The sequence below is a fragment of the Zootoca vivipara genome, chromosome 5 (assembly GCF_965207765.1).
Source record: "Zootoca vivipara chromosome 5, rZooViv2.hap1.1, whole genome shotgun sequence".
NCBI classification, from domain to species: domain Eukaryota; kingdom Metazoa; phylum Chordata; class Lepidosauria; order Squamata; family Lacertidae; genus Zootoca; species Zootoca vivipara.
This window is the reverse complement of record NC_142588.1, coordinates 76,024,122-76,125,263: the sequence shown is the minus strand read 5'-3', so window position 1 is coordinate 76,125,263 and position 101,142 is coordinate 76,024,122. Positions and strand designations below refer to the sequence as shown.

General features: G+C 44.8%; 2 protein-coding genes across 3 annotated transcripts; both read right to left on the bottom strand.

Moving 5' to 3' along the window:
- Positions 1 to 9,494: 9,494 nt before the first annotated feature.
- On the bottom strand, positions 9,495 to 41,701 carry LOC118093931 (vomeronasal type-2 receptor 1-like). The gene is made up of 6 exons (XM_035133785.3): positions 41,442 to 41,701; positions 30,553 to 30,844; positions 26,545 to 27,417; positions 20,653 to 20,880; positions 11,811 to 11,934; positions 9,495 to 11,068 (listed from the first exon to the last, which is right to left on the bottom strand). Exons 1-6 carry the CDS (start codon positions 41,699 to 41,701, stop codon positions 10,077 to 10,079), a joined length of 2,769 nt encoding a protein of 922 aa, XP_034989676.3. The 3' UTR covers positions 9,495 to 10,076.
- An 8,236-nt stretch (positions 41,702 to 49,937) lies between these two features.
- GMPS (guanosine monophosphate synthase) lies at positions 49,938 to 99,787 on the bottom strand. Of its 2 annotated transcripts, none has more exons than XM_088669834.1 (16): positions 99,442 to 99,787; positions 86,129 to 86,310; positions 79,295 to 79,409; positions 73,986 to 74,083; positions 73,123 to 73,226; positions 71,636 to 71,829; positions 71,065 to 71,230; positions 69,218 to 69,369; positions 67,061 to 67,234; positions 66,409 to 66,514; positions 64,474 to 64,589; positions 62,664 to 62,789; positions 60,412 to 60,527; positions 56,922 to 57,052; positions 55,670 to 55,842; positions 49,938 to 54,362 (listed from the first exon to the last, which is right to left on the bottom strand). In XM_088669834.1, exons 1-16 carry the CDS (start codon positions 99,466 to 99,468, stop codon positions 54,261 to 54,263), a joined length of 2,082 nt encoding a protein of 693 aa, XP_088525960.1. In that variant the 5' UTR covers positions 99,469 to 99,787; the 3' UTR covers positions 49,938 to 54,260. The 2 variants fall into 2 exon arrangements, with proteins under 2 accessions (XP_088525960.1, XP_088525961.1); XM_088669835.1 differs by lacking the exon at positions 99,442 to 99,787 and adding an exon at positions 88,651 to 88,725.
- Positions 99,788 to 101,142: the final 1,355 nt, after the last annotated feature.

The window sequence follows — 101,142 nt, the reverse complement described above, 5'->3', positions numbered from 1 at the left end:
CAGATCATTGCTGTTCTGCTTTAAGGCAGAATAGCAACTCAGCTTTCAAGAGACCAGTTTATCAAGCTTTCTTCCTGATTTGTTTGTGCAAAAAAAAAAAATCAGGGAGCTCCCATGACACCAGCTCTTTATGGAGCATTTGTTTTGATATGTTTATAGGAAGATTGTACAACGTCACGCCAAGCAATTATTACCTCCGTCCCTACTTCTGTGTAAGGATTGCAGTGCAACACATGCACGCCCCCCAAAAACACCACCCTAGGGCAAGTATAAGGTAGTGCTAGCAATGAACTTCAACTGAAAGGGGGAAAGGCGCTTCATTCAGGGGCAGCCCTCCAGGTTTCTCCAATTTGTCCTCTCCCCAGGCCACACCTCGAGTGCTTTTGCTTGGCTGGAATGTGTTCTTAGGCTGTACTAATGCCCCTTGCTCAGCAACTTTTTTTGTCAGGATTTTCACTGTTTGAAATATGGCAACCCTAGGTGTATAGAAACCTCCAGATTTTGCATGACCCAGATGTAAAGGTAAAAAGGTAAAGGACCCCTGGACGGTTATGTCCAGTCAAAGGCGACTATGGGGTTGCAGTGCTCATCTTGCTTCAGGCTGAGGGAGCCAGCGTTTGTCCACAGACAGCTTTCCAGGTCATGTGGCTAGCATGACTAAACTGCTTCTGGTGCAACTGATGGAAACCAGAGCACACAGAAATGCTGTTTACCTTCCCGCCACAGTGGTACCTATTTATCTATCACTGGTGTGCTTTCGAACTGCTAGGTAGGCAGGAGCTGGGACACAGCAACGGGAGCTCACCCGGTAGCAGGGATTCGAACCGCCGACCTTCTGATCAGCAAGCCCAAGAGGCTCAGTGGTTTAGACCACAGCGCCACCCGCATCCCAGACTTACCTTCCAAGTCCCGGACTGCAGAATCCGGGAACGGCAGCCCTGTGACACCGGAAGTTGCGCCGACGTAACTTCTGGTGTCGCTTTGCCCTTCTATGGGCACCCAAAATGGCCGCCGCCGGCTTCGAAAGTTGCTTGTATGCATGTTAGGAAGTGCGTCGACGCAACTTCCATGTCGCTCCGCCCATCTATGGGCACCAAAAATGGCCGCCGCCAACACCGGAAGTCGCGTCTATGCACTTCTGGACATGCATAGATGTGACTTTTGAAGCCGGCGATGGCCATTTTTGGTGCCCATAGAAGGGCAAATCGAAAAAAATGGCCGCCGGCAGGAGAAAACAACGGAGAAAAACGGGAGACGAAGTGATACGGGGGACCACTGGGGAAAGGTAAGTAAAAACGGGGGGTTTCCCGGGGAAAACGGGGTACTGTACTTGGCAGCTATGATCCCAGATGTAACCCAGAAAGGTAGGACTGACGTCCAACTAGTATGTGACCCTCAGCTGCGAAAGCTTTACCTCTCCTGGCTGAAATAAACAACTGGAATCCAGTTACACTGAGGCATATTCTGCTACCCAATGATAATCCTTAGGCTCCTTTGCACTGAGCAAGGGCTAACCTGTTCCTGGATGGCTACAAAATGTCTGCCACTAAAGACAAGAGCAATTTTGCCTTGGTGATAGTAAGAACTGCATTGCCGTTTTCATGCCACATCACCTTCCTGCTACTGCAGTTCCTCAAGTGCCCCATTTATCACTTTGGTTATGCTGACAGGGCCATAAATAAACGCCCCTCGTTTAATTTACAGAGCCTAGTGGAGAGCAAGGCATTTCTAAACGGAGGCCTCCATATTTCAAGCTGACCTCAAACCTGACTCATTTCCTGGATAGGATAGGTGGTGACGCAGATTTTCCGCAGGATGGTTTACTTCTCAAATTGTTAATCTGAAGGTGGGCCTCTTTCCTTGGTGATATTTCAAATAATCCTAAAAGAGTGTCAGGGTAGGGAAAGTGCATGTCAGGGAATCAGGAGGGCAAACTGCAAAATTAATATGGCCCGCATGTTTTGTCAGGATTGGGCCACAGTCAGCAGTCTGGAGCAAGTCAGGAGCCAGCCAGGAACTGGGAGCCAACCATTTCTGACACATTGTCATGGGCCAGGAGTCAGCTTCACCTGTTTAACAGCAGCCTGAAGATGGAGAAGGTGAAGTGACTCCACCTGCAACTGATCAGCCTAAGCCTTCACAGAGGAGAAGGTACTGATGAGAACCAGCTGGCTCTGGCCTTCTTAAACAGAGCTCTCAGCAGCAGTCTGATGCTGGAAACGGTACTTCCTGGTCCTACCTTGCTGCTTCCTGTTGGACCCTTGGCTCTGCGATCATCTGGATTCCCTGATCTCTGGACTGTTGGACTTCATATGTGGATTCTGCTCTCAAGCAAGAGTTCCTGAGAGACTCTTAGCCTCTGCTTGTTCAGCAACAGAACTGAAACAGGGCTACGACACACAGGACTCTTCCAGACTAGCCCTTGTCCTGCTGCTTCTCCCTGAGGAAACCCAATCTTTGCTGCTGAATCAGAGCAAACATCCACTGGAGTTTCTCCAGATTGACATTTGCTTCGCTAAAGAGCAGGTTTTCCCAGGGAAGATGGCAGGGCAAGGGCAAAACCACTTGGACCTGTGCTTTCTAGGTACAGGACAGGCAGAAGTGTGGACAAGCCCACAATGTTTATCTTCTAAGCCAGGGGTCCCCAAACTAAAGCCCGGGGGCCGGATGCGGCCCACACAAGCCAATTGTGTGGCCCCCGATGACCCCTGCCACCGCCCGCTCTTACCACCGTGCCGCAGTGCGGTTGCCCATCTCCGGGTCAGTGCGGCGCCGACCCGGAAGTGCACCGGAAATGACATCTGCATATGTGCAGAAGCCATTTTCTTCGGCATCCCACACCAGAAAAAGCAAGTGCGCGCATGTATGGGAACACGTTCCCCCGCCCTCCGGCCCACCGTGCAATCAGCACTGGAGGAAGTGGCCCGAAGCCAGGTAAGTTTGGGGAGCCCTGTTCTAAGCTACTGGACAACCTTGCTGACAGCTATTGGATAGAGCGTAGAAGAATTGCTGTTTGGGGGAAGGGCCGTAGCTCAGTGGTAGAGCATCTCCTTCATGTGCAGAAGGTCCTAGTAAATCTGGGTCCATGTCCCTGGGCAGCTGCTGCCAGTCAGTGTAGACACTACTGGGCTAGATGGACCAATGGTCTGTCTGGTTCTGTTTTGCCAATGTTTTTAGTGCTTGTGAAAAATTAAGGGCTTTTGCAAAGGAATGGTTATAAACTTCCATCGTTCCCACTCCACTTTTCAAAGGTAAAGGGAGGGATAAGGTAAAAGAGGTAAAAGAGAAGTGCTAAAATTGTGTGACATGGCCTGCAGCAGGCTTCTTGAGGAACAGAAAAATTAGCCCTTTGTGGCTGCATGATTGCCAACCCATCATCATAGCAGAAAAATGCCGCCGTTTCCAGGAAAGGGATCTTGTGTCCAAACCATTGTGTCAAATAATGCTCCTCATTTTGGCGCTCTGGTCTTTGAAGCTGCTTTGTGTGGTTCTTCATGCCTCCCATTCGATTTATGGCAAGTATGGCTTTGTTCCCCCTCCAAAGCTTCCAGTCAGAGGTAGGAGGAGGGGGGTGGTAAAATCAATGTTGCATGAATCACACGCTGCATTGTGGAGATTTACTTTGGAATTGCTCCTTTTGTTTGATAACATATTGCCCACATGCAGTGCTAATGCCAGGCTGTTTTGCACCCGAGGCATCTGCCTTCCCCCCAAAATTGCTGATTTCAGTTTTCAAAAGCAAATGTCTCGTAGTAAAAAATGAAAAGCAATTCTAATGGGGAAAATTGGGGAGGGGGGTGTAATGTACTATTTACTTTGAAAGTGATAAAATTCTTCAAAATATGAAAAAATAAAATATTTTCAGGAATCATCATCATCAACAACAACAACAATTTATGAGTTACAGAGAGATAACTGGAAGTCAAATCTCAATTTTCCTTTTTCCCCCCCTCTTTTCGTTTATCTTATACTTTTTTCCTCTTTTTCTTCTCGTTTTTTTTCCTGAGCCCATCTGATATGAGGTATATGTTTTTGTTTGTTTGTATTCTTTCTTTGTGATTGTGTGTTTTTTCTTCTATGGATTCATCTGGGATAGATAGATATATGTTGTGATTATTGTTTTTGTAATGTTGTTGTTCACTGTGATCTTTTAAATGGAAACTAATAAAATTTATTTTATAATAATAGTGATAATAATAATAATAATAATAATAATAATAATAATAATAATAAAACAATTATGTATACCCCGCCCATCTGGATGGCTCCCAAAAGAATATTAAAAACACGATAAATCATCAAACATTAAAAACTTCCCTATAAGCTATAACAAAATCTAATCTGTATAAAACTCTGCCCCTCAATGGTCAGCTCTGAGTCCTAGGAATCTGCCTAGTTGGCCTAATGATAGCACTGGCTCTGCCTGCATTGATTGGCGGTTGGCGGAAGTTCAATACATAGAGCAGCGGTCACCAACCTAAGGCCCATGGGCTGGAAGTGGCCCACGGAGGTTGTTTGACTGGCCCACGAGACGCCCCTGAACCGAGTTGTCTGCTCGTGCTCTGCACTAAACTTGGTTCTGCAGTGCTGGAAATCGCGTCTGTGCAGACACAGGTGTCAAAAATTGCGGGCACACATGCGGCAGATGCCAAAAATCACAGGTGCAATCCAGCCCACAGAGGGATCTCCGCGGGACCGATCCAGCCCAGGCAAGATAAACCTTGCTGACCCCTGACATAGAGAGTTGTCTCTATATGGCTGTGCTTCTCAAAAGACTAAAAACCTAAAGTCCCACGTAAAAATGGCAGGGAGTCATCCTAAATGTTGGCACCCCCCCAGTTTCAGCCAAAGTGTTTTTCTAGGATGTTGCCTGCACTTTAGACTAACAGCCCCTTCGCTCTCCGAGAATGTCTACCGTGACATTATCCACACAAAGCCTTGGCTGAACGTTGAACCCTGTAATAAACAGCAGCCCTGCTCAATAAATCTTTTGATGGCCCATGGAATTAGAGAACTAGAGTAAGCTCATTAAAGCCACTCAGTTGATTATGACAGCAATTTACAGTATGTTGTGCTGGGGCTCCCGGTGGACCTCCTGCGCTTTGCTGAAAGGACAATGCAATCATTTGCAACACAGCAGTTGAAAGAGGGGAGGAGAAAGCGGTGGATTTCTTCATGAAGGTGGTGGGGAGAGCATTGAGTATATGAATGCTTTGCACAGATCAGTAAATCCAGCAAACTGTTTCCTGGAAAATGTCCAGATCTTAGTTGCATGTCATAGTGAAGGTGGTCAGTCATGCTCTGCATTGCTCATGTGAAAACAAATTATTAGGTTTCAATTAAAAGATTGCACTGGGGTTTAAGTTCCCTGGTGGGTGACTTGCAGCTCTTCCTGCTTGTAACACTGCTCTGATTTAGTGCTGGGCGCCTGGCAAATGAAGCCTAGCTCCTTGTTTTGATCAGTGGGGACCGTTCATGCCCCTTCCAGTAGATCCTAGAAAGGTGAAAAACTGCCTTATTTTGAAATAATAATGATTTAATTATTTGTACCACGCCCATCTGGCTGGGTTTCCCCAGCCACTCTGTGCGGCTCCCAACAGAACATTAAAAACACAAGAAAACATCAAACAGACCGATCTAGCAGACTCTCTTTATGTTCTTCGATGCAGTTGACGCAGTGCGGTAGTATAACCCTTCCTGAATTGTCTTTGTGGAAATAATAATAATAATATAATAAACATCAAACAAGAAAACATCAAACATTGAAAGCTTCCCTAAACAGGGTTGCCTTCAGATGTCCTCTAAAAGTCTGGTAGTTGTTTTTCTCTTTGACATCTGATGGGAGGGCGTTCCACAGGGTGGGAGCCACTACTGAGAAGGTCCTCTGCCTGGTTCCCTGTAATTTGGCTTTTCGCAGCGAGGGAACCACCAGAAGTCCCTCGGCACTGGACCTCAGTGTCTGGGCAGAACGATGGGAGTGGAGACGCTCCTTCAGGTATACTGGGCCGAGGCCATTTAGGGCTTTAAATTGCCCTTAAAATATGTCTCTTTGAGTACAATGAGATACATGAATGCCATTTGGAGGAAGTCCTTGGGTGTGTGGGGAAAGTCTGGAATAGTTCCAGACATGCATTTGCATGTCACTCGGAATTCATTCTGTCAGAATGCTCCTAGGAGCAGCATTCCACCAGCCCAGAGTCACTGCTGTCCTTTGCCAAAGTTCTGCCGAGATCAAGAACAAGTGTCACATTGCTGGGTGCATCTGAGGTCAAGAAACAGAACACCACCTCCTGAGGCTATAGAGCACCATCAGCAGATTTCCCCTGAGTGCCCATAAGGCAGAGGGCCAAAACAGATGCTCATCCATACGCACTGGAACATGTTAAACCTCACCAGGTGGTTTTCTTTAATGAAGCTTTGCAAATGGGAAGTCTTCATTTTGTGCCTGCTCTACAAGCCAACTTACCCATCCCTCTTGTTATTATGTGATCATTTATTAGGGGAATTAAAGGGGGGAATTTGCAAAACATCTCAATGTTTGTTTCTAAAAAGCGATTCTAAAGCAAGTAATGCACACAAACCAACAAGACACATTTTACCTCTGTAGGTGCTCTTCGTTTGCTGTGTAGGACCAGAGCAGACCCTTCGTTGCTTGAATGAAAATATTATGCTATCCCCCCGCCACACACATTTCAAAGGAGAGAACCTGGCTTGATTGTCTGCTGAATCTTACTCCAATGCTGGCAGCAGATTAGCTGTGGTTCAGATTAGCTGTGGGGGTGCAGAATTGGCCAAATGGCATTAGAGATGAAAGAGAAATGCGTTTAAAGGTGAGCTTACCTGATTTCCACTTTCTGAATCAATGCACAAATCAAAACTCAGCCGTCCTTCCAAGTTTGCACACCTCTGAAATTTGCAATGCCAAGTAATTTTGCCCCAGCCAAGTAATGCATATAAAGATGCATATACCCAGGTAAAGTGTACCTTTAAAAAATGCAGATGTTCAGAAAATAATGTACAAAAATGCATTATATTAGGGGAAATTGCTTGCACTGATTTGTAAATTAGGAGAAAATGGCACTAAAATGCAGATAAAATTTTCATGAGGAACTTTCCCTGCCACTGCCCCAAAAAGCACAAACTGATGCAGAAATGTGGAGAACTGAGCTTAAAAGACTGAAAAAACAAGATGTTGAGAGAAAGTGAACCTGAGAGGTTTGTCCATGGCTAATGTGGACTGCAGTTTCCTAGGTTTCTAGGTCAGGCGTTCCCAAACTTCGGCCCCCAGATGTTTTGGACTACAATTCCCATCTTCCCCTACCACTGGTCCTGTTAGCTAGGGATCATGGGAGTTGTAGACCAAAACATCTGGAGGGCTGCAGTTTGGGGATGCCTGGTCTAGGTATATCCAATCAAAGAGTGGTCAGCTCACAGGGTCTGTATGCTTAGGGACCTTATTCCCATTGGCTCATCTCGCTCACTTACTATGTCACAGATAGTGACTGGTTGACTTCCAGATGTTGGTGGGCTACAACCCTCATCATCCTTGATCATTACCAATGCCCCCTGGGGCAGATAGATGCCCACAACACCTGGAGGGCTTCAAGTTCCCTAGCCCTAGTCTTCTCTGACTGGCAGAGGTTCTCCAGGGTTTCAGGCAGGGAACCTTTCACAGCCCTGCCTGAAGATGCCAGAGATTGAACCTAGGACTTTCTGCATGCAGAGCAGGTATTCTGCTGCTGAGCTGCAGCCCTGTAGCCTACAGATCCTGCAAGGCATGCACACGCAAACAGCTCATATGCCCATATGTATGGTCCAATCATGCCATGGGGCGGGGACACCATGCACAATTCCTGTCCTCTGACCATGCGTCAAATGCATGTGCATGAAGAACATCTTCACAAGCCCAACAAAACGTGGCTTTAAAGGCTGGTGATGGAAGGCACAGTAATGAGGTCCATCTCAAGGGCTGCATCATTTAACTGGTTCATGCAGAAACAATGCAGAAATTCCTGTTCTGGAGGTAGCTGCCACGGCTTTTTGGCAAGCTCTGGAAAACAGGCAAAATTCCCAGGCAAAATGCACATGGACATGAACATAGTCCCAGCTGCCAGACAATTTGCTCCTGCTGATGAAACCATTGCAGAAAACAACCTTTACAAACAAATCAATATTTGTTTCCCCCCCTCCCTCTGAATAACTTGGCTCAACGAAGAGCAGAGGTGTATACAATGCAAGGCACATAAGGTACAAAGCATACCAGGCTGTTAGATGTCTCAGTAAACACTGCCTCTGTTCCCTGTAATAACACCAACAGTAACAGAAATAAATGGAGCTGGGAAAACAGGCAGGGAATACTACCCCCATACCGCTGGAGAGCCAATGCTAGGGATTATGAAATGCTCCAGTCCAGCCAAGGCAGTGCTGTTATTACAACTCACTACCCTATTTTGGCTGTTTCTGCAGAAATCTCCCAGCAACATTCCTCAGCAAATCTACCCCTCCTTTAGCAGCGGAGAGCACTGTCAGTCCTGCTTACCTGGACAGGGCTGAGGCTGCGGGGGGTGGGTGGGTGTGTAACAAGGTTGGAGCCACACTGTTGCATTGATGGGAGCAGCAGGTTGGCGGCAGCACACCCAGTGGTGCAGCCATGGGCTCCTGACCCCACTGCCATCCCTGCTTAGTTGCACCCAGGTAAGCAGCATCGCCACTGGCCTTAGGAGGGTGGCTCTGTGGCTCTGCTCCACCACAAGCTCTGCCAAAACCCTCTCTCTTTTTAGATCAGTACATTTATCCCCATATTTTCTAAAATGCATCTTGAATGATAAGTCATTTTGCACAATCAGTGGGGGGGGGATTCTTCTACAAGTGCATTTTATTTAGTCAGCAGTGTGCCAGCTGCAACAAGCACACATTTCTTGGCCTGCTCATACTGGAAACCCATGCATTTTGTGAGCATGGCAACCAATTTACCTGACTAATTAGGAACATATACTGAGTCAGACCATTGGTCTATCTAGCTCAGTACAGTCCACAAGGACTGGCAGTGGCTCTCCAGGGCTTCAGACCAAAGTCTCTCTCCCAGTCCTACCTGAGATGCCAGCGATTGAATTTAGGACCTTCTGCACCCAAGAAAGATGCTCTTCTGCTGAGCTATGGTCCTTTCCTATAGTTTGCTTTGTGCATCTTCAAGAAGAGCAGCAGCTCCCTGATAGTACACAGAAAGCTAATGCAAGCGTGGCCAACTTGATACCTTCCAGAACTTTTGGACTACAGCTCCCATCAGTCTAAGCCAGCATGGCCTCTGGGCAGGAATGACGGGAGCTGTAGTCCATAACATCTGGAGGACACCATGTTGGCTACCTCTAGACTAATGCAATTTTAGGCTGTATTAAAAGTGCCATAGTTCCTAGGACGTGAGAAGCAATCATGCCGCTTTGTTCCACACTAATTAGATCGCCTCCCCGTAACCATAAAATAGCATGGTGCAAGTTGTAAATAATTTGATTTATTGGAAAATATCACAGGCACTCTCATGCAGTTAGTTGATACTATGCTGAGAGGGTTGGTTTTTACATGGAAAAGTCACTGGTTGCACGGTTTTGAATGGCTGGCCTATTATGGGTGGAATCGTAGGGGTTGAATCCTAGGAACCATGAGTCAACTTCCACTCATGGAACAAGGATCCCGTCTTCTCCTTCCTGCTGCCTCCTCCACAAACACGCACACCAGAAAGCCTCTCCGGAGAGAAGGGACCCTCCTGAACAACATAGCCGGAGGCTGCAGCCGCTGGTGGTGTGGCGACTATTGGCCCCTTCCCTTGTGTGAGCAGAAATTTCTTTCTGCTTGCAGAGGGTTGGATCCAAGCTAATATATGTCGTTGTGAAAATACAAAGCTCCGCCTGTTATTTTCTCAGCAAGCAATTAGCTATGCTTTATTTGTGCTATTATTCCCCAACAAGCAGAAGGGGGGATGGGGACTTTGGTAAGGCATCTTCTTTCTCTCAGCATAGAGATGGGAAAACGTGTGCAAAATAAACTAGTGGAGCTGGTGACAGGCGAAAGCTTTAAAAGTTCTAATCTTCAAGAACCGTAGAGACAGTAGTGTTGTTAACTTCACTGGTGCACGAGGCAGAAGTTGGTGGCGCGCTCTTGTCGTTGGTGGCTGCTCTTCCCCCTACTATCTCTTCTGTGTTTCTTAAAGGTTTCAGCAAGATAATGTAGCATTTCGGCACAAATATGCACCCCAGCAAACCAAAGCTGGAAGCCAGGATGGCGAAGATCTCCACAGCCACTTTGAACTTCCCTCGTGTGCTTAAATAAGCAGGCACAAATGATATCCATACGATGAAGAAGACCAACATCCCAAAGGTGACGAACTTGGCTTCGTTAAAGTTATTGGGCAGCTTGCGAGCCACAAAGGCGGTGAGGAAGCTCAGGATGGCGAGGAAGACATCAAAGCCAAACATGACACACAAGTACAGAATGGAGCCTTCGTTGCATTCATAAATGATTCTTGTGATGGAGAACTGAGTGTTCTTGTACATGCGAGGAGGATTCAGTATCAGGTAGGCACAGACGATGCCCACTTGGGTAAGGACAGACATGAGGACAATGATTTTTTGGAAAATCGGCTTCACCAACATCCGCGCTTTCTCAGCAACCTTTGAGTTCATGGCCAGCTGTGTCAGGCAGAGCGTCACTGTCTTTCCCAGGACACAAGACAGGCAGACGGAAAAACCCAAGGCTAAGGTCACCTGCCGGGACATGCAGGACCAGTCTTCTGGCTTACCAATGAAGAGGATAGAAGTCATCAAGGTTCCAACAAGAGAAAACTGAATGAGGAAGCTCAGCTCCCGGTCGTTGGCTTTCACAAGAGCTGTGCTCCTAAACTTGATATATACGCCAGTCACTGACAGGACGACGAGAGCCCCAAACACAGACAGCGCAATCAATGTCATCCCTAAAGCATCTTCGTAAGCCAAGTACTCCACCTCCTTAAGCACACATTTATTTCTCTCGTCGTTGGACCAGTAATCTTCCGCACAGCCTGTGCATTCCCTTGCATCTGGAAAAGAAAGAAATCAGAAACTAATTGTTTAAAAATGCCATAGGGGAGCCTCAAGCCCTCTTCAGACCTCTCTCTCTCTCTCTGGCTCTTGGAATCCTCCACCCCCCTCTCTGCCCCTGCTTCACACCCTAAGCCTGAGTGGAATGTGCCCTCTACTAATGCCTGGATAGCTCAGTTGGTTAGAGTGTGGTGCTGATAATGCCAAGGTTGCAGGTTTGATCCCTGTATGGGAAAACTGCATATTCCTGCATTGCAGGGGGTTGGACCAGATGATCCTCAGGGTCCCTTCCAACTGTATGATTCTGGTGCCTTTTTTCCTTGTCTGGATGGAGAACACAGAAAGGTGAGTGTATGTAAAAGGTAAAATGTCCTCTCAATTGCCTATTCAATCTTCAGCTCATACTCTCTTTCTCCCTATTGCAATGAAGCCTCTGAAGAAAAAGGAAGGAAGGAAAGATAAACTACAACTGTAGTGGAATATAGGATTCCAGTTTGAGCCAATGCAAGACTTGGACTTGAGTTAATTTTCAGCTCTCTAGAGTCTAGGCCAAGGACAGGGAGCCTGTAAGCCCCCCCCTCAAAGCTGTTACTCCAGCTTCCACCAGCCCCAGCCAGCATGACCAATGCTGAGGGGTGGTGGTGGTCTATTGACATCTAGAAGGTCTCAGGTTCCCCATCCCTGGTCTAGACAAATGTCCTCTTTTCCCCCATTGGCTAAAATGCTGATAGGCATCCATACCTGTTATATTACTGATCTGTCCTTCGGCACACCTTATACAATCATAACAGCATGAGGGCTTTCCTTGCAGGATCCCCTTCCGATAACCAGGTTGGCAGTTCAGATTGCATGTGGAGCGTGGACGCTGAAAGGCACAGAAAATACCTTTTATTTCTCCCATGTATCAGTTTTTGCCATGCAACAAGGAGGTGGCTATGTGGCTGTTATATTTCCCCCTCCTCAGTGACTTGGAATGATGCTAGGCCTTTCGTGGAGATACAAAATGGCAGGCTGCCCACAATAGTTGCTACTAATGCTGAAATCTTTGACAGCAGGGGGAGAGAGAAAGCAGGGGCGTACCCAGGATCAAAACTGGGGGGGGGGCAAGAGAGGGGAAGAGAGAGGGAAGGAGGGAGGGAGGGGGGAGAGAGGAGGGAGGTAGCGAGGGAGGGAGGGAGCGAGGGAGAAAAAGGAAGAAAGGAAGGGGAGAAGGAAGGATGGAAGGAAGGATGGGGCTCCCGTCCGCCGTCCGGCCCCGCTCAAGCTGCTCCTCCCCCCTCCCACGTTCCTGTCGTTGGCTGCTGCTGTGGAGGGGGCAAAACCAGCCCGATTTCAGGCTGCTTCTTGCCCTCCCCACATTCCTGTCGCTGGCTGCAGCCACGGAGGGGGTGAAAACAGCCCAATTTCCATAACCCGCAGCGACTTTTCCCCTTCAGTTTTTGGACGGAAAAAGTGCGGGTTATGGTCCATAAAATACAGTAATTTTTTGTTGTTGTTGTTGCTTCTAGGGGGAGCAGCTGCTCCCCTGCCCCTCACTGGGTACGCCCATGAGAGGAAGTCAGAAGTCATGCTGGTGCCATTGCTAACTGGCAGCCTCACTCTCAACAAACTGTTGGGGGATTTCTCCTGCCCTTGGAGAATCACTCAGGATACAAAAAAAGGTGGAGAACTTGGGAGGCCATTTTTACTCAGCAGCAATCACATCCACGTGTCCTGAGTTCATTAGGTGCCTAGCAATGTACCTGGCTGAGAGCCTTGTTAGGTAGCTCTCAAGGAGATTCTCAGCCAGGGATATTGCTAGGCACCTTTCAGACCTGGGACACAGGTTCATGAGACAAATGCGCATGCTAATTAATACATATCGGTACCATTGGACAAATTAAGATGGTGGGAAGTTTGGGGTCTCATTGGCATTGCACCTTGCAGCGAGCCCAGTTGTCTTGTGAGCAAAAATGAAAATAATAATAATAATAATAATAATAATAATAATAATAATAATAATGGAAGGGTGCAGTAGATTCATGGCTCGGGCCCATGGGCCACCCCCTACCACTTCCCCTGCTCTCTGCAAGACTTTAGAGCAGCAGCTAAGTATGATAAGTGGTAATATATGCAACAGTCAAAGTTCTGCAAGACAGTTCGGATTGGGAAATATAGAAATCTGCTTTATGTTGAATAGGGTTGCCATACGTCCTCTTTTTCCAGGACATGTCCTCATTTTCAGGATAAAAAATTCTGCCCAGGCGGATTTTTTAAATTTGGCAAAATGTCAGGTATTTTTGTTTGTTTGTTTGTTTACAGTAACCCAAGAAAAATATTCTAGTGCATTGGTCTCAGATCTAAGGCACCCAGCTAAGCTAGTCTGCAGCAGAGAATCAGAACAGAGCAGCATCTTAAATAATTACACACTGTATAAATCCTGTCTCTTGTGGCTGAACTAAAAGGACGCTGGCTCAACTACAAGATCTTGGAGAGGGAGTCTGGGAGGGCAAGAGTTAACATCCCCCTGCCCTTAAGTAGAGTCCATATGTACATGTTAAACAGTTTAATAAATTGTTCTGTTCACAAAATTGTTTGTGAGCATACTTACGTTCACAAAGATGTGAACACGAGCCCAAATTCTTTCATGTGGCAATTGAGGGACCAATATGTATTATTATTATTATCTATCTATATAAAAATGTAAAAATCGTGGAATCTGGGGTTCCACTTTTCTCCGTAACCGCTTGACCGATCGTCCTGAAATTTGGACACAACGATCCAGGCCACTCCTAGATTGTTGTTGGGAGCAAAAATCCCTCAAATCACACACCTGCGCAGGTACAGAAATGCTTTTCCACCAACTCAAACAGCGCCCTCAAGTGGCGTAGTACCCTCCTCCACCCCCTCCCTTCCTGAGAAATCTAAGCCACACCCACAAACCGAATGACATCATCATCAACCAAGCAACTGAAACACACCAAGCCAGCCATTTTATCTAGGACTTTGTTTTTGGCCCCTGACAGGCTGCCACTGGATATCCATCTGTCAGAGGTATCCAGGACCTCCTCAGATATACCCAACACCAGCGTCTGGACCTCCTAACAACCTAAAAGTATACCTTTCCCTCTCACAGTCCCTCAATCTTCCAACTTCTGATCCATTCCCACTCAAACTCACATCCTCCCAAGACACTCAGATACTCTTTCAGCAACCTTGCTCCCTTCCTAACCACCGTCCAAAAAACCTCTCCAGCACGTCCTGCGACCCTTTCCCTCTCAGCATCCTCCGATCCTTTCCCACTCACAAATACACCTCCCCGCAAGCCCTCACAAACTGCTTCCTACAGCTTGCTGCCCTCCGAAACAGCCTCCTACAGTGCTCTCCATCATCCTCCGATCCGATCACTCTCACAGGCCCTCAGATCATTTTCCCTCCGTCTTCCTCCCCTCCTAAACAACGTCATCCGAACCTCTGTAACACCGTCCTCCGAACCTTTCCCTCTCAAAATCATAAACCCCACAAGCCGTTAGAGACGCTTTCCGCCATTTTGCAACCCTCCGATCGTTCACTATCACCGTCCTCCAATCCTTTCCCTACACACCCCCACAGCCCCTCAAATACTATTCCGTCCATCTTCCACCCCTCCTAATCTACATCCTCCGAAAATCTGCAACACCCTCTTCCGAACCTTTCCCTCTCAAAATCACACTCTCCTCAGGCCGTTACAGACGCTTTCCGCCATTTTCAAAACCTGCCAAATTTCTTCAGCAGCGTCCTCTGATCCGTTCCCACTCACAAACCTCCAAGCCCTAAAATACTTTCAAACCTCTAAATAACCTCCTAAGCAACAACCTCCAATCCATTCCCTCTCACCCTTCTCCGATCCTTTCCCTCTCACAAAAACAACCCCCCCACAAACCCTCTCAGACGCTTTCTGCCATCTTCCTGCACTCTTAACCAACGTCCTACAATACTCTCCATCAGCGTCCTCCTCTCCGTCCCTTTTCACCCTTCTCCAATCCTTTCCCTCTCACAATCACCCGCCCAAACCCCATCAGAAACACTCCCTTCCATCTTCCTACCCTCCTAACCACATTCCTTCAATCCGTTCACTCTCACCGTCCTCCGAGACTTTCCGACTCAGAAACACACGCCCGCACAGGCCCTCATATACTATTCCCTCCTTTCCAGCAGCGTCCTACGACCCCTTCCCTCTCTCAAATCCCCCAAAACCCACATATACACTTTCCAAAAAATTTCCTCCCCTCCTAACCACCTTCCTACAAAAATCTCCACCACCTCCCTCTGCTCCATTCCCTCTCAAAATACCCCCCCATGCGCACATATACACTTTCCGCCATCTTGGTTGCCTTATAACCAACAACAACCGACCCTTACCACCAACATCCTTAAAACCATTCCCTCTCACCATCCTCCGATCCATTCCCAATCACAATCACACCCTCTTACCATCACTAAACACCCCCCCCACATTGCCAAGTGCAGGTCAGGGCCTGCCGGGGGGGGGGGGTGCCACAGGCCGCAGCAAGGCCTTTGATTTATGTAGGCCCCTACACTGCAAGGGGTTTTTACTTTACCATATTGCCCCACTACCCCCCCCCAAAAAAAACCCCAAAAAACCAACATTGCCAAGTGGAGGTCGGGGCCTGCCGGGGGGGGGGTTGCCACAGGCCGCAGCAAGGCCTTTGATTTATGTAGGCCCCTACACTGCAAGGGGTTTTTACTTTACCATTTTGCCCCACTACCCCCCCCAAAAAAACCCAAAAACCAACATTGCCAAGTGCAGGTCAGGGCCTGCCGGGGGGGGGGGTTGCCACAGGTCGCAGCAAGGCCTTCGATTTATGTAGGCTCCTACACTGCAAGGGGTTTTTACTTTACCATTTTGCCCCACTACCCCCCCCAAAAAAACCCAAAAAAACCAACATTGCCAAGTGCAGGTCGGGGCCTGCCAGGGGGGGGGGGTTGCCACAGGCCGCAGCAAGGCCTTTGATTTATGTAGGCCCCTACACTGCAAGGGGTTTTTACTTTACCATATTGCCCCACTACCCCCCCCAAAAAAAACCAAAAAACCAACATTGCCAAGTGGGGGTCGGGGCCTGCCGGGGGGGGGTTGCCACAGGCCGCAGCAAGGCCTTTGATTTATGTAGGCCCCTACACTGCAAGGGGTTTTTACTTTACCATTTTGCCCCACTACCCCCCAACCCCCCCCAAAAAAACTAACATTGCCAAGTGCAGGTCGGGGCCTGCCGGGGGGGGGTTGCCACAGGCCGCAGCAAGGCCTTTGATTTATGTAGGCCCCTACACTGCAAGGGGTTTTTACTTTACCATTTAGCACCACTACCCCATAAAAATCCACAAGACAAAAATAAATATGTCTTATTTTATGGGTATGTCTTATTTTAGGAGAAACAACTGATTGTAAGCCTCTGTGTCTTTTTTTTATTTTTTTAAAAAACCCGCCTTCTGTTGACATTTTAGAACGCGCTGGGCCTGGGCCAGGTAGATAATGTGACCCTGTTTTTAACCCTTTTGTTACTTTTTTCATTGTAATGATTGTGAATATGCTGACCAAGGCCCCCTTTAGATTCGGAGGCCTGCGCCAAGTGCCCCATATGACCCCCCTCCTTCTGTCTGGGCCTATCTGTTGCTACAGGGCTGTGGGGCTTCGCTATTTGTCCCCCCTCCCCGGGTTGGGATTCTTTAAGTAGTTCTCTGGGTCCCAGGGCACATCATCACCCCCGATCCTTAATCTAAATATATAGAAATGTTCACGATGCATGCGCAGAGACCAATGCATGGAGATTCAGGGGGGAAGGGGACAACAGAGGGCTCAGTCAAAAGTAAATACTGGGAAATGGAACCCACAAACTGACAGCTCCTTCTCCAAGGATGGGGGCCAATGTAGGAAGATACCAGGGGTAGGGGCCAACACTCCCCAGGAACAACAGAGGGTTCAGACAAAAGTGCATGCTGGGAAATAGAACCCAGAACCTAACAGTTCCTTTTCAAGGGTGGGGGCCAAGGTATGGAAATACAGGGGGGAGGGGCCAACACTCCCCAGGGACAACAGAGGGAAGGGTATCCTACGGAAACACAGGGATGAGCCGGGGTGGAGGGAGGAGGGGCAGGATACGTCATGGATCGGGACAGGGTGGGGGGGATCACAGGAAAGAACCACAGCAACGTGTGGTCGGGTCAGCTAGTTATTATTATAATTATTATTATTATGTTGTGGTTGTTGAACGTTTAGAACAGGAATCCCCAAACTGCGTCCCTCCGGATGTTTCGGCCTACAACTCCCATGATCCCTAGCTAACAGGACCAGTGGTCGGGGAAGATGGGAATTCTGGTCCAAAACATCTGGAGGGCCGAAATTTGGGGATGCCTGGTTTAGAACATTGCTACTACCAATATATCACAGCTTCTATAGCCTACATATAGTTAGGGGTATTTAAGATGAGAGCTGTCAAAGCGATCCATAGTTAAAACTAGAAGTTGGCAAAAGTGTCCCCTTTTTTGCTCTTCAAAATATGGCAACCCTAATACTGAGTCAAACCACTGGCTCAGCTAAACTCAGTTTTTTCCACACTGGCAAAAAAAAAAGAATGGCAGGTGAAAATATTTGAATATGTGGAACTCGCAAAATTGAGAGGGAGAATTAGGAACCAAACAACACAACAGTTCAGTAAAGAAGGGGATAATTACAGAGTATACTTAATAGAACATTGTTCCCATATGAAACCTTTAACATGCTTTGACGAACTCTTGCAATAAAATATGGTATAAAGAATACAGGCAATATGTCTTAAGTCAATTGTTATAACAAATGCAGGTGTTGAGAAAACGAAGGACCCACGCTGAGAGAGGCGGAAGTCTTAAAGGATGGGAGAACTTTATTTTATGTATATGTAACATTTATTTCATAGTAACATTTTACTTTTTATATAACATATTTTTATTAACAGATGGGTAGTATATTTTCTTTTTAATTTTGTGATGTAACATACAAATTCATACATATGAAAGTAAAGGGACCCCTGACCATTAGGTCCAGTTGTGACCAACTCTGGGGTTGCGCGCTCATCTCCCATTATTGGCCGAGGGAGCCGGCGTATAGCTTCCAGGTCATGTGGCCAGCATGACAAAGCCGCTTCTGGCAAACCAGAGCAGCACATGGAAACACCGTTTACCTTCCCGCTGTAGCGGTTCCTATTTATCTACTTGCATTTTGACGTGCTTTCGAACTGCTAGGTTGGCAGGAGCTGGGACCAAGCAATGGGAGCTCACCCCGTCACAGGGATTCAAACCGCTGACCTTCTGATCAGCAAGCCCTAGGCTCAGTGGTTTAACCACAGCGCCACCTGTGCATATATATATATGCAAAGAAGGGAGGGGGAGTTTTGTTCACACTGGCAGCATTGTCCACACTGAAATCAGGGCTTGAACCTGACACCTTCTTCATGCAAAGCAGGTGCTCTACCACTGAGCTATGGTACGTCCAATAAAATGTGTGTGGTTGCTTGTGTAGATACTTGAAAAGCCCAATCAAAGGAGGTGTGGAAAGAGGGCATTATGTCTCCATAGGAGACATTATGGGTCTTTTGTAGCCAAAATCTTCCAGGGCAAGAGGACAAGTCATTGCAGGCTCCTTGTTGCTGTAGATGCCACAAGAACAAGCCCTAATATTACCCTTCCTCACTTGTGCTTTGAAACAGTAGCCGGAAAGCATAATCTTTAGCACTGTGGTGTTAATCTAGAAGGAAAGGGCATGTGAGGAGTACTGAGAGTAGAACGAAGTGTGTTTTATCAAGGGATACAGATAGATGTGACACTGGTGATGGATGGTCTGTTGGTGAATTTACTGCGGTTGTTTTTGATTGAAATAGCAGCTGGGGGTGGGGAGAATCACACAGGGATAGTGATGGCATGCTGGTGTTTGCCCTTCTTCTCCAGGCTGTTTTCCAAATGAACATCCTGGCCCCAGCTGCTATTTGCCCCCTGGAGGAGGAAACTCAGAGGCAGCCACAGGTTTTCTGAAAACCTCACACAATTTGCTCACGGACTTCCAGCTGCCAGGCCCTGTTGCACATGCAACTTTGGCTGTCATGCAAAGTTCACGGGCAATGCTAGGCTCTGGATTTCCAGCAACAGCAGTGAAAATGAGCCACCAAATGAGCCCCATGGCTAGCATGGGATGTGAACCTGGATCCAAACCCAATATTGTACATACTAGGTAGGATTGAGCCCCTTTTATTCTCGTTCCTCAAAGAGAAACCCTTAGACTTGTTTTAAAATTAGGGTTACTACTGCTTTCTGAAACGGCCAGATTGATTATAACAAACAAACTTTACAAACAAACAAAAAAAGACAGTTGGAAACCCCACCAGTTGCCACATGGACTCTCAAGGGAAATCATATAAATTCTTCTGAAATTCACTTTACGTCCATCGGGGTTGTGAATCTTAGAAGGAAATAGGAGAAAACCACTGAAGATATGGAAAGTCTATAAACTACAGTATGGAACCATACTGATAAGAATAGTATGGTCAAGGAAATAAACAACTATCTGACTTTTAGAAGACATCCGAAGGCAGCCATGTTTAGGGAAGCTTTTAATGTTTGGTGTTTCATTGTGTATTTACTACTCTGTTGGAAGGTGCCCAGAGTGGCTGGGGGGGGGATACTCAGATGGATGGGGTACACATAATTTATTATTATTATTATTATTATTATTATTATTATTATTATTATTCCTGTGGAATTTGTGTGAGTTGCAGTAGCATGGATGGTTAAACTAGAACAGTGGTCCACAAACTTTTATGGCCCACGACCTGCTTGGTTCCATATTACAAAATAATTTCAGAAATAGACTGGAAAGAGAAGTTGCTGAACTGCAACATATTACCAAGTTTAAAACCATGGAGAGACCTGGTCTGAATAAAGACATTGGATTCTTATCTCATTATACATGATAAAGCTATCTTTAGCCATCTCACCCCTTACTTTTTCCTGTAAGACCAATTGTAGTCGTTAACAGTCGTCAGCAGGTTTACCACACCTATCAGCCAATCACCCATTCCCACCACCCTTCTGAGTAATACCCCTCCCCACCCTCTCAGTATATATATAAGGGTCTGGTGACTTCTGTTTCAGTGTATCTGAAGAAGTGTGCATGCACACAAAAGCTCATACCAATGACAAACCTAGTTGGTCTCTAAGGTGCTGCTGGAAGGAATTTTTTTATTTTGGTTCCATGTGGTCATTCCCAGTGCCCCCTACTCTATAAAAAAACATTATTCAGAATAGTGATTTGTATGACCCAATAAAGAAGATAATAACACATTAAAATTCAAAACAGTAACAGTTAATTTCACATATTTGAAATCCAATTAAAACTATTTAGCTTAATTAATTCAACCAAAGTGATGAACTTCATCCACTGATACCAGCTTTCCCCCTGCCACCCACTTGCTTCTTAGCAACCCCCTCTTGGGTAATTCCACCCCCACCCTGGAGGTGGCACCACCCATTTTGGAAATCACTGAACCAGAGGAAGGCATAGAAAATGCAATTCACTTACTGCTCCTGCTGGATTATTCCAAAATATTGAGTCGTTCTGGATATGAAATTCCATATCGGTTTCCCCCGACATGTTAAATGTTCCAACAGGCACAAAGGCAACTTGGCCATTCTCACCCTTCTGCCAGTTTAGAATGTCATATGAAGTATACACGTCTCCCTTTTGATCTATGTCTACGTCCTCTCCAAGAACCGTAAATTGCATTTCATTCTTCATGTAGTACATTAGCTACGAATCAGGAGACAAAAGTAAGGATGCGTCAAACTTACATCCAGGCTGGACGACTGTCTAGGCTGGACACTTCAGCTTCTGTAAAATCCAGGCGCCAGAATTCTTGGGTATGTGTGTCTGTGGGATGGGTGGGCGAGTAGGGTTCGAATCAGTTGCCCTGTGGTTACCAATTCATTCCCAGGCTCAGTTTCAAATAATAGTACTAACTTCTACTGTTTAGGATATACAGTAAGTGGGGAGCCTGTGACCATCCCTCTCCCCACCCCCCACCCCCCAAAAAGAAGAAGTTTCTGGACAATAGTTCCCATCATTCCTAGCCACAACCCTGCTGGCTTGAACTGCTTGGAATTTCAGTAAATAAATATAAAAATCAGGAAGGTATTGGTTTTCCATCCCTGACTTTGGGTCAGGCTATTGAAGTGCCACCCCCCCCCCTCCATATGTGCACTGTGGTGCCACATACTCTCAAGAGATCCTCTCCATTCTTGGATATTTGCAGAACATTGACTAAATGCTTTCTGTCTGTATTTGTCTTCGAGACTATGCGAGCCAACAGTTTTTCAGGATGATTTGTCCTGCCAGAGCAGGGATGCACCAGGACATCCTCCTGGTTCTGTTGCTACTGTTGAAGAGAAAGCTGGCATTTTTAAGATAAGATAAGATATCTTTATTGCCATTGTCCCCTTGCGGGAACAACGAAATTACTCGGTTGCTACATCCACTCAGATAAAGCATTCCGCATAATCCAAAATTACAAAACCTAATTAAAAACAGTAAATGTAATACAAAATAACAAGTAAAATAAAGATGACTTCAAAGTCCAGGCTTTCCATTTAAAAGCCAAAATCGCTCTAGAGAAGAAACTGTTCCTGAGACGGCTTGTTCTTGCCTGCATTGTTCTACATCTCCGTCCCGATGGCAGGAGCTCAAAGAAATGGTGACCAGGGTGTGTTGGATCTCTTGAGATGTCTAGAGCAGGCATCCCCAAACTGCGGCCCTCCAGATGTTTTGGCCTACAATTCCCATGATCCCTAGCTAACAGGACCAATGGTCAGGGGTGATGGGAATTGTAGTCCAAAACATCTGGAGGGCCGAAGTTCGGGGATGCCTGGTCTAGAGCTTTTCTATGGCACCTGGTGGTGTAGATTTGTTCTAAGGTGGAGAGTGAGCAGCCAATAATGCTCTCTGCTGTTTTAATAATTCTACACAGCCCTGCTCTGTCCTGAGAAGTACAGCTTCTGTACCACACACATAAACCGTACGTGAGCACGCTCTGTATGGCACAGTGATAGAAGGCAAGCAGCAGCTTTTGTGGAAGATGGTTTTTTTCTTAAAATTCTCAAAAAATACAGTCTCTGCTGCACCTTCTTCACAAGCCCCCTTATATTAACACTTCAGGACAGACCCTCCTGTAGCTCAATGCCGAGAAATCTAAACGTTGTTACCCTCTCCACACAAATTCCGTCAATCAAAAGTATCGGATTCTTATCTCATTATGCATGATCAAGCTTTCTTTAGCACCTCAGCCCAGGACTAATTGCAGCCATCAGCAGCCATTAACACCCATCTACAGGTTTACCACTCCCATCAGCCCATCTCCCATTCCCACCCACCCCCACCACCCTCTGTATATATATAGGGTCTGACACTTCTGTTTCTAGTGTATCTGAAGAAGTGTGCATGCACACGAAAGCTCATACCAAAATATAAACTTAGTTGGTCTTTAAGGTGCTACTGAAGGAATTTTTTTATTTTGCTTCGACTCAGACCAACACGGCTACCTACCTGTAATCAAAAGTCTATTGACTATGTCCCTCTATAAATAGTTCGTTAACTATTTGCAACCTCAAGGATTAGCTACTGTGGTGGCACTCCATGGGAGTTGCTCTTGAAAACACGCTGGGACCTGAAGCTAGGGCAGGGTGGCACAGCTTGCCTGTTGGTGGCCATTTCAGCACTGAGGTTCCTGTTTTAAACCCCTCCATGGCCAAAGACTGACAGAAAGCACCTTTTCCCATATGGTAAGGTCATCTTTGAGAATCCTGCTCCAGGTTCCTTCCCTATGGGGCTTTCTCAGCGATTGCCCCAGCTTTTGGAAATGCCAAAGATGTACTATTGTATCCTTCTGATCTGATTTTTGGGCCCTTCTGTTTATAAAGGACTTTCAATACACAGGCAAACTTAAGTCCAAGGAAGTCGCCCCATTTGCACAAGGACTTTTGTTTGCAAAATGGGTCTTCCCTTCCCTCTCCTCTCTCCATGCACCCTCTCCAATCTGCTCTAGAAGGTTCAGGGAAGCCCCAGAGCAGATTTGGGAGGTGGAGGGAAGTGGTAGGGGAAGCTTTTTTGCCAGGTGCGCCAGGTGGTGGGGGCTGAGGGGTCTTCAGCCCTCCCACTTTTCAAGGAGGGAGCTGGGCTCCCCCAAAATCCTGTGACCCCACTCCTCTTCCCCACTGATGTCGCATGGGGAGGAGGAGGCAGAAGGTGGAGCCCAGAGGCCCTGCTCCACCTGCACCTTCCTGCTAATGTCACATGGGCAAGAGGAAGCTGAGCGCAGAGCCTAGCTCTGTGCTTCGCATTCCCCACCCAGCACACAAGCGCCAGCATCACAGCGGCAGGGTGACCTTGTGACCCAGCCCACTAGGTAGGGGTGGGACACATCACGTGTTGTGCCATGTGACATGCCCCCACAATGGGGGGCAAGTCTGCACCCTTGTTTGTTGCTGAGCCATTAAGTCATTGTGCAAATGGGACACTTTACTTGAATACAATCCTTAAAATGACATCTTCTATGTCCCAGGCAATATAACTTGCTTGCTTTCTTATTGGGTTTAGTTTCGACAAACCTTTTAATGCCACATCTTGTCTTTGTAGAAATGTCTGAGATCTATTAAATTTCTGCAAAGGATTCTGGGGTCTGTTCTAAAGACCACGCTTTGTTTTCATGGGAAATGGCTTTGTGCATGTGATTGTGTGTGTGCATATGTATGTATGTATGTATGTATGTATGTATGTATGTATGTATGTATGTAGAGATGAGGGATATATTCTATTCAGTTTACAATTAAAAGTGAACCTACCTAATTTGCACTTTATGAAACAGTACCCAAACTGAAACACAGCCCTCTTTTGAAATTTGCATTTCTCTGAATTTCACAATGAATTCTCCAGCCAAGTAATATGTACAAAAATGTGCAAAATGTACAAAAATGTATATTGTACAGTGTCCATTAGAATGCATCTCTTAAAAATTTACATTTGCAAAAATTGCTTTGCATGAATGTGTATATTAGGAGAAATTCACAATAAAATGCTGGTGAATTTTCACGAGGACTTTAAAAAAATACAAACTGCTATGGAAATATGGAGAATGCAACCATTCTCTTTTGTCATGCAGAACATCTTATATGGAGGATTTTGATTCTCCTGTATCCGCAACAGTTTTTATTTGCCTGGCAGTGCACTACTGAGTGGACTGTTAAAGGTGTGTCAATTCTGTTGCCTCTTTGCTTGCCTGAAGGGGGTCCAGATTTCAGGAAGGATGGGGCTTGCAATACCAGCTAAGAGAGTTTATTTATTCTTAAAGAACAGCAGCTTACTATATGAGGCACCTGGGAACATCTATCCCTACAATAGCATTTGAGGGAAGTCACAACCTATGAGTCCAATGTGGATTTGAGTGGAGGGATGCAAAATTCAGTGAGATTTCTCACGCGGCATGTGTCCATTGGTTTCCTGGTGCTAGAATGTCTGTATCATCAACAACTGCTTTTCATGAATGGCCACAGTTAATAATGCTGCCTGCATTTTTCTGCATTTATTTCCTTCTGACCATGTGTGGGTGGGTGTGGGTGTGGGTGTCTGTGTACCTATCTGTAACTCAGGATAATACTTCATGCTTAGTGGACTGTAGTCTACAAAAGCTTATGCTGTAATAATTTAATGTGCTACAAGAGTTTTCATTGTTTTAACTGCAGCAAGTCCAAAGGCATACATCAATTCATTCAAACAGTAGCTGTCAGTGGGTCAACTTTGGAAAACTGGGGGGGGGGGGTGAATTGTAAGGTTGGCCCAAAGACAATGGGGGTCAAAAGAGGGGTGCATTATATTGGTAAAGGGACCCCTGACCATTAGGTCCAGTCGCAACCGACTCTGGGTTGCGGCGCTCATCTTGCGTTATTGGCTGAGGGAGCCGGCATACAGCTTCCAGGTCATGTGGCCAGTATGACAAAGCCGCTTATGGAAAACCAGAGCAGCACACGGAAATGGCGTTTACCTTCCCACTGTAGTGGTACCTATTTATATACTTGCACTTTAACATGCTTTCAAACTGCTAGGTTGGCAGGAGCTGGGACCGAGCAACGGGAGCTCACCCCATCGCGGGGATTCGAACCACAGACCTTCTGAGGACCTAAAAGAATGTAATACATTTATATTATCTTAGCAAAACTTACAACAGTGGTGGACATATGGGAATGTGGCTCAGTTCTGGGAGAAAATATTTGTCCAAATAAAAGCAATTACTGGACAAAATGTATCTTAATGTTCAGAGCTGGTTCTTCTCAATTTTTTCAAGCGAGACAATATTAACTTACAGTCTAAATCTTTAATCAGTTATTTTCTACTAGCAGTCAGGCGCATAATAATGAGATACCAGAAGAATTTAAGGGGGTGCTTCATGGACAAATTGGTACAACAAAGTATGGTGAATAGCACTTGTGGGGAAATTAAACAATAAAATAAAATTTGCACAAGGCCTGAAGCACGAATGGGGATTGAATGGTACAGTTTTATTACGTATACAGTGGTACCTCTACTTATGAATTTAATGCGTTCCAAATGCACATTCGTAAGTTGAAAAAAAAATTAAGTCGAATCCCATAGGAATGCATTGGGAGAAAAAATTTGTAAGTAGAAGCAACCCTATCTAAAAATTCATAAGTAGAAAAAATCCTATCTAAACCGCATCCAAGATGGCGGACAGAGCTCCATTCGTAAGTAGAAACATTCGTAAGTAGAGTTATTCGTAAGTAGAGGTACCACTGTATGGCTAAAAACATATATCATAAATGCCCATCACATTATAAAAATTTTTGGTTAACTTAAACTGTTTATCAGCTTCTGTATGAATTGTAGTCTGGGAATAATAACTTATGTTATTTGATTGATCTTTTGTATGTATTGGTTAAACACCAGCTTCTGGGTTAGGATGAATTATGCTATTATGTATGTGTATGTTGTTGTTATATGTTTGAAAGAAATTGATAAACTAGGGAGAGAAGGGGGGAAAGAAGTTATGTAGTGCTGGTACTATTATCCCCATGCTACAAATGGGGAGCTGGTGGCCAATACCACCTGCTTGGTTCATGGTGTAGGCTAGAGTTGAACTGGGAACTACGCTATTCATAGCTCAGTCCTGTTATACAGGGTCTCGGACACAGGTGCCCTGGAGGAATGCTTACTTGTGAGTTGAAACACTGTGGGGACGGTAGGACTACAGCAGGATGGAGGTGGAAGATGAGCAAAATGCTCTAGTGGACACATCTTACCATACATCCATAACAGTTTTGATGTTCACAACTCCTTATCCTTACACACACACAAATTCCACACCCTTTTGCAATATATAAGATCTGCCATTACTCCTAAATTGGTGCCTACCTGCCAGGGCTCAAACTCGTCTATCTTGGCACAGTAACTGCCGGATTGAAATGGTCCATGTCCATCTTCACAGGTGCGTAATTTCTCAAGGCCATGAGCAACAGCATATACAGCCTTGTAGACATTATAAGTTATCCTAAGTTCTGAAACATCCAGGTAGGTATTGTTAAGTTCTGCAAGATTCTCCTTTCCTGTGCACAAAGTATCCGAAGCAAAATTTACTATGTTCTCGTGGCCAGTTACATTTTTTCTGTTGTCTGTATTGTATGATATGTTGGCATTCGGCCAAGTGCAGTTGAATGCAGACTGCCAAAATTCAATTGCCATGTCATCCTCAGGATCTTCACCTGGACGTACGTCGAGAAGAAATTCTTTGAGGCCTGGTATGTCACCCTTTCGTACACCAAAACCAATAGCCCCACCAAGGAGAGGGAAATATTCAGGCCTAGCGATTAAGGCTGATGTGACCCATGCTTCACTTGCTATCCAGGTTATACTACTGATGTTGCTAATTATCATCTCTTCCAGTAAAGGATGGAAGTCGATATCAGACGAGTAGACCACAATTACCGTAGCAGTGCTGTTCTTTACAATTTCGACAACCGATTTTATCTTTTCCCTGGAGTAAATTTTGGGGATTGTTTCTGAGAAAGCAATACAGGTATAGGTGTTTTCCACTTTTTCTTTAAAGGCTTTGACACCATATTTGCCATAATCATCATCGGCTGCTATTGTGCCTATCCATCTCCAACCAAAATGGTGAACTAAGTCTGCCATTCCTTGAGACTGTACAGCATCGCTTGGAATAGTGCGGAGATAGGTAGGGAACTGGTACTTATCAGAGAGAAGCAAAGAAGAGGAGGCGTAGCCAACCTGAAAGAGAGAAAAACAAGCAAGGTTGAGGCAAATGTTGCTGTCCCGTGCACTATTGATTTCTCTCAGCCGTTTGCTACTACTGGACAGAGTTACTACTACTCTGTTGACTGAGAGTAATGGAGGCAAACAGGAGGGACTACAGTTCATTAGTAGAATGTGATTTGCATGCAAGACATGTCAAGTGCAGTTCATGTCATCTCCAGTTCAAAGGACATCAGGTAGCAGATTATGGGAAATACCCCTGACTTAGACCCTGGAGTATCATTGCCAGTCAGAGTAGACAACACTAATCTAAATGGACAAATAGTGTTCTCTTTCTATGACCAAGTGGCTAAGGACCAGGAACTTAAGGAGCAGCAGAAAGGTCAGTAAGAGGCAGGCAAGGGTGAGGGAAACTAACATACATGTATTATCTAAGTCTAGGAGGGCACTGGGAAGACAAACTGCTTGAGCCAAAGAAGGGCCAAAGAAACAGAAGGGTGATGGGGAATAATCCCACACTTCAGGTAGCTGGTTCTTGTTGAAAGGAAGGCGTATAGACAGAAGAAGAAGACTGATTTTACTAGGATCTGTCATGATGCCATCTAGCTTCCTTTAGACCAGGCATGTCAAACCTGCGGCCCTCCAGATGTTTTGGACTACAATTCCCATCTTCCCCAACCACTGGTCCTGCTAGCTAGGGATCATGGGAGTTGTAGGCCAAAACATCTGGAGGGCCGCATGTTTGACATGCCTGCTTTAGACAGACACTTTGATTCAGATCCTTGCCTGTAATCGACGCTGCCTCCAGAGTTATCTTAACCAGGTCCTACTTCCAAAAGTTGGCCTTGTACCTCTTTATGAAATCTTCACCAGTGCTCCAACCTGACTTTGATCCCTGGAACTAATATTTTCTGACTTTATGTTCACAATTACAGACGACAGGGGAACTCCTGGTACAGGGGATAATAGCTTTGATGCACAGGAAACTGAAGTGGTGCTATATAAACCTTCTGAAGGGCAAGAAACTACAAGAAGGGAAGTAGCTCAAAGGAATGACTCATGGTTTCAATTGTCCCAATACTAATGCACAGAGTATGGGAAACAAGCAAGACAAATTTTAATCTTAATACAGGATGGCAAATATGACTTAACAGGCATTACTACCGGTAAAACCTGGTAGGATAAGACTCATGACTGGAATGTAGAAATTGAGGGGTATAACCTGTTCAAAAGGAATAGGCCAAACAGGAAGAGACAAGGAGTATTATATTTAAAGAATGTGTACATTTGTGAAGAGATCTATGACCTGGAGCTTGAAAAGCAGATTGAGAGTATATGGGCAAAAATTGTAGGAGAGAGAAACAACAGTGAACTTACTGTGGGTGTCTGATACAGACCTCCAAGTCAGAGTGAAGACTTGGATGATGCCTTCCTAGGGCAGACTACCGAATCTTCAAAAGGAGGGATATACTATTTATGGGAGACTTCAACTACTCCAATATATATTGAAACTCAAACTCTGCCAAGAATGTAAGGTCCAACAAATTCCTCTATTGCCTCACTGACAATTTCATTTCCCAGAAGGTGGAAGGAGCAACAAGAGGATCATCTACTGTATCTTGGGTCTGGTCCTCACCAACAGGGAGGAACTGATCGACAAAGTGAAAGTACTGGTAACCTTGGGAGGAAGTGATCATGTCCTCCTGGGTTTCATTGTACACAGGCAAGGGAAAGATGAGTGTAGTCACACATGCACTCTGGACTTTAAGAAGGCTGGTTTCAAACAGCTTAAGGAAATACTGGGTGAGATTCCATGGTCAGAAATACTCAAAGAGAGGGGAGTCCAAGATGGATGGGATTTTCTTAAACTTTCTACTGAAGGCACAAATACAGATGGTTCCAACAAGAAATTGAAGTGGGAGGCACCTAAAGAAACCAATGTGGCTGCATAAAGCGCTTACAGATGAGATGAGATTTAAGAAGGGCGTGTATAAGAAATGCAAAAAAAGAGGAAAATGTGAAGGAAAATGATACAACAGTTGCAGGAAGAAGGTCAAGTGGGCCACAGCTCAGGCCTGCAAAAGAGATTTTTCCACAAAACAGTTCATAATAGCAAAGCAAATTAGAACTCAAAAGAAGAAAGCATTACTTCAACTGTTTTGTAAAGGGGTGAGACTTGCTCCTGTGTACCTGTTTGTTTAGTAGTCATGATTTTTGTAACTCAAGCTCAGAATGTACTGACTCATATTTCATAGTATTTGTGCGCACTTTGCTCAGTATGTCGAATTGCAAAAATCTGCCACCCCATTCCTTGCAGAATGCATTGTGCAGACTGTTGCCACATGGGTTGAGAACTGACCAACCCATTCACCCTCAAGCCAAGGCTCAGCCATGGGGCAATTTAGAGAAGTGGACCAATGAGCTAGAATGGAAGGCAAGGTAAAGAAGCTGGAGAGGCAGGACTCGCTGGCAGTTCTAATACATTGCTATTTTCCATATAACCCCTTTCAAAACTTCCACAGAGAGAGGGAATGTGGTTTGTTCTGGAGAATAAAGACTCCATTCCTGGCTCTGCTGCCCATGCCTTCTGTATATGAAGGATTGGGGGATTGTGGCCTTCCAGATGTTGTTGGACTCAAACTCCCAACATCCCTTACCATCAACCATGCTAACTGGGGCTGATGGGCATTGGAATCCTGGAAGGCCATAATTTCCCCTTCCCTACAACATGTCCTTCTGATATCAGAAGAGGACCTTCGGTTGGTTTCTTACAGTAAAAGCTTTATAGTGGCGGGAAAGAACAGTTTTCACCCTGAGAGCCACATTTCCTTCTGCACAACCTTCCAGGGGCCACACGTTGGGCAGGGCCACAGGCCACAGGCAGTGGAGCAACAAATACAATTTTTACCTTGGTACAATAGGCTAGTTTCTACACACTCACACATCCCTCTCTGTGCTCCATCAGACAAGCAAGAAGCATGGCCAGAGTTCAAGGGCACAGTCCAGCCAGGCAGAACACGCAAGGAAGGTAAGAAGCAAAGCCAGTGGTGGGTGTGGCCTGGGGAAAGGGGTGTGGCCTGGAGAGTGTCCCAAGTGCCAGGTATAGAGGCCTAGAGGGTGGCATTCCGTGCTTTCCAGGATTCACGATACCTGAGGGAAATAGTAAAGCCCAAGGATTCTCGAGGATGCAATGGAAAGAGTTGATCCACCAGCTCCAACGACTGCTGCTAGAGGAGCACCGGTGCTGCAACGGAACACAGGGGTTGTTTCATTCTGCCCGGTGAGGAAAGCCAAGGAGTTCTCAACCGTCTTGGACATTGTATAGCATGTGTCGTAGATCTGGTAACCCAGTTTTATGCCTGGCAGAAGATCCTCGTCCTTGTTTATGACGTTTATGGCGTGTATCATGGCTTTGACCCAGCGGTAACCCCGGAAATTAAACCTGCAGAGAAGAAGAATATGAACGCATGCAGGACTTTCTCTAAAAGAAGAAAAAGAACACTAAAAGAAAAGCTGCATCCTCCGCATTCACCAGAGGTTGTTCATACTGGTGAGACCTGCTGTAGAAGAAGCAACCTCCACAGATGGGGCCAGAATGGGGTGAGGCGGAAGAAGCCTCCCCTCCCCCAAGTAATTGCCCACTCCCATTGTTGAACCCCATGGTTACTTCAAGGATAAGCACTTTCCGCAAACAAATTGTAGCAAATCACTGAATCATGTGCTCCAGGGATGGGGAACTGTGGGCCTCAGGATGTCGTCGAACTACAATACCCAAGATCTCAGGCCATTGGACAAGCTGGCTAGGGCTGATGGAAGTTGGAGTCCATCCCTGCTATGCTGGCATTTAAAACCAGGCTGAAATCCTCAGCATCCTTACTTGGAAGTTCACTTCATCAAAATCAAGACGACTCATTTAAGAGAAAGTATCTTTATAGAATGGGAGCATTAATGTGAAATACACTGATTTCTCTACTCCATAAATCTAATCAACTAAACCCAATCGACTAAAATTCATTCAACCAGATGATAGTCCTATTTCTCAGCATGTAGTAAAGTAAGGCAAATACTACTGCTCCATGTTGCAGATGTGTGCTGAGGCGAGACTTTAACCATTAAGGCCTTGTTCATGCATAGTTCTAACCACTACATTATACCAGCTCTCAACTGCATCTTTAGGTTTCTTCATGCTGGTGCATAGAGTCTATGCCATAGACAGAGGTTTTTGGGACTGTTTGCATGATCAGAAAATTTATTACATGATCATAGCCCCAAGCAATAAGTACCATATGAAAATGACTTGAGGTGATTTCTTACGTGGCATTTTTGAAAACATTTGATGTACAGCAACACAAGAACAGTCACCTAGATTGCATTGAAGCATGATATCTGTTGTTGTTGTATTGTGACATCTGACTATAGACAAGATGAACAAGGATGGGGAACGAGCTGTGTACACTACACCTTTAAAGCCTATTCATAGCCTGTTCTCTCTCTCAGAGAATTCTGGGCACTGTAGTTTAACCCCACCCTAGTTACAATTCCCTAACCCTTAACAAACTACAGTTACCAGAATTCTTTGAGAGAAAGAATGTGCTCTGAATGTGCTTTAAAGGTATAGTGCAATTCTTTCCAAAATTTGGGGGGGCACTGTCTCCTTGGTTCCATAAATTCATCCCCAGTGCCCCCCAGCCTATAGAAAGCATTATTCTGAATAGCAGTTTGCACAACCCACTAAGGAAGATAATAACATAATAATATTCCAACAATAATAACCATTAGTTGCACATTTATTCCAATGAAAAGTATTGAGTTTAATTAATTCAATAACATTGATGAACTTGGTCCAGCAATACCAGCTTTTCAGAATCTGGTAGTCAGCCCACTTTGGGAACCACTTGTATAAGCAAATACACTGCCCTAATGTGAAAGAGAAGAAACTGGCAGAGTTTTCCATTTGATCACAGCTGCATCCTCAACTGCATGTGTTTTTTCTTCCTGTGCCTGATGGGCTTTTGCTTGAACCCTCTGCAAGCTTATAAAGGATGGTTTCTGTTTTTTGTTGGTGGATGTATTATTTCTAGTTTTTGAAACAGTATGACTTGTTCAGGGTCAAGAGTAAAAACAACAACAACAACAACAACAACAACAACAACAACAACAACAACAACAACAACAAAACACTTCCTTTATCACCCTCCAACTCTCTAGATTGACATCATTTGGGGAAACTTGGGGAAAATGTAATGCTTCCATTATTCACCAGGCCTTGCGTTAAGAGGCTTTCAGGCTGTAATAGAAGGAGGGGATTATTAGAGTCTTTGCAACACAGTTCTCATACACCAGAGTCACATTCACACCATAAATTTGATGATAAACAGTCAAAGCTTCCACAAAAGGATCCTGGGTGCTGAAGTTTGTTAAGGGTGCTGAGAGTTTTTATGAGATCCCCATTCACCTCAAAGAGTTGCAATTCCCAGAGCTCCCTGGGAAGAGGGATTTATTGTTACACCACTCTGCGAATGTGGCCTAAAGGGGTGAAGGAGATCATCCGGATCGATTTTACCTCCCTGTTTCATTTATAGAAGCATAGAATTTGAAGTGTAGGTGGGCTCCCACAAAGCAAAACACAGTGATAACAGCAAGAACCTTTATTGAACTAACAGAACGGGACCACGAGGCAAAGCAACTGCTTATATACATTTCTGGAAGCCTGGGCCACTCCCACTCTCAACGTGATTGGCTGTCTAAACTGGCCCAAATCCTATAATGTTCTGTGATTGGATATCATGTATTGAATCAGAACACAGGGGCTCAGAATCGTTAGTCCAGACTCAAGTTCAGGCAAACACAGACTACTGAATAAATAACAGAATTGTAGAGTGGGAAGGGACCATGAGGGTCATCTAGGCAAACCCCTTGCAATGCCAGAATCTTTTGCCCTATGTGGGCCCATGATCCTGAGATTAAGAGTCTCATGCTCTACCGACAGATCTCCATGTAATCTTGGAATACCAATACTTTGAGATGTAGTATGTCTTGCCAAGTGAGATGTGTCAGGTCTAGGGATGGAGGAGAAATTCAGTTTTGTATTTTAATGTGAACCTATCTAATTTGCGATTCCCAAAATATTATGTGTACTGAAGCACAGCTATCCTGTGTTTCACACCCTACTAAATTTTGGGGTGTGGTACGCCAACAAAACAGTAGGTATGAAAATGCACATACTGTATTAGGAGGATGTATGCATAAAAATGTGTATGTTAGTAGAAATATATTATATTGATGGGATCTGGCAAATATATGTATAGTAGGCAGAACTGCATGCAAAATTAGGAGAACATGGGACTTTCTGAAAGCAAAGCAGTTCCTCTGCCACTGATCTAGGGCCCTTCCCTGGAGCCCTTTAAAAAAATGCTTGGAAGGAAACAAGGAGTGGGTTTTTATGTGACAGGAGTTTGTGTTTGATTCTAGGAATGACTATCACAAATTCCTGAGCTTGAATATAAGTACCGGTAAGTTCATCAGACTGAACCACTGTTTCAACCTGGTTCTGGCGGGTGAACCTTAGAATTCTGATTAAAACATAGCCAAATACCATCCATAGATCCCATAGGGCTGGTGTCTCCCTGTCTATCCCTGTGCTAAGGCTTCCATAATAGTACTGTTTAAATACCCTCTACCTATTGATTAGCAGCTAAAGAATTCCCAGAAGAGAGCAAGAAGCGAACCTACGACTCTCTTCCAGTTTACATAGCAGTTGGTAGAAAGGTCAGCTATATCCCTGCTTTGTATTCAGAGTGCATACACCACAATCTGGCAATGCATTCTGGTACGTGGTATTACTCCCATTGAGATGGCTGCAATTCCTAACAATCATTGATGCCAGATACTTTATTGTTACAGAAACCACAGTGAATTCTTTTGTCACTTGCCAGCATACACCCTGGAACAACAGAAACGAGAGAGAGAGAGAGAGAGGAATACTTTCCCCAATTAAGTCTCAAAGGATTGGTGGAAAATAAAGCTTGCCAGCCTCAGAAAAGAAGAACATTTATTGGTTTAATTGTATCACTTACAGTAAGTACTTATACACTCTTGTTTTGGTTATTTCCTTTCTTTCACATTATTTTTTCACTGAAAACATATTATTTGTGTTTTCCCTGAAAACGTGTGTGTGTGTGTGTGTGTTAACTATAGAGCAGGTGGGGGAAAGTAGCATTGCCTGTACAACTCCCCTGCCAATATCTTCTCTCACATGCACTGCAGATCTTGAGATACACACACACCAATTCACTCCCCACAAAGGGCGCGTGAAGTTTAAAAGCTTCCCTTAATATTTCTAATGTCACTGTTTTTCTTGCAACTATTTTTCAATGCCGTATCTCTACCTTCTAATCCATCCCCTCATGGGACTAATTACAATTAATTAAATGAGCCTTATTTGAAACAGCTGCTCAGAAATCCATTGGCACCAGGAGGGCTGGGCTGGTGCGGAAACTCAGTTTGCAAAGCTAAGCAAATGCTGGCTACTAAAAGGAGGGTGTCCACATTTTTGCAGGAACTCCTTCCCCCGGTACCAGCCATTGTGGCAGTGGGGTGAAGGAGAAATTTAATGTGAACCTAACAAATTCGTGCTTTCCGAAACAATATTCATACCAAAACACAACTATTATTCAATTCCCCGAATTTTGCAATGCTGTTCTCCAGTAAAGTCCTGTATAGGAGTAACATTTGAGAACAGCGTGCCAAAAAATTCATTGCATAGTGAAAATCGTTATGCAAAAATATGCATATGAAAAAAAGAGACAGAGACAGAACTCTTCTACCCAGCACAGGTGGAATCTCAGGGTTGTGGATTCAAGCCCCATGTTGGGCAAAAGAGAGAGTTGGCCTAGATGACCCTCATGGTTCCTTTCTAACTCTACAATTCAATGAATCTACAGTGGTACCTCGGTTTAAGAACAGTCCGGTTTTAGAATGATTTGGTTTACAAACTCCGCAAAACCGGAAATAGTATCTTGGTTTGAGAACTTTACCTCGGTCTAAGAACGGAATCCGAACGGTGGAAGGGCACCAGCAATGGGAGGCCTCATTAGGGAAAGCGCGCCTCGGTTTAAGAATGGTTTTAGTTTAAGAACGGACTTCCGGAATGGATTAAGTTCGTAAACCGAGCTACCACTGTATAGTTCTATGGCACTGAGAAAGAACTGAGAAGCAAGACCCAGAGCAAACAAAGATACTACCCCCTGGCTGTTCTAAATAACTTCCATCACTTATTTTATTTTGTATGGCTTGCTTGGGCTGCATTTGATCCCAATGCTGGCTTGGTGCATCAGTTTTGCTGTTTACTGAAAGTTAAAGCTCTAAATAGCCTTGGACCCCAGGGCATTGTGAATTTTCTTTTACACCTCTGTGATTAAGTCCCTCTTCTGATTAGAGCAGGGGTCAGCGAACCTTTTCAGCTGTGGGCCAGTCCACCATCCTTCAGACTATATTGGGGGGGGGGGTGAACGAAGGCAGATTGAGAAGGTGATTGGGCCGCATCCGGGCCTTAGGTCATCTACCCCTGGATTAGAGGATCATGGGGCAACTTTATCCAGGTAAGTGATGCTAGCAGATTGTGCTTGTAAGAAATGAGTTAATATCTGATTGATTGCCCTTTTTGCCACAAGCAGAAGAAAAAACAAACAAACCAGAAATCCTGAGCCACAAATGTGCACACCTGCCCTAATTGATCTATTATTCTCCAACAAATAGCTTACTTGGTTAAGAGACAGCATTTTCCATCACACATAATTAGAGAACCTCATGGCAATAAATAAATAAATAAATACAGTTCATATTCTAGATAAACGTGATGGATAGGTAAATGTGGGGGGGGAGGTATTGTTTTGTTTTTGTTGTACCTTGGTTCTTGAACGGCTTAGTTGTTGAAGAAATCGGCTCCCAAATGCTGCAAACCCAGAAGTATGTGTTCTGGTCTGCAAACGTTTTTTGGAAGCCGAACATCCGACACGAATTCCACTTGAGTGCAGGAAGTTCCTGCAGCCAATTGGAAGCCACACCTTGGTTTTTGAACTGTTTCAGGAGTGGAACGGACTCCCGGAATGGATTAGGTTTGAGAACCAAGATGTTTGTTGTTTAGTCGTTTAGTCATGCCCGACTCTTCGTTACCACTGTATTTATTTTGTGTTTTTATTTTGTGTTTTTATCTTGTGAACTGCCCTGAGATCTTCAGATGAAGGGTAGTATGTAAATTTAAACACCAACAACAGCAGCAGCTATAGTCCTCTGCTGTTTTCTTGCCACAGATTCAGACTGGGAGATTACACATGTACAAAGTGCATATATATTACATCTACTACATATTTTGGAAAGTTTGTTTTGTTTGCTACACATTTGCATGCCTCTTAAGTTATCATAACCAAATTTGTTCTTCAGATCAAGAAGCTGGTTCTCATCTATGTTTGGATGCATTTGGATGCCATTTTGAATCAAGATGGCTGACAGAACCATTCAAAACGGCACTAATTTGAACCACTTATTTAAAAAACCACATTGGTTGGGAGTGGGGGGAGGCGTTCCTAGAATTCCCAAGCAGTGCCATGCACAGGGCTGTTCATATAATAACAGACAGAATGAAGTCTGAATGAAATGGGAAAATGCTGATGTGGCAGAATGGATGGTAGACTCCCTGCCAATTAGAAATCATCAGGGAGAAAGTTTCCATTCCAGCTTTCCCTACACTGTCTCAGTGCTCTATTTGGCATATAGAAACCATTTTGTCATAAATGAATGAATGAATGAACAATTTGCATGGAGTTCTTTAAGGTTGGGGAGGGCCATTCCAAAATGCATATTTCCCCCCACCATCAGTCTCAAGTGGTATAATCCATTCTACCCACTCAGCACTGTACCTCCTCATTCCACTCCAAGGACAGACTCCAGCTAAATAAATTCATTGTCAGGGTTTGACGGGACAAGGAGGAATGGTGGGAGCCCCCAGCCAGGGAACCCCCAAGGAAAACCCCAGAGGAGGAAGGCTCAGAACCCAAAGATTGGTGGCGAAACACTGAGGAGAGGTCAGAGGGAGAGGATTCGGAGAAGGTGCTAGATACCAAAGGGCAACAGTGACAGGAATTGCACATGACACACAGTATGTGATGCTGGTGTGACATCACACACATCCACCACATGCCAGACCCCCTCAATCTTGGGGGCAACCCAGCGCCTTTGCCTTCCATGGAGGAAGCTTCTCCTAATGTCCAGCCACAATCTGCTTTCTTGTTAGTTCTATATCCTCTGGAGAATGCTTGCTGCAACTTCTGATATCCCTGCTGCTATGTGAAGACATAAGGACACAGGTGGCACTGTGGGTTAAACCACAGAGCCTAGGGCTTGCTGATCAGAAGGTTGGCAGTTTGAATCCCTGCGACAGGGTGAGCTCCCGTTGCTCGGTCCCAGCTCCTGCCAACCTAGCAGTTTGAAAGCACGTCAAAGTGCAAGTAGATAAACAGGTACCACTCCAAGCGGGAAGATAAACGGTGTTTCTGTGCACTGCTCTGGTTCGCCAGAAGCGGCTTTGTCATGCTGGCCACATGACCTGGAAGCTGTACGCCAGCCCCCTTGGCCAACAACACGAGATGAGTGCCACAACCCCAGAGTCGGTCACGACTGGACCTAATGGTCAGGGGTCCCTTTACCTTATGTGAAGACATTGTCACTCTTGCAGCAGCAACAACAACAACAACAACAACAACAACAACAACAACAACAACAACACAGTGGTACCTCAGGTTAAGAACTTGATTTGTTCCAGAGGACCACTCTTAACCTGAAACTGTTCTTAACCTGAGGTACCACTTTAGCTAATGGGGCTTCCCGCTCCGTCCACACCACCGGAGCACAATTTCTGTTCTCATCCTGAAGTTCTTAACCCAAGGTACTATTTCTGGGTTAGCGGAGTCTGTAACCTGAAGCATCTGTAACCTGAAGCGCTTGTAACCCGAGGTACCACTGTAATAATAATAATAATACCAATTTGAGGGCCCTCTGGCACATAAGAAGAAGAGATTGCTGGACCAGACAAGTGGCCCTTTTAAACTAATTTCCTGTTCCCACAGTGGCCAACCAGATGCTTGTGGGAATTCTGCAAGCGGGATCTGAGCACAACAGCAGTTCCAAGTAATTGGTATTCAAAGCATTCTGGAGGTAGAAAGTACCCATCAGGTTTAGAAGCCGTTGATAGCCTTATCCATGAAGTCGTATAATCCTCTTTTAATGGCACCAAAGGTGGTGGCTTCCGCTACGTCTTGTGGGTGCTGCAACCACATACCTGACGAGAACCACTTTTGTTTGTGCAGGCAACAGTTCCCCCAGGACCCAGTGAAGGACCTTCCATGGTGTTGCTGCGGCCTTGCCCTGATAGAAGGCCTTGCCTGCCTCCATGTTCTCAGAGGCCGAGATGCCCAGAGTGTTTTCTCTCGGTACAGTCGTTGAAGCCAGAGAGGCCCAAGGTGAGAGGGCTGTACAGAGCACAGTCTCACCCACCCACCCCATAATTCAATTCCTTTCAATATATGTACCTCAACTGTTTCAGTAGGCAGAACTGGCGCAACTACAGGAACTACATACCGGTAATATCAGTTCCGCATTTGTAAGAACTCAGCCATTTAGCACCTGAACTTTGGAACTCCCTGCCTATTATAATAATAAAAATAATAATTTATTATTTATACCCTGCCCATCTGGCTGGGTTTCCCCAGCCACTCTGGGCGGCTTCCAACAGAAAAATAAAATAAAATAATTAAACATTAAAAGCATCCCTAAACAGGGCTGCCTTCAGATGTCTTCTAAAAACTTTCACTATACTATGTTTTTCAGTGCCTGCTAAAACATTCTTGTTTAGACAAGCCTACCCAGATGGCTTAGAGAGTTGAGAGTTTTCATCTAGGGTAGCCATATTTCAAAAAGTGAAAATCCAGACACAAAAGCTTTGTTTTTCCTTTTCTTTTTGCAAGATCTCAAAAAGAAAACAAAAAAGAAGTTTCTGAGCTACTTTTAAGGAAATGCAGCAAAATCTACACTTCCGGCATGGTTTGCCATATGTACGGATTTTCCCGGACACTTAAACTATTCCTGCACGGACACTCTTTCCAATGGCTAAAGTCCGGCAATAACATCTGGAAAATTCCAGGTGCACGGCAACCCTATTTTCATCTGTTTTTAGTATTTTGTATCTTTTAAAGTACAACTGTAATTGTTTCTTAATTTTCTTGTTTCATTTTTTTTGTAAACTGTTTTGAGGGTTTTTTTTATAACCAAGCGGTGCATATGCATGCATACACACACACACACACAAACAAACAAACAAACACACACACCCTTTTAAAAAGAAATGTAAGGCTTTATTCAGCTAATTCAGTGCACTAGCAGAAGCCAGTGTAAAGGATTCTTCCTAGCACAATTGAACTTTTCTCCTCTCCTTCCTCAGCATGCCCCTCATGCTCTCCCAAATCTCCCCCAGAGGGTCAGGATGACCCCCAGAACAGTGCATAAGGGAGGAGAGGGGTGATTGCACTAATGGAGCCATATCGTTAGTGCTATGGCGAATCCAACCCAGTGATCTTTATTTAACAATAACCCTCATCCCCCGCACCCACATCCCAGGTAGCATGAGAGAAGCATTGCTGCTTATGGTGTAAACCCTCATCCCACTGTAGGCTCTGACCTCAACAGTGATGGCTCAATGCTTTGGCGCTCAAGATGCCCTCAAGGGGCTCTGCTCCATGAGTTCAGCCCACCTCTCTCCTGCCCACAGAGGGCAGGACTAAAAGCAAATGGGTGGAAACTGCAGGGAAGCAAGTTATGGCAAAACAACATCCTAATGGAGAGAGGTGTTTGACAGCGGAACAGTCTCCCTTGGGAGGTGGTGGGCTCTCCTTCGCTAGTATTTACTGAAGCAAAGGATGGGTGGCCATCCCTTCAATATGCTGCCAACCAAGCAGGAAAACCACTTCAAACAAACTGACCTTTGCTCATAGTTTATAACTTCAAAATACCTTCCATATCTGATGAGGAGCATGGGGTGCTGTTTTGCAATGAGTCAGCCCAATGAGTCTAGTACAGGGTCTCCAACTGTCTGTGGACTACCATTCCCATCATCCATGACCACTGCTCCTGCTAGCTAGGGATGATAGGAGTTGTAGTCCAAAAACACCCAAGTTTGGGAAACCCTGATCAGCTCTCCAGGTTTTCAGACAGGGAATCTCTCCCAGCCCTCCCTGGAGATGACCGGGGATTGAACCTGGGACCTTCTGCTGCAAAACAAGATGCTCTACCTCTGAGCACTGGCCCTTTCCAATGAAGGTGATGGCAGGACAAAAGAAGCAAATGCCTACCCACCTGAGCATCTATGTCTATATTATATATCCCCTTTCGGCCTCTGATGCACTTATTGTCTATCCCCAGCTTGGGATACAGTGGTGCCTCGCTAGACGAATTTAATTCGTTCCACGGGTCTTTTCTTATGACGAAAAATTCATCTAGCGAATCCCATAGGAATGCATTGAAATTTTTTGAATTTTTTTTGCCCATAGGAACGCATTAATTGAATTTCAATGCATTCCTATGGGAAACCGCGATTCGCTAGACAAATTTTTCATAAAACGAATTCGTCTAGCGAGGCAACCTCCGCTCGAAAAATCCTTTTGTTAAGCAGAAATTTCGTTAAGCAGGGCATTCGTTAAGCGAGGCACCACTGTATTGAGAAAGCCCTTGGCCAGCTATCACCATGAATAACAACACACCCACCCATGCCTTGCCACAGTTGTTTTTTCAAGCAAGGGAAAGGCTGCCACTCCAGAGCATCTTTTTCATGTGGTCCCAGCTTCCATCCCCACCATCTCCCAGCTAGGGCTGGGAGAAAATCCCTTTGTGGAACCCTACAGAGTCCACCTGAGCTCAATGGACCGCCGGTGCTGACTCTGTATACAGCAAAAACTCTCTGGAGGGCTAGAGAAGAGGAGGAAGCAGCTTACCCCTCACATTTTGGCGAATTGGGCGGCGTGCTGGTCGGATCTTCTTCCAGGATGGTCCTGAAATGCATAGGAAACATCCCTCCAATTACGTGCATGGCATCCTCCGCGTTCACATAGCCACGCAGATCAAACTTCCCAAGCAGCCGGCACTCTTCTTCTCCCTCCTCCCCAGCTGTGTCTTCCTCGCCTCGGGTGGGCACAAACACGTACAAGGCCTGCATCAGCAGCCCTGTGAGCAGCCAGAACTTTGCACGGGCCATTTTAACTCTGAGCCGCTGGAAGGAAATAATTGCTGCTTCCAAAAAAAAAAAGAGCACAGGGTTTTTATGAGGCTCTCGCGTGTTGACTGTTCGCCAGCCTATGAAGGAGAACGACTGTTCCCAAGAGGATCCACACAGGTGGATTCTCTTTGCTGCGACAGCTGCCAAGGCACAAGCTCGTCTATGAAGGGCTGGAAGGATAGGAAAGGTTGTTGTGGTTTTTATTTTTTATTTTTTTAAAAAGAACTGCTAATAAAAACGAAGTGACCCACATCATTTCATGCATTTACCTTCTCTCATACTGATGCCATTTCCCATCTTTTGCTTAGATCTTTAGCGCAGGTGCCTGAGTACAAGGATTAATAAACAACAATGATTTAAGAATCATTGCTGGATCAGACATGGAGTACACTTAGGCTACATTCACGCCGCAGTTTTAAAGCACTATAGTGCCACTTTAAACAGTCATGGCTTCTCCCAAACATTCCCCCAAACATTCCATAACACATTACGGCATGGGTAGGCAAACTAAGGCCCGCGGGCCCGATCAGGCCCAATAGCCTTCTCGATCCAACCCGCGGACGATCCGGAATCACCGCGTGGATCACCAGCATGCGCGTTCTTTCCCTCTCCCTCACATGGCGGTGGCGCCTCCTCCCTCCCTCCTCCTGGCTTCTCCCCGCCCTGCCTAGAGGAGGAAGGGGACTGGGCTTTGTTGGTGCCAGCAGCAGCACTCGAGTGGCCACCATTTTAAGCAGCCCCCCTCCGGAGCCCTTTCGCGTACCGCTCATCATTCCTCCGCCAGCCCTTGCCGCTCGCAAGACACAGGTAAGCAGCCACTGGGGCTCGTGCTGCTCCCCCCCTCAAAATATAGTCCAGCCCCCACAAGGTCTGAGGGACAGTGGACCGGCCCCCTGCTGAAAAAGTTTGCTGACCCCTGCATTAGGGTATGAAGGTGCCACAAGTCTCTTTGCTGCAACAGATCAACACAACTTACCCATTTTAAAATCCCCAATGGGAAGCTCTTTCCAAGCCTAACTGCTGCATGTATGCAGAAGCAATGCGGGCAGATCATGGGCCAGATGTAAGCCACATCTGGCCTCTTGACTGACATTCCCCTCCCCCCCTTTAAAGCAGCAGCTTTCAATCATTCTCTCCCCAGGGAGTCGGCACCTTTACTGAGGGACTCCAGCATGCTGGAGGTGCATTTTAGAGAAATCTGGGGGTATGTTCTTAGGCTGTCTCTTTGTCTATGCAGGTGACAGTGGCTTCAACCAAATTAAAGTGAGTTGTGACTAAGGCCCCATCTGCACTGCACATTTAAAGCAGTATTGCACTGCTTTCAACACTCTCATGGCTTCCCCCAAAGAATCCTGGGAACTGTGGTTTATTAAAGGTGCAGAGAGATGCTAGGACACCCTTTTCCTTACACGGCTACAACTCCCAGAGTTCCCTGGGAAGGGGGATTGATTGTTAAACCACTCTGGGAACTGTAGCTCTCTGCAATGCAACAACCATCATGGCTGAATATCTACTGTAGGCTTAGAACACTGAAAATATGCAACCTACCTACTGTATACTTCTTGCCAAAAATGGGATGGTTATACCAGAACACAGACCAGCCACCCTGGATTTTGCATACTTTCCAAATCCCCTGTTGAATAGTGCTGGGCCTCATGTTGTCATCAAATGATACATCACTCGATGTGGACTTGGTTGCTCTTTGACCCTGTCGTTCACCTTTCGTTGGAACTCTGGTTTACCTTTTGAATTGTCTGCTTATGTGCTATGTACTTTAGCAAGATTATGATGTGAGTAAATAATATATCCCTGTATGTCAAGGAAGGCCGGGGTACATGGTGGGAGAAATGGCTGCTTCTTGGAAATTGGCAGAAAAGCACAACGCAAATGATCGGCTGGAGCACCTCACCTATGAGGAAAGGAGGCAAGATTTGTTTTTTGTTTTAGTTGGGGGGGGAGCTGTGAGGGGGAGGGGGACATGACTGAGTTTTAAAAAATTAGATGTGAAGAAAATGAACGGAGAGGAAGTTTTACCTCACTCTTGCGTAACCAGAGTTCTAGGGAACCAGGGTTATCTGATGAAGCTGAATAGAAGATCCAGGACAGGCAAGACGAACGACTTCTTTACACAGCACAGCCTTATGCTGTGTGATTCACTTCCGCAAGGTGTAGTGATGGCTACCCAACTTAGTCTTTAAAAGGGGATTGGGCAAATAAATTCATGGAATATAAATCCATCAACACTGGGAGAGGGCTATGGCCCTCATCTTCTGCCTAGATGTTGGCCATGGTTAGGAACAAGATGCTACGCCAGATGGGCCTTTGGTCTGATTCAGCAGGACTTTCCTTATCCTCTTATGAACTATCATACCATGACTACTGGAAGCCAGTGTGGCAAAATGGTTAGAATGTTGGACTAAGACCTGGGAGACCAGGGTTTGAATCTCCACTCAGCCATGAAGTTCCCTGGGTGCTTTGAGGGAGTCACTATCTCCTAGCCTAACCTACTTCACTGGATGAAATGAGGAGGAGAACCAAATAGTCATACCTCAGGTTATGGTCGCTTCAGGTTGCGCGTTTTTGGGTTGTTCACTGCGCCGAACCCGGAAGTCCCAGAATGGGTTACTTCCAGGTTTTGGCACTCTGCATGTGCAGAAGCACTAAATCGCGCTTTGCGCAGAAGCGCCGAATCGCAACCTGCGCGTACGCAGATGCGGCACTGCGGGTTGCGATCGCTGCAGGTTGCAAACGTGCCTCCCTTTCGGATCACGTTCGCAACCTGAGCGTCCACTGTACACCACCTTGAGATCCTTGGAAGATGGAATATAAATGTAATAAATAAATAGATAGATACTGTGAGGAGTGGGATCTGGTCTCGAGAGTACTTAGGTACTGGGCTGAAAGGGTTGGATATCTACATTTAAATTGCTTCTGGTTGGCAATGAATAAGTCACTTCCTTCTTGTCTGACCTACCTAACCAGGTTGTTGTGAGAACATAGTATAACACTGTGTGCTGTCCTAAGATCCTCTGGGGCGATGTTTGCTAAAAACCAATATAAACACCTCATGACTTGTCACTACTTGTCTTTACCTGGTAGCAACAGAAAACACCTGAACCCCAGAAGGTTACGAAATCCAAAATGGGCACCAGGGGAACAGATCCAGTGAAGGCAGAAGTCTTGTTTTCTTTTTTCCTCTGCGGTTATGATTCTAATGGAAAGGCTGATATTCAGGGAGATGTGAGAGTCTAGCTGTGAATTTGACAGGCCCCCATTGTATCTCCTTCCTACTCCTCTTTCCTTTTTCCTTCCTCTACCTATTTAAATCTTATAATTATATAATTAGGATGTTTGGAAAAAAGAGAAAAGCAGAGTTGTGAAATCAAAAGGCTGGAGGCGGAAGTGATGGTTACAATTTTTTATCCACCCCCCCCCCCATAAAAAACATCATTCTTCTGTAAAACAATTACTTTTAATATGCATCTATTCAGTTAGCAGACTGCAGAAAACCCCAGAGCTGCCATAGTGTAACAACGAAGAAATCTTCAATACAAATACATTTTAAAAAACCAGGGTTGCAAAGTGGGCATTGCAGGTCAGCTATCTTATTCATTTTCACAATCATGTACTGTACAGCCTTTCCTTCTAGGAGCTCAAGGAAATGTATTTAGTACTTTCCTGTGACATTTAAACAGCACAACCACCCTGCGAGGGAGGTTAGTCCCAATGACAACAATGTCAACAAGAGTACTGTACCTCACACTCATAAGATGCTGGTTATTAAAATATTAAAGGGTGCAATGTTTAGAATAAATTGGGTTACAGACGCTTCAGGTTACAGACTCCACTAGCCCAGAAATAGTACCTCGGGTTAAGAACTTTGCTTCAGGATGAGAACAGAAATTGTGCTCCGGCGGCACAGCGGCAGCAGGAGCCCCCATTAGCTAAAGTGGTGTCTCGGGTTAAGAACAGTTTCAGGTAAAGAACAGACTTCCGGAACGAATTAAGTTCTTAACCAGAGGTACCACTGTATACATGTTTTAAAGGCAGCAGATAAAAAGCGAGGACATCAGCTTCCTCCATGGCTTAATAGAGCTATGACAGCACAGCACAGCACTGCAGAGTCTCCTAAGTGCTCTGTGACCTTTTTATCTGAGCTGGTTCCTGAGACGAAGTGAATTGGCTGAAGATTGAGCGCAAATGGGAGGCTCGGACTTCGTTAAGTAGACCTCAACAGAACTTAGATGGATTTTAATTTTAATTTTTTGCATATTTTCATCTTCCCTGAACCTCCAGCCTGATTTCATACAATTACATATACTGCAAATACTGGCGGTGAGCGCCAACAGGATTGTAGCTGAAACAGCACCACAGAAAAGCAAAAGTGTTGTATTAGCGCAGCGAGCTCAGAGGAACTCTGACATTTGGCAAAGCACAAAAAAGCCACTTTAAAAAATACTTAAGGGGGGGGGGCAACCTTCCCCAAAAGCCCAATGAAGACTAAGTATGCACAGGGCCAAAAGAGTGTTTAAAAGTCCCTGGGGGGAAGGGGACCCCCGAGATGGCAGGGGACGGGCAGTGGAATACCTTTACTTACCTCTCACACTCTGCATTAAACAATCACTGATGATGGTGACCTGAACCATTATTATGGTTTTAAAGTTCTGCATCCACCTTTATTTTATTTGGAGCTAACCATTGAGATAGGACATAATCTGTGTGTCTAGAAATGTTCTTTGCTGCACGTTTTTTCCAACCTTGCGTTCTGAAGTTGTTTCACGCAACCAACAGGATACCCAAATACAGTGGTACCTTGGGTTACAAATGCTTTGGGTTACAAACTCCGCTAACCCGGGAGTAGTTGCTCCGGGTTGTGAACTTTGCCCCAGGATGAGAATGGAAATCGTGCAGCAGCAGTGGGAGGCCCCATTAGCGAAAGCGCACCTCAGGTTAAGAACATTTTCAGGTTAAGAACGGACCTCCGGAACGAATTAAGTTTGTAACCTGAGGTAGCACTCTACTTCGATATATCATCAGAAACAACGCCTTCCCACACTTATTGCTCTTCTGTAGTTATAATATTGTTGTTGTTTTGTTGTTTAGTCATTTAGTCGTGTCCGACTCTTCGTGACCCCATGGACCTAACCCAAAGCTACTCAAGTCAGCAAGGATGCTACTCTTCCTTTAAAACACCAGGTGGCAGTAAAACACTGGCAATAGAGGGAGATGTAGGTTTTCACACACACAGTTGTCCAGCTCTTCAAAAGTATTCTGAATTTTGTTTGTCCCTTTGAAATTACACAAGTCACCTTTATTGCCAGGTCTTGGTATGGAAAGGGCTTTTGGTTTACTTTTTCATGCAGGGCAGGCAAAACTTAAGATTTGTGACTCTAGCGCTTTGCATTTAATCACACAACTGTTCCTTCTGCAGCCGGCTTGTCCAGGATGAAAAGAAGGCCTCTATGTTACAAAAACAGCAGCCCCATTATAGCTGGCATGCAATAAAAGCTCGTCATTTCCCTATTCCCTCTCCTCTGCTTCAGGTGAAACAATTTTTCCCACAGCACGAAGTGAAGGAGCACCAAGCACCCAGCCAACTCTCACCTGAACAGCATTCCCAGACCTGTTTTGTTACCATGTTAAGCAGTGACAGTGTGTTGGGAATATATAGAAAGATGATGGCCCACTAAGAATGTGCAAGTTCGCAGGAGTCTCAGAATGGCACTTTTTGAAGGCGCGATTCATTTTTTGAACACGTACGAAGACAAGAAAACGTTTACACAAAAGAACCAAGCCACTCAAATCATCTGCAGATATTTATATTTAAAGCAACAATTCCATTTTCTAATACTAATTGTCTTCCAGCTTACTTCCTGAGAAAATGACAAGAATCACAAGAAACGCTGAAAATCTCTTGCTGTGGCTTAGGATTAATTTATTTCAAAGCTTTGTGCAAAATATTAGCCCTTATAAGGGCATGGGTATCCGTGCGGCAACAAGAGCGCTTATCGAACTTTCTCCTCAATGTGACTCGAGGAAGCAAACTTAAATAAGAGTTCAGCATCCTACAAGGATCCTTGAAGCAACCTTCATATAGTAGCAGATGTTTAAGTCTTGTAGCTACGAGTCATCTAGCGACACAACCATTTTAACATTCTGATCAAGCATGGCTACTTGAAAGCACGTCCCATTGATTTTAGTGGTCTTTACTACTAAGTAAGTTTAGAAAGGCAGCCTTGAGCCTTTAAGCATCAAGCAGGCATTCTGTGGTCAAAAATAAAAAGCAGAACCTGCGACATTCCTGTAATTTTTTGGACAGCATCTAAAACAGCACCAAGAAGAGGAATATAACCTTCCACTAACTTACTCCCTGGGATCCTAGCTTACGTCTGGAAGTGCGTTGCTAACACACACAGTAATACAGAATAACAATAATATTGGCTATCACTTTGGCCGTATGTTATTCAGTCCTATATTCCAGATAACCTCGTTTCGCACTCTGAAGTCGCTAACCGACTTGGACCAGTGGGAACATTTTGAATTTTGCGAGAGTGCTGAGGTCACCAGTCACAAAATGGCTGCCATTTTGCGAGGGGTAACACAACATTAGAAAGAATGTGCACATCGTTGCGTCCCCTTCCCATCCCCTAGGGCCTAGGCCTTCTATTTACCATGGGGAGTCAGTTATGTCCTGCTGGTTCTGCTTGTGGAGATAAAAGGCCCAAGAACCCAATTTTTCCCCAATGGCAAGGCTTGGGTTGCCACCATTACCAACTTACCTGGCAGTAAGCCTCATTAACAACAAACCTGTTGTTGAAGTAGACGTGCATACCATTGAACTGTAAAGTGAACCATACAGTTAACTGAACACCAGCTCCTGCACAGCAAGAGACGCTCCTAAAACATGGGCTTGGGGTGGGTGGCGAACAAGGTTACGCTTACATCATTCATATGAAAAAAAGGTGTTTAAATCCATTCCAGGATGCACAGAATTAACACAGAAGTAGACTACAGCTCCCATCATCCCTAGCTAGCAAGACCAGGGATGATGGGAAATGTAGTCCAAAAACAGCTGGAGACCCAAGTTTGGGAAACACTTGCTCTAAAACAATTTTATAAAAAAAAATCTATTCACCCTTGCATTTCCACCCTGACCTCGCCAGCGGACCAGTCTGTATTAAGTGATATGTCTCATGCGAAGGGTGCTTGAGCCTGGGGTTCTGGACTAGGCCGCAGAATACTAAGGTCACATTTTGAAGCTTCAGACACTTTTGATGGCTTCTCTCCACTGCTTGGCCTGCCATAGTTTTGTTTCCGTGATACTCCTCTGCTTACCCAGAAGAGCCAACTGTTGTCCACAGCAGGCCTTCATCATTTAGGGCAGTGTTTCTCAACCTTTTTTGGGCCACGGCACACTTGTTCCGTGAAAAAAATCACGAGGCACACCACCATTAAAAAAGTTTAAAAATTTAACTCTGTGCCGCCCTATATTATAATTATGACTGTAAGAAACACTTGCCAAATATTGCTTTCCGGCGGGCCAGTGTTGTGTATTGGTGGCCGCCAGGCTCGTTTGCACTGAGCTTTGGGAAAGAGGAGGAGAAATATTGCTTTCCGGCGGGCCAGCATTGTTTATTGGCGGCCGCCAGGCACGTGACAATGCAAATCACCCTTCTCACCGCCGTACGTCGCAGCACACCAGCCAGCGTCTCGCGGCACACTAGTGTGCTGCGGAACAGCGGTTGAGAAACGCTGATTTAGGGAACAAATTCCAAAGTGGGGAGTTAAGGATTGGAAGGAGTGTCTTTAAAATAATAATAATAATAATAATAATAATAATCACACAAGTATCCAAATGGGTAACTTTTATTTGTGGATAAAAATTAAGGCTCACAGTACTTATCATTTACAAGCAGAAAATGTTTCCTTTCTTTTAAAAAAACGAGAATGCTAGGAATTATTTCCCTATACAAATTCCTTTGAATACGTTGACATGTCTCACTGAAGGACAAGAGAGGGGTAAACAAATTGAACAAGAGCAACTGCATTCATAAGCTACATTCCCTTCTGGACCACAAGAAGACGACAATCTGTGTTTCTCCATCCGGCTGAGATTACATGAATGAACACGATGAAATACATTCAAGGACTGGAAGGATGGCAATGAAGCTACATTCCACTTCCCTCACAAACTGTGTGTAGTTTTTTAAAATAAAAAACAAAAAATACCCTGCTCCATAGAATACTGGAATCTGGATTCAAATTTAACAAATCACTCATAATGCTATCCCTTTGACATGTGTTTGCTTCTGGCTGCAATGTTAATCTTCTTAAAGTTTGCCAAACCCCCATTTTCTTCATGAATCTTTTTTTAAAAAACAAAACAAGCTTATAAAGTTGTAGCCCGGAGCTGACTTAAACATATACATTTGTTAAGATGGAAATCCTATAATTTGACTATCTGTGCATCTAACATAGTGAACATGGACACAAAATACTCTTAGCTCCAGCCGCAAGGGTTACCGTCAGTAGACACACCACTCAGTTAAAACCTCTGGCTCTTATGAATGGAACCATGCATTATATATACCTCATTTCTCTAGCTTGGACCATAACCATAATAGAGTTACATATTATATGTTAAACATCAGCTTTTAGAAAAAAAAGGACATTTGAAATGGCCAAGTAAACATCAATGTCAAAGCACAGCAATAGCTCAAGGAACATCCCCTTGTTATGGGCCTGACTGTCTAGGAGGCATCTGAATAAAGAGTTCCCACCATGCAAGAGCAATCAGGCTTGCAAGTGATCATTACATTATAGTCTCAGGTGCCATAATCTCACCAGCAGGCATAAAGAGGAGTTCCTAGTAGAGTTTGCTAAGTAGACACTTGGGTCTGGATTGCACTTCTGCTGACTTGACCACACCCATTCCCAAACACGGACTATACAGGAAAGCACTTCGGTTGCACACCCTGGGTTTGGATGAAACGGGCAAACAGATTTGCAAATCGTCTGCCATGGATGCTTCACAGTTGAGATTCCTGCATTGCAGGGGGTCAGACTAGATGGCCATTGGGGGTCCCTTCCAACTCTACAATTCTATGATTTGCCTACTGCATTCCTACACACTGGACCATGCCACCCAAGCACAATTCAAAGTGTTGGTGCTGACCTTTAAAGCCCTAAACTGCCTCGGCCCAGTATACCTGAAGGAACGTCTCCACCCCCATCGTTCTGCCCGGACACTGAGGTCCAGCGCCGAGGGCCTACTGGCGGTTCCCTCACTGCAAGAAGCAAAGCTACAGGGAACCAGGCAAGAGGGCCTTCTCAGTAGTGGCACCCACACTGTGGAACGCCCTCCCATCAGATGTCAAAGAAATAAATACAGTAACTACCTTACATTTAGGAGACATCTGAAGGCAGCCCTGTTCAGGGAAGTTCTTAATGTGTGACATTTTAATGTATTTTAAATCTTTACTGGAAGCTGCCCAGAGTGGCTGGCGAAACCCAGCCAGATGGGCGGAGTACAAATAATAAATTATTATTATTATTATTACTCGCTCAGGTACATGTTCCAAGACCTCCGCAGGAAAAGTCTTCAGGAGACAACAAACCTTCCTCATGTGGCATGGTAAGGCAAGTTAGCATAGCAAGAGAACCACCAGCTCATCCCAGCTCCCCAGACGCCAGGGACACACGCCCCATCATCATAATGGTTTTATAGTGAGTACCTTTTGCCCTTATTTCCCCTTTATACGTCCCGCTGCTTTATTCCAGCCAGATGCTCTACCACACATCTGGCGAGACCATCCAGCCATCCCCTGACCTCTGCATCTTAACCAGCCATGTTTTTTGGTTAATTCACATAAGGACAGCGGAAATCATATTGAGCAGAAGGACCCTTTTTTTGTCAACAGATATAGCATTAAACAGGAGTGACTAGTTCGCTGCCCCTCCACAAGTTTTCACTTGTCCTGCGATGACCTTCCGATCAATCAATGCATGGCGGAATGGTCGCCTGTATCCTGCTAATCAAGGTAGTAATACTTGGGCACTCGAGAACTACCGGGTACAAATCAAAGTTTGTGTAAGGTCGCAGTGATTTGTGGTGCACTAAGGCCGTATTCAGAATGGGTGAGTGAAGTCGTTGCAGCCCTATTTATGAGAAGAAAGTATTCTAGCATTTTAAGTCCTCTTCTACCATTTTAACAGCTATGGCCTCCCCCCTAAGAAACTCAGGAACTATAGTTTGTTAAGGATGCTGGGAATTGTAGATCTGTGAGGCGTCAAACGACAATTCCCAGCACCCTAAACAAAGTAAGAGTTTTCAGGATTCTTTGGGGGAATTTGACTGTGGATTAAAGAGTGCTTTAAATATAAGGTATGGATGTGACCTTAACGCTGTTCTCCTGTCCATCTACCCTGACAAGATGGGAGGGGTGGCTAATACCCCAGAGGACAGGATCACACTTCAAAATGACCTTAACAGATTAGACAACTGGGCCAAAGCAAACAAGATGAATTTTAACAAGGAGAAATGTAAAGTACTACACTTGGGCAAAAAAGAAAGAAAGGCACAAATACAGGATGGGAGACACCTGGCTTGAGAGCAGTACATGTGAAAAGGATCTAGGAGTTTTGGTAGACCACAAACTTGACATGAGTCAACAGTGTGATGCAGCAGCTAAAAAAGCCAATGCAATTCTGGGCTGCATCAATAGGAGTATAGCATCTAGATCAAGGGAAGTAATAATACCACTGTATTCTGCTCTGGTCAGACCTCACCTGGAGTACTGTGTCCAGTTCTGGGCACCACAGTTCAAGAAGGATACTGACAAGCTGGAACGTGTCCAGAAGAGGGCAACCAAAATGGTCAAAGGCCTGGAAACAATGCCTTATGAGGAACGGCTTAGGGAGCTGGGTATGTTTAGCCTGGAGAAGAGAAGGTTAAGGGGTGATATGATAGCCATTTTCAAATATATTAAAGGATGCCACATAGAGGAGGGAGAAAGGTTGTTTTCTGCTGCTCCAGAGAAGTGGACACGGAGCAATGGATTCAAACAACAAGAAAGAAGATTCCACCTAAACATTAGGAAGAACTTCCTGACAGTAAGAGCTGTTCGGCAGTGGAATTTGCTACCAAGGAGTGTGGTGGAGTCTCCTTCTTTGGAGGTCTTTAAGCAGAGGCTTGACAGGAATATGTCAAGAATGCTTTGATGGTGTTTCCTGCTTGGCAGGGAGTTGGACTGGATGGCCCTTGTGGTCTCTTCCAACTCTATGATTCTAGAAGCAGCCCCACTTCAGTCAAAGCTATGTGGCTCAATATTGAAAACCACCCAGATTCTGATCTTTACCCAAACCAGAGCCGAGAGGTTAACTCTATTTATCCTTCTGACTTGCTGGTAGTTTATTCTTCAAGAAATGCACAAACTAATTTATATCTAGATTGGCCCTGCTGCCTCCAAAGCCCAATCACATACGAATCGGCATATTTTAGAAGACCTTGGAAAGGTGTACACAGAGAGCAATTATTCCCCCTCGCTTTTCCAAAGCAGCCTCATATAAAATATAAGCCCAACACGAATGGTATGAATGATAGTTCGGCACAAAGACAAAGACAAAAACTGAGAAAGGGCAGATAAGATTTTGATGGCTGCAATGTGGATTGTTACTCCCTTTGATTTTGCCTGAACCGCAAGATGCATTTTCAACTGTATACATAATTCATGTTTGGCTCCCTTGTAACTGATTTAATGTACATTAAATATAGATATCACTGCACGGTGGGGGAAATGTATGCTTTTACATTTTTAAGCAAAACTTGCTTTTAAAAAACATTATGGAGGAGGGACAGGAGAGCAAGGCGGGGAGACACAGTCATTATTTGAGCGCCAGATGTTGTTGTTGTCTTAAAAGTCAACACTTATTGCCATGGGCTTAATACTCCAAACGATATGGAACAGGAATTCATACAGTACGCAGCAGAACAAATTATACATTGATTCCACAACTCAACAATACCTACTACTCCATTTGGCAAAATATTTATTTATAATAAATCTGTTTCAAAAGCAGTTGTTGGTCGCTTCCCCCCTCCCCAACCCCATTATTTTAATAGGCTCCGACATTGGTTTTGGTAAATGTAAATAAACGGTCTCTTTTTACACAGTATACAAAAGAAAATGAAAATAAAAAAATGAAAAGAGACATTGAAATGACGTAACAGTAGAAACAGTCAGTAAGACCAAAAAAAAAAGGCAAAGCAATATGAATCTATCTGCACGTAGGCAATACTGCCCTAATTATTTACCCGTACGTATCCTCAGCCCACTTACCTTGCTCCCCGCCCCCCGCCCCCAACATCATTCTTAATTTGCAGATTATGCTCCAGGAAGAGGGGGGGGGGAATCACATGTGATATAGCAGCAGCTCCAGCGACTCTGTTTCACAGTACTGCATGTCAACACTGGGAATGGTTTCTGATATAATTTAAAACTGCATACAGTACTTTCATACAAGGAGAGGGAGGGAATAATTATTCCCACTCAGTTGTTCCTGGTGGTTTTGAAGTCAAGTCATACATCACCCGGGAGATGCCAGGAATCTTCTTAATCTCTGCCACCATCTTCAACACAACCTGCATTTATTTAGGAACAAAACACAGTTAGAAGAGCAGTTAAGTAGACAGGCTGCCAGGTTTGAATGAGGGATAAATCGGGGCTGTAATGCAAGGCACAGGATAGTCATTAGACTATTTTACCTAGCTGTCTAGAAGGGGGTAGGAATGGTGCATCAAATTTTTAAAATATAGCTTGGTATTATTTTGTTTGCAAACAAACAAACAAACAAAAACAGGCAAACATTTTGGAGAGGCAGCTCATACACTTACAGGTGAAACTTGGAAAATTAGAACACAGTGGTGCCCCAACTTACGAATTTAATCTGTTCCGAGGGCACCTTCGTAGGTTGAAAAATTCGTAGGTTGAAAAAGTCGAAATGTGCCATTGGAAACGCAATTTCCCATAGGAACGCATTGGAAACAGAAAAATTCGTAAGTCGAAGCAACCCTATCTAAAAAATTGTAAGTTGAATAATCCCTATCTAAAACCGCCGCGGTTTCCTTTCGGATGTTGAGACATTCGTAAGCACGCGGCCATTTGCCCCATTCGTAAGTCGAAAAATTTTGGTTGTCGAGTCGTTCGTAAGTCGAGGTACCACTGTATCGTCAAAAAGTGCATTTATTTCAGTAATGCAACTTAAAAGGTGAAACCAATATGAGATAGATGCATGACATGCAAAGCAAGATATGTCAAGCCTTTATTTGTTGTAACTGTAATTATTTGTCATTAGGCAGGTCAATTATAAATGGAATGCAATTAATGAAATGTAATAGCGATGTTTATTTTTGTATTATTGTAACTATTTGTTTTATTACTGTGGAATTTCCAAAAGAAAGCATTTGTAAAAATAAAAATAAGTTGCATTACTGAAATAAATGCACCTTTTGACGATATTCTAATTTTCCGAGTTTCACCTGTACTATAGTCATACCTTGGAAGTTGAATGGAATCCATTCCGGAAGTCCGTTCGACTTCCAAAATGTTCGGAAGTTCCTGCAGCCAAGCGGAAGCCGCGGAAGCCCTATCAGACGTTTGGGTGCAAAAGAACGTTTGCAAACCGGAACACTCACTTCTGGGTTTGCGGTGTTTGGGAGCCAAAACGTTAGACTTGCAAGGCATTCGGGATCCAAGGTAAGACTGTACAGCATAGGCCTCGGCAATGTACCGATGCATCGCCCAGGAGCGGTTTGAGGGCCAGAGCACACATTTATTTCTGTGCTACAAAAATGAACTTTTAAACCATTTTGAATAAAGGAACAAGCAGTGTTTCCATATTAGCAAAGAAAGAAAAGGCAGTTCCAAATGATTATTCTGAAAGTTTTACCTCTTCCGGTATCTCATTGCCGGGAGTCGCTGCAATACCCGTCATGAAATCACTAGTGATGAAGGTCCGAACAACCACAGATCTTTGACAGGAAGGTTGCTTCTGAAGGGGATCTCGGTCAAAATGCAATGGTGTCAAGATGACTGGCATCTGGCTGATTTTTCCAGCATAACCTTGGCATAAGAAACCAAGAATATTGCAATTAACAAACCGTTATATGGACCGAGAGAGCCGGCGTAGTATAATGATAGAGCACATTGTCGGGAATGATGAAAGTTGTGGTTGAACAACACCCAGAGGTTGACACCTCCCCCCTCCCTTGATTACAGTGCTGGACTAGGACTTGGGAGACCAGAATTCCAACTCCCGATTCAGTCGTGAAGCTCACTGGGTGGTCTTGGGCCAATCACTATCTTGGCCTAATCTATGTCACAGGGTTGTTGTCAGGATAAAATAGGGGGAGGGAGATCATTTTGCCATCCTAAGCTCTAAGGAAGGGCAGGATACAATTGAAAACGAAGAGCAGCATAAAGACAGACTGTACTCCATGGCACAACTCAGAAACTGCTCTTGGTTAAGAGTTGCAAGCATCAAATTAGTTTCTATTAAAACTTTCATGTGATTCACTTTTGATGTAGTTTTTCTGCTACAAAATCAAGAAACTGCAGTGTCCCAGAAAATTCAACTTTCTGAAGCCAGGGTTCTACAAAAGAAACATCTCTTATGCAACCAAAATCTGGGTTGCTTGACGAATTCTGAACTGCTGTTAAGTGTCTTTGCCAATGGCGACTCAAGGACAGCAGACCTCTTAGCAATGAACTAAGCCAGGCATCGGCAACCTCCGGCCCATGGGCCGGATCCGGCCCACGGAGGCCGTTTATCCGGCCCACGAGCCGCCTGGTCACCAAGCCACCCACTCGACAAGTCCCCCGCGCGCTGCACTAAACCGGCGCAGCGCGGCAACTTGCTGAGCGGCGCTGGAAATGGCGCCTGCGCCAACGCCGGAAATCGCTTCTGCACAGGCGCGGTTTCCAGCATCTACGCAGCCGCAGAAGCGATTTCCGGCGCTGCGGACATGCGCAGAAGCGATTTCCGGCGTCCTAGACATGGGAAGTGCGGCGCCAGAAATTGCTTCTGCGCATGTCCAGCCCACTGAAAATAGTCTGTGGGAATGCTCCGGCCCATGGCCGGAAAACGTTGCCGACGCCTGAACTAAGAAATGACCTTCCACTGAACAAATGCACATACTAACCAGACTCCCTGAGAATATTATGAGCCTCAAAATCAGCTTGCCGCAATGTGCTGAGGACTCCTGTTGTCAGGAAAGTGGGAGTAACGTCTGTGGGAGGTTCTTTGACAGGTGGGCCAAACACATAGACAACTCTAAGGAGGGAAAAAAATGAAGCGTTGGAGTGTGTGGTTTATTGCAAACTGAATAATGCAAGCACTACGCTGGCTAGGGCTAAAAGGAGTTTCAGTCCCCAACTTCTGAAGGGTGCCAGGTTAGGGAAAGATGAGCAATGCATCTATAAAATACCAGAATAGCAGACAGTAATTTAAATTCTGGCTTTGTCCAACCATGTAAAACTTGGGTGCACAGTGCCTTTAATTCAAACAGACAGTCGTTCAATCATTTATTTAAAAAGCCACGTATCCCGTTTGGAAAACATTAACATTCAGAATATGTGCAGTCTTTTTATTCTAATACTAAAGCAAAAGTTTGCTTCCTTCCCTTGCTTTAAAAGCCCCCACTGTTAAGAGCATTTATGCCTGCAGTACTTGACGCTTAGCTTTCCAGTATACAGTGGTACCTTGGTTTGCGAACAGCTTAGTTCTTGAACAACTTGGAACCCGAACACTGCAAACCCAGAAGTAAGTGTTCAAATTTGCGAACGTTTTTCAGAAGCCAAACGTGCTCCGTTTTGAGTGTTACGCTTCCCTCCCGAGTGCTACGCTGAGGTCTGACGGCTGGCAAATCCCGAGCACCCACACAGCATGGAGGTGATATTTGGAGCGTATATTTGGCACTTTAGTTTTTGCTATTTATTTTGCGTTTTTGTTTTGGGGGCTTTTTCGGTCCATTGTTGTGGCTGTGTGGAACCCAGTTCACTACATTGTTTATTGCTTTCATTTTATGGCTCAATGGTCTCGTTAGATAGTAAAATCCATGTTAAATTGCTGTTTTAGGGGTTGTTGTTTTTTTAATATATTTTTTATCAAAGATTTCTTGGTTTACAAAAGTATGTGCAATGTCTCTTTTTCAAGTCACATTTTCTACAGATCCGTTTCATTTGTTGAGACATTAGTGTTGCATTAGGAAGAAAGGGGGGGAAGAGGTGAAGGGGGGCATGGTGAGTGGGGTTGGTGGCAATGCGTCTATGCTACTTAGTGTGGGGGAGGGGCATAGGTGCCAACTCCCAGATTGAAAAATCCGGGATTGGCACCAGAAGTCGCTTCTACGCATGCTCTGCCCATTTCCAAAATGGCCACAGCGCCAGAAATCGCTTCTGCGCATGGCCAGAGACTCCAGACATGCGCAGAAGGAGCCTCCCTGGGCCGGTAAGAATCCGGGGGATTTACGGGGTTTTTTAAAATCCGGGCTGCCAGCGGGAAATGGCTGGGAAAACGGGGGTTTCCCGGAGAATAGGGGAGACTTGGCAGCTATAGGAGGGGGGTTGTGTCAGTGTCGCTTGTGCACGTTCTCTTTGCTATTCGCTTGTACTCCTTTGGTGGTGAGAGAGGTTGGGGTTGGCCTAGGGTGTGGTTGTTTGTTTGTGATTGGCTGTGGTGACCTTTGTTTTCATGTGTGAGTGGGGTGGGTGGGTGTTCCTAAATCAGGTTAGCCCAGGGGTAGGCAACCTAAGGCCCGGGGGCTGGATGTGGCCCAATCGCCTTCTCAATCCAGCTTGCGGATGGTCCGGGAATCAGTGTGTTTTTATATGAATAGAATGTGTCCTTTTATTTAAAATGCATCTCTGGGTTATTTATGGGGCATAGGAATTCGTTCATTTCCCCCTCCCCCCAAATATAGTCCAGCCCACCGCATGGTCTGAGGGACGGTGGACTGGCCCACGGCTGAAAAAGGTTGCTGTCCCCTGCGTTAGCCAGATTGATTCGTATGCTGTTGGTGAATTCTTGTCGTTGTCTTGTTGGGCTGCGTATGTCCCCGTGTCAGTTTCAGTTTCAGTTTTGTCCCCGTGTCAGTTTCAGTTTATTGGTTAGTTTTTCTAATAAGGCTGTTTCCCATACTACTTGATACAATTGGTCCATGCTTATTAGGGGTTGTTTTTAAAAGTCTGGAACGGATTAATCCATTTTGCATTCCTTTCTATGGGAAAGCACGCCTTGGTTTTGGAACGCTTTGGAAGTCGAACTGACTTCCAGAACGGATTAAGTTTGAGAACCAAGGTACCACTGTAGTCAGTACAGGGTTGCCCTGAACATCATACTATGATCGCACAAAATTACAATTAACAGGCCATGAAATAAAACATCAAACACACACATTAAAGATCCCCGGGCAAATAGTCACAAAATGGGCTTGCAGATAAAAAGCTGGGACAAATCTGTTAGTGGAGCATCTGACTCTTCCCTCCCAACATGGCTTATGGGACAATATTATAAACAGAGATGTGAAGGCCTGGGACTAAGGCGGAGAACCCAGTTTTCCCTTTTTCTAAAAAAAAACAAAACCTCATACGAATTATTTTCTCTTTTTGAATCGAGTGGAATGCTTTTTTAAGAAAAACAACAAGGCTTTACTCAGAGTTTATAGTGTGAAGAGCATTTTAGCTCCTGTGCCCTGTAACTGACATATACAATACTCAGATCCAAAATGCATTTCTGCACCTAGAGGGGTGCTTGCCATCTTCATGAGATAAGCTTAAAGATAAAGGGACCACTGACCATTGGGGTCCAGTCGTGACCAACTCTGGGGTTGCGGCGCTCATCTCGCGTTATTGGCCGAGGGAGCTGGCGTACAGCTTCCAGGTCATGTGGCCAGCATAACAAAGCTGCTTCTGGCAAACCAGATCAGTGCACGGAAATGCCATGTACCTTCCCGCTTGGAGCAGTACCTATTTATCTACTTACACTTATCTATGAGATAAGCTTACAGAGCCTTTATTGCTTGTGAATTACTACTGGCCTCCATTTGATGGTCTCTGGCCTACAAGTTTTGAGATACCAGACGTGGCCTCTCTCCCTTTTCACCTCTCCCATCAATTCACTGTGACACTAACAGTGCAATCCTACGCATGTATTCAAAGGGACACACTCACAGGGTAGCAGCTGACGACATTCATGCAAGCCTACGTGTGGTTACACAGAAGTAAGCACCGCTAAACAGAGTGGGGCTTACTTCTGAGTCAAGGCAATTCTGTCATAAATGTTATGACTGTGCCAAAGTACCATTTTATTTGATAAATAAGTTGTAACTGGTGCGTTTAATGTGGTTAAAGCAATAAAATAAGTTTAGGTTTGATAACGACGGTATTGCATATGTACTTCGATTCCCAGCAACCCTAAAACAAGATCCCCGCCCTGCTGGCTTCAAAATTTCCAGAACTTTTACATCTCCAATTTATAATAAGCTCTCAAGAAAGGCAGTAGCATATTCTTCTATATGGTAGTTTCGTTTTTACTTATCATGTGTAAGTTAAAAATGTACCAAAGCAAAAATGTTAAGCAAACAACAAAATAAGCAGCAGCTGTATTTTTTAAAAAATACTGCAGATATATACCGGTTTATGTTGTGACACATGCGGGGGATGAGTCTGGCTAGGAACATAAGGGACTCCCAGTGTGGAGCATCTTTGCTGGAGATCCCACATACATAGCTGTAGGAGCGGCCATCGCCCTGCAAAGCAGCAAAACAAAATCGACAGCTGAAACATTTGCATTATCTGAAACCTCATCTAGTTCTTTCCTTGCAACAAGTTATATACCGTTCGACACTCCAGTTTGCACACTGCCGTGTACGGTGATGTTGGGAAAGAGGTACAAAAGATCAAGTTAGCAAAAATTAAACCAGGAAAAGCTCACTTGAAATGCCTGCTGAAATTATGCCTTCCCAAAATGCCTGAAATTCAATAGGGGGCAGGTCCTACATGATGTCAGCCAAGAGGCAGCTCCACAGGACCAGGCACAGAATGCTGAATATGCACAGATTCCGGCAGATATGAGCCTTGCATCTCGGTCGTGGGGGACCACTGAACATGACTCCCCTGAACACTTCCGGGATCAGACAGGAATATAAAGCATCAAGAGGTCTGTACCCTGGACCCAAGTTAAGGACCTTGCAAAGGACTGTCCCGTCTTAAACATCATGATATATCTATACAGTGGGACCTCGGTTTAAGAACAGTCCTGTTAATGAACGATTCGGTTTACGACCTCCGCAAAACTGGAAGCAGTGTCCTGGTTTGCAAACTTTACCTTGGTCTAAGAACGGAATCTGAATGGTGGATGGGCACCAGTGGGGGGAGGCGTCATTAGGGAAAGCGCGCCTTGGTTTAAGAACGGTTTCGGTTTAAGAACAGAGTTCCAGAACGGATTAAGTTCGTAAACCGAGGTACCACTGTATCACAACGTCTGAAATAAGGATGCAACTATGTAGAGGCAAATGGAGAACTAGCAACTGATACTATTTAGGGGTCTAAAACTGATGCATTTTTACTTACCTTTAACAGCTGTTATTTTATAGTAATAAGCAACAGGAAGCAAGAGCCATGAGAGAACTGATTCACGGTTCACGGCTCCACGGTTTCCCCCATATTGGAATTTTTTACATAGTGTGCACGCACACTTACGCACACACTGTGATTCTCGATATATTGCCAAGTCATACATTATGAAACTGTTATCATGAATCGAACTTCAAACCAATTTGGGATGATGTATAGATATATCACCCTGCCTACTGGTAGCATATGGGCACAGTCGTACCTCAGAAGTCGAACAGAATCCGTTCCAGAAGTCCGTTCAACTTCCAAAACAATTGGGAACCAAGGCGCAGCTTGCGACTGGCTGCAGGAAACTCCTGCAGCCAATCAGAAGCTGTGGAAGCCGCGACGGACATTCGGGTTCCAAAGAATGTTCGCAAACCGGAACACTCACAAGGCGTTCGACTTCCTAGGTACGACTGTACAAGCTTTTAAGCACCAGAGTTATGGGCTTGTGAAAGCCCACCCTTATTGACTCTAGCTTGCAGCATCTTAAATCAGCCAGAGCGTCCAGGCCAGGCCCAAGTGTTCCACACATGGTGCATTGCAATAATCAAATTGCCAATCTAGGAATCACCAGGGCGAGGCAAGACCGTTTCAAGGATGTCACTGGCAAAAGGCACTCCTAGCCACCTGAGCCTCTAAGCAACTAAGATTAATCCAAGCGCAGCCCCAAACCGCGAGCCTCTTCTTTCAGAGGGATTGCGACTCTGTCCAGAACAGACAACTGGCCTATCTCCCAGAGCCAATAAAGCTACAATGCATGCAGTTCCGAGCCTTTAATTGGCTTTGTGTCTGACAGGTGCCTGAACTGCCCCAGGAAAGCAGAACTGGTTTTTTTGTTTGTTTGTTTGTTTGTTTACTTATTTATTGAAAAGCATTTCCCAACCCCCAACGTATTTCAAGTATCTCTAGGTGGCATAGAAAAATAACACAAAAAAATAATAGGACGGTATAAGGAGGACAGCAAAACAAGTCTTATAAAAGCAGAACAGGTAAAAACAGAATTTTGTCTGCAGTGAGCAAATTAGTAGGAATATATGTATGAGCCTCCAGCTGCTGCTTCTCCAATGGAAGCCTGAACCTGATGGAACACAGTGTGAGTGATGCTATTTAATCTCAAGAATACTTCAGGATTCCCTAGCCTTACCAAAGTGACCATTCAGACATTTAGAGGCTGTCACATATATTTTTAAAAAATAGCTCTTCCGTTGCTTAATCCCAATCCGTTTTGGACGTATTCTACCCACAGCAGCATTCAACGCACTCACCTGCACTCCTACAGTTTTGATTGGCATCAGAAAGGCATTCAATGAATGTAGACTTGTGATTTGCATCAGTTTCTCCTGGTCTTCCTCAGTTGTACATGCTTTGACCCTCTGCAACAGTGTGTGAGGCTGGGCAAAAAAGGAAAAAAAGTCCAATCAAAACATCTGAGATTATTACTCGGCTACATCTCACTGGGAGCCAATGTTTGGCATAGAGGCAGAGATTGGAAAATAAGGGGTTCTTCAACAAAGAGGCCAGAAGTGTGGTTAGACCAGTGCTGCCAATCAGGTCCAATCAGATTTGTTATTTCTAAACCACCCAGCATCTACTACACACGGTACAAATATAGAATCCATGGGTTATTTGTGGGGCCTGCCTGGCATTTTTACATGAGTAGAATGTGTGCTTTTATTTAAAATGCATCTCCGGGTTATTTATGGGGCACAGAAATTCGTTCATTGCCCCCCCCCCCAAATATATATATATATAGTCCGGCCCACCACAAGGTCTGAGGGACAGTGGACTGGCCCCTTGCTGAAAAAGTTTGCTGACCCCTGAATCAGAGGCATTCCCAGTTGGTAGGCACTTGGCTTGTTGTTGTTGTTTAGTCGTTTAGTCGCGTCCGACTCTTCGTGACCCCATGGACCAGAGCACGCCAGGCACTCCTGTCTTCTACTGCCTCCCGCAGTTTGGTCAATCTCATGTTCGTAGCTTCGAGAACACTGTCCAACCATCTCGTCCTCTGTCGCCCCCTTCTCCTAGTGCCCTCAATCTTTCCCAACATCAGGGTCTTTTCCAGGGAGTCTTCTCTTCTCATTGGAGCCTCAGCTTCAGGATCTGTCCTTCCAGTGAGCACTTGGGGCTGATTTCCTTCAGAATGGATAGGTTTGATTGTCTTGCAGTCCATGGGACTCTCAAGAGTCTCCTCCAGCACCATAATTCAAAAGCATCAATTCTTCGGCGATCAGCCTTCTTTATGGTCCAGCTCTCACTTCCATACATCACTACTGGGAAAACCATAGCTTTAACTATACGGCACTTGGCTACTCCTGTGCTAAATGCAAGTTAACATGGTGCTCTTCAAATGTTGTTGGATTCCGACTACAACCAATCCAGCAAGCATAGCAAATGGCAAGGAATGCTGGGAGGTGTAGTCCAGCAACACTGGGAGGGCACCTAGGGTTGCCAAACTCAATAGAGGACAGGACTTCTGTGCCTTTAATTGCCCTGCTCTCTTTTGAGTCTGGAAACCTTAAAGAGAAACCAGCAGACCCTTTGTTTAATTTCCAAGCAAAGGGTCTGCTGGTTTCTCTCTAAGGTTTCCAGACTCAGAAGAGAGCAGGGCAATTAAAGGCACAGAAGTCCTGTCCTCTATTGAGTCTGGCGACCCTAAGGGCACCATGCTAGCTACATCTTATATAACTAATACAAAAGAAGTTGGGGAAGGGAATACGTTGTAAATTGATAGGCTATGAAGGATCAGAACATAAGGGTAGAAGAAACCAAGACAGAACACATAAGATGGGGAGGGGAGGGGATTCATCTTGAGAACTTTCTTGAAGGAAGAAAAGACACTGCAGGGCCTACTCTGCAAACAATGGCTTAAGGAGAACTGACAGGGAAAGCCAGCATAATCTGATGGGAAACACAGGAAGGGAAGGTGAGGATATGGAGCAGGAGGGATGGGAAGAATGTCATGAGGGTTCGTCAGCAACTGGCTAAAGAGACAATTAAGCCAAGCTTATCTATGGCAGTGGCTTATCATAATCCACATAGGAATTTAAACCCTTCAATTCAAGGCACAATAATTACCTTTTTAACACTCGCAGAAAAGTCTGCTATGATTTTCAAAATGTTGTTCGTTTCAGGGTAGTCTTTGCAAACGTACGGTTCTTCGGCACATATTACCCTAATTGCAAGGCCAGGACCTGGAGAAAACAGTATTGGAAAAGCACCGTGGAATCGGTTACCAATATATAAGTGGCAATTTGTCTTTCAGCAGTGCTACGTACATGACTGCACTTGTAAGTGTTTTGGCCATGCTGCCATTTATCTGCAACATGCTTGGCTTGCATATGCAAAAGCAGCAGTGAGGTCTGAAGCACTATTTACTCTTATTGTGAGGCTTCACTTGAAAAAAAGAGAAGAAAATATGCTCCCTCCTGCTCCCAGCTCCATGTGCTACTTCCTTGATCTCCCTTGCCCTATGTTTGGTTTCCGTTTCTCCTCCCCACCAAATAGCCCAAACCCCTTCGCATTCTTCAGCTTGGAATAGTTTACTTTGCATTGTTTGGAAAGACGATCACGCAGTGAATCCTGCAAGACCTGCTCCCTGCATACCAGGCTTGGGAGGCCAGGGCCTTGACTGACTCTAGCTACAGTGGTGCCTCGACTTACGAATTTAATCCGTTCCGAAGGCACCTTCGTAGGTCGAAAAAAGTCAAAAAGCGCCGCTGGAAACCTGATTTCCCATAGGAATGCATTGGAAACGGAAAAATTCGCAAGTCGAAGCAACCCCATCTAAAAAACCCTATCTAAAACCACCACGGTTTCCGTTCGGATGTCGAGTAATTCATAAGCGCGCAGCCATTTGCCCCATTCGAAAGTCAAAACATTAGCTTGTCGAGTCGTTTGTAAGTCGAGATACCACTGTACAATGGCTGTTTCTGCAGCTCAGGATGGCTACAGATTGGGGGGGGGGCATAGGCAAACTCAGTCCTCCAGAAGTTTTGGGGCTACAACTCCCATGATCCCTCACCACTGGTCCTGTTAGCTAGGGGTGATGGGAGTTGTAGTCTTAAAACTTCTGGAGGGCCAAGTTTGCCTATGCCTGGTCTAAGGGTCGTTGCTGGGGTCAAGATTTAGCTTTGGAGATGTATTATTTTTGCTTACACGTAGGTAGCCGTGTTGGTCTGGGTCGAAGTAAAATAAAAAAATTCCTTCAGTAGCACACGAAAGCTCATACCAAAATGCATGCACACGAAAGCTCATACCAAAATAAAAACTTAGTTGGTCTTTAAGGTGCTACTGAAGGAATTTTTTATTATTTTTGCTGTTAACCAGGTGTTCTTTTTATGGTTTAATTATAAATCATCAGTGGCTTGTTAAATTTCATTGCTCATTTAATAATAGGAGGCGTCTCCATAAGCTTATTGCTCAATGACCATTTAAATTTTGTGACGGCGTGCAACTGTTAGCGAGCCGGGTTAACCTTTTGATGTTGTGAGACCCGTTGAGCACCGTTAAAATTATGGAAAGGCAGCATACAAATAACGCCGTGTTGGAATTGCATACAAATTCAGTAAAAAATTATAGTTTTAAAGAAGATTCCACTTTAAACTGTGCAGGTTTTTGACTACAATAAAGTTTCTATTGCAAAGTTTTGATACAAGCACCAACACTGTCAATAATAATAAAATAATAATAATAATAATAAATAAAAATTTTGTACCCCGCCCAATTAGGCTCCAACCACAATCATATGTATACACACTTCCATGAACAGAAAATCTTTCCTTGTGCAGAAGAGCACCAGTGGATCCACTTCTTGGTGAATTCTGCTAATGCGATGATCCCCTGGGCTGCATCAAGGATCACCATGGCTGAGCATCTGCCAGGAGCCCACATTACAGCAGGGGGTCCACCATTAAGAGCCCCCTGGGAGATAGTCTCACTGAGGGAGGAGGCCCCTGTGACGGATGTGTTGCTCAAAGTCCCCTCAAAACCTGGAACAGAAGCCACCTCTACCTGGGAATGGGTGTCTTGAGACCAGCTCTTCAGGCAGACCCAGTTCTCTCCCAAGCACTCTCACTTCATCCTTATGGAAATCTTTCAGTGGTTCTATTACCTTCCCCTGCAATGGAAAACAGCGCATTTCGCATTCAGGCCCTCTCTTTGGAGTAATACAGAACTAATGAGAAAACAAATCTAATACAACGATGCCGCTATACAACTGGGACAGTACGGTAATTGAAACCTCGCCTCTCCCACCCCAATGAAAACTTCGCAGGAGCCAAGTTGGCAACAGGGAAGTGATTCAAAGCACTTAGAAACTTAAAATTAATGCAGTCTAGCTGTTTTTGGTCTCCTGGTGATTAAAACAGAACAAATTTACATCATAGACTGGATCTGAAATGGTTGTTCTGTTTATCCAGTATAAAAATCTCTTTGTAAGTTGCCCTGTATACAAATAGCCATGAGATGTTGGATGAGTATTGGGGTGGGGAGAAGGCCTTTATACGTGAAAGGACCACTACCAATTTCTAAAAGTGTTACTTGGAAATACTGCCTAAAATGCTCAATGCTACATACAAAGCCAAGAAGGAAACGCAGCAGGTCTTGTTTTCCTGACCACAGTCAACTGGCCCACCTGAGCAATTAGACGCAACTTTCTATTTACCTCTTCCCTCAGCTTTCTGATGAGCTCGGTGTCGTTGTGATGAGTCTTGATGACTTCTGCTTTGCCACTGGCAACCACAGAAGCACTTTCAATGAGGTCGGGCCTCAACGTTCCCTGAGCGAGGAAGACTTCTTCCGGTTTCAGGTTCATTTCTCCAATAACTTCATTAGCAATCTGTGGGGTTTGGGGGTGGGAGAAGAGGAGAGAGAAGCGGAGAAGATGCTTCCCTGTAATCAAGTCCTCAAATTTTATTACAAACTGTAGGCTTCATTTTTCCTCGAGAACTGCAGCCCTCTCTGCATGCTCAGGAGATATTCATGCTCATTGCCTTCCACTTAGTACAGGGGTCCCCAAACTACGGCCCGGGGGCCGGATGCAGCCCAATTGGCCTCCCAATCCGGCCCGCGACGACCCCCGCCGCTCGCCGCCGCCCGCTCTTATGGCGCGCAGCGCGGCAGCGCTCTTCCAGGTCGGAAAAAAGCGCTGAAAATCCTTTGTGCGCATGCGTATGGGCCTCTCCCGAGCCAGAAGAGGTCATTTCCGGTGCACTTCCGGGTCGGGGGAGGCCCATACGCATGCGCACAAACAATTTCCGGCGCTTTTTCTGACCTGGAAGCGCGGCGCCGCGCCAGTAAGCGCCCGTGCGCATGCGCACGGCCGCGCACTCCCCCGCCCGCCGGCCCGCCGCGCGATCGGCATGGTGGGAACCGGCCCAAAGCCCAGTAAGTCTGGGGACCCCTGACTTAGTAGGAAGCATAAATTTAATTTACCAACGTTTATCCATCCCCTTTTATTGTTAATGTAACAACTGATTTTTACCAAAGCTATGAACTCTGTAACATTGGGAAGGAACCATGAACTGTATGACAATGTAGCCCTCTTTATATTTTTTCAACCATAGATATTACACTATTACAATATTACAATGTCTAAATGTATTGTTTCTGTTGGCACAACAATAAGCGTGTGTGTGTGTGTGTGTGTGTGTGTGAGAGAGAGAGAGAGAGAGAGAGAGAGAGAGAGAGAGAGAGAGAGAGAGAGAGAGAGAGAGAGAGATATGTTTGGCATTTACACACTGTCTTTCTACCAGTTTTGTAATCATGCAAGCTGTTAGCAAAAATGCATTCACTATTTTTTAGCCAAGCTAGCAATAAATAAACTCTTAAGAGTCTGTTCCAGCTGCTGCAGCAACCTCTTTCTAATGATGCAAGCATTCCCTTTATAGCTATTTGTGAATTAAGTGTCAGGGTTAGAGAACAAGTGCTTTAAGGGCCAGCTCGCCCTGCCAGTGCAGAATTACAACATGGACATTCTGAGCGTACACAAAATGCAAAGGATACTGGGTGACCTCTACTGGACAAAAGGATGGGTTCTACTTTAAAGCCTATTACATTTCATCTATATTAAAAGCTGGACTCCAGTTATAGGTACTCTGTTGAGGAGGGAGCTGCAGCCCTCGAATAATCAACTACTGCCACCATTTCACTGATCTTCCTGGCTATTCCAGAGCTGTGGAACTTCCTTTAAAAAAAGGAAAATAACACTTCTCAAGCCAGTAAGGCTCAACCTTGTTATTCCTATTCAGATCTCCTTACAAATCTATACCACAGACACCAACTGACAAGAAACATCCGGGTGAAACATCTGGAGCTACCACCAAGTCATTTAACCAGAGACCTCTAAGTCCAAGGAAAAAGTGAAATAAGGACGTATTAAAATAAGAACAATATATTCTAACTAGCCATTACACTTGAAATATGTCCTAAAGGAGGTAACCTTAGGTCTTCATAATGAGATGGAGGTTGACCCTTTGGGGTGTAATATCACTGTGACGATGTCTCAGTCATGCTACGAGCACATCTCTGAAGAATGCATCCCTAAAATGTTGGGAACTGCTGAATTAACAGAAAATAGGCTTTCTCAGCTCTATATCTAGGGTAGAGGTTTTAATTTGGAAGCAAAATGCCCAAATGCCCAGCTAATGGGTGCAGAGAAAGAGAGAGAGAGAGAGAGAGAGAGAGAGAGAGAGAGAGAGAGAGAGAGAGAGAGCGCTAGCAAAAGTAAAACTTTAAAACTGAAAATTCAACATGCTCCTCTTGAAAACTAGGGTGGGTGAGGGTACACTCGAAGTTTCTCCCTAAATTCTAGAACAGATACCTTCACAAAGGTGTCACCAATAATTTTGCGTTTTTCCTCGGGACTTGTTGTCATATTCAGTGTTTTGCTAATCCTTTTGCGTGGAGTTCTGTCTTCCTCAGAGATGGGCAGAGTTGTTGTGCCATTGTAGAACGAATGAGCTGCATTTACCACTGAAGAAACAGACAAGGTTTGCTATTTAGAAAAACTCTGAAATGTCCAACTAAAACATCCTTTTCCAAGCAAAACATTTCCTCTGCTTCCCCCCCCCCCCCCGGCCAAGTTATACTATAGCAGGTATAGGCAAACTCGGCCCTCCAGATGTTTTGAGACTACAATTCCCATCATCCCTGGCCACTGGTCCTGTTAGCTAGGGATCATGGGAGTTGTAGTCCCAAAACATCTGGAGGGCCGAGTTTGCCTATGCCTGTACTATAGCTTTATCAATTGGTGGTGGTGGTGGTAAACGGACCAGTTTAAACACAGGGTACTAAAGAAAAAACAACAATTTGGCAACTAAACTGTAGAATCTAAAACCATACTGAACGCTGGCTTTTACAGACTCTTGTTTATTGTCATAAAAAAGGCAAAATTGTAAACTGCAGCCAGTCATTACCCATAAGACAGAGAAATTACAGTAACCTTTCTTCCATGACAGTGTGTAAGCAATCCCAAAAGATGACAACGAGAGGAGGCTTGTTATATTATCGCTACTATTGTCACGGCACTTTAAAAAGCAACAGAACCAAGAGACAGGTCCCTGCTCTGCAAACCTTACAATAGAGACATGGGAGAATCAGAGATTACAGGCAAGGAGTATTGACAACATCTGGTCTGGGAGCAGAGGGACTACCTCACAAAGTCTGTGTCTTTCTTGCTTCAGGACTCGGCCATTTTCCGAGAACAAATGACTATCCTAACTTAGAGCCACTGGAGAATGCATTGAACCAAACATTTCATGGGAAAATATGGCTAATAATAATTTATTATTTATAGCCCATCTATCTGGTTGGGTTTCCCCAGTCACTCTAGGCGGCTGCTAACAGAATATTAAAAACATGAGAAAACATCAAACATTAAAAACTTCCCTAAACAGGGCTGCCTTCAGAAGTCTTCTAATTGTCAGATAGTTGTTTATTTCCTTGACATCTGATGGGAGAGCGTTCCACAGGGTGGGTGCCACTACTGAGAAGGCCCTCTGCCTGGTTCCCTATAACCTCACTTCTCGCAGTGAAGGAACCGCCAGAAGGCCCTCGGCGATGGACCTCAGTGATGGGCGTGGAGACGTTCCTTCAGGTATACTGGGCCAAGGCCATTTAGGGCTTTCAAGGTCAGCACCAACACTTTGAATTGTGCTTGGAAATGTACTGGGAGCCAATGTAGGTCTTTCAGGACCAGTGTTACATAGAGCGTGGTTAAGCCCGAAAACAGGAGACGTATACACGGCAGATGGGGTAGCTTCTAACATTGTGCCAAGAGAACTTTTATTTGTAATCAGCAGACTGCCCTGTTGGTTTGAAGTTCCAGCAGATGTTTTCCAAGAAAAAAAAATCTAAACTGGGTTGCACTCCCAGAGTTGTTGGGCGAGAGGTCCCATCACTCCTGGCCATTGGCCATGCTTAATGGGACTAATGGGAGTTGGAGTCCAACAACATTTGGAAGGCACCATGTTGGCTAGCTATAGCTGTAGAAGAATCTGCATTTTCTGGGCTGGAGACACTGAAAAGCAGTTAATGGTCTGAAACGAATCTAATGTTCAAACAAACAAACAAACTTATAAATGCAGAAACTGGCATTATGGAAAGAAACCGGAACTTCAGTCCCCCCCCCCTTTTTTTGTATTTGTGAAGAAAGGAGTGCTGTTGTACCTTTGACTTGAATTCCCAACTTTTTGAGTGCTTCTTCCACAGACTGGCTTTCCCTCTTGCGCATGAATCCATTATCTATATGCACTGCTATCACCTGGTCTTGGTTTAAAGCACGGTTCAGTAAAGCTGTACACACTGTTGAGTCCACGCCTCCACTGAGTAAAACCTGCAAGGGTGAGAATCATTAAAATGAATTTCAATCAACAGAAAACTGCCTTCACCCACACACAGAATTTCATTTGCTTTACTACCTTCCCATAGTTTACTGAAGTATCAAAGCCACCATACACCAAACATGGTAGGATAGCATCCCACACTTTTTGTAAAAAATGACATAGGCTAAAGCAGCCTTTGCTGACCTAATGCCCTCCAGATGTTTTTGACTACAACTCCCATCTGCTCCAGCCAGCACAGGGGGCTGATGGGAGTTGTAGTCCAAAACATCCAAAGAGCACCTGGTTGGCGAAGGCTGGGGTGAACCATGTAAACAGGAAGCAGTAAGTTGCATTATAAGCAACTGCTATTCTTGTGAAGAGGAATGAGCATTGAAATCAAACTTTAAAAGTCTTACCAGGACTTTTGACGAGCCTACTTTTTCTTTTATGTCTCGAATACACTCCAGTTCTCTGTTTTGGACGGTGAAGGTGCCGCTGCAGCCGGCAATATCATAAAGGAAGTTTTTCAGCATTGCTTTTCCATTCACTGTTAGGCTAACTTCAGGGTGGAACTGGGCTCCGTACAGTTTTTTAGACTCATTTGCTATAGCTTGGGGTGTAAAAAGAAAAGAAAAGTCGGAACACTTAAGAATCACATCAATATGGACAAGAGACCATTTATATTTGGGTGGTGAATTGCAAATAAACAATAAAACTAACCAGACGGAAGTATTTGTTAAAGTATGGTTAAATTTTGTATCTACCATCATCCTTCCTGGGGATATTTAAGCATATGCTATTGTTGATCTGTGTGTAGATGCACATTATTATTATTATTATTATTATTATTATTATTATTATTAACCTATTAGTCACTTTTTTGTCAAAGTTAACACAAAGCAACTTACAACAATAAAGAACACATAGATTAAAACCTGTATAAAAACAAAAGAGAAAAATCTAAAACACATAGCATAGAATTTAGCTATGTGAGGCTAAAATGTGGTTAATCTGAGGCAAGGAAACAAACAGTATATGCTGAAAAAAATACATTGGTACCTCGGGTTACAGATGCTTCAGGTTACAAACTCCACTAACCCAGAAATAGTACCTCGGGTTAAGAACTTTGCTTCAGGATGAGAACAGAAATTGCGCAGCGGCAGCGGGAGGCCCCATTAGCTAAAGTGGTACCTCAGGATAAGAACAGTTTCAGGTTAAGAACAGACCTCCAGAACGAATTAAGTTATTAACCCAGGTACCACTGTACTAGAATAAGACTTTCTTTTTGTAGTAAGGATTGCTCTTGGCTTACTGGTCATGATTCAAGTGAAATAAACCCTGGTCTGGACGTAACACTGAGCCAGGAATCATGGCTTGCTCCCCACACATGATAGCAGGGAGGCTCAGAACCACCCAAATTATCCCGAATGTGCCAAACCATCAACTGTGATTGCCCATGATGTGATCTGGGTCAAAGCTGTTTCCGACATGAATTCCTTTGGAAGATGATCATAACACTGTGGTATCCAAACTTCTCTAATTTAAAAAAACTATTTAAAAAATTAACTCCTTGCAATTCATCACTGAAAACTAAGATGACGGCCACACTTCTCTGTTTCAATTGGACCTTGCCGATACACATTTTTAAATCCTTAAGCTTTGCTAGGAATCTAAGATGCAAAATGTTTGCCATTCAAATGTACAGATATGGGAGATTCCCAAGTTGCACTAGACACACTGAACTGAATGGACTTAAGTCTGTTGATTTCAATGGGTTCATTCTCAGTACTGTATGGCTAATGTTGGAAATCGCCCATTAGCTTTGCATTGGTTTTTGTTCCACATTTTGCTTGACAGGTTCTTTATGAGCCAATCAATGGTTAACAGTGAGGAAAACACAAACCTGCTACAACATTTCCAGACTGTGCAACAACCTTGAATCCATCCGCTACTTTATCTACACTATCTCCATGAGTGAGGAGCACAATCTCGTCCTTCTGAAGTCCCCTAAATAAAAACAGGAAAAAACATGATCACCAAAACAATGCATATTATTATTATTATTATTATTATTATTATTATTATTATTAAAAGCCCTTAATGAAAAATTAAGTTCTATTTATTTATTGCACAATTAACATTTTTCCATATTTCTTCAAAATGGTTCAAAAGGAACAGATTATGTCCAGAGCAGAGAACCGTATTTTTCCATGTATAAGACACCGGCATGTAAAAGCACCCCCTATTTTTGAGGACACAAATTTAAGAACGGGGGGGGGGGTGGCTCAGAGTTGTTTAGCTTTTTTTGGGAGGGGTTGCCAAAAATTGCTCTCCCACACGCGGCGAAAATTCTGCCCCTTGTCTGTCCCCTCACCGGCAGAAGCTGCCAAATGCTCGCCCAATTGCCGCAGCATCAGCCAATCAACACCAGCCCTTGACGCAGCAACCAATAGCACACCCAATAGCTGCTGACAGCTGCAGCAGCAGCAGCAACCAATCAAACGTCCACCCATGTATAAGATGACCTCCACTTTTTAGCATAATTTTTAAAGAAAAAACCTAGTGTTATACACGGGAAAGTACGATTATTGGGGAGGAGCACAGGGGGCTGCAGGAGGAGGAGGGGAGGGGTAAGTCTTCGTCCTGCTGGTGAAACGCTGAATCCAACCTACAAGTTTCCATTAAAAACTGCCCTTTATAAACCTCAAGGCTGTCCCACAAATTAGCTTCCCCTTCCACTGTTTGGTGACAGAAGTATCTGCATACCTGAACAATGAACATGTGTTATCCAGCGTGATGCTGAAGACTCCATCTTCTCTGACATCTTTCTTGTGTACTGTGCCGCCAAACACCTTATTCATCATCTGACAAAAATCAGAAAAAGTCATTGAGCTCCCACAATTCAGTCCTACCATCAGCAACACTGGGCTCCCCTCCCCCTTTGCACTACCACCACCACACACAAAATTAGCCAGGGGTCAGGCAACACATTCAGCATGGTGGAAACCCGTAGCCAGCTACAAAGCTGCAGCTAATTTGGATATTCAAATTCAACACTGCAAGTAATTTCCACAGGATTCGTAATCCAGCCTCTCTTCTGTTTGCCTGCGCTGCTCCCTTCTACAGGTGAAACTCGAAAAATTAGATTATCATCGAAAAGTTCATTTATTTCAGTAATGCAACTTAAAAGGTGAAACCAATATATGAGATAGACGCATGGCATGCAAAGCGAGATATGTCAAGTCTTTATTTGTTGTAATTGTGATGATTACGGCGTACAGCGTATTCTAGTTTTTCGAGTTTCATGTGTAAACTGCTTTTGAAGAAATAACACCAAAGTGTAGGTTTGCTTCAGGTAAAAATCAGCAAGGTAAATTTTGGGAAGTGTGACTACCCCTCTCCTTCCTTCCTTCCTTCCTTCCTTCCTTCCTTCCTTCCTTCCTTCCTTCCTTCCTTCCTTCCTTCCTTCCTTATGTTAACCTCCACAAAGGAGAGGTGCATTTGCCTGTTTCTCAGCATACATTTTTTATGGGTGGGATCCAATAATACAATGTAATAACAGAGCTACTGGTGCCAAAACATTCTGAAAAGGGTTTGTGGTAATTTATTGTAGCGAGCACATATTCAATATTTGTTGGTTGTTTTATTGTTTTGCAGAACCATTTCTAATTTTTTTAAAAAGAAGATTATTCACACACCTAAAAGATTCCTCTGCAGAGTCTAATAAGCAGTTTGGAGGTATGAAAATTGCTTCAAGCTACGATCACAAGAAAACATCTACTGGATAACCGCATCTCGTGTCATTGGATAGCCACTGAACCCAGTTTCAATTGCTTGTAAATGCTTAGGCCTTAATCTCACTGACAGTTGAATTGGCAAACCTGTCTCTGGATTATACTGCTCAAGGCTGCAGCTCAAAACGCATTGCTCCTCTATTCTTCCGATTCCCTATACAGTACATGGAAGAACATCTACTGTTCTGTGCTCAGGGCATAGCTGCCAAGTTTTCCCTTTTCTCGCGAGGAAGCCTATTCAGCATAAGGGACAATCCCTGTAAAAAAGGGATAACTTGGCAGCTATGGCTCAGGGTACGGATCAGGCTTCCTCAACCTCAGCCCTCCAGATGTTTTTGGCCTACAACTCCCATGATCCCTAGCTAGCAGGACCAGTGGTCAGGGGTGATGGGAATTGTAGTCTCAAAACTTCTGGAGGGCCAAGGTTGAGGAAGCCTGGTCTGGGTTTTCCTGGATGGAACGGCAATCATATAAGTCCCTATCTGGAGTCAAAGCGCTACAACTGTAAAACAAATTTGTTACCTAATTTACTGTTTGCGAGAACTAGGCGCCATTAATGAGTGCGTTCAGGCAGGTGTGTGTGTCCAAACCATCATAAAAGTGATCTAGGTGCATGGTCCTTCAGGATAGCTCAGTTGGTTAGATCATGGTGCTGATGATGCCAAGTTTGCAAGTTTGATCCCCTGTATGGGACAGCTGTATAGTCCTGCATTGCAGGGGTTTGAACTAGATGATCCTCAGGGTCCATCTTTACAATTCTATGATTCTATTGTCTGCATTGAACATATGGAAACATGCAAGGCACTGCTTTTCCTGGTTTCCAGATCCTTTAGTGATATGTATTTATAAAGCACTAGACTATCTGCTTCTTTATTACAGTGTTCATACAGATGGGGAAAGCCATTCATTATTCCTTCAGCATCGCATCATAGCAGAAGATTATCCGTTCCACTCAACCAGTGGGGCCAATGTTTCTATCTTGGATTACAGCCTTCGCCGACGACAGACTTGTGCGTTTAAGCATGACTATTGCAGTGAGCAATCTGAAAACTTGCTTTATTATTATTTCTCACTATACTGTATTTGATCTCTCACAAAGCCTTGCTATTCGAGGGAGTTCTGTTTTGACACGGCATCACGCTTGACTCGTTTCCACATTGTTGCAGCAAACTTTTAAGCAGCGGTATTTGATTTCACAGAGACGAGCAGACCCCGTACACAGTCTTTTGCAAGCTCACTCAGGGTCAGTCCTGGGGCTGGTGTTGTTGTTCCTGGATTTGCGCACTAATGCGCTGCAGCACAACACTGAGATAGTCCCACTTCCCGGCACAACACACACTTTGGAATTTGTATAGACAGAAACCGAGGTACCACTGTATAGCCCTAACCCAAAAGAAGAAGTTGCTGAATTACAACTTATCACCAAGCTCAAAACCATGGAGGGACCTCGTTTGAACAGAGATATCGGATTCTTATCTCATTATACATGATAAGCGATCTTCAGCCATCTCAACCCTTGCTTTTTCATGCAAAACCATTTGCAGTCGTTTTCGGTCATCAACAGCTATCAGTCAGTCAATCACCCACTTCCACCACCCTTCTGAGTGATCCCCCCTCCCCTCCCCATCCCCACCCCTTCTCTACATAAGTGCCTGGGGACTTCTATTTCACTGTATCTGAAGAAGTGTGCATGCACACGAAAGCTCATACCAAAATAAAGACTTAGTTGGTCTTTAAGGTGCTACTGAAGGAATTTTTTTATTTAGGTTCCATATCACTTACTTCCAATGTATAAAAATGAACTGTATAAAATACTTTCTTTTCAAAAAGAGAAACACAGCCACATTGGACCTCTCAGCCTCATTCATGCTGCTCTCACAGAAATCTGGACTTCTCTTGCTGATATCCCTAGGTTCATGCCCTGCTCTCTATTTCACGATTCATTAAACTTTTCCCACTAGACCCATCCTGCAGGGCACATGGCCAGGTAAACCACAATGATTCTCATGGTCTTGCCAGTTCCAAATGCTCCTTCCCCTCTTCCCATTTGCTTTAGAAGTTCATGCTCATTTTAATGTATGCAATTCTCCTGGCTCTCGGTCATCAACCCCCTGGCCTTTCTAAGTTCGTATTTACCTCTTTTCTCAGCTGCTCTTCTTCTGTGCTCTTGTTCCTGGCCATGTCAGGATCTATATTCCAGAAGATCTCTCTCTTCTTCTTCTTCTTCTTCTTATTATTATTATTATTATTTATTTATACCCTGCCCATCTGGCTGGGTTTCCCCCGCCACTCTGGGCGGCTTCCAACAAATACCAAAATACAGTGGTACCTCGGTTTATGAACACAATTGGTTCCGGAAGTCTGTTCATAAACTGAAGCGTTCATAAACTGAAGCAAACTTTCCCATTGAAAGTAATGGAAAGCGGATTAATCTGTTCCAGACGGTCCGCAGAGTACTTAAACTGAAGTGTTCATAAACTGAAGCGAACTTTCTCATTGAAAGTAATGGAAAGTGGATTAATCCGTTCCAGATGGGTCCGCGGCGTTCGTAAACCGAAAATTCATAAACCGAGGTGTTCATAAACCGAGGTTCCACTGTACATTAAAATCACAGATTAAAAACTTCCCTAAACAGGGCTGCCTTTAGGTGTTTTCTAAATGTCAGGTAGTTGTTTATCTCCTTGACCTCCAATGGGAGGGCGTTCCACAGGGCGGGTGCCACTACCGAAAAGGACCTTTGCCTGGTTCCCTGTAGCTTTGCTTCTTGCAGTGAGGGAACCACCAGAAGGCCCTCGGCGCTGGATCTCAGTGTCCGGGATGAGCAATGGGGGTGGAGATAGGACTGAGGCCGTTTAGGGCTTTAAAGGTCAGCACCAACACTTTGAATTGTGCTCGGAAATGTACTGGGAGCCAATGTAGATCTCTTAGGACCAGTGTTATGTGGTCTCGGCGGCCGCTCCCAGTCACCAGTCTTGATTCTTGTATTCAAGCCTTCTTCCTCCATGCCAACTCATTCTGCTGGTCACAACTTAGGCCTTGTCACATCTTCACGCCACTCCAACTTTCGCTCCAGCTAAGGTATGTCAGGTCTAGCCTTTCCAAATGTCATCCTTTTCTAGCTACCTAAACTCCCTATTCTATTTTACGTTGATTATTGCAATCATTTGCTTACTGGTTTTTTTCCTACCCCTCCACTTAAACCTATTATCTCTATTCTCAACACTTCCCAAGTGCTTCATTTTCTTCTCTTCATGCTTTAATCGTGTTGCACCTCTCTTGAGGTTTCTATCCACTGGTTTCCTCTATTGAAACGAGACCACTGCTGACTTCCAAGCCTCTTCACGGTCTTGGCCTGTTACCATCTTAGTTGTTTTCTCTCCATTCTCCTCCTTGATCTCACCATTCATCAGATACTAATCTTCTTACTAAGCTTCCACTCTCCGTTGTGCTATTCCTTGTCCACAAGTATTCTCTCTCATGACCCCTTCGGGCACGGAAATCTCCCTCTTGATATATTTGGCAGCCTTCCTCTTTGTTCTCATTTAATAAATTATTAAAACACACATTTTCTCTCTCTTTCGCATTTCATTCTTGATAACGTCCTGCTTTGATTCACTTGTCTTCTCATCATCGGGGCTTTTTTCCTGCCCTCTTAACTTTTTGCTGTTGTTCCATTTTTTCCCAAACCACCACCTCTCAAATTGTTATCTGGATTGGGAGCCTACAGAACAGGGACCTCTGCATTATAGTCATATTCAGGACTTCGTGTATCTTAAGCGCTTGTTTTTTTTTGTAAGTAAACCTAAGGCCTGTGCGTGTAAAGTTCTCACAGTGCCTCAATGAGAGCCCCGTATTAATTTGCGTAAATGCTAAGTATCAAAGCAAACTTAAATACCAATACAAGCCCATTTAATATAACTGACAGGCCACAGCCATCCTGTTTTTTAAAATTATGCATGTTTTCCCCTCAATAGCGATGGCCTCAAAAGGCTCATGAATCACCACACAGCAGGCTTCTGTACACTTTGAACAACAGATGTGCTTGCAAAATCCTTGTATCCATGCATAGATTGCACCTGGGACTGCACTGTGTGTGATACGCAAGGAATTAATACACAACCATTTCTCAATTTCTTCAAAGGGGCGCTCATCTGCATCTGCTTAAATCAACTTCAAACATAATTTTCATGCACTGTGCAGCTATACAACACACACAAAAGCCAGCAATTTGCTTCTTAACTGAGCTACAAAAAACATACAGCCATAAAATGATATTTGCACCTGCATGCCATAGCAGATTCCGAGAACTGGTTTGCCTATCGTAAATATTGCTGGGTCGAACCAGGGAGCATCTTCTGCATAAACTGAATTTGGTCCTCCAGATATGATAATAGCCCTGCAAAAGAAACAGGTATTTTTTTAAAAAAGAAAATAAAAAAGTAAAGATTGGTTTTTGGAACTAAACCACTTTAATAAAATTTCCATTTTAATACCTACTTGCAAAAAACAATAACAAAAAAACACCTTTATAAAGAAAGTTGTGGCATCCTGATCTATAAAATGAGCTAGCTGTGCTTTACTGTAACAGTGAATTCTCAAGACTGACATTAAAAACTTTTTTTTAAAAAAAAAGTTCATTAGTGCAGCTTTTAAAAAATTAGAAGCAAATAAGAACCACCCTATAGATTTCCACCTTTCTAAATTTCAGCATCCAGCAAAAACAAAAAAATTATGCTATATGCCTATGACTCACATCTCCCTAGTTTAAAGGTTGTGGGGTATTATTGATTTAAGAATCTGAAGCTTCTTTGTTAATTCTTACCAAGAATAATTCTTATAGGTGTTGTGAAAACTTTTTTTAAAAAACCACCCCATAGTTTATTAGCATTTTTACAGTATTACACAACAGTATAGTCCTTTATTCCCCTTCCTCCCTCATGCCCAAGTGTAGAGAGAATCTTGCAAATGAAATATATGTTGAAACAGTGAACATCTCAAGGCAAGTTAAACATTACATTCTTCAAGTGTCTGCATCTGTACCAGGGTGGATTTGATTTAAATCAAATCAATTTAAATCACTAGTCAGTAAGACTTGATTTAAATCACTAGTCAGTATGACTGGATTTAAATCATTTTTTTTTACAGAACGACTCATTCTTGCTGGTATAATCTTAATATTTACAACCAGATGAAGGTTTCATTTTTGGAATGATAAATTTTCAGAGTAGTTTTTACAGTTATATCAAAAATTACTGATGTGGTTATACCGTGTTTCTCCGAAAATAAGACACCGTCTTATACTATTAGAAATACACAGACAGATAATTATGAAACTATTGTTTATTGGAAGGAGGAAAATAACCATTTCCTTAATAACAATTTAAACAATTGATTTAACTAAAACACTAACATTACAGCATATGTATCCAGTTAACTGTTGTGGTTAAATTGATTCCCCACCCCCCACCCCCTAAAATAAAAAACTTAAGACAAAACTTAAAACAAATCCTTATTTCCTGATGAATAGCCTTTGGACTATAATGTAACTTAAATATAAAACTATCTTTAGAAAGATTTTTCCTCCGAAAGCATTTTATTTTAAAAATCTGCTCTTAATTTTAAAAATCTGATTTAAATTTAAAAAATCATTGATTTTTATCCACCCAGATCTGTACATGTTAAGCCACAATATGGTTTCCTGGAACCATGCAAGCATGCTGGCTTCTGGAAAGATCACACCTGCCTCTTCCACATACAGGGCAGCAGGTAAGCCAAGATTTGGATTAGCATATTGTGTGGACCACGGTTGAGGCATTTCCTCCCTCTCCATAAGCTGTAATCGCAGCACAAACATTGGCTACAGAGTTCATGCTTAGGGAAGAGAAGCTTCAAGCCATCCTCTCAGGTTTGGACAACAAGCTAAAGCAAACACCAGCTTGGCAGCCTTGCAACTAAGCTAAAAAGCCCATGGAGAAGGAAAACAGGTCCAATATGCTCCTCAGAAGCCAGAACATTCGCACCAAGCCATGGTCTAGCATAGCATTGTGTGCAAATCTGGCCTCTGTCTCATTATGGAAGTTCCAAGTTCATCTGATATTCAGAGGTCCTCAAGATTCAGGCGAACATCCCCCTCTCACACTGTTCTTTTCACTGCTACTGTTTCCACAGATATGGGAACAGGAAGGACAAAGAGGCCTAGGTCCAAGACCTAATCCTTTCCCTTCCTGTGTGTATCGCAGTGGTATTGGGTCCATATCAGTTACCAGTAGGAGAAAGGTGAAATGGAAACGTTATGATTTCCGCCTTTAGAATCACTCTTGGTCCGAATAGTTAAAGCTATGGTTTTCCCAGTAGTGATGTATGGAAGTGAGAGCTGGACCATAAAGAAGGCTGATCACTGAAGAATTGATGCTTTTGAATTATGGTGCTGGAGGAGGCTCTTGAGAGTCCCATGGACTGCAAGAAGTTCAAACCTATCCATTCTGAAGGAAATCAGCCCCGAGTGCTCACTGGAAGGACAGGTCCTGAAGCTGAGGCTCCAATACTTTGCCCACCTCATGAGAAGAGAACGACTCCCTGGAAAAGACCCTGATGCTGGGAAAGATGGAGGGCACTAGGAGAAGGGGACGGCAGAGGACGAGATGGTTGGACAGTGTTCTCAAAGCTACCAACATAAGTCTGACCAAACTGTGGGAGGCAGTGGAAGACAGGAGTGCCTGGCGTGCTCTGGTCCATGGGGTCACGAAGAGTCGGACATGACTAAACGACTAAACAACAACAACAAGGTCTAGAAACAGCTCTGAGGTTGTCTGGTTAAGACTTGGGGACCACTATTCATGCATGTTTTGGCCTCACATTCCACACAAAATTTCACTTAATGATGGATTTGCCTTTGACAACACAGCAGCCCTGCTCCTAATCAGAGTGGGCTGCACGAAGCACATTACATCACTTCCCACTTAACTATATACTGTATTTTTCCGCGTGTAAGACAATGTTTTTATATTTAAAAATTATGCAAAGAATTGGGGCTCGTCTTATACATGGAGAGTGGAGAGCTGGGGTGGGCAATTGATGGCTGCCGCACGTAGGAGATTGTCAGCAGCATTTTTGCGGGTTATTGGTGGGTGTGTCAAGGTCCTTTGGCTATTGGCTGCTGCTGCAATTGGGTGGGCGCTGGGCGCTTGCTTTTGCTGAGTGTGCAGATGTGTGCAGATGAGCTCAACAACTCTGGGCAAACTCCCCCCAATTTCTCAATTTTTACTCCCAAAAAAGAGGGGGCATCTTATACCCGGGGCGTGTTATACACGGAAAAATACGGTATATCCCACTTAAATATATATCTCAAAGTAATTTAAAATCAAAGTTTTAAAAATATACAATAAAAGTCAAAGTAATTTAAAACCAAAGTTTAAAAATGCAGATTTTTTTATTTTTTTAAAAAAAATCTGTCAGGGGAAAGAGTTAACTTAGCATCCTCACATACCAACTTCAAAGCATGGCACCTGATGTACTTTAAGCCACTTGATCCTTTGATTGCACAAATTGGCCCTTAGAGCCTTAAGGAGGTGCCCTAATTACTCAGGGCACTTCCTGAAGGCTCCAAGTCTATTCCTACCTCCTGAGAGTCTCTATCCAAGATACATATAGGTTTTAAGGGGCGGGGAAATTGTGGTACATTTCTTCTGGGACAGAAGCCGTTCACATGGGGAGGGGGGGGTAATTCACGTGAGACTCATCACTACAATTCCTGCTCAGCTCAAAGTTTTACACTTAAACAGGTTTCTTGGGATAAGAGTGGGCTACAAATAAGCTGAGCAGACAGGCAACTAATCGGTTTGTTTTTAACGTGGGAATTGTAATAAATCTGCAAGCTCCATTTGGCTCAGGCATTTGCTGGATTTCTGAACCAAAGTCCCTGTGCCGTTCATACAAACTATGAATGTTCAGACAGACCATTCTTATGTCTACTGTCATACCTACAAAAATAAGCAGAAGTGAAGCTCGGGGTGGGAATAATCTCCAAGCTTTTTCGCTGGAATGTGGAAACGGAGTGTGTGTTTTATACAGCTTCAGCTCAAGGAAACCACAAGCTGTTTATTTGACTTTGTAACAAAAATGGAAAAGTTATATTCCCTTAGGAGAATAAGCATACAGAGGGAGCATTTTCTTCCGTGTGTTGAGCTTAAGTTGTGAATGTTTCTGTTGTCACAATCTTTCCAAAGGAAAACAGGCACACTTTAGAGCGAGGCACAGGCAAACCTATGCATCAGGCAAAGAATAATCTGAACAGGAAATTTAGGGAAGACAGTGTTGTCATGGGAAGCCCATTATCTTATGCAGGAACAGATTCCTTGTGAACCTTTACTCCTGTTGTGAAGACAGACCATCTAGAGAAGGGATGGATGTTTCAAACAAGCATGGAAAGGAAGTGGGAGGAAGGCATATGTGGCTGTTCCTCCTGCCACATCCCACTACCCCTGGTTTATAACACCCTAACCCACTTCATGATCACTTCAGGAACTCGTGGAACTGGCTGGATTTCCAGACCTCTCTGGGAAACGTTTATGAGGATTACTTTCCTGTTGACAGCCTTGTTGAACTATGAAATGACCACAAAACCATCTACCTGTTCAACTCCTGCTGCTCATTCTGTTGACAGAGGCTCCCTCCTTCCATTTAACAGAAGACAAAGCCCTGGATTTGTTTTTTGTTTAAATGCAATAATAGCATTTAAAGACTGTGCCACAGAACTGGTAGGTTTAGGAAAACAAGTGCATACCTGTTGTCTCTGCTGCTACTGCGTTTTTAACATTCTGATTAAGAAAAGCTTTTTACGGGGAGGTAAATGGACATGAAATCTAGGTTTAAGCTGTTACCTTCTGGATTCAATCCCACAAGCATGCTTGAATTCATTCTCGTTGGCAAATCCTAGAGGTGGCTAACCTGCAGGCCTTTATTTGATGTTGGACTCCCAAACCTCATCAGCTCCAGCCAGCATATTCAATAGTCAGAGATTACGGGAGTTGTAGGCCAGCAACACCCGGAGGACCAAAAGTTAGCCACCGCTATTTTTATCTTAGGCACTAAAATAATATTTTCCTACGGCTGCTGTACCACTCATCTGTTTTTTACCAGTAATGCTTGCTTTGACATTGACTGGGATGCCATTTCTCCTATGAATCTTGTTAGGCCCCAATTGTGGCACTGGGAGTTCTAAGTCAAGGTTGCTCCCACCATCCTTGGCCACTGGCTGGGGCTGATGGGAGTTGGAGTCCAACAGCGTCTGTAGGGCTACAGGTGAGCTGCCCCTGGTCTAAGTGTGTGACTGTTCAAATAGCTGCTTGAAAAGCAATTACTTGCTCCTAAACTGAAAGGTCCAGAGGGTGCAATAAGCAGATTGCTTGTTGTCTTTCCCCCTCACCTACTAAGGAATCCTGATGGATTCCACCTTAATGCTACTAGGGAGAAACAGCAGAAAGGTTTCGAGTGAGCTTGTCCTCAGCATGCTGATAATACCCAACTTGATCTTTCTGTTCCATTCAACCCTTACTTCCCACAATCACAGTGTCTCAGTAAAGGGAAAGCTCACAGGTCTTCTGATCTGAAATGGGTCAAACCAGGAATCCCACCACTGAACTTGAATCTGACCCAGTGTTTGCCATATCTGAGCATGTTAAAGAACATGCCAGGATGGTCCTTGATGGGTGAGCTATTCAAACCCCCCTCCCTCTCAAGACTAGAACTCTTTCAGAAGGATTTTGCATGTGTTTTAAACATCTGATATATTGAGTGTCAGATCCAATCTGCATTTGCTTTTTTTAAAAAAGCGGGGCAGTATGTTGTATGGTCTGTATAATCTCACAATATTCATGGCAATTGAATGACTAAATGCCCCCTCTATGGAACACTCCCTAAACATAGGAGAAACGTAGGTTATAGTGAAGGTTCTAGAGTAGACTTCTATCCCGTACAGTGGTACCTCCGGATGTGAACGGGATCCGTTCCGGAGCTCCGGTCAGATGCCGAGGAATTCGCAACCGGAGGTGCTGCTTACGCGCATGATGCGGTAGAGCGCTTCTGCGCAGGCATGTGCAGCGAAACCCAGAAAAATACTTCCGGCTTTGCCGCGTATGTATCCCAAAGGATATGTAACCGGAGGTGAACATAAGTAGAGGTACCACTGTACTAGTCTTCTGCCTGGCAAGGGGAGCATTCAAACACTCAATCCTCCATCTCCACCTTCTAATGGTACAAGGAGTCTTGGTAGACCACAAACTTGACATGAGTCAGCAGTGTGATGCAGCAGCTAAAAAAGCCAATGCAATTCTGGGCTGCATCAATAGGAGTATAGCATCTAGATCTAGGGAAGCAATAGTACCACTGTATTCTGCTCTGCTCAGACCTCACCTGGAGTACTGTGTCCAGTTCTGGGCACCACAGTTCAAGAAGGATACTGACAAGCTGGAACGTGTCCAGAAGAGGGCAACCAAAATGGTCAAAGGCCTGGAAACAATGCCTTATGAGGAACGGCTTAGGGAGCTGGGTATGTTTAGCCTGGAGAAGAGAAGGTTAAGGGGTGATATGATAGCCATGTTCAAATATATGAAAGGATGTCATATGGAGGAGGGAGAAAGATTGTTTTCTGCTGCTCCAGAGAAGCGGACACAGAGCAATGGATTCAAACTTCAAAAAAGAAGATTCCACCTGAACATTAGGAAGAACTTCCTGACAGTAAGAGCTGTTCGGCAGTGGAATTTGCTACCAAGGAGTGTGGTGGAGTCTCCTTCTTTGGAGGTCTTTAAGCAGAGGCTTGACAGGCATATGTCAAGAATACTTTGATGGTGTTTCCTGCTTGGCAGGGGGTTGGACTGGATGGCCCTTGTGGTCTCTTCCAACTCTATGATTCTATGATTCTAATAATCCCAGGATAAGAAACCGTGTACATTTTCCTCAGTACATCCCTCACTAGATGTTCCAAAGTTGATTATCAGAAAATTGATTTGACAGTCAAGTTACTCATGCTAAATAAAAGCACCGTTCAAGTCCTCCTTCTGGCTTCCCAGACAAAGTTCAGAACTTAAAAGGTAAAACACAAAACAGAATGAATCTTACCGGAATCCCTGTTCTTTGATGGCAAAGGCAGGTGTTTCCAAAGGGAATATCTCGGACTGGACAAACAGTTCTCTGACTCGGCGATCTATGACTTTCCCATACTGCGCTCCAGCATCAAGTATCACTACAGCTCCGTCGTAGCGGCAGAGACCATCCTTGAGATCTTCTCCAGCATTCTCCAACTGTGAACATTATTTACACAAACACTTTTATCACTTGGATTATCAGCGCAGAGCTAGAACAGAAAATTAAACTACTTTTTAAATGAGAAGTAGCTAAGTTAATTATTTAAGATACTTGCAAGCTCTTGCTTTGGGAAGTCTCTTGGAATAATTAAGAATACATGGTTTTTTTTATAAAAAAAACCAACAACAACCACCCTAGACTGTAGCATTATATGTAATAAATAGAAAATTTAGGAGAAACACATTGCATTAGTCACATTTAACAGATACTATTTATTAATGAATATAGATGCAATGTTGGTCATTTTGCACCCCTTCCTGGGGCTCTAACACATCCTTCCTTTTTTCCCATTGCTTCTGCTAGAAGCAGCATCTAGTAATTGAAGAGGCAACACTTTAATGGGAGAGGGTTACCCAAGAGGAAGCTTGGAACAGCCCCTCCGCTTGGGCAAAAACGTACTACAGTACTTTCAGGTGAACAGGATGGGAAGATTTTAAAAATGAGATGAGACTGCATCCCTAATCAGGCTAAGGATGTGTCACAATAAATTACTAGCACTAGCTGCAGAGACAGGTGGCCTAATAAAATGTGTATTCTAGCAACCTTTGTGGATGTATCTGCAAGCCTAGCTTAGAGATTCAGGCGGTATAGGATGTGAAATTGTTTATAATTTGTGTGTGTGAGTGAAATTGTGCAATTGCTTTTATTGTGAAACTGCTTTGAGGTATTTCAAGGGAAGCGACTGATAGATGGGCATAAATAAATGAATTGCATCCATGAAGGAAATAAATGGGGCTACTTCCATACAAATAGGTCTGCCGATACCATATCACTCTCCTTCACAGTATGAACCAGAATGCAGTAGGGCTTCAAAACTGGTTTGAAGTCCATATTGTGATATCGGTTTCATAATTTTTGACCTGGCAATATATCGTAATCATGACGTGTGTGCATGCGCGCTATGCAAAAATCACAATGAGGGGAAAACCGTGAAGCCAGCCAACGCTTCTCTCAATTCCTGAAGCCCCTGTTAACTCTTCTGGCTCAGCTGTCCCCTGCTCCATGCAGTGGGCAGCAAATCACAAAAGCAGTCACTGGCAAAAATAAGGATGCGGGAGGGAACTGTGAAGCCAGCCAATAGCTCCATCCTTATTTCAGACATCGTGATATATTGGTATAACACAATGTTTAGCTGGTGATATATCACAATGTTGAAAACCAGAGTTCGCGCAGCCCTGACACACACTTTAGTAATTTTTTTAAGTTAAGGGTCTGACACCAATCAGAAGAAAACTCACAAACACAACACTTCCTGTATACTGTGCAACATTAAGCATTTTCTCCTTGGCGCATAGGCTGCCACAATGGAATGCCCAGGCACCATTCGCATCCCCAATGGGATGAGGATGACGATGACGATTCATTCCATTTCTATACCACTTTACAGGTAAAACTCGGAAAATTAGAATATCATCGAAAAGTGCATTTATTTCAGTAATGCAACTTATTATTTTTTATTTTTCTTTTAATTTTTACAAATGCTTTCTTTTGGAAATTCCACAGTAATAAAACAAATAGTTACAATAATACAAAAATAAATATTGCATTTCATTAATTAAATTCCACTTATAATTGGCCCGCCTAACGACAAATAATTACAATTACAACAAATAATTTTTGCATGTCATGCATCTATCTCATATATTGGTTTCACCTTTTAATTTTCCGAATTTCACCTGTATGTTTTAAAGAACAAACCTCAAAGCATTTTACAGCACATTGAAACATCAGATAAAGCAATCCAGAATAAAACTATTCCAAGGGAAAATATTTCAGATCCTTCTCTAAATCGCCAACCTAGCATCCGGAAAGCTCCATGTGGTCGCAACTGGACCTGTACCAGTCGCAAAACGTGTCTGGCGCCTGGCTAATTTTGAACACTGTTTATGGCTCAGGTGTGCATGAACTTTGGCAAGAAAAGCTCCCCAAAATCAGGAGCTGGAGGTGGAGGTGGTACTGTTCTGTTCTGTTGGCCAGGCACAGACACAAGTATTTTTATACTAGGCCTCTACAGCCCAGAGGTGTCGTGTTACCTAAAGACTGTCGAGGGCCCAGGCATTGGCAGAGGAAGAGGAGTGCGGGAAGAGCGCACCGCCCCCGGCAGCGCGATCCCAGTGGGGCGCCATCACAGCTCTCCCCCGCCTGCACTGGGTGCCACGGCCCTGCAAGCGGCGTGCCCCGCCCCGCCTGCTCTCTGCCCCCCCCCCCGGTGCCGCAGCATGAAGCTCCGCCACTGGGCCCAGGCAGCACATCCTTATCTGTTTACCTAAACTCACCAGACTTAGGTCCCAGCCTGGTTCCAGCAACCATGGTTCAAGTCCTAATGCCCATGGCATCAGGAAGCCTTGTATGTCATTTGTGAATAAGCAACCCTTCTTGAATTTAGAAATCGAGGCCGCTAGGCATCATTCCACGCATGGTCTTAAGGAAGAGGTACGGAATGGGCAGCACATTAAAATACTGCAGTCAGTCATGCATCGCATGCATCTCACTCTAATCAATTTGATTTTGTAAGAGTGCAACTGGATACAAGATTACAGATTTCGACCGGGTGTTAAGGCAATCTTGTAGCGTTTGTGTGTGTTTGTGTGACTATAACTGCCAAATGCAGAAGTAACAGAGGATTAAATATAGCAATATCCTCGGGGTTTAGAGGTTTGCAGTGTTTATGTACTACATCTGTAGTACAAAATACAAAAGGCTCTTCTACAAGCAAAAATGGAACATTGAAGGGGAATTCTTTGGGAGAAGAAGCTTGTTTTTCTACTTCCGTTTACATACCACCTTTCCCATAGTAAAGTAGCACTAATGGTGGCGAACAATATTCCAGAAACTTTTATTTCCTCTCCGTTCTCCCTTCTATTCTCCTCCTTCCCCAGTTGTGGTCTTCCTCTTGAATGGGACATGGGTGGCACGATGGTCTATACCACTGAGCCTCTTGGGCTTGCCGATCAGAAGGTCGGCGGTTCGAATCCACGCGACGGCAGTGAGCTTTTGTTGCTCTGTCCCAGCTCCTGCCTACCTAGCAGTTCGAAAACATGCCAGTGCAAGTAGATAAATAGCTACCGCTGTGGCGGGAAGGTAAACGACGTTTCTGTGAGCTCTGGCTTCTGTCACGGTGTTCCAATGGGCCGGAAGCATTTAGTCATGCTGGTCACATGACCCAGAAAGCTGTCTGTGGAGAAACACCGGCTCTCTCGGCCTGAAAAGCAAGATGAGCACTGCACCCCATAGTCGCCTTTGACTGGACTTAACCATCCAGGGACCCAGGTGGCACTGTGGGTTAAACCACAGAGTCTAGGGCTTGCTGATCAGAAGGTCAGCGGTTCGAATCCCTGCAATGGGGTGAGCTCCCGTTGCTCGGTCCCAGCTCCTGCCCACCTAGCAGTTCGAAAGCACGTCAAAGTGCAAGTAGATAAATAGGTACCACTCCGGCGGGAAGGTAAACGGCATTTTCGTGAGCTGCTCTGGTTTGCCAGAAGCAGCTTTGTCATGCTGGCCACATGACCCAGAAGCTGTCTATGGACAAACGCCGGCTCCCTCAGCCTATAGAGCGAGATGAGCGCCACAACCCCAGAGTCAGACACAACTGGACCTGATGGTCAGGGGCCCCTTTACCTTTAACCATCCAGGGATCCTTTACCTTTTACCTTCCTCTTGCATGCTAACTATGGTTAACATCACAACTTAACCAAACTGAACTCTAACATAGGTAGTTCTAAACTTTGAAGTTTGAAGCCACTGAATTCAGATTCTGGATAAAACAAACTATAGCTAGGGTTCATTTTTAGCAAGGGCTCTATTTTTATACTTTGTCGTTTCAACTTTTACTTGTGAACTGCCCAGAGAACTTTTTAATGGGTTGTACAGAATTGCTGTAAACACACACACACAGGAGGAGGAGGAGGAGGAGGAGGAGGAGGAGGAGGAGGAGGAGGAGGAGGAGGAGGAGGAGGAGGAGGAGGTATACCTGATCTCTTTGCCATGATTATGGGACTGACAAAATGTAAAGTGAGCCATGACAGAACACCAGAGTTATATCAACTGGGGTCACATGACCAAACTTTAACTAGATTTTTTTGCCACTGAATTATTAGAGAAAGGAAATCCCTTCTGTCCTGGCATTAAGTGCCACTTTTCACCTAGCCATTAAGGAGATGAGAATTGAGGAATTATTTTAATAAAAAAAAATGTGGAAGCACACTTGAGAGTGCTCTCCCAATTCTCCACCTTCCTCTGTACCGCTGGCTTGAAGGTTAAAGCCACAGCTTGAACATTCCTGCGCTTGATGTCATATACTGTATGTCAGACCCAGGATGGTGGCTACAGTTTACCAAAAACTGCCTGGTGGGCCAATCTCCGAGGCCTGGCAGGCCTAATTAGGTCTGTGAGCCAGAGGTTCTCCCCTGCATTTAAGGTTTGTTATTTATTTAGTGTTTATTTGTTAAATTTCATCCAAGGATCGCAAGGTGGTATAAAAACACAAAAAATAATGTAACAACAATCGAAATAACACACACACCCTGGCCACACACAGTTGAAAAGGCTATAGAAGGTCTGGATGAAGAGGAATGTATTTGCCCAAGGATATGGAATGAAGGCACCAGGCAAGCCTCCCTGGGGGAGAGCATTCCACCAACAAGGAGCCACCGCAGAAAAGGCCCATTGCCCATGGAGGGAGAACAAAGGAACAAAACTTTTAAGTCTCATAAAGGCAAACTGGATGTCAAAACCATGGGTTGTATTTGCCATGCACTGGAGTAAGGAAAGTTGCCTTTTGCTCAGGCTGATTGAACGGCGAATAGTTAAGTCATGTCATAATACAGGGGGCGGCAAATTACAGCGCCTGGGCAGAATCAGGGGCAGAGCCACCACCACTCGGCGTCTTCCTCCCATCGCCGTCGCCACCCTGGCACTCCTGTGGGCCAGAGAGCGAAGCGGACAAGCTCGCTCTGCCTACCTGCTTCACGAGAAGAAGAAGCATTGGTGGTGGTAGTGGCAGCCCCTGGGAAGGTAAGTGCAGCGCCTTCTTTCTCTAGGCGAGGAGGAAGCCTGTTTCGCGCCACCACCAGCAGCCCTTCGGCGTATGAGGGAGGCGGCAAACAGAGAAGGCGGCTGGGGCATGTGGGGAGGAGGACTACTTGTCCCCCTTGCAGGGGACTGGCCCCCTGCAGGAAAAGTTTTCTGACCCCTGTCATAATACCATCATGTGGATTCACTCTAAGTGAATGCAGAGTACTGTTGTCAGTAGTTGCAATAGTAGGATTCTACATAGCACATAGTTTCGAATACAACTGAAATTAGATAAAGGGGAAATCATTAACGAGCTAAGAACATTTGAATTGAAAAACTTCATTCAGGAAAGAAGGCTCTGACGGGAGACAAGGGAGGTCAGAATAAAATTACAATAGGCCCTTTTCTTCCCTTTTCAAGATTTCAGATTGTGTAGATTAATTCAAATCACAAGCGTCCGCGCTGAAATAAATCATCTCATTCATGAGAAGTCTGCAGTTATCTGTGACTGATCAACCAAACAAACCAATTACATGATGAAATATTATTTTAAAAGTCATCTCATGATCTGCTTTACTGGCAGTTTCCTGTGCAAGTTCTAGAGATCATGAATACCCCAAATTGAAACAAAGATGAGAGCCCAATCCTATAGTAGCCTATCCTGCAAAATGTCTCTAATGTCAAAACACTCAAAACACCAAGGACTGGTTTAACAAAAGTCATTGACATTACTGATGGGTGGGTGGGTGGGTGGCATGCACATGTTAACTAGCTATGTAAGTAGCTGGGAAAGGGAGAGGGGAAATAAAGGAATCAAATAAATATAAATCAAATCTATAATATGCCTTACCTTGCCCCTATACTATGGAATTCCCTCCCCAGAAATGCACATCTGGTGCCTTCATTGAACAGTTTTCATCATAGGCTGAAGACACACTTCCTTTACACTGTCTTTCTGACACCTTATATATATATATATATATATATATATATATATATATATATAGGACCCAGCTTAGTCTTCTGATTCTATATTGTTTTAACTGGTTTTAAAGTTGCATTTTTACCTCTCTGTAATCCACCCTAGGTACTTACAGAGAAAGAGGAATGGGAATTATTATATTCACCATCATCCAAGATTATTTTGCACTGAAAAATGCGTATCACAAGTGAATTTTAATGCCATTTGACCAGGTGATGTTAAAAAAAGCTTTTGCTGTGGCAGAGGCAGACACGAATGCCCAAGTAAAAAGTGCAATTTCTATACAATATCAACCACAGGGCTCTGAAGATCAGCTAAAGATTGATTTGGACCTTCCCACCACAATATTCTCAGAATCAGCATAATCAGGGATAAATAACAATTTAAGGCAAACAGATTCCCAGCATTAAATGAAGTCCGTTCGACATGCTTGACACATACGCTCTCTCATCTCAATTCAGAGAGCTGTTCTGGGTTGCCAATGTTCATACAGATTTCTCCCCCTGCCCTTTTGTTTTTAAGTTGAGAAACTTAGCGGTGGACCTGGAAGGTCATCCCTACAGGAGCAGTTCTCTGTATCTAATGTGCCTTCCCACAGCCCATCTGCCACATTCACTTTTTGCAAGGCAAATCCACTGGTTACATCATGTGGAGAATATTTCTCATACTTTCCCTAGTGACAGCTATGTGTTTAACTTATCACAATGACTGTTAGTTGTCAAACCTCTCACCTGACAAGGCTTGGTCATAACAAATGTCCCCAACGTGGAACTGGCAAGAGGAAGTAATTGGGAAATTGTTTCAAAGATGAACGTGGGAAGGGGGGGGGGCGGCTCAGTCAGACAAAATCATAATGTTCCAAGTTCCCAAAAAAGAGCAGCAGTACCCACTCACCCACCTATGAGCACAGACTCCCAGGCAACAACAGCTGATCGAGGATAATTCAGTTTCCCTAACACAAGGGAGGGAGAGAGAACAGGCCGTCTTCATCTGCACACATTATACCAGGCTTCCCCAACCTGGTACCCTCCAGGTCTCTTGGACTACAGCTCCTGTCAGCCTTAGGCAGCATGGTCAGTGCTCAAGGATGATAGGGCTTGTAGCCTTGTCAAACTGGCACCAGAATTTCCACTGAGTTTGTGGTTCGGATGCTATGACAGGGATGAGGAAATGTGACCCTCACAGGTGCTGTTGTGATTCCAGCTCCACAGTCGCAACCAGCATCACTCATGGTCCCAGATGTTGGAAGTTGTAGTCGGACAACATCTGTTAGGTACCAGGCTAAAGGTAAAGGTACAGGTACCCCTGACCATCAGGTCCAGTCGCGGACGACTCTGGGGTTGCGGTGCTCATCTCGATTTACTGGCCGAGGGAACCGGCGTACAGCTTCCAGGTCAGGGGTCCCCAAACTAAGGCCCGGGGGCCAGATGCGGCCCAATCACCTTCTAAATCCGGCCTGCGGACAATTCGGGAATCAGCGTGTTTTTAAATGAGTAGAATGTGTCCTTTTATTTAAAATGCATCTCTGCATTATTTGTGAGGCCTGCCTGGTGTTTTTACATGAGAAGAATGTGTCCTTTTATTTAAAATGCATCTCTGGGTTATTTGTGGGGCATAGGAATTCGTTCATATTTTTTTTCAAAATATAGTCCGGCCCCCAAGGTCTGAGGGACAGTGGACCGGCCCCCTGCTGAAAAGGTTTGCTGACCCCTGTTCCAGCTCATGTGGCCAGCATGACTAAGCCGCTTCTGGCGAAAGCAGAGCAGCACATGGAAACGCCGTTTACCTTCCCGTTTGAGCTGTACCTATTTATCTACTTGCACTTTGACGTGCTTTTGAACTGCTAGGTTGGCAGGAGCTGGGACCGAGCAACGGGAGCTCACCCCGTCGCGGGGATTCGAACCGCTAACCTTCCGATTGGCAAGCCCAAGAGGCTCAGTGGTTTAGACCACAGCGCCACCCGCGTCCTAGGTACCAGGCTAGGGAAGGCTATACCCACTAGGTACCAGGCTAGGGAAGGTACCGACGTTCCATGGCCACAAAGAAGAAACTGTGGAGGCATCGTGGAGAAAGCTCAAATGCTACCAGCAACCATCTAGAAAGAAATACCCCCTAGAAAAGTTTTGAAGGAAGGGGGACAGCCCCCTAGCATTCTAACTGGATAGCCCTAGTCAGTGAACACAGCAGCAGGTTTATAAAAGATACCATAGAGCAGTGTTTCTCAACCTTTTTTGGGCCAAGGCACACTTGTTCCATGAAAAAAATCACGAGGCACACCACCATTTAAAAAGTTAAAAAAATTAACTCTGTGCCGCCCTATATTGACTATATAATTATGACTGTAAGAAACACTTGCCAATTGCTGTGTTGGTTGCAATCTCCTCTAATAAGGCTTCACAAGCCGCTGATTTCTCTGCCAGCACAATCCTTTGCTCAGCAAGTTTCAGGTTGAGCTCATCCAGCCAGCTTCTTTAAGTTTGTCTAAAACCACCCTCCCGTGGTGGTGGCTGTTGAGAGCTGCGCTCGCCCCGCGTCGTGACCCGGCCGGCTCCTTTTACTTATTGGCGGCCGCCAGGCACGTGACAATGCAAATCGCCCTTCTCGTCGTCGCACGTCGCGGCACACCAGCCAGCGTCTCGCGGCACACCAGCCAGCGTCTCGCGGCACACTAGTGTGCCACGGAACAGCGGTTGAGAAACGCTGCCATAGAGAGCACCTTCCTCATCGTTCCTCCTGCCAGAAAGCATTTAGAAAACTCCAGTATTACCAGCCATATGCCGCTAACAGCAAACAAGCTTTTGTAACATGCTATACACATGCATGTTTTTAAAAGGGAGGGGGCAGGCTGCATTCCTGTACAAAGTGAGTTACACAACCCCCGTTGACTTCAGTGGGCTCACAAAACCCTGCACAGAATCAGGCTGCAACAAAAGCAAAAATCGTCAGAAGATTTGTGCAACAAGTAAGGAGTTCAAAGCTTCCTTATGTAGATGAAGAGGCTGGAGATAAATAGATTCATAGTCTGGGGAAACTTTTCTGAAAACTGAATACTTTGTCAGAATGGGGCTCAGGCTGCAAAACTGTTTTTGTGTTGCATATTGCGACCTGCATACACTTAAGAACTGGAAGTGCAAAGAAAAAGTAGCTGAGCTTGTGCAGAGAGATGAGAGAACAGAGCAAAATTACTAAGAACATGTCCAATAAAAATTCTACAGTTGACACAGTTGGTTCTGCGTATTCTCATCACTCTCACTCTTATTCACACATGCTTATTTCACTCATTCACCCCCCATCTTGCAAAATTAGGTGGGTTACATCACCTAGGCCAGTGATGGCGAACCTATGACACGCGTGACAGCACTGACACGCGTAGCCATTTTCGGTGACACGCGGCTGCACGCCGAGAAGGACGCATCTCTGGGGGCCTTGTGGACTTCTGGCGAGGCAAAATGGGGATTGGCACGTTGTTGCGGAGCTCTTGAAAACGGCCAGCGTACCTGCGCTCCCTGACCGGCTTCGGAGCCTCCAGGATTGCCACCGCCCTCGCGCGAACATCAGGGGAGCTGCCGAAGCTAAGGGGTCCCAAGGCCTGAGACAACCTACCTCGAGGCGCACTGGCACCACGGAGAGGGAGGAGAAGGAAGGTCCCAACCTCACCGCTGCAACCACTGCCAATACCGCCACCATCAATGCCACTGCATTTAAAATAACTTTAATAATTTCCCCCCTTTTTTAAACTTTTTTTTTTTAAAGTGACACACCACCCGAGTTATGCTCGGTTTTTTGGTGAATTTTGACACACCAAGCTTAAAAGGTTGCCCATCACTGACCTAGGCAGCTGTTCTCTACCATACAAAATGACCCACCAGATCAGAATACTGCAAGTCTAAAAAGGTAAGCAAGGCATTTACAAGAAGGCAATGCCAGCCTCTGGAACAGATGCTCACTGGGGCAATCTATCAACAACATGCAACACCTTTGTTAAGAGAGTTATCAAGTCGAGGTTTTCCTACTGTCATAGCTGCCAAGTTATCCCCTTTTTTTACGGGAAATTCCCTTATGCTGAATAGGCTTCGTCGTGAGAAAAGGGAAAACTTGGCAGCTATGTACTGTGATCTGGGCAGGATCTGAGAAGCTGCCCCCTCCCCCTACATCCTACCTTGGTCACTCAGGTGTGTGTGTACAACATTAATACCCCATCTGGTAGAATTCTATCCATTATATTTTATCTGCACAGCCGGAAAATGAATTTCTGGAACCAAAATGCTTTTTCTGTGCAGCCTGAGCAGCAGAAAAAGAAAAAGAGGTCAGAATAGGCCAATATATATGTGGATTGTCCCTGGATCAAGTTGCTTTTCTTCTCAAAGCTCTTAACCTAGCTCAAGGTTACCATCTGAACTAGCCAGATGCTTAACTGAGAATCCATCACAGTCTGTCCATCAATAAGACTTTAGAACTGTCTTGCCCCAAAATAGCAACTAGACGTTTTGCCAACTGTAACCCCAGTTTAAGGAGCCATTTGGCACCTAGTTTATCTTATAGAACAGGATATCTCATAGAACCATGGAGTTAGAAGGGAACCTAAAGATCATCTAGTACAACCCCCTGCAATGCAGGAATATGCTTTTGTCCCTTATGGGATCGAACGGCAACCTGGGAGGTGTCAGCACCACGCACGAACCAACTGAGCTACGTCTTATTCATCTTGAGATTCCAACACTGCCTCAAAAGTGAATCAACTTCCAACACTGTGCTGTGTTTTCTTTTCTCCCGTGCTTTCTCAAATCAGTCTATTTCATTTCTGTTCCTTTTAATGTTGCTTGGTTTTCATAAAATCATAGGACCGTAGAGCTGGAACCAGGTCATTTAGCAATGGGTTTTATATTTATATTTCTGCACACTGCTTGGGCATTCTCTGGGCACTTTATAAATTATGAAATAAACGATGTCTCTTCCATACCATTAATGCCTTTAATCTGAAACACTTGCTCAGTGGTAGAACATCTGCTTTGCATGCAGAAGGTCCCAGGTAGGCCTGGGAGCATCTCCAGGTAGGCCTGGGAGAGACCCATGTCTGAAATCCTGCAGACCTGGTGTAGGCAAATAGTGAACTAGCTGGACCAATGGTCTAATTCAGTGTAAGGAAGCTTACTACATTCCCCTTCCCCAACTTATTTGAAGAGCCAGAAAAGGGAATTCCAAGGAAAAGAGATTGCGCCCATTTGATTCAGCCTTGACAGCCTAGACAAATAGGATTTTGGCTATTTCCCACCACCACCTAGTAGCATATTACCAATCTAGTAGCGTCTCTGCTACTAAATAAAATGTACAAAGTTTTCTCTGCTAACAGGAAAAAGGGCCATGGGGTCTGACTCAACATAAGCCATTCCAATCCACTTATGTTTATAAACTACAATTCCTGCTTGATATTTATTAAATGTACACATTAGCATCCTCTGAAATAGCCTAATACTGGAGTGCATCATTCCTCGGTCTGCTTGGTAGAATATAAACTTTATTGCCTTTGAATTGAATCTAGCTTTGCCCATCTATACAGAACTTTGAAGTTCTGGAAACTCTTACAGTATTTGAGAATTAGGGTTGTGTGTGAGACACACACACTTATAACATATTTGCTGTATCAAAAGGGGGGGGGAGTGTTGCTTTAAAGTTAATTCTGGGGGGCCGTGAGGAACAACCATCAGACACCATAGAAGCAATTTTGGTCATACGAGTGAATCTTTCCAAAGGTGAACCCGGGGGGGGGGGGGTTGTCTCCACCTCACCCCTGACCCATGCTCAACGGGGAAGGGAAGAGCAATTCCTCCAAGACTTCTTCCCGCACCAGTATTAAAACTTCAGAATGAGTGTGCTTTCAAAACGTTCCTGTTCTCAAAGATCCTCAAACGGGTTAGACACACTTTACAGACAAGCATGCACTCAAAAGTAAGAGTGTGCGTGCGAGTGTGTGTGTGTTGTGCAAAGCCTTTCACCATCCCCATAAGCAGAGTTTAAGGGGTGTTACGAGAACTTACAGGCAACTGTAAAAGTATGAGGATGCAGTAAAAAAAAAGTCTTTTTTTTTTACCGTAGCCAAGCCCACCACAGTTCTTAAACACTGTTTCGGTCAGGTACAAATGCCCACACACAAATCCCCATCTAGTAAAAGGGGGGGTGGGGGGGAAACTGCCCCATAGCAAGCAGCTGACATTGCTTAGGCTTATGGGTGGAAGAGGTCTTTTGAAAAGAATCAGACTTGTGAAAAAGTTCTCTATCTCTCTGCCCCCCCAATAATAATAATAATAATAATCCAGCCTGCTCTGCCAGTGGCATAGGAGCCGATTGCCTTTCTTTGACCAGTAATAGGGGTGGGTGGGGGGCAAGAAAAGAGAAAGAGAGAGAGAGAGAGAGAGAGAGAGAGAGAGAGAGAGAGAGAGAGAGAGAGAGAGAGAGAGAGAAAGAGAGAGGGGGGGCTCGTTCTGCCAGGCAAGGAGGCAGCAGCCGCAGCAGAAACAGCCCATGTGGGGCAAGTGGCAGCGGGAATGCGCCTGGAGGGGAAGGGGAGGGACTACCGCGGACTTTGGGGGCCGGGCGCTCGCCGAGCTCCTTCCTTCCCGGGTGCCCGCGTTGGGGGAGGCGGGTGCCAGCCACCCTCCCTTCCTCTTCCTCCCCTCCCCCCGCGCCTTTTCTCCCCATGTGCCCGGCGTGAAGCTGCCGCTTCTTCCTCCCTCCCGCAAAAGGGGGACGCCGCGCAAATGGAGAGGGAGAGGGGTGTCGTTTCCTGCCCCTGCTCTTAAGAGGCGAAGCTTCGTGGGGGTGTTTTGCTTTTGTTTTTTAATGGGTGGGGGGCCACCCTAGAAGAAGCCGGGCTCGCCCTTCGCCCCAGATAGCTCCCGCCTCCGGCACGACGCGCCGCCGCCACCACACACAAAGCCCCCCGGAGGAAGCTCGCCCGGCAGGGCCGAGGGAAGGCGGAGGGGCCGCGCTGCCGCTCTCCCTTCCCCGCCTGCCTCGCTCGCTCTTCCCCCTTTCGCCTCCCCGTCCCTCCCGCCGCCGGCGCCGCGGCACTGACCTTGGCGTCTCCATTGCACACAGCCATAGAGCCGGCCGGGGTTGGAAACACCGGAGGGTTGGAGGGGCGGCCGAGGGACGAGCTGCTGCGCGCCCGGGTCCGTGTGCGCACAGCCGCCGGAGGGAGAGGGCGCCGGGAAGCAGCGCGCAACGAGGCGGGCGGGAAGGAGGACGAGACTACCGAGGGGCCGCCGCTCTTGCTGTTGCCGCCGCTGTGCTGCCTCTCCGCGGCCGAGATGAGCTAATCCTGCCCGCCCGCCCCGCCAGGACGCGCCGCCCGCGAGGAGGAGCCCGGCGCCCCGCGGACCGCCTTCTTCGGCGCCGGGCGGGAGAAGAAGGGCAGGAGCGAGAGCGGCGCGCCGAGCCCGCCCACTGGCGGACGGAGAAGGCGCGGGGAGGCCGCCGGGGGAAGGAAACGCAATGCTGTCCGTTTATATAAAGAGGGAGACTCGCCCGTGGGGTGTCCACAGCTCGAGGAATAAAGGCTGGGATGAAAGCAGGGAAATGCAGGGTTTTTTTGGGGGGGGGTTGCCCCGCTTAGATGGCCGCGATCCTCGGCAACGCTTTTTTTTTTACCCGAGGGTAAATGCAGCCGGTTGCAGTTGCGCCCGGCCGGAGGGAAAACGGGAAGAGGGGATTTCCTACCCAAAGTCTCGAGGAACGTAAAGGGTTAAAAAAAATATGTCACGGCACCAGCTTTTGAGAGTCCGCGAAAGCCATGCCACAAAAAAAATTGTCTTTGGAGTGTCTCGATATTTTTGTAAAACGCTTTGATGGGTTGGGTTGGGTTTTGGTGATGATTTGTACACCGCCCATCTGATTGGGTTGCACCAGCCACTTTTTAGCAGTCAAGCGGTGTACTGTATAAATTTTATGCAGTAAATAAATAAGATACTCAGGGCATTAGCGGGGTGAGGAAGCTGAGATCATCCAAGTTCTTCCTGGACTTCGACTCCCATCAGACCCAGTGTTCACAGATGATGGGAATTGTAGTCCCAGAGAGTCTCCAGCCTTTGATGTGTTGCATAAGGCAACTAACCTCATGGTCAGATTTCCTGCCTCCTTTCCACAATCCTATCAGGGTTTTCCCACGCTTGGGTCTCCAGCTGTTTTTTTGGACTACAACTCCCATCATCCCTGACCACTGGTCTTGCTGGCTAGGGATGATGGGAGTTGTAGTCCAAAAACAGGTGGAGACCCAAGTTTGGGAAAGCCTACCTAGATCAACTAAATTGTGTTTTGAAAGTACTGCAAATGGGGCAGGAGTCAGGGTATAAATATCCAAATAATTATTTTAGATCTACTTTAGCTTAAAAACCTTTAAAATTGTCTCCCTCTTGTGATTACCTCACTAGGAACCTGCTTATGAACTTGGAACGTACATTGGCCACAGGCTCCATCTCAGGATGTGTCTGGGGCAAGTACGTAGTCCTCAAGAAATCTGAAGCAAAAGGGAAGCAGGGTTCTTGATCACAACTTCCTAATTTAGTTATTGCGTCCCTTTTTCTTAGCAAGTCTACTCAGAGTTAAATACCATCTGTAAATCATTTTCAAGTAGCTCTCCGTCATATATGCCACCTTCTTCTCAAGGACCTCAAGGTGGCATACATGTTGTACCCCTGATCTAATCCCCACAACAAACCTGCGAGGTAGGTTAGGCTGAGACAGTGACTGGCCCAAGGTGAGCTTCATGGCCGAGCGT

What these genes read in the sequence shown, in the direction of transcription:
- LOC118093931 (XM_035133785.3), bottom strand. Translation starts at nt 41,701, where the DNA reads ATGGCCCGTGCAAAGTTCTGGCTGCTCACAGGGCTGCTGATGCAGGCC. An exon ending in AATTCGCCAAAATGTGAGGG is followed by an intron (nt 30,845 to 41,441) that starts GTAAGCTGCTTC and finishes TCTTCTCTGCAG; the next exon opens with GTTTAATTTCCGGGGTTACC. An exon ending in GGAATAATCCAGCAGGAGCA is followed by an intron (nt 11,935 to 20,652) that starts GTAAGTGAATTG and finishes TGTGCCTTTCAG; the next exon opens with CGTCCACGCTCCACATGCAA.
- GMPS (XM_088669835.1), bottom strand. Translation starts at nt 88,710, where the DNA reads ATGCCATGGGCATTAGGACTTGAACCATGGTTGCTGGAACCAGGCTGG. An exon ending in TTGGTGACACCTTTGTGAAG is followed by an intron (nt 67,235 to 69,217) that starts GTATCTGTTCTA and finishes CAAACCCCACAG; the next exon opens with ATTGCTAATGAAGTTATTGG. An exon ending in TTTCTGCGAGTGTTAAAAAG is followed by an intron (nt 62,790 to 64,473) that starts GTAATTATTGTG and finishes TTTTTTGCCCAG; the next exon opens with CCTCACACACTGTTGCAGAG.